General features: G+C 49.6%; 5 protein-coding genes across 5 annotated transcripts; 2 read left to right on the plus strand and 3 right to left on the minus strand.

Annotated features, from left to right (window-relative positions):
* Nucleotides 1–316: 316 nt before the first annotated feature.
* LOC116498008 (protein argonaute-3) lies at nucleotides 317–27,659 on the minus strand. Its single transcript, XM_032202147.1, has 19 exons — nucleotides 27,497–27,659; nucleotides 20,881–21,052; nucleotides 16,390–16,510; nucleotides 15,240–15,448; nucleotides 13,999–14,135; nucleotides 11,477–11,611; nucleotides 9,192–9,279; nucleotides 8,904–9,051; nucleotides 8,494–8,613; nucleotides 7,960–8,082; nucleotides 7,610–7,743; nucleotides 7,013–7,197; nucleotides 6,584–6,743; nucleotides 5,324–5,414; nucleotides 4,291–4,485; nucleotides 3,817–3,951; nucleotides 3,108–3,209; nucleotides 1,462–1,661; nucleotides 317–839 (listed from the first exon to the last, which is right to left on the minus strand). The coding sequence occupies exons 1-19, from the start codon at nucleotides 27,513–27,515 to the stop codon at nucleotides 731–733; spliced, it is 2,583 nt and encodes an 860-aa protein (XP_032058038.1). The 5' UTR covers nucleotides 27,516–27,659; the 3' UTR covers nucleotides 317–730.
* Nucleotides 27,660–31,734: 4,075 nt separating this feature from the next.
* Nucleotides 31,735–57,014, minus strand: LOC116498009 (protein argonaute-1). Its single transcript, XM_032202148.1, has 19 exons — nucleotides 56,964–57,014; nucleotides 48,825–49,008; nucleotides 47,760–47,880; nucleotides 47,416–47,597; nucleotides 46,957–47,093; nucleotides 46,535–46,669; nucleotides 46,153–46,240; nucleotides 44,832–44,979; nucleotides 44,425–44,544; nucleotides 43,491–43,613; nucleotides 42,726–42,859; nucleotides 41,341–41,525; nucleotides 41,037–41,196; nucleotides 40,635–40,725; nucleotides 38,532–38,726; nucleotides 37,872–38,006; nucleotides 36,909–37,010; nucleotides 35,884–36,083; nucleotides 31,735–35,481 (listed from the first exon to the last, which is right to left on the minus strand). The coding sequence occupies exons 1-19, from the start codon at nucleotides 56,986–56,988 to the stop codon at nucleotides 35,373–35,375; spliced, it is 2,574 nt and encodes an 857-aa protein (XP_032058039.1). The 5' UTR covers nucleotides 56,989–57,014; the 3' UTR covers nucleotides 31,735–35,372.
* A 4,234-nt stretch (nucleotides 57,015–61,248) lies between these two features.
* LOC116498112 (protein argonaute-4) lies at nucleotides 61,249–75,515 on the minus strand. Its single transcript, XM_032202351.1, has 18 exons — nucleotides 75,497–75,515; nucleotides 72,461–72,626; nucleotides 71,611–71,731; nucleotides 70,344–70,525; nucleotides 69,814–69,950; nucleotides 69,592–69,726; nucleotides 69,329–69,416; nucleotides 68,772–68,919; nucleotides 68,572–68,691; nucleotides 68,232–68,360; nucleotides 67,933–68,066; nucleotides 66,975–67,159; nucleotides 66,478–66,637; nucleotides 65,552–65,867; nucleotides 65,180–65,314; nucleotides 64,286–64,387; nucleotides 63,859–64,058; nucleotides 61,249–63,758 (listed from the first exon to the last, which is right to left on the minus strand). The coding sequence occupies exons 1-18, from the start codon at nucleotides 75,513–75,515 to the stop codon at nucleotides 63,650–63,652; spliced, it is 2,586 nt and encodes an 861-aa protein (XP_032058242.1). The 3' UTR covers nucleotides 61,249–63,649.
* Nucleotides 75,516–79,581: 4,066 nt separating this feature from the next.
* CLSPN (claspin) lies at nucleotides 79,582–94,336 on the plus strand. The gene is made up of 25 exons (XM_032202478.1): nucleotides 79,582–79,611; nucleotides 80,266–80,389; nucleotides 80,943–81,393; nucleotides 81,964–82,144; nucleotides 82,482–82,550; nucleotides 82,790–82,862; nucleotides 83,067–83,175; nucleotides 83,655–84,196; nucleotides 84,880–85,071; nucleotides 85,928–86,127; nucleotides 86,723–86,928; nucleotides 87,071–87,135; nucleotides 87,554–87,759; nucleotides 88,234–88,394; nucleotides 88,491–88,717; nucleotides 88,872–88,986; nucleotides 89,369–89,447; nucleotides 89,765–89,868; nucleotides 90,486–90,650; nucleotides 90,745–90,866; nucleotides 91,063–91,190; nucleotides 91,696–91,801; nucleotides 92,444–92,526; nucleotides 92,746–92,907; nucleotides 93,119–94,336. The coding sequence occupies exons 1-25, from the start codon at nucleotides 79,582–79,584 to the stop codon at nucleotides 93,230–93,232; spliced, it is 4,014 nt and encodes a 1,337-aa protein (XP_032058369.1). The 3' UTR covers nucleotides 93,233–94,336.
* Nucleotides 94,337–110,901: 16,565 nt separating this feature from the next.
* C23H1orf216 (chromosome 23 C1orf216 homolog) lies at nucleotides 110,902–113,955 on the plus strand. Its single transcript, XM_032202193.1, has 2 exons — nucleotides 110,902–110,946; nucleotides 112,010–113,955. The coding sequence occupies exon 2, from the start codon at nucleotides 112,026–112,028 to the stop codon at nucleotides 112,749–112,751; it is 726 nt and encodes a 241-aa protein (XP_032058084.1). The 5' UTR covers nucleotides 110,902–110,946; nucleotides 112,010–112,025; the 3' UTR covers nucleotides 112,752–113,955.
* The last annotated feature ends 25,220 nt before the right edge of the window (nucleotides 113,956–139,175 follow it).

The following is a 139,175-nucleotide window of genomic DNA, read 5'->3' on the forward strand; positions in this document are numbered from 1 at the left end:
AAGAGTTTGGTTCACTACTGCCTGCACATAATACCACTAGCTTTGTTTGCTTTTTAGAAGGGAACTATTGGAGCTGAGGACTCCAAAGCTGTGAAGAAAGACAAAGGCAGCAGTTGGCTAAACTATGTTCAAATTATTGGATTAGTGTGCAAAACATCTTCCCTCCCTTCAATTTTTTTCTAGTTAGTGCTGTACATTCAAATGTACTCAGATATGTTCACATTCGAACGCTGATGGCAATATTGAGAGAAAGATTCCTCAATGCAGTGGGGTAAAAAAAATAAATTTTTTTTTGCACACTTTCCTCTCCCAAACAATCATTGTGATTGTTCTTGTAAAGGTTGTTTGCTATTTTTTTTTTTAATTACACCATCCTTTTTTTTTTTTTTTTTTTTGCAAAGATAGTTGTGCTGCCGAGCAACTTGAGGTAAAGGCATAAGAGGGTTAAACTACGAGAAATAAAAAAAAAATGATGGCGGTGCTTCCTACAGGAGACCGCGCCAAGAAAGCAGTTGGCTGGTTTCATATTGCATAATAGTGCTGTGTTCCTCGATGAAGTAAACAATCTTCCTTGTGTCAATTTAAGGGTTAGCCTCTCGCCCCTGCACAGTGTCAACTTCAGCATGATCGGAGGCACACCCCATAAACCAACCCCACTGGAAACATACATTGTATGTGGCTTAATTTTTCAGTTCTTCCTTCTCAGTGAGTATGCTCCCATTTTATTGACTTAAGCGAAGTACATCGTGCGTAAGGTGTCTTGGTGAATTTGTACAGCCTTCGCGAGGGCCTGCGGATCTCTGCCATTGCTTTGTCCTGAAACATGGCTTCCTTCAGCACTGCAAGAGAATGGAGACAAATGAAGACAAGCAGGGCTATAAATCATATTAATTCCAATTAAAAGCTGCCTTTGCATCTCTTCAGCATTCTGGAGGGTAACATGGCAATATTAATAGAAACAAATAGAAAAAAAACAACTTGTCAAAAGCCTCAAGGTTGCTGAGCAAACAGACAAATCCTTTTACCTTGTTTAATTTGTTCATCTAAAAATACCTCATTGAAAATATTTCATCAACTTAATATTGTCGATATACTTGTGACATACAAAGCACAGTTATGTGCAAGAAACTTAACATTTGCTTCATTCATGAATACTCTAATTCTAAAGCAAAAAAACTAGATGTGTGGCTTGACTCCTTCAGACCACGTCGAAGTAAAAACTGCTTTATGACACTATACTTAATTCTTTTAATCTGAGTGTTACTCAGTAGAATCCACCAACCCACTCATCTGATACTCAGCACTAGTTATCAGGAATGAGTAACTTAAGTCTAGTCACAGAGTTAATACAAATTAACTGCAAAATGAGAGGTAATTACCTACGGTCAGATAGCTTTATGCCTGACAACGGAGCAGAGACCAAAACGGACAAGATCTTAAAGCACGTGCATTTTTCTTTACCTGTCATGTTCTTTGTCCACAAGATGGTATCGTGCTCTGAATGCTACCAGGTGAGCATAATACGCTGGTGCAGGTATAGAAACTGATCGTGTACAGCGCACATACGTGTGGCAGAGCTGGTAAGTCAGCAGCTGAAGTTCATCTGCAGTAAAACAGTTATCATCCCACAAAACATGATAGTGTGAGGGACGGCTGGTACCCTAAGAAGAAGGGAACATCAGTTCACTTAGCTGTTTTTTTTTTCCATGCAATCAAGTCAGTTTTTTAAGCTCAGAAAGGGCCAGACTGTCTGGTCTGAATTCCTTGGTAACAGCAGCCAAGGAAATTTCAGGCTTATGTCAGCCCTAAATGTATGTAGAGATTAATAAATGTCTACTGTTCGTATTATGTTACTTCAATTACCATTGCCTGTGTAAAAAAAGCCCACATACCTTTTAGGTAACCCTTAACAATTGAAGCCTGCTTCCAACATGACTAAACTGATTACACCACCTCTTAACTACCCTCAATTAAAACTGTTTTTCACCGAGACATTTTACAGAAATAACTGTTGCATTTAACTCTTTCCAGTTCCTTAGTACCCCTAACTTCTAGTATGAAGACTAGAAACGGTTCCAGTATTTCAGAAGTTACCTAGGGAGTTCTGTATAAAATGTGCACTTCCTTGCTTTACACAATGTCATCGTGCCTACAGGTTTAAGAGTTACAATTGCTCTTTGGCATTATGCTGAAACAGATACCTGTACATCAACCAGATGCAGGCTGACTTTCACCATTACTACCTTAACAATTCCTTCCAGACCATAACAAGCACTGAATGCTGTGCAGAGTTCTTAGGAGCTCTTGGAAATTCTCCATTAAATGACTGACATGCAATTACTTTGAAACGACATTGCTCTGGAATAAACGAACGCTCCTTTTCCCTCCTGCTTCTCCCTCAAAGGATGTGATGCACTAGAGCTAAACCTTACGGTGTAACCAGGTTATATCAATAGCTGTATTTTAGCCAGTCTAGAAATCCTTTTTTCCCCTAAGGATAGATATAATCTCAGTTTAGTACAGACTGACTTGTGGCTTGCTATAACAACGAGCTGCACTTACAGCTGACACTTCTACTGCAACTTATATTGATATATTTTTTTTTCCCTTCCAAAGGGGACTAAAGCTAGCTTGGCCAGACCTAGCATAAAGGTATGTAAGGAGAAAAGCAGTAGATGTTTTGACCTCTGAATAAAAACACTGCAGTGATTCAAAACAGGAAAAGAAAACATACCTACTTAGCCTAAACAGAGCTTACAACAACACGGCCACAGAATCACATGATAAAGTGAAGAATGATAAAAAGAGTGAACTTTTTCTATTTTTAACCGATATCACCCCATTGGTAGATTTCATTTCTAGTCTGCAACTCACTAGTCTGCATTTAGTCAGCAAACATTGCCTTACACTACACAAAGTGTAAGTTTTGAACGTAGCAGAGACCACCTCTTAAAACAAATAATTAATACTATTAGTCCAACAATAATGTGATGTCTCAGAACAGCGCTAAATGGCTTTTCCCTACTAAGGAACTGTTTGTAAGTACATTTTTCACAAAAGGGAGAAAATGAGAGCGTTCTGAATTCACCTTTACAAGACAATCGTACCTGTATTCCAGCGTGGCTGCAGAGGTAAAAATCAAACTCATATGGATGTGTAATGTCTGTATCTACAGTTGTTCCAGCTGGAATATTGCCACTTCGTCCAACCTAAATAAAAGGTTTGTTAAAAACAGTGCAGCTAACAACTGTTTATACACCTCAACTCTAATTAAAAATACAGATTTGCATTTAAAACATGCAGCATTTCAGAGAAAGAACTGCCTCAGCACTGTCTGGAATGTGTCAATACAGTAACCTAGAATGTGTGACATGGATACTGTATTTGCTCTTTATCATCTCAACACAGATTATTGCATCCAAAACTTCAGAACCTTCAATGCCAGAAACCCAGAAAGAGCTGTGTGTACATTTACATTTTGAATTGTGAGCTTAAGTTAGGATTGACTCATTCAGAACAGAAGTGTTAAGGATTCCATCATTTTGCATTTTCTTCAATTAAAGACTGCTGTAGACTTGGCTTTAGGTAGTTACAATTCACTGTTAAAAATTAGTACCAATGTGTACTGTGACAAAGCCTTTTTTGTTTAAAAAAAGTCAGTGATTTTCCAATTTGGTGTCACATTTTGTACCCATCAATTCAACATCTTCCCTGGATGCAAACACGAGCAGTCTGACAGAGAAGCCCATGCCGTTATTTTCTATAGCAGTATACGTGCTTGACATCAAGCTTGTACTGAGATAGGACAATGATTACCCTTTCTGTTCTGTCCGCACAGAACAATCGTGTATGATGTCGTTTCTGCACCACAATATAGGTTATTCCAGGCTGGTAATCCTTCTCCAAACTGATGCAGGCTTCCCTAATGGCTAGCAGTTCATAATACAAAACCTACAAGCACATGAACAGAATAGTTTTTTGTCACATTGTATTCTACACAAAATGCTTAATAAATAGTTTGTAGTTAACACTAGGTTCAACTTTGCCACACAATGATTAATCTTAGGGAGTAATAAGAAATATCTTTCTTCCCAAGATCCGAGACTTTGTCTTCCCAGACAGGAAAGAAGTTGCAACTTTTCTTACCCAACATACTTAAGAAAATCTCTCCTAAAAAGGCTCAATTATTTTGTGATATCTCAGTACAAATACAAGCAGTACAGCTCATTTAAACACGAGGACAGGAATTAATTATATAAAGTGTTTCAAAAACCCAACAGATGAACCAACCTGTCGAAACTGTCCTTCGGAGACCCCATCTCTGTAAAAGATGATACGTGTGGGCTTGAACCGTGTTGACTTGTAGAACTGGATGAGAAGCTCTCTAACCATGGAGGCCAGGTCTTGGATGATTTCCTGCCGGGGTCGCTGAACACGCACTGTGGCACAGTACCGGCTTGGATGAGCATCCATACTACCTACAACCTTCAGGGGAACATTACATGACTAAAAGCTACAAGATCAAATCTATAAAAAAATTAAATGGCAAAGAAAAAAAAGAAAAGCAATTTTCAAGTAAAAGATGCTTGCTTAAAATAACTACAGTAACATTTTAACTGGAACTTGTGGTAGGTACAGGTTTAATACCTTTTGACAAGAGGTATGTAACTTGCCCTCCAGGCACTCTGAAACAGATCTGCAGAAGTTATCTGCCTAGAGTCTTCCCCTCTATTGACAGTACACTAATGCATGTTCTTATAATCAAGAAACTGACTTTTTTCCTTTGATGTTTTCTCACCTTCTACATGGAGAAACATTCCAGTTTGCCTTAGTTACTTAAGGCAAAGAGGCAGTTTCCGTAACTGCAAACAATAGCAAGTAAAATACCACAGGGACAGATTAGCAATGGACTGACCACATAACAAGCATTCAACCACCTCTCTGGTGGTCTCCTGGACCATACCAACACAAAAGTTAAAACACATCAAGAATAATCATGCCAAACTAGGCCTTAATTAAGCCTTCCTCTTTCAGAAATACGATATTATTAACAAACATCTCAAAGCTGCATTATTTCCTTTACAATATTTCTGCAAGAATATTCTGTTTAATACGACTGCCATTTTACTTTGATTTAAAAATAAAATGCTAATAAAAAGTATCAAGCAGTGTTTTCCTTTTAAATAAATGATTTCTAATAATATTGGAAATGTGTACCAAAGAACTGGAATAAGTCCTGAAAGATATTTGACAGTCATAGATGCCTTTACTGTTCTAACATTTACCCAAGATGAAATAACAATGCTGATTTAATAAAACTTACAGCAGCTATGGAAGGCTTCTTTCCATCTCCAGCAGGAGGGTGAGTGACATCGGCTCCCAGAAAGATCACTGGCTGCTGGAACACAGAAGGTCTTCAAAAGAAAAAAAAAAAAGTGCTAAGTCACACTTGCAGATGAACAGTTGGTGCAAGGTTATTGCTCAATATGGGGCTTTGTTTCTGTTTCAGCTAAGCTGCACAGAGAGACTTTCTTATCAGGTACTCTGTCCAGACCTAACAATGAAATCTTTGTGCACGAGATGTAAACTTCTACAATGCTGTAACGGTCATTCCAAGTCACACTGCCATGTAACTGCAGCATGATTCCAGTGGAGAAAAGCCAAAGAGCTACACCTTTACAGACAGTATCTTACAGAAATTATTATTCTACCAGTTGATTACACTAGTGCTGTGAGGCCAGCTAAGCACTGCTTCTGTGCTGTATCAGCCATGCAACAGATGGCCGGGTGCAGCAGCACACACATTATTCTGGCTTACAGGATATAAGGCAGCAGGATCATCTCCCAGCGCCTTCAGAATATGCTCCATGCACCAGTTCAGACTGATTCCAAGGTTTCAGAAAGTCTCAGGAAAATTCCTAAAACTTGCACCCGGTAAGTTTTTCTGGCTTGCATTATGCACATTTCCACTCTTGAAGAACAGATATGCTCTAGTAAAGGTTAGAGACCATCAGAATTTCTTGTTTTCAGGACTGACACAGACTTGTGCTTCTTTTCTTCAGAAGCATAGGAGAAGGATGGGAGGACACATGGCTTGGACTTACCCAACCCTACTGAAGGCTTCAAAGCAAATGGAATATAAGCACAAACAGAGCACAGATCACCCATGCAAAAAACAAGTGTGAGATGAATTACTTAGCCTAATAAAGTGGGAGAAGCAGGATGCCTTCAGTATACTTCTACCCTTACTAGCAGCACATTGGTATACTAACCAAGAGGTACGTTTCTCTGTGATGTGTTGCATACTCCTAAACCTGCAGAAAACTTCTAATTGCAGTAATATTTCATCTCTAGAACTGCAGCTGCTCTTCACATTTTTGATATTGATCAAACATTTGGAAAAACACTTAAAACAGCTCACAGGCCAACAACTATTCAGGGCCCACGCTAGAAAAAGTTTAATTCCGTCTGATTCTCACATACTACCAGAAGGATACTTCAAGCTAAATTTTGGGTGCTAAATATCAAGCTTAACCACATTTGTTAAAATAAAACCCGAAAGAGTTTTCACAACAATTCTTACCGTTGATGAGGTACAAGGATGTTGTTGATTCCTCCTAATTTAACATTAATCTTCAGGCACAGGTTTGAAAGGGTCTGCGGAGATGTTTTAATCACATTTTTGACTTGAACACACTGTGTGGCCATTCCCAGTAGTGTATCTCCCACACGCTTCACCTCCGCTGAGAAACAAATATTAGGATGCACATTGAGTCCATTTGAAACTACCGGTATGTTTTCATCTTAGATTACGTCACAATAATTGCAATGTAGATAATCTAAAAAATAACTTCAAATTTAGCTGCATGCTCAGAATTGCTTCCAATATATTTTAACTTCAGACAAAGCACTGGCCTCTTACGTCTGAAGAATGATCCTGAAGAATTTTCTAATACATGCTGGGTAAGAATGATACTTGACGAAACAGGTATATACAGAAGTATTCTCTTACCATATACTGGTGTTTTCCCCGGCAGGATGACAATGATGAGCTGAAGCCCTGAATAGGTGTTCTTGAGGTGCCGAAACATGGGCTCCACGCTGTCTGCACCCTGGGCGTATTTGCAGAAGCAGGGCTGGCCTTGGATCGGCATCCCGGCATCCTTGGAGATCTTGCGCAGCTGATCTGTAAAACCCCTAAAGATGAGAAGTTTACTGGATTGTTGCACCAGCAAGAACACATGTCAAACAAAGCATAAGAGGGCAGAAGAACTGTGGTATTCGAAGAGAAGGACTCCACCTAACTTTTAAAGCAGCATTTTTAAAACACATTATGTGGTGGCCATACAGCTTTCAAATACCAAAACAGAACTGGAAAAAAAACATTTAGAGGCCTCTCATATTCCATTCAAGATGCTAAAATCTAAAGCAGCAATGTCACAGGACTGAAACAGTGTAGCTTCCAGCAAAGAAGCAGCTTGAATTCTCTTCCTAACATCTTAGAAGTGTAAAGCCAGGTGAAACACTTATTAGATTTGCTGTGTTCATGCTTTCACTAAATGGTTTCATTAAGAGAACTGTCCAAAGCCTGAACTATGACATGCCTTACTTCAGTATTTCTTCTCTGCACTGTCTCTGCGTTGCAAAACAAGCTATAGCCCACATTTTGATCTCAACACCAGTGTGGAACTGCTTCCCTCGCATGTCCCATACTCCATGGCTTGGGGTTGCCACTGTTCGATTCTGTGGAAACAGGAAAAACACACTGACATGCAAGTGAATGAAACTGGGAAAACCTATGCTATTTACAGTTTTAGGGCAAGAAAAAACAAAGCTGGCCATTTGTACTGATCCCTGTACTGCACAAGGCAACTGAAGCGGTTAAAATCATTGATGTGCGTGGGAAATAACTCTTTGAAAACCATAACAGACCCAAAAATAAAACCACAAAATCCTCACCCGTCCTCCATACTGCAGCATTGGAGCTGGGAGCACACGCCCTGTCACATGGGCCATCTCATCCCGGACTTTGAACTGGAACTCTTGCACAAATGGGTCTGCATCGTAATTTGCACTTCTCACCTAGAAGAGGTTTTTTTTACATTACATGTCAGCTCAAAAGCAGACCATTTCAGAACTGTTTATAAGAATATTCAACTAAAAATATTCAAGCTTTATATTCCCAGGCAGCTAAAACACTACTGTTTAGAGTGACTGAATTCAGCAGCAGATATATAAAAAGATAAAGATATATGTTGGAGTTCTCTGGTGAAAATATTTAGTCTGTACTGAGGAAAGCAGTCAAACATTCAGTTACTCACTCAGGAAACCTACAGGTGGCTTGAAGAACACAACCTAAGGTATTTTTTGCAAATAAGCAGTAGGCTGTGATCCAGTAAAAGAATTGTCAGGCTGTGGTCAAGGCATTAGTGTGGTTTAGTCCAGTGTCATTTACTGAGTAGGGTCACACCAAACTGAAATTTAAGAACTAACCAATCTGCTTATTTCCTCTTGCCTATCTGGAGCAGATCTTGCTGTGGCCTTTATCATAGTCGATGTCTGATTGTCTGTTAGCTTCTTGATACACCGCTGGCCAGCCACGATATTACATACCTTGAAGAAAAATCCACATTTAGAAACGGATTCCAACATACCATACATGTATAATACTATGCTTCCATTATAAAATACACCTCCAAAGTGTTTAGAACTAAGCAAAAACGTGCAGGTGTTTAACCTTTAAAGCATCTTAAAAATGTAGTCAATGGTAAAATACAACAAAAAGCAAATAAATAATATGTAAATATGCAAACATGCTTGTACCGAAGCGCACTACTACTTAACATCCTGCAAAAAGATACCGCCTACCAATAACGAGCAATTTATCAGAATAAATTCATTACTTCTAAAGGCAGGTAGGTGTGTTTCTGTTCCTGTCCCACTTGTAGGCAGGGAAGATGAGGATATTTCAGCTGAAGGTTGTATTTCTCTCTGAAATACTGTGCTACTGTTCTCTCCACAGTCTGTCCATTTTCTAACTGTAAAGGAAAGCTGAAGAAATATATGTTTTAATCAAACTTACCAAGAGCTTAGTTGGCAAGTATCAACACTCCCCAAATGAATATTAAATCCCATTACATATTCAGTGCCAAGCTATTACACATTTTATGCTCTGACAAAAAGCATCTTACGTTTGATGACTTGCAGGCCTTCTTGTTACATTGCAAACACGGTATTTCCGCCTCATCGTTCCACAATGAGTCACTTCTACCTTTAGACCTGCACAGAAATACAAAAAAAGTCATAGCTATACAAAAGTTTTCACAGGAGACACAAGTTTTCTTATGAGTATGTTCGAATCTAGCAGCTGTCATGGTCAGAGCTCAAGCAGCACAGTACAAGAAATTATTATGCTCTAAACATCTTGCTTTCATTTTAAGTGGACTTCTGACTAATCAGGTATTTTCCTCAAAAACATATCAATGTAAAGTATTTAACATTTAATGTCATCTGAATTTCTCACTGCAGTTTCATTTAGCAGACATATGACTAACCTCAGATAGAGAGTGCTGTTTTTACTGTATCCTTTTGTTCTCATTCTCAGTGCTGTATTTCCCTTTAAAACCAGCAGTTACAATAAAATTAAGGGAGAAATCTGCCTTTGCCCTTTTATGTTCACTCTTCCTAGCCTTGCAACCACAGCCAGACTATAATTTTCTTCACTTTTCACCAAGTTTCTTTAGCTTTTGAGCAGCTGAAGATCTAGTCTAGAAGCACCCACCCTATATGCCACAGGCTCACCAGACATTGCTGTCTAACCACAGTAAATACTGACGGCAACAACAGCAGCCTCATCAGATTTTCAGCAGTTATTTCTATAAACTGCAAGCACTGACTGCCTGTAGCATACACAGAGCAGACTCAACATCTGCTGAAGTATTGAGCTTATCACGCAGGTGCTGCATAGCATGGCCACATTGTTATGCTTTTCCCTAGCCCCATGGAAGACAAGGCAGATGGAAACAGCATTGCTACCCAAATTATTCCACTACCATCCACTAACAGAAGCTTTAGAGAAAGCAGGATGATTAGTCTTGTCAAGGCTCATGTGGATTGTGGACCAGACTGAATACCCCAGATCAAATCAGGCCCCTTAGTCCCAGAGAGGAGATACCACGACCACTTTACTTGGTACACAGACATCCCAGAGAAGCTTTCACTGTGCTTCACTGATTCCTGACAGCACTAATTGCAACATTAACATCAGTATTACTTAGAGGATGGCATCATCAAAAAAAATAAGCTACCATTGACCCGATATAGCATGAAAAGAATATACAAAAGATGAGCCATGAAGCACTTTGAATACACCAATATCTGGAACCCATTCAGTGCTTTGTCATTAATCTGCTGTGACACCAAAGAAGACACTACCCTCCCTCAGAGCTGCTCACAGAGACTGCAAATTCTTTAAAGCAGGGTTTGTTTCACTATACATAATCACATCTTGGCTGGAGTTTCCTGATATTGCAGCAATAAGAAAATAAATATTGACAGCAAAGGTAACCTTTTAATATTTTCTGACTATGGTGACAGAGTGTCTGAGGCATGAGAAGAGGCAGCTTCTCATTCTCCAGTTATTGGCCTTCCAGAATGAAGACAGACAAATGTAAAAAGGAAGCACATTAGGACTACTAGAAATATTTCCCTAAGGGTGGCTTTTTTGTTTTTCCCAGCTAATGACTATTCCACGAGCGCATCAGTTTGTGACTGTAGTTCAGATTTATTACTTGCTGGCCAGTATTTCAATAGAGTCTAGTCTTGCATCAGGTAAAACAAGCATTTCAGAGCAGAGCTTTGAAGAGCTGAACTCTTTCAAAGCTTCTCTGCAAATTACGCTGGAATGAAAGGATATGGGAAAACACAAAACAAAGTAGCATGTATGGGGTGCAACTGCTCTAACCAGTGGCTTATGCAATTCTCTGGCATGGAATTTGGCCTTCAGCTGCAAGTTATCAAGTGGTACTTATTTTTCCATAAGGCAATCAGTTATTAGAAGAAGTAGTCACCGCAATGGCATACTCTCCAAGAATCAATGATGTTAGCTTTGAAATCAATGTTCATTTTACCTCAGCATTTAAACAGCGGGAGACCTACAGCACAATACCACTACGGCCTCGATGACCCCTGCCTCTAAAAGGTTAGCCAGCCAGCAGGCAACAGCCACTTACCTCTAACCAGGCAATAAACAACACGCTTGCCCTTTCCCTCTTTAAGCCACTGGGAACATCTCTCATTTTTCATTTCTGCAGAGCCACGTTGTCTCGTTCAGGACTAGAACTACAAACATGTACTGCAATTCTCCTAGCAGTCCCAGGGCCCTTCTGATGAATGCTAACTAGAAGGTTTCCAGTTAGATCAAATTCTTGGAATTAGCTTGAGTTACCTGGGACAGGACAGTTACATTTCTACTCACCCTTTATCTCTTTGGTGAATTTTACCCGATGAGAATCAGTCAGAGGTCTTGGTTGTTCATCAATATTATGAATGTCAAGAACTTCACACATAAACTGAATTACAGGTTGTGCTTTGTAGAAGGCAGTGGCAGAAACTAAAAGGAACAGAATATCACGTGTAAAAAAGGCAAGTCAGAATGCTGTCAAGCAGTAGATAAATGAATGCTTTTAAAGATTCCAACTAATCCCCAACAAGATGTTGAGCAGCACTTACTTTCAAAACAGATTAGCAAGGTTTGCACTAAACACACAAACAAAACCCACAGTGACACATCAGTCACCAGCATTGTCATCCTACTACTACTTTGCATTTCTGGGTTTTGGAAGGGTATTTCCCCAGGTAACATTTATTTCTAGAGAGCTGTAATGTCCCAAAGAAACACTCTTGGTCAACTCTGTGTCGAGCTACAAGCAACATGTGAAATGATTTTGTCAATATGAGATCTGCTCAATTACTTGAGTATTTGCTAGCTACACAAGCACAATTTTTAAGTACATGAATTATGTTAGTGTAGTGCTTAGTGAAACCCTTGATCTCCCACCCTCCCTGCATACTAACGCCCCAGTCACACTAAGTGACAACATCCTGTATTTAAGCAGGACAGCTGACTCATTCCACAGAAGGAAGACCACAAAAAATGTGCCTAGCAAAGTTATAAGCAACCGAAACACCACCTTTTAGCAAGAAATGCAAGGTAGCACTAGGCTGTGGCTCTAATATAAGATAATCCATACGTTTCAAATTTTAAATAGCAACAAGAGAAGTTAAATAGTAGACAAGCACTTTCAGTTTCCCCGATGTCATGTACCCAAACCGCCACATCTCCGTGCTGATACAACCAAACATTCTCCAGACGTGTGTCACTGCAGCAGGCTGCCAGCTTCGCATGACGCACGCCGGCCACCACCTCCGGATGCCGACTACTGAATGAACACAAATAGCTTACACCCCCAGCGGCTGGCAGCGCGCCGTTCGTCTCCCATAGCAGCAAAAACGATGCAGAGAGAGAGGAACGGATTTTGCAACGAACCTTGCATGAAGTTAAACAACAGAAAAAAAAAAACATACAATGGGATTTGAAGGTAATCCTTCCAGCGTAAACCGCAACGTAAGGTGATCAGCCTATAAACTGTGGCTTAAAGACAAAGTTATTGAGTGCCTCACTCCCAGAAGGGATTGAAAAAGTTTTACTGCAGGAATAACTACTATGCTATTTAACATTGACAGGAATAAGTCCCTTCACAGAAGGTAATGGCACAGTGCATCATAAATTGGTACAAATTAATACTCTTGCCCTCCTTGACCTGTAGTTATCTCAGTACCTAGCACACATGCTAGGATTGGAGATTTCTCAAACTGGAAATATTTTTACATTCCTTTTTCAAAGAATAACTAAGTCATAGTTGCTCTTTGAATGGTAATTTTAAAAAGAGCAAACCCATCTGAAGTCAAATGAGTATCATCCACAGTTCAGGCAAAGCACAGCAGTGGACATGCACATTTTTGTTCTGAAAGCTCAGTAATACGTGACATTTTCATTACACTTTAAGACAGACTACACACACAACCTGACTTGGAGTGTTTAACAAAGTTCAAGAAGTCAGGCTATTTACATTGGTTTTAGGAAGCATTTCAAACAGGCAGTGAGAACAGAACGTGAATTACTGTACTGAAACTTTTCGGCAGCACCTGCATCTCAAACCCTGACATTTTGCAATAGGGGTTTTAGCTACCAGGCAGCCTCGGAGTGCCTACAGGCACAAGGAGTCTGGCACATACACCGGCCGATCTCAAGTACATTCAATAAAGTGTTGCAAAGCAGACCTGATTTAGCATAAGAAAGCCCACCTTAATTAGCCTCATTTACATAGGTATTTGTGATACACTTTACAGTTTCCTTGTAAGCACTGAACACCACCTACTGTGGACAGCCACACAAAGACTCTTACACAATTTGTCTGTCTAACTGTGGATGCACCAACACAGGAATATGAAAACAAGCTATGCTAGGCCTTTCAAGCCAAAGTATGCATGCATACACTTTATTATTACAATCTCACTGGACTGTTGTCATTACAACTTCTGCAACAGATTGCCTTTCCAGTTTACGTTCCATTTTATAAGGATATTACAAACACTAAATCTTTAAACCTAGCCACAAGACTCATGTATTTTTCAGATGAAAATCCCTTGCACACAAAGAGATTAAAGTTTGGAAGTTTGCTTTTCTGGTACAAGTTCTAGCAAAATACCCCCCAAACTATTTTAACTCTTCTTTACAAAAAAGGCAAGAAATTAGTGCAGATTGCTCCCGGTTACTATATCCTTCTGTACAGAAGGCAGCAGAAGTTAATCTACTACCTAAGTTTTAGGTATCATAAACACAAGCACGTGACAGTAGACAGACTGAACTTCAAGGTTATTTGTGTTCTTAGAGGCAAGAATTATGATCTTTATTCTCCACTCCGAAGCCCAACTCACCATCAATATTGAGCATCATCTTCCACATGGCAGGCCGAACAGACTGATGGAATCCAAACCAGACCTCCCTGCCGCCACCCAAGGGGTGATCGTAGCCTTCTGGAGCTGAGAAAAAGGAGCGGCCCACAGGGGTATACCTAGCCAAAAAAGATGACCACACATTTATGCTATCACTTTCCCAATATAAGATAAAAAGCTCTGTCTTAAGAGATCGTAACACACGGCATTATCCTTTTTTTGGCATTTTGTGCACTGGGATCAGTGTCAAGTTTAAACAATACACTGAATGCTGGTGTTTCCATTGCAGTGTTTGTAAATTTAGACAAAACGTCCACTAGTTTTTGCAAACAAATCAACTTCTCCTTTCTGATCTTCCACTTTATTAAGCGTAACTTCCATCACGGCACAGATTCTGTATAACAGCACTGTATATACTGGACTGACCTTCAAACATCATTTTGCATGTTTTATTAGTGAAAGTTTTATTACATCTCTGTGTTCATTGCATTAAAACTGCAGTGGTAACAAAGAACTAGAGAAACTAATGCTTTTTGACTAGAAAAGTTCACAAACCTCCATGCTTCCTTATATTTTAAGGGTACAGGCATTAGTACAGACACAAGTCTTTCACATTTCCTTAGGATCTGGGTAGCTGAAGAAGACTGGCTTCCACAAAACCACAGATCATTTCTAAGAGTCAGTGACACCCAACAAAAAACACCAGTGAAAGGTAGAGCCAGCAATCAAAAAGGAAATTCCAAGGCCCAAGTAAGGCAAAAATTGATAGGACCTTCTCTAATATTTCAGGGTTCTGAGATATTAACAACAGACATGGTTAAGCCAGGATCTAGTCTCAACGATGTACTTAAATCATGAGAACCATGCACCATTGATGGGTATATCAATGAACTAGAGACTCATGCTTTTAGATAGTCACCAGGTACAAAACATTTGGCTCATTTTGAACAGAAAATGTGAAAGCAGTGCTCTAGCATACTGCAAACTCTCCGTCTTTCAATTAAGACCTAATATAAGCATCTCCTGTTTCTTGAGCTTTCCAAACAAACACATCACCTGCTCTGGAGTTTAAACGTCTACAAAAATACATGCTTCTACTAATCAGGTGTGCTGCATGAGGGAATGATCATTTTTTTCTTTTCACCTGTGAAAAAACAGGGATGAAGGTCTCCCAAGGGGGATACTTCAGGTAAAGACAGACTGCAGGAAGACAGTGAACCTACTTCATGGAGGGTAGGTGTCGTAGCACCACATCGACAGCATGAACAGGGTTAGTGCTGATAGGTTTGTCTAGTTCCAGAGGCTCAGGCAAGGTTCTTCCTGTCAAAACTTCATGCAGCAAGTGCCAGCTCACCCGAGAAACAAACTTTATTGACACTTTGAAGGGACGATCTTTTCCACCTTCTCCCGGTAATGTCACATCCAAATCCACCTGGGTGGTTGAGGGGAAAAAAGAAAGTAGTTTAATTCTTGAGTTTGCTAGGATGCGTTTGTCACCTCTAACACCTGAAATCAGAGGCAGTATTGGAACAGGAACATCTACTTTGTATTTATTGAACTGGAAAGCTGGGAAAGGAGGATCTACTTCACAAGTATCAGTGCCTCAAAGCTCCCTATTAATCTGTTAGATACCTATAGTAAAATACACCTAGATAAGAGCTGGACTGCAAGATTTATCCAGAAGTTATGTCTGACAGCTTAAATGCAGTTACTAACACTACATATGCACCAAACACCCTTAAGACACAATATATTTTGGATGTAGAAGTCTTGACTGAAACTAAATACTTCATTATTTGCTGTCCCTGCAAAAGGACAGATCTCAGGATCTGCTTTTAACAACACACACCAAGACTCCATTTGTTTTGATTGATGGACAGGTATTCTCACTCCTTCCCATAAATAGGCCAGAGACTCAAAAACTGAGATAATTAGGACATAGCACATTTGATGAAGTACATAATTCAATGCACAACATAAAGGGAACTGTAGACGTGGTTCGTGGAACTGTCATCTTGAATTAGAAAACTCTTCATTCCTAAGAAACTGCAGTTTAATTTATTAATAGTACTTCATTGTAAGCTTCATTACAGTCTGTAAAACTCTAATAGATTACGCTGTAGAGAGAGATGACTAAATTCTAGGGGAGGTTCTGAATGCAACTACGACATGCTATATATGTAATATATTTATGTAATATGTATGTAATGCGTTTACATATATTAGAATTTACAGAAAATACATTAAAAGGACTATTTCAACACAGATACCTCACGATATTTTCTGAATTCAGTAATATTAGAAGCTGGGCTTGTTTCTTTTGCTTTTCTAAGCAGCTGTTAAAGTACCATTGTTTTTTTCCAGTTGTCTTACCCCAGTAGTGGCCACAGGAAGCGGATTGGCTGTATAAAGGCTTCTTTTCCCATCATAAACTGGTCTACGGTCCCCAAATATTGTCACTTTAAAATGCTGCACCATTGAGTCCACCACCTCCCTAGAAAAGTTGATATTTACATTGAAAATGTTTCCAGAGAAGTTTCATGCTGGAACTGGCTCCCACACACGCTGTGTTTTGCTGAGGCAGTTTCAATAAACACACCGCTCGAGTCGATTATACAACACCCACCGATATTCCCCCAAAGCACTTCGCACGCTGCAGCTACGGTAACAGAAAAATGCTACAAAATAAAATCGCAATCAGTGCAAATGCTCAAGTACCAGCAAGTAATTTTGCTAAAATCACTGCAGAAAGTACCAGAAATGGCTGAGGCCTTTCCATAGCCTTTATATACAAAGCAAGGATGCAATTCCCTCGGAAGAAACCCACAAGCTATTATAAAAACCCAGCGCAGAGCAATGCCAGCCCACGGAAGCCATACAAATACATCGCACCCTGTGCCCAGTAACACACATCTGCTCCTCAAGCGATAAGTTTTGAATTCTGCCTGCATTTTATATAGAGATGAGGTGGCCTAATGAAAGTCTTACCTTTGTCATCAACAATCTAAGATTTTACAATAAAATCAAGTAAAGATCAACTTTGCATAGTTAGATTCTCCTAACTTTACTGTGAGTTGATGGCAATAAGAAAATAGGAACCCATTGTAAAGAGACACAAGCACTGAACTTACACTTGAAAAAAACACTGAGTTTTCATCTCATGTTAAAGAAGTCTCCTAGACACAAGCAGTAGATACATCAGGTGCAAAGAGACTTTTGCAATACCTCTGACCAAACCTTGCCTTCACGTTTTGAGCTCTTTGGGGATTCTTTGTTTCAGTGGCACTGCAAACTGTCTTGATGCGTCATAATGCCCTTATTCCACAGAAGTTAAGCACTTTCCTTCTTAAGCATGCACATAACTAGCATGTTTGTAATGCAGAATCTTAGTCATACCATTTCCTGACCCGGCAACATTAGCCTAAAGCACTCAGACAACAAACACCAGCTTCCTCTTCGAGCAGGGTGCGAGCAGCACTTTCACCTCTCAGCTGGGACTTGGAGAGGGTGAAGAGAAACTCGCTCGAGTCTCAACATCCAAATCCTTCCACTGGCAAAAAGCAGAGCATACTAAAGCTGCTTTAATGTGTCTGCTTAGTACTCGGTTGTGCTCTGACACACGTCCTTGTGCCCCCAAATCCCAAAATGCTCTGGCACCCCACTCCCTTATGCCCAGCACTATGTGTGCATCAGCAGCTCTGTGTAAGCACCAGCTCCATTGCATGACCCACAATAAATGCAGATGGATGCACATTAGGGACCAGGAACAGAGCAGGAGGGACAGGGAAGAGGCTCTGGGAACCAGAACTCATGCCAGAGCCATCTCCTGCTCTCGCACAGACTGACAGCTTCAAGGCAAGGCGTTGCTGCCTTCCGCTTTCCACTTTACGACACAGCGGAAACAGTGGCGAAGAACATCACTGCCAAGGAAAGGGAAAAGGAAACGAGAGAAACTCGAGTTTTTAAAGCCTCCACACAAGTTAAAGCTAGCAAAGGTGCAGGTGACTTTTAAAAGCAGCAGCCGTTCAGCAAAACCTTCAACAATTAGACTTAAAAACCTTATTTATTCCCAATCCAAGCAGCCAAGACATCAGTCAGAAACTATTTCAGGAGCTGAGCCTATGGAAACCCACTGACTTCTCAGCAGTAATTGTCACAGCATGGAGAGAAAGGGAAAAATGTATTTCTAAGAAATTTCTTCAAAGGATGTATAGTCCAGCACGCTGATTTCAATTTAGACTAACAAAAGCCATTCTTCTCTGCATAACCCACAGCTCTCTCAGAGGCACTTACTCTGCACATACCATGTTCTTTTACTGGGCTCATTTATCCAAGCTCTTGCAGCTCTTAACTAACATCTCCTACATTGTTACTTATATTAAAGTTGGTGAAGTAGGAATAGTTTTAACTAAGCCATTTTATGGTTCCCTAGTTTGGGGAAAAAATAAAACAATATGCACGGAAAACTTACCCTCAGCTTTCAGACTTTAAACTGCAGATTATATTAGGAGTCAGTTTGCTATCACATTAAGACAAATTGAGTCTGTCATTTGTAAACGTGACTATTAAATAAATTTCTTAAGTTGCCTGTGTTCAGTTGGCCTTCTCAGCTAACCTTGACAAAAGCCAGAAAACTGCTTTACCTGTTGGTAACAGGAATAAGGAACAGCAACGCACATTAGAAATAGAAAGAAATAGGATAAAAAGTTGACGGGACAAAGTTACACGTGCATCTGAGCTACACCTATACTTCAACAAATTACATTTATGAATGAGAAACCTCATCCAAAAAGCACTGAGAATCATTTCCAACCTGTAAACAGCACTTCTGAGAAACAACAAACACTCGTTAGCCTACAAAAGTCAGAAGCAATGTATACAGATAATCTGAGACCAAGGGCATGCAAAGGTGTATCAGCTACAAACAGCCTTCAGGAAATCATTGTCAGTATGCAAAAATATCTACAATTTCACACTGAACTACTTTACAAAATAAATACTTTTGCCTCTCTCCACAAAAGCTGAAAATTTCAGAAGGCACAGCATTTATCTAAAGCATAACCAACTACAACAAGCTTTGATAAACAGATTTAATTCTGGAGGCAAGCTTGAAATTACCCTCCAAGCAGGACCATGAAAGGGAAATATTTATTTTTTTTTAAATAAAAAATCAAGCCCAGTTGCTATCTTAAAACAACTTCTTTCAAATTCACTCTTTTCAAACATCAGTAGTTAGTTTTCCTGCTTTTAATGAAAAAAAAAACTTACTACACAGAGAATCAGAGACCTCAACTGCATGAGTGATCAGAGTTCCGATAGCTTTGATTTAAAGCTTCCTTTAGTCTATTTTAATCCCACATTTCCATGCAAAAAAAGACTTTTTAGTCAATAGATTTAAATGAAATGGCATTTATCTGAAAGTCATGCAAACCAGTAAGTCGGTTTAGAGCAGTTTATATTCTCTTTGTATTCCTATGCCCATGGTTTCACAAGCATCCTTCATTCAACAATACAGTAAATTAAGTTTTCATAACAGTGAGATTATATTGAATATTAATTCACACAGGGCTATTATACCCCAATTTTAGCAATTTATTAGTTTTCTTTTAATTCTTATTTGATGTAGGCATTTATATAGACTTCATAGCTGCAGTTTTCAACTAGCAGGGGGAAAAATCACTAGCCAGAATCAGGCACTAGCAACAGATTGTTGTTAAAAGGCAAAATCCAGGGTTTCACAGATGAAAGAGGAAAAGATTGCTTTTCAGCTGTGCTAAACTTTCTAACTGATGAAATGGATTTCACAAGAGACTAAGAAGTAACTCCTCCTAAAACGTTATTCAATGTAGAGGAGAAAAACAGGAGATACAAAGGGTAGTGATCTTTAAAAAAAATCTAGCTACAATATCAGACTTTCAATTTAAAGTACTTTCCAAAGGGGCTTCTTTGGCTATCAAAGTCTATAAAGTTTAGGACAAAATATACCAAGACCACATATAAAAAGCTATACAAGCAATCTGGTAACGCTGAAGAATCAAGAATCTAAAATGGGCAATTTGTTGGATCACCAAATGACCAAATGAGTGGGGATCAGAGCATGGAAATGTTCTCCCATCTAACCAGCAATTTAGGAATACAGAGAGTAGGAAGGGACTTAATCGACCTAAGACTCAGCAGGCCGTGAAAACAAGATGAGGTAAAATGACCTAGACAAAATGCTCTAACAGAGAGGACACACATGGAGCTCAAACCAAGCCTGATCATTTCAAAAACAAAATGCTGGTTCCATGAAATATCTATGACAAGGGCAAAACTAGTTTGTTTGCAGCACTTTCATACCACTGCTCCTAACAGAAGCTTTCCTGCCTCCTCCCACACCTACAGAGGTGGCTTTCAGACACTGGCTTCCTATCCCATACAAATTACGTTTGGGAATTAGCCAATGCTGCAGTGCATCTCTGTATCAACCGAGGACAAAAACACCCACAGGAGCAGATACCTGCTACTGGAAATGATTTAGGAGCCAGTATTTTTACTAAAAAGAGTCACAGCCTATAGTTACACCGTATTTCTGATGCCCTGAGGAATAGAGGTTGCCATCAAACCAGTCACAAAGTACCATGACCACTACCTGCAGGCCCACTTTATAGCACACAGCCCAACTGGAAGAACTTGGAGTGGGTTCTGCACCCACCTCACAGAGAGCTGTGGGAACTTGCACGTAGCCTAGCAGAACACAACTCTCAGCTGCTCTATGGATGCAGTCTGTGTCGTTTAAAAAGTCTAAGCATTTACTCCAGTAGGTCCCTCTGCTTAAAAACGTCAGCGCAAGAATACTTTAGCAGACAATTTTCACCTTCTTACCTGTTCACCCTCCGAGGACACTTATCTGGTTTGATGTCCACCTCATAGAGGTAGACATCAATCTTTGGGATTTCAACTTGGAAGCAGTTGGCCAGCAGTTTAATGGGTTTGCCCATGGTGCCATAGCCAGGACGTCTGGGCACCATGAGCAGGGGCTGTGCCCCGACGGGTCCTGCAAAAGAGAAAAACGACAGATGAGGAGACAGGCACGAGAAAAAGTTGTGTTGCAGAGGTACCACCTGCTTACATTTTAGTGGTTTAAAGATTGGCAGGTACTGGTCTCCCATCGAGACTTACTAACAGACTTTCTTTTTCAGTTTTAATTCCCTGAACCAACTCACGCAAGGCCAGGCAGGCATCAGGGCTGGCACGTTTGAAGAAGGGCAGATGAGCTTTATCGGGCAGCACACGAACACCAAGTTCCAAGCTAACACGTGCCTTGTTTCCCTCCATCCCCTCCACTCACCACTGGATTGCTTTCTTACTGATCAGTTTTAGCAGATGTGATTAGCATGAGTAAGATCAGGAAACGTCCTAAACCGACAAAAACGTGTGCTTTTCCTCCTAACACTATTATTGGGGAAAGCCAGCCTGGCATTAAACCAGCAGTTTTCAGGTGCCGTTTCTGAACACCTGAGAAATGGCAAAGCTGCAGCTCTGGACCTGTGCTGCTTGTGACAAACTTTTACTTTCACTGTGAGCACAGCTTGAGGAGATGTTATTCTTGGACTGTGCTGGCTGAAAACAGACGAAGAACAAAACCAATACCTCCTGTACAACCCCACTGATAAATTTGGTCAGCCAGAAGGGGAAAGACTCCGATTAAGACGCTAGAACCGTAAAAGCCTTCCTCAATTAGACTTCAGAAACGAACACCCCCGGCTGCTCAGAGAAACCATCAAAATCCGGATTAAGAGAGGTGCATTTCAAGAGTTATCTAAAGGCTTCTAGCTGGTAACGTGTTACATCTCACCCGTTACCCATTCCATTTATTTTGTGCTATTTCGACAGGAATCCTCAGCTCCAGAGCCCGGTTACTCACAGCTTACACAACCCAGAGCAGTAGTAAACACGGTCTGCATTCAGCAATCTCTGCCGGTATCGCCCCTTCAAAATACCTCTTTCCATTCAGGAAACAACAAAAACAACACGCTTCGTAGTCCAAGTAGCTTCGAGTTTTCAAATTACTCATCACACAAATGTCATGATTTACTGAGCATTCGACCAAATCAGTCAAAAGTTCTCCCCTCCACTCCCACTCAGTGACGCAGGCAGCAATTCCTGCCCACTCGTTTTCATAGAAGAGTTGAAATGTCAAGCGCTGGTAAAAACATCTTATTTGTCTTTTGATTAATCTCCCCCATTCCTGGAAAAAGCTGCGCTATCTTGAGGCTGCGTACCGAGAAGAGGTGAGCATCAAAGCCGAGTTCCCCCGTAACATTTGCCTGGCTCTACCCAGAAACCTACCCAAAAATTCTGGGGGGGTTGGCGTCGAGCCCTAAGCTGAAACAAAAACACAAACCAAGAGGCATCACTTAAAACACCCTCACACTCCATGCTTATGCCAAACTTGTTCCAGGCATCTGTTCTCTTAAACTTTTCCTTCGTTTTGGTACGAGGACATGAGTAGAGGCAGCGCCACAATCTACTCCCGGAATGTTTTTGGGATACAAGCATATGTGAAGAGTTACTACGAGACATCCGAGTGTCTCCATCTCTGGTTTTATTACTACGAGATCACACACGCCATGGTTTATAACCATAGGAAACAAGAGGACAACTGCTGAAATGTAGATAAGGTTAAAAAGGGTGCCCAGAGGAATGGTTGTGGCCCAGAGGAATCGAATCAAGGGGGTGATAAATAAATGGTGTGGGTCTCTGTGCCATTCGTGAATCGTTTTGAGGCATTTGGCTGATTTTGCTGTCAATTCTGGGCAGTGCGAGGGCTCCCTTGGGAAAGCCTGCTAGAAACAGGAGCAAGATGTAATTCGGCTCTGTGAATGCTGCCCAAATGTGCTGGGACCCCCTCAGAAACACCCCGCATCCGAAGCGATGAGAAACCCCCAGGACAGTGCCGTGGCACAGCAGAGGATGAGGGCAGAGGTTTTGCTGCTCCAGACAAATGCTCGTGGCATTTGTTGGACGCATTATTCATGAGCATCCTCAACGCTGGAAGAACCTGCTGGGATCCATCCCTTACCAATATTAATTCATCAAAAAGCAAAAAATAGCTAAAACGGAGCAGGTATTATTCATGAAACACCAAGGAAAAGAACTCACACCGATACTATTGCTCAAAGGGCTGAAGCCTGCAGTAACATTAAGACCAAGGTTCCTGGCTTGGACACAAACTGGGTCCAGCTGGAGGTGCCGGCACCTCGGAAGCGTTGACTCCAGCTGAAACCTCCGAAGTTTGTGGCTGTTGGGATTCAGATCCAGAGCTTGGAAACTCCCTCTGACATCAGACCACGTGCCAGACCAACATGGAAGTACCCCGATGGCTCGGGCAGGATCTGAATCACGACAGTCTCTTCTGTAGAAGTACAGATTTACTACAAAGACCCAAACCCGACGGCGCTTGCACAGCTCAGATCCTGTCTGGCTCGCACCCAAAACACAGTCTGAATCCGGCAACCAGACAGGGACCCAGGCACAATAACACCTGAACTGAAAGCGCAGGCACTGAAACCTCCAAACTCTTTCAATAAAATCGTTTTGGGGAAAACCAAAGCTTTTGGAACGCGAGGTGGTGTTAGGGCAGGAAACACCCTCGATTTCCAGCAGGATGCTAGGAGAAAATGCAGATCTCCTGACGTGATCCTCTCTGTGAGGAACAAAAATCAGCACCAAGCTTCCAGCAAGGAACTATCCCTTCTCCTGCTGTGGGCTTCAGCATTAGGAAATTAAAAACTATGAAAAGATGAGCACTGAATAGGTTTATTTGGGTATAAGTCAGTTCTAAATCTCTCATTGAATGGGTGAGTACCTGGTCTTACAAACCACGACAGGGGATTTAACAGGGAGCAGAGGATTGAAACTCCAGCTCAGGAACACGAGGCAGACTTGTCTCACAGACCTCATCCCCTGGCTGGAGCCTGCAGAAAGCTCTCTAAAGAGAGGAGAATAAAAAAAAAAAAAAAAAGGTTCCCTTTCGGAGGGCCCCCAGCTTCCGCATGGCCTCAGAGGCCCAAGCTATGGAGCACCAGCGAGGAACGAGTTAATTCTAAATTAAAAAAGTAGATAGGGAAGATTACATTGAGATGTTGGTTGCAATAACCGGGCTCCTTCCTTACGCCAGAAATCCTGAATTGCCGTATTTCTGCAGCAGCAACCTCTCTGGGTGGCATTCCATTATTTATGAGTAATGCAATCCGCGTTTTCTAAGCATTCCTGCTCGCAATTTAGGCTCCTCTTTTTCCTTTTACCAGCCTCAGATAATGAGGCGTGTTAAAACCCATCAAAAGCCAACGTTTTGACGCCACTCGCAGCGATAGCTGCGCGCGCCGACCTGTTCCACCGCAGCACAGGTACAGGAGGCACAGCAAAGCGTCCTGGAAGCATTTACGAGATAACAAACGCTTAGAAACTCCTGCTAAAAAAAATAAATCGAAGGGCAGAGAGCGTCTAGCTCCAAGAAGCTGCTCATCTGTGCTGCGTGTTCGCAGCCACGGGCTGGAGGAGGAGGGAGAGCGCCAGGACCCCGCCAGCGCGGTGCCACCGCGTCCCGAAGGTGCTGGGGTTTTGTCTTCCCATTTTCCTATTTATTGGTTTGATTATTACAGTCCCTAACTTCAAATTGCTATTACTGAGCGGGAGAAACACGCTGCCCACCTGCCTGCCACCTCAGCCTCAGGTTTGAGCCGCCCGCAGTTCCCTTTCTCCATTTTTCTGCCCGAAGAATATCGGAGAGCAGCGCGGCAGAGCTGAAGCACGCGGGACAGCGCCGGATTTCGAACCGCGCTACCAGAAAATAAAAATACATTTTTACAGTCCCCGAGCAAAACTCCTTGAAACGTAAGGCTAAAATTACTCAACATCCCTTCGAAGTTTCGCATGCGAGCAGAATGAAAAGCAATAAATGACTGACTAACCTCACCGTCTGCAGAAAAACGGTACAAAGGAAGAAGAAGCTGTGCCTGAAGAACACTAAGAACCGAGCCAGTTTGTCTCCAGGAATAACCCTTTAATTAAGAGGTGAATGCTTCCCGTGACAGTTGGGTTATACAACCCTTTCTAACGTAAAAGGAAAAGGAAAGAAAAAGTTATCGAGATCTCTGATCACCTGGCAAGCCACCCCACTGCCTCGCAGCGCCTTGCTTCAACGCGCGCCGGAGGTGTTGAGAAGCTCCCAAGCCTTAAAGTCCTGTTGGTTTTTTTAATTTATCTGGGAAATGAGCTCAAGAAGTGCCCTGACACTTAAACCACCGAGGAAAAAGAGATTTGTGGAGCTCGTGCTCTGATTCCAACAGCTTCCCCTGCAATTCCTCAGAGGCGAGGCTCCTCTGTAACTCCCATCGCACGCGCTCTGCTCCGAGGAAGAGTAACTTTGCAAGGCACTTATGATTCATTCCCCTGCTCTCCTCTACTCCACCCACAAGCATGCAGCTTTTCACGGTCCTCCCAAGTCGCCAGGCTTCACGCAGCGAGAAAACACCCAGTTCTCAGAGCTGGGACTGCCCAAAGTTGGGAGAGGAAAGCCACCAGGCAATGGGAGATGTCCGCAGGGCTTCACTGGAAACGGAGCGGAGTCAGAAAACGGCAGATTTAACACAAAAGCTCTGAACTTTGGAGGAAGGAGTAACGAAGTGTGAGCGGGGAGGGAGGCAGGGCTCGAGTCCTCGGGCTCGTTATGCCACAGGGTGCTGGCGATGCCATGGCAGCAGGGGTGCAATGCACGCAGCTGCCTTGGGGAGGTTCACAACGCTCCTCTGCTGGAAGCGCGACGCCCGGCACCGAATCCAGCTCTCTCAGAGCCCTTTTCACTTCCCTTCACCTCTGCGCAGCCAAGTTTATTGCTGCTACTCCACCGTTTACTTGATTTCACCACAAACTGCACCCCGAGCAGCTGCAGCCGCAGCCTGCCCCTGCTGTAAGCCACTTTTAAGCATTATTTAGTCTGGAAGAGGCGACACTTTCCAGATTTCCGAGGCTACGCTCATCACACACACAGGAAGCTGCCCACAGCCCCGCTTATCTTACGCCACACCGGCTTCCACCTTTACTCCAGGAATACTCACAGCCCTGTGTTTTCCCCCTTTGAGTCTTATTTCCCCTCCACACACGGAGAAGGACACAACATCTCAGTACCCTCCTCTCCTAGGAGAGGGAACTTTAACCCCTCCGTGCTCAGCCACGCACGGTTTGTGTCCTCCGGGGTCTGGTGGCCAGGAGGTTCCCCTCAGACCTTAACGAAGCACAAAACCTTTCCCTCATTATGGAGCAGACATGGAGAGAAACATCCCTCGTGCTGAGCACAACGCTCAGCACACCAGGCTCATCAGGAGAGCTGCCGCACGGCTGTAGCACCGTGCTAAAAGCCAGCACGTTGCAGCCTTCCAGCAGGGAAACTCACAGGAAATAAGAATCTGAGACACCTGCGCTGTACCTCTGGCAAATCCCTATCTTGAGATGAGTTGAATGATACCCGGTTATCATGAAAGCTTCCTTAACGCACACAGATTGTCAGCACAGCACCTGAATCCTGCCAACACCCCGCTCCTTCCTCAAGCAGCTCCAATCCATTCAGGCAAGCTCGTTAAGCGAGGACGCAGTTTAGATTTTAAGCTTTTTTGGGGCCAAATCCATCCTTAATCCCAACCTCTGCCTAAACGCCAAAGCTCCCTACACCGAAGGGATGAACACACGGGTCCTGCTCAGGCAGCTTCAGCCCCACGCGGCTGCTGCCGTGCCCTTTGCCAGCCCAGCCCCGGGCTCGGGGAGCCGGAGGCTGCCGGTAAGGCGAGGCATAAATCCTCCTGGCGGATCTCCGAGCACGTTTTGGGGCCGGTTGAGGCACTGGCAGCAGGTGTTTTGGGTGTGTTTAAAGCATTTTGGGGGTGCTTCAAGCATTTTGGGGATGCTCCGTGGGGGCTTTCCGTGGCAGAAGGCCCCGTGGCTGAGGGAGAGCTCCGGGATCCACCCTCACGTCCCAAAGCGTCACGGCTCCGTGCGGGGAGCCTCCCGGTGCGGGAACCCTCAGGATTTTGGGGTAAAACCACCGGGAACGGCCTCAGCTCGGTGTGCCCGGTGACCCCCCCATCCTCCCCCATTCCCCGGTGCCACCCGAAGCCCAGCTCCCGGTACAGCACGGCGTTATGCAAGGCGGCCGCACTGCCGCGGGGCCGGCCCGTTACGAAACGCCCCAAAAACACCGGGGGGACACCGGGAGGGGGTCCCCAATGCCCCCCCCACCGGGCCCGGTACCCCCCACCGGGCCCAGCTCCCCCCCACAGGGCCCGGTACCCCCTTTAGGGCCCGGTACCCCCCTCAGGGCCCCCCCCGGGTACCCCGAAACCACCGGGGAGCTACGGAGGGGGGTCCCTATTTCCCCCCACACCGAGCCCGGTACCCCCCTACCGAGCCCGGTACCTCCCCCTGAGGGCCCGGTGCCCCTCACCTGCGCTGCCGATTTCCATGCATGGAGCTGGGCGCAGCCGCTGGGGGCTGCGGGCTCGGGAGGCCCCGGGGCGATGCTGGGCGGCGGCGGCGACGGTGACGGTAACAGCGGTAACAGCGGTGACCCGGCGGCGGCGGTGGAGGCCCGGCCTCCCGTCCCGTGCCGTCCCCTCCCGGCCGAGGCCCACCCGCTCGGCGGAGGCCGCAGGCCGCGGCCCGGCCCCCCCCCCGCCCGCCCCTCCCGGCCCGGCCCCGGCCCCGGCCCCGCCCCGCCGGAAGTTGCGTGGCCGCCTCCGCAGCCCCCCGGGCTCGCGCCTGGCGCTGCCGCCGTTCGGCTCCGTTCGGCTACGCTCGGCCCCCGCCGCCGGAAGTCCCGCCCCCAGCGCTCGGCTCCTTCCTGGCGCGGGGAGCGGGGGGGGGGGGGGAACGCGGAAGTGGCGGGGGAGGAGGGGGCGGTTGCTAGGCAACGGCGGGAGGGCCCTGAGGGGGCCCTGAGGTGGCCCTGAGGTGGATGCGGCCCCGCTCGTTGTCCCCTCAGGCGGCTCCGTTTGTCCCCTCGTTGTCCCTTCTGCTCCCTGCGAGCCCCCCAGCAGCCGCTCGAGGGGCTCCAGTGCCTCAGGGGGTGCAGCCACGGTTCCTTTGGGCATGGAGGGGACAGGGAGGGGGGTGCCACCAGCCCCCATCCTACAAACCTACGTCCTATAAACCTCCATCCCACAAACCCTCATCCTACAAACCCCCATCCTACAAACCTCGGTCCCCCACAGCTCATATGTACCTGTGGGGGCCGTGCACAGACCATGGGGCCAATAATTTTAACGTTTTTGGAGAGGTTCCTAGTGGTGGGCAAGGGGTAACGGGCATAAAGCAAACCTCAGGAGGTTTCGTCGGCATCTGAGGGAGTTTGTTACAATTATGGTGACAGCGCTGGGGAAGGTTGCCCTGAGAGGAGCTGTGGGGTCTCCTTCTCTGGAGATATTCCAAACCCGCCTGGGTGCCGTCCTGTGTGATGTGCTCTGGGTGACCCTGCTTGAGCAGGGGGCTGGAGCAGCTGATCTCAGGAGGTCCCTTCCATCCTCAGCCATGCTGTGATGCTGTTTCTCTTTAATCCTCGCTAAATGAGTATTAAAGGACTGAGCCTCATCCTTCGGTACTCCCAGGAACGCCGCATGATGCAAGCGCTTCCCATGTACAGGACACAGCACAGCCTGCGCCAGAGCTCTGCAAGACTCCAGCACGTTCCCTCCGCGCTGCCAGGGCAGCCACAACAGCCGGGCTTCATCCTCTGGGCTGAAAAAGCCAGGAATGCACAAAAGTGGCCTGGAAGGGGCCTGGAAGCTGCAGCAGTGCCCAAACACAGAGGACGAGGCACAAAACTGCTCCGTAGACACAGTTAAAGGCAGCTACAGCCGTCCCAGGAGCCTTTCACGCAGCCTCCTTTCTCAGGGAGTGACGTGTAAAGATGTCTTAAAAACGCACAGTCAACTGTCTAAAAACTAACACCTGATAAACACACGTTATCCCTCGACATCCCCATAACAACCAAAGGATTGACACCAGCCTTGTGTTTGTTTTTCCAGTTTGCAGAGGAGCCACCAGACTCTAAGTAGCTCGGGTTGAGGAGAATAAAGGCTCTGATTCACTAGATCTGCATGAATTCAGAGCGTACGTCTGCCCTCTCCTCGGTTTTTGGCAGTGTTTTTAACAATGTTTAGTACCGCTTTGTTGTAGATTTGCTACACAAACTGTCACCAGAAGAAATGCAGAGGGTGAAACAAGCAAAACAATTGTGTGCGTGTGGCAAAGTGACTCAGACGTACCAGTTCCAGCGTGGGGTCAGGCCGTGGCACCCTCATCTCTATTTTCTCTTCCCCAAAATGCTTCTTTGATAAGAATCATACACGAATAAGAGGAGTGCAGTGAAGCTATCCAAGCATCTTTGAACCTGCAGCTTATTCTGGAGGAAGGATGTCAGCTTTCCTGCTGGTGAGGGGCATTTTCCAGCTACGCAGCTGTGGAAGTAGCAGCAGGGGAGCTGCACCGTCGGAGCAGCAGAGCAGAAGCTTGAGATTCAAGATCCGGGCTTCACATACATTATTAAGAACTGCTGTTCCAGGGACTGCTATCTAAATTAGTCTTAAAAGCGTAAATTTAGTTATCAGAGAAGTTACGTTGTAAAGATTCTAAAAAAACCTGGAAATTAAAAGTAAGCTACTAGAATATTTCCTTAATTGTATTCCTGAGAGGGAAGGGGAAACACAATCACCAAGATCAAGCAGATATACCCAAGGCAGACATCTCCACAGAACGTGGGCACCTCAGAGCCGTGCGAGCACTTCTGATGCTGCAGCTTAGGCCACTGTAACCAGAACCGAGGGCTGGGGCTCAGATGCCAACCTAACATTTGAAACCAAGGAGCCCGATCCATTTTCCAGGACTTCAGACCCAGCCTCACAAGGCACAATTTTCTGTTACACCTCTCTTTCTCACATACAGTCCCCCTGAAGCTGCAAAAGAAGATTTTTCTGATACATTTTTTTTTTTTTTTAGTGATATAACATTAAAAGCAGCAGCAGGTGTGCAGAATCTATAAAGATGCTCAGTTCGGTGTTCTGCATGCTAACAGTTTAAGTAAATTAGCTGAGTATCTGCATGCCATTAGCAACTCCCTCCTTAAAATCACTTAGCATTATTCAAAAATCCACACTTACAGCTCAACTGCTAAATAATTCAGTCTCTAAAGGTACGTCAATACGTGCTTGTAAGGTAGAGCCCAAACTAATCCACAGAATTCAGTGGATGGCCGGCAGCCTCCAGTTTTGTACCCCAAGACAGACGCCTGAGCTATTGGCGTGGGTTTGCAGAGGACTGTGGAGTCTGCAAGGAACTCTAAAGCTGGGAAATGTAAAGTATTACAAGGTAGAGAAACACGGAGATCAAAGTTTAACCCCAATCCAAAAGAAGTCTGAAATTCGTCCTTAAAGCATCTCAGAGCCACTGGGCTTCTTATAACCCTCAACAAGCCGTGCAGATTCACAGCAGACGGCCATTGGAAACGCCTGGCCACAACTCACTTAAACAGAAAAGGCTGAAAAAAGGCTGAAACAATCTCACAAGTGCAGGAGCTGGCTGCTCCACAAATCAAACCACCACAAATTCTGCAAATAGCGGAAACGCGATGTGTAAACGCGCACAGGAATAGCGATAGCAGGGGGCCGTTGGAACGGGGAACAAAAGGTACAGGTGAAAATGTAAGCAGCCGTTTTAAATCAGGTTTTGGATTTGAGTCAAGACAGATCCAGAGGAAGGGTTTGCTTTAACATTGCCCGTCTCAAAACCACTCAAGTCACGCTAAGGTAGCAAGGCCAGGCAGCTGGAGGGGCGGCAGCTTTTGATGTACGCTTGTGCCATTTAATAACCGAAGGAGCTCAAATTAAGTCAGTTCTCGGATGATATTTTAATGAAAAGTGGGACTGCCCATCATATTCCAAGGAGCTTTAAGCATATTACTTGTTCGCTTAAGTGTTTCTCTCATCAAACAGAAACAAGCTGGAAAGAGAGGAGGTTTGGATCCTCCACAATATCTGATGCAATCCAGCTACAGTCAGCATTTCACTGTTCGTTCCCAAGCCCTCCTACCGTGAACTGCCAGGACTGAGCATGGAAGCTTCTTCCTTCCCCACGCGAGCTGACTCAGGAGTGTCACCCCAACATAGTCACATTGCTTTTATTTAGGTCTTCTGCCAACAGTTACAGGGTAACAGACACTTGGGACTGCAAAGTCAAAGTTGCAAGCAAAAATCAGGACCGAGGCAAAAAAAAATAATAATAAAAAAAAATAAAAATCCACAAAAGCAATCAAATCAAATATAAATACAATGTTCTGGAGCTCTTTAATCATACCGTTTTCTTTAATAAAGAGGTGGTTACGATCTTACAGTATTTTCTTTTGGCCTAATCCAAGGATTTTGTTACTCTTTACCAGTCTTAATTCCACGCATACAAAAAAAAAAAAAGTTGATATTCAACCTTTAAAATATAAGCCATATTTTCTTAATAAAATAAGTTTTGTGCTGCTGCTTGTTTAGTAAGTACTGTACATCAACTGTTCACGTCTATTTAACAAATGGACCAGACAGAGTTCAAGCTAAAGCAAAAAAAAACAAAAACAAACAAACAAAAAAAAAACAAACACAAGAAAAATAACCCAAACAGAGTGTCTTGTCAACACCCTGTGTACAGTCCAACACTTGCTCGTATAAAGGAGGTACGAAAGGGGCTAGAATTGAACACAAAAGCACTGGAGTCCCCATCAATTTTCTTTCACAACTATTGAAGTGCAAATCACTCAGGCAAGATATGAATTTCACTCGTTTATTGCTGTCCAGAGCTGTCTGGCTTCCCTTGCTGAAAGAATGACATTCTTTTATTTTGTTAACTAATTTTCCAAGAAGAAAACTTTCCACGAGGCAACGCTGAACACTCGGGCTTTGTGACACCAGGCAGCAGGTCAGAGGCTTGCAAGCACCAGAACCCCCCCCCGACTGCCCTGGAAGCTCTGGGGCGAGGGCTGCTCTGCCCTCGCGCCCCCGTTTACGTTCCGATAGGAGATCAGGGAAAACAAACAGCATTCAACAACTGACGGGTAAATGAAAGCGATTCCTCTTCCCACAGGACCGCATGCACTTGGCGATGGTTCCAGTCGCTGAAGGAACACGTGCGCACTGAGAAGGCAGAGACTCGGGAGCCGTTGGGGATGTTCACGTGGAGGTTGCGGCTAACTACAAGTCCTGATATGTAGCTGGGTTAACACCTATCCGCTAGGGGTACCAAAATGCACAGCACCTCAACATGCAGTTTTTCACTTGCATCTTGGACGAGAAAAGGGTAGAAATATCGAATGCTGGAGCCGCGCAGAAGGTACAGTGCATAGTCCGTTATAGAAAACATGCGGGTAACTCAAACCCCTTCTAAATTTCTTCAAAGTGGAAATAGGGTTTAAAGGGCACAGCAGCTACTAGTTTGGCTTTTTTTGTATTTATTCAAAACCATGAAAACCCAACGCAGAGGGTGAAATAAGGGCAGAACATGATCTGCAAGTCAACAGCTGAGAGTTTCAGAAGCTGTGAAGCTTTTGTGTAGTTAAAATTGCTGTTAAAAGTAGGTGCTACATCAGCAAGTCTTCATTCATAGTTTTCTATGAACAGCCACCTTACAAATGAGTGCAAATCTTAAAGGTCCATTTTACATTTCAAGTCTCAAGGTTAAAAAAAAAATTGTTACAGAGCAACAAGCTGTTTCTGTAAATGCCCACGCTATCTCTTTTCAAATGGTTAAAAATGGCATGTGCTATGCCACAGCTACTAAAAGACATTTCAGAAGTCTAGACCCAACTAAAACACTAAACTAAAAACTAGAAACCAAAATACCTTTGCCCCTTGCTGCAGAGCAGCAACCAGGTGCTTTCCGTTGTAATGCTGGTGAACAAACTGATTTACAGAGAGAACCTTGGCCTGAACCCCGGTTTTATTCTTAGTGAGGGGCTTTCTAGCGCGACGCGAGCAGGTACAGCCTCTCTGAGATCGTTTTGCTTTCAATGCACACAAGCCAGAATTCCCAGGATGAAATGGAGAGGTGCTGAATTTGTGTCACTATGCAGGCACTTGTGTAGAGGAATGTAGGCTTCTCATGTTGACACTTAGTGTTGACGCGTTCCCTGCTCTCTAAAAGCTTCCCTAAGAGTTCGCTACCCTACCGACCACGAAGAGTTCCTGGTCTCCTCCCCACCACCTCGCAGATAGACAGCAGCGGAGTTTGACACAAGGTGCAAAGGAGAATATGAGCCAAATACTGTAGTCTTGAGGACAAAAATACAACTGTGCTAAATGTAGGATCTTCACAGAAGGTGACATCAGTGGGCTCAGCACTTAGTTTGCATAGCATAGTGATGTCTTCGTTTTTCACAAATATGTTGCCCAGAAAGAAAACAGGTAGAGTGAATTCCTGCTGCTAGGACAGATTAATGGGCCAACATGACTACTGCGGATTTCATGAAGGCAAGGCGAGTTTAAACATCGGAAAGTACAGAACTAAAAGCTGTGCTGCTATCCACACGTACTGACAAGGGGCAGTGCTTGGGATAGAGCTGCTTTGAAAACACGTTCGCTCTTGGCAGTAAAATGGTGACAGCTCTTCCCTGAAAGAGCCTGGTAGGAGTGCACACGTGGTTCTTCCTCCTGAAGGAAGCTTTGTGAGCACCTTTCATATCAAAAACCAGATAATCTGCCCACCTGATATCGGTAATGAGTTGCTACTACTGCCCTGCTGTGCATTATGGTCATTCTGTGCAGCAAAATGAGTCTGAAAAGCAGTCACTACGTTATTGTTGGGAAAAAAAAGGCTTTTTTTTTTTTCCTGTAAAGAACACAAATCAGTAGGAGTTTCCCCCCCGACAATAATGAGGATTTCGCAATTCTGACTAAGGAACCCATGTGGTGTGCTTTGGGAAGAAAAACCCTGCGCGTGAAATCAGTGAGACCGTGACATGAAGAGCAGCAAAACCTAGCAGCAGACACGGTGCCGGTTTGGAGGTGCTGACGCCGGGGTACGCGGTACTTCCGAAAGCAGCCGGCCCCAGGCAGGCATGTGTCGAAGGCACATGGTGCGAGGGAGATGGGTGCTGAGGAGTACCCCGGAGCTGCCCGGCCTGCAGTTTGTCACACTCATCGGACAGGAAACATGAGAAATCTCTGGCGTGAGCGCACAGCCTCAGGAAGTGCGGTGATGTAAACTCTGAGCATGTTAATGACTTGTGGATTTTGGCAACAGACTCGGTATCGTATAAAAATAATGTTTAGTAAAAAAATTCCGGTGTCCATCATAGAAATTCAGGAAAAAAAAAAAAAAATTGATAGCGATTTCTGTCCTCATGGGATGACGATGCCCCCATTTGTCAGAAACAGTTTTAAATAACAAGTAGTACATTGGAAACAAAAATGGGTCAGCAGCCATTAAACGTGTCCTATATGAAAGTGCACATCTTTCAATGGAGTTTAACCACCATGAGGTCGTGATCTAACACAAACTGCAACTTAGGACCATAGAAATTAACTCCTTCCGATGGAAATATGGACCACCATCAAGACAAGATTACTATTTTCCTTACAAGATTAAAAACATTGAAATTTTGCAGCATCATAGTAAGGCACTCACCCATGGAAAAGTCTGTGACTGTTGCTTCAAGTGGCAGCAGCTAACTAGCTTTTAACACGAGGAAGACAGTTTTCAGTTCTGAGCTAAGTGCTAGGGTGCCTTACATTATATGGGGGGAATTATTCGGGGGCGGGGAACTGTTAGTGTTAGAATTCTCCTATAAACTAGTTGTTTTTCCCCCTTAACCCATTAAAGCATCTCATATTCTAAAATATTAGTTTTATAAATCTAGTCTTCTGTTTTAAGGCTCTAAAAATCCCCTCCCCCCAACCCCCACAAAAAATACCTACCAGCGCCTGGTGGGCAACGGAGGACCAAATCCGCCATTTCACAGTCAGGAGTCTATAGTATTGCATCTTAAAAATGAAAACCTGCTTCCGCCTCCTGGGAGTTTTATCCCTTCCTCGAATGCCTTCATGTGTTTGGTCAGGTCAAAATTTTGCAAAGCCAGAAAAAAATTAAAAAAATAATCAGTCTCTTCCAATCCTACGAAGGTGTTGGATCTTTTCTGTCCCGTGGTGCTGGTCTCCTGCCTCAAATCGACGCTGCCTGCCCTGCAGTGATTTCTCATTGGAAAAAAAAACAAGGTGTCCCAATGCTTCCTTTTTTGTATGGCTCCTACAAATCTGAAAGCTTTCTTGAGTGAGGTAACAAAAGTTAGGCTTTCAAGCAAAGTACATGGTACGTAAAGTGTCCTGATGAACCTGCACAGCCTTCGCCAAGGCCTGGGGGTCTCTGCCGTTGCTCTGTCCAGATATATGGCTGCCCTCGCCACTGAAAGCGCAAGAAAATCATTGTGTAATTATTTAATACTCCCCCCCAAGGCACAGTGAGAAACCCCCTTGGACATCTGAGCCTGCTTTTGCACCTCTCCCCCATGCTAGGTGTGAACTATGCCCAGCACTGCGGTGATTCCAGCACGTCGAAGTGGCTGGTAGTGCTCAAACACCCCAGGGATGCTCCTCCAGATCCAGGATGAGCTCAGGATGGGATCTGGATTTAACCCTCCTTGATCCCCATTTCCTCCTAGACCGGGACCTAAGAGGACGTAGCTATGGGCAGATCTGCAGAGCTGCTCTGATTCAGCCTCTTTTGGACCCAAAAGTAGGGTACTCGTGCCCCACTGCTCCTCCCTAGGCTTTGCCCTCCGTGAGCCCTCAGGAGCAGCCCTCTCACCTGTCGTGCTCCTTGTCCACGAGGTGATACCGCGCTCTGAAGGCCACCAGTCGGGCGTAGTACGCCGGGGCCGGGATGGAGACGGAGCGAGTGCAGCGCACGTACGTGTGGCACAGCTGGTACGTGAGGATTTGCAGCTCATCCGCCGTGAAGCGGTTGTCATCCCAGAGCACGTAGTAATGGGACGGCCGGCTCGTACCCTGCCGAGGAGAGGGAACGGGGTGAAATGAAAGGTGCTGCCCGTGCCCGCAGCCAGCTCCCTTGTATCCCGATCACCCTCCTCTTCAATCAAAATGAGACAGCAAAGCAGCCCGAGCAGGAGAGAGGTCCGTGCTTCCCAAATTTAAGAGCCCCACGTGTGAATGTGAGGCAGGGAAGCACTTTGCACTGACGTGCAAACCATGCCCAGGCACTGCTGGTGCTTCCGTGCTGCTTCCCCAGGTCCCTGCCACCGCACGGCATCGCGCGCTGCGCCAGCACAAAGCTCCCCCCACAGCTCCCCACCAAAGCAGGCCAGCTCCCTGCTGTCCTCACAGCAGGAGAGGATGCCAAAAAGCCTCTCTTGCGGAAACAGCTGTAGATTAAGTGAGTGCAATTTCTTCTGTACAGTTTCTGACTAATCTTGGCTGCCTGAAGAAAGGCAGCTGTGAAGCAAGCCGCCTCCTCCAGGGCCGGCTGGCCCCAGCTCTCCCGCCCACGGGCAGACAACAGGTCCCTGCTGACAACCAGGCGCACCGGTGAGCCCGGCGTGCTCAGGCCCCAGCTGACAAGCTGCTGAACTGGCCGCTCCGAAGAAGGAAATTCTCAGAGGAGAGATCCTTGGCTCCAGGAGAGAAACCAAGCGCAGGCCACAGAATGCAGCGGCCACGCCACCTGGCACCTGCTGACCCAAACTGCTGCAATGGCAGCTTGGAGCAAGTGCCCGTGTCTCCAGGGAGGGCCCCAAAAGATAGATGAGATGCAATCTGCAGCAACAAGCAAAGAAAAACAGCAGCATCACACCAGCCAGCTCTGCAGCACGGTACCTGAATGCCTGCATGACTGCACAAGTAGAAGTCGAACTCAAAGGGGTGGGTGATGTTTGTATCCACTGTTGTTCCGGCTGGGATGTTCCCACTCTTCCCAATCTACAGGGAATAGAAAGAGAGATCCAAGCACTGCACAATTTGATTATTTCCAGCTGCCCGGAGCACTGCCTGCAACACCTGCTCTGCGTTAGGGCCACAGCACAGGGTCCCCCATCTCAGCATCTCAGTTTGAGGGCACCACTCCGCTTGGAGGGAAGAGAAGCAGCTCATCCCGCTCTGCTCCCTGCCCCGACAGGCCTGCCAGCATTTTCTGCGAGCATCAACACCAGGCATGACATAGACAGAGAGCAAACTATAAAAAAAGGAAAGCAGGCAGGGTGAGGGCTGGGCACTGGCCCATCCCACTGCAGAAGTGAGGATTAAGTGAGTAAAACTCCAGGAATCTCTGCAGAGAGTACACTAGAGCCTTTGACATAAGACACCAGGGCTTTTACACCCTGGTCAAAAATGGTCCTTAGTTCCCAAGATTAAGTCTTCATGCTCAGGGAGAGCCAGAGTCTGGTTAGACGAGATTTAAACCCTAAATATAGATCAGGCAGTGAGCACAGCACACACAAAGCACACATGAACTAGCTGTGAGCAAGCAAGGGGTTATTCATCCTGTCACAACGTCAGCGGCTGCAGCTATCACCAAAACAACAGATGTTTGCAAGCTGACAGAGGCTATTTCAAGAGAGTCACCAGGATCATCAGCACCCAGTAACTCATAATAACAGCAAACAGCTGTCTGGGTTTCTAGAAGCAGCCTAATCCACATGGATACGGGAGTCAATTGAGCAGCAGATTTGATTCAAGAAAGAGCTCTGCCTGCCAGCAACGAGCTTTCCGCTCGGTGAAGTCCAGGGCTGACTCTCCCTAAAAGCTGGCGAGGAGACGTCCCCCTCCGGCCCTGCCACTCACCCTCTCGTTCTTGTCTGCGCAGAAGAGCCGGGTGTGATGCCTTTTCTGCACGACGATGTAGGTGATGCCAGGCTGGTAATCCTTTTCCAGTTTGATGCAGGCGTCACGGATCGCTAGGAGCTCGTAGTGAAGGATCTGAAGAGACAAGAGCACGCACAGAGTGAGTGGATGCAGCAGCTGGTTTCTGCACCCAGCTGTCCCTGCCCGCCCTCAGGGAAGCCACAGCAGCCAGCGCAGGTTTAGGCAGCAGCACAGGGACCAGGAGATCCGATCTCATCATCCACGAGCGTCTGGCAGCACTGCGCGTCCCCAGACACAAGTGGAAAAAGAGGAGAGTGCTCAAAGCTAGCCTCGGGAGATGCTTCAAAGCACCGACTGCCTGGTGCCCTCGTGCTGCCAAGCACGTCCTCAGTGACTGCCAGATGCCCAGCACCAGCTCTGCAATTCTTTGGCCCAGCTCCCCGCAGCCAAATCAGCCCAACACCACCAGCACGCATGAAGCATTTCAGCAAAAGCCGGCAATTTCAGGCAACGGAAATCCTAGTGAGGTGAACTTGGGGCCTTAAAAAGCCCCTCTCCTCTGGCTGCAGGCTGCCAGGCTGCCCCACAGAGCTGCAGGCCCCAGCTCTGCTGGCCGAGGAGGATGCAAATGGTCCTCACCTGCGGGAGCTGCCCCTCGGGAACACCGTCACGGTAGAAGATGATCCGGGTGGGTTTGAAGCGGGTGGATTTGTAGAACTGGATGAGGAGCTCCCTCACCATGTAGGACAGGTCCTCGATGATTTCCTGGCGAGGACGCTGCACGCGCACCGTGGCACAGTACCGGCTGGGGTGGGCGTCCATGCTGCCCACAACCTGCAGGGACAGAGGCAGGCAAGGCTTACAGGTTACCAGGGGAAGGACGGGGAAGATTTGGGACTTTCCCAGCTCTCTGACTGCTTCCAACACCCACAGCTGGCCGTGGGCAGCACCCTGAGCTCACAGATGAGGAGATGGGATGGCAAATACCACGAAGACAACTGCAGGCCAGAAAGGGCAACCCTGGTGGCAGTCACAGCCCGGTTTCATGCTCTGCAGTGCCCCTTGGGGCATTTGCAGGAATTTCCAGTGAGATGGCTGGGCTGGCACCACTGAGCCACGCGGGGCTGGTACTGCCCTGTCCCTGCTCCTGCTCAGCAGCAGAGGGGTGAAAGGGGAGTGGGGCTGCAACCCTTCTCCCTCCATCCCTCACTTGTGGGTTTGGGCTTCCACAAAGGGCAGCTCAACCCAAACCCTGCTCTGCTGTCCCACCAGGGCGATGACACCCCCAGGTACAAATCCCCACCATCACCACGCTGTAAAAGCCACTTAGGTCTTTATTACAGGCCGAGCAGGGAGCTCAGCCCTTCTCCAACTGTGGGAAGAGCAAAACAACCCTGCCCACGCTGGGGTGCCGGGAGGTCTTTGCCCAAAAGGCGACCAAACGAGGTAAATGCCTGCAAAGAGCGGCTGCCACCATCACGTCCCCGTGCCCTGCTCCGCTGCAGGAGTCACCCAGCGCAGCCCGGCGCTCCGGAGGGGACACCCCAAAGACGTCAGGCGCAGAGGCTGAGGGCAGCCAGGCTCAGCCGTGACGCAGGGGTGGGGGCACAGCGTGAGTCACGGCGCCGAGGCGGGTTTTAGCCCACGCTGTGACACGCTGACACGCTGCCCGGGTGCTCTGAGGGCAGCGGGACGCTGCTGCGTGGTCCACATCCCACCCACCCAAGCAGGGAAAGCACCACAGCCCCACATCCTCTGTGGCACGGAGCCCAGCCCACGGCCCCCACCCTCAGCACGGGTTTCGTTTTTGCTTAGTGAAAGGAGCTCTGGGTTCTGGGCTGCTGTCGGAGCTGAAACGCTCAGCAGAAATGTTTCCTTTAGCCCTAGAGCTGGACCCTTTCCTATCATCTTATTAACAATGCACCAAGGAGAAGATTAAGGCCAAGTCTATACCCTTCTCCTCCCCTGCAGCTCTGAAAAAGCTTTTACGAAAATTAAGGAAAATAAAACGAAACCACAGCGGTCCTGTACAGAAAAACACAAAGTGTTTTCAGAGTGGAAGCACCGCCGCCAGGAAACAGACTGCCCTGTCCCACCCACACCTATGAGCAAACAGCCAAAAGCATTTCCCAACCCCTTTTAATTAAGAAAAAAAAAAAACACTCCTACAGAGACATTTGCATGCCATGGAAAACCTGAGCTATGAGTCCTGGAAAGCTAAGAACTGAATAGGAAAATGCTGACATGCTTAATTAAAACAGATGCTGTGAGAACCTGACACTCTCCTTCACTGCAAGGAGCACAAGGACAACGTCCTGCAGGCTCCCAAAGGGCGCGAGCTCGCAGCCAGCCCCACCGGCAGCTGAGTGTCACATCACTCCGTGGATGCTCGGTATTTCCTTGGGGTAAATTAGCAAAGTCACCCCATTTCTCCCCCATCTCCAGTCCCTGCTCTCCCTCTCGGGGAAGGTGCCTCCCAGAGGTGCTTGCAGCCAGCAGTGATGCCTCCTCCAGCCCCAGGGAGCACAGCAGCAGCGCCGAGCTCCCTCCAGGCCCTGTCTGACCGGGCCCAGCACATCACGAGCCCCATCTGCTGGCAGCTGCCAGCTCTCCCGGCTGCTGCCAGCTCTCCCAGTGGCTCCTCAAAACCACAGCCTCTTCACGGACACACAACTCCTATTCCAGCTCCTGCCTCCCTTCAGGGCTATCAGACCCTGAGGCCAGCCTCGGGAAGGGACTCACAGCTGTTATGGAGGGTTTCTTCCCATCTCCTGCTGGCGGGTGGGTGACGTCGGCCCCGAGGAAGATCACGGGTTGCTGAAAGACTGCAGAGCTGGTGGGAAAGGAGAGAAAGCAGCAATCAGCCTTTTGGGGCATCTCAGGGCAATGCTCAGCCCAACAGAGATAAGAAAATCACGTAGAGGACGTTTTGATTCTCTGGGTTCTAGCTTGGGCACAGGCACATCAAGGCAAAGACGGGCTGCAAACCTACATTTCAGACAGCTGCTTTACAGAGCAGCCTGCGGGTCCCATAATCCTCAGGGAACACCATGCTGGCAGCACTGCAGTGGCCCAAAGGCAGCAGGTCAGGAGGGACACTGGAAACAAACCCCTAAAGCTGGGACAGGCAGCAGCCATACGAACCGCTGGTGAGGCACAAGGATGTTGTTGATCCCGCCAAGCTTGACGTTGATCTTGAGGCAGAGGTTGGAAAGGGTCTGCGGGGAGGTTTTCACCACGTTCTTGACCTGGACACACTGCGTGGCCATTCCCAAGAGGGTGTCCCCAACACGCTTCACCTCGGCTGCAGGCAGAGGAAGCACGTGAACAGGCAGGCAACGAGCAAAGCCTCCCAGTGTGACCCTCAAAAATAGGGGAGAAAGTGGGAGAGCAGAGCCAGAGCAAAACCCTTCTCCTCCCCCTCTCCTTGCCCCTGCCCCAGACGCACCGTACACCGGTGTTTTCCCCGGCAGGATGACAATGATGAGCTGAAGCCCTGAATAGGTGTTCTTGAGGTGCCGAAACATGGGCTCCACGCTGTCTGCACCCTGGGCGTATTTGCAGAAGCAGGGCTGGCCTTGGATCGGCATCCCGGCATCCTTGGAGATCTTGCGCAGCTGGTCCGTAAAGTTCCTGCAGGAGGAGAGAGAAGTCAGCCCCTCCACACCACAGCACGGGGCAGAGCTGGGCCCATCACACCACCACGCCTGCAATCTTACAGCATCCAGCAACTCCAAGAGAGCCCAAACGTCCTCTCCTAATGCTCTCTTACCCACAGCAAAGATTTTTCCTAAGGACTGAAGGAGCTGTAAGCTATTCCCATGTAGGTAATTTCATAAGAAGGGGGAGCAGACCCGTTCCCTGGGACTGTTGATTTCTAGGTGATTGCAAAGCTGATGCAAGCCAGCACTTACCAAACCAGACAATGTTATCTGGTGTGCTCGAGCTCAGCTGTACTCCAGGTCACCAAGGATAAATCTGAGGCAGGGAGAGCCACCGGGAGTGCAGGGCTCCCAGCTCTGCCAGCACTCCCCTGCCCCAAAAGGGTGGCAAGAGGAGCTCTGTGTCACTCCCACCTGCACCCAGCTCCTGCAGATGCAGAAGCTTTGGAGCCAGAGGCTCCAAACCACCCCAAAACATAACAGTGTTAAACACAGCCAGAAGAGCCAAACAAAATGCTCGTCTCGATGCATCCACCCTTGGTCAGGAGACAGCCGGGTCCCCAGCAGAACCCCAGACCAAGGTGACTGCTTCTCTGACTTAAACTCTTAAAAGTCTAAAGGAAACCACTCCAAGGTAAATCTGAAGTAGGACAGAAAGTTCATTTGCTAAATTAAACTCAATTTTGAGCTCTCGAGGTGTTACAGAAACTTTTAACTAAATCTCCTCACAACCCATCCAGCTTCCCCTGGAGGAAATTCAGATCAGAGGAGCTCGACACAGCGTATCTGGCTTTCTGGCTGACACCATCAGCGCAAGAAACTGCAGCTACCTGATGTAAAGGATAGACTGCGGAGAGACTGACTGTCAGTCCACATGCCTGAGAGTGATGATGTGCTAACTTTAACCTGGCAGGCTTCGTGACGGCTCAGGGGCTGTTTGCAGCCAGGATAAACAGTCAGGCACTCCGGATAAACTAACAAGAAACAACACTGAACACCCAGTCCGGACCTGGATCAAATTTGTACCAGCAAGCAGCTGAGCCGCGCAGAGATCCGATGTCAGTGATAAGGGAAGTGCAGCCTGGGGCTGGGAACAGCAGGGTGGCTGCCCTGCACGCCAACACATCTCCCCCTGCTTCTTCCCACCCTCGCGGGCTGCCCGTTTCCTTACTTCAGCACCTCTTCTCGACACTGCTTCTGTGGGGCGAAGCAGGCAATCGCCCAGACTTTGATCTCAATGCCGTTGTAGAACTGCTTCCCTCGCATGTCCCACACGCCTTGGTTGGGAGTTGCAATGGCTCGGTTCTGCAAGGCAAACAGACGGTCAGAGCACTGAGAGGCCACGTCCCACGAGGCAGGGACCTCGAGGCTCCAGCCATGAGGACCAAGAGGCTCCAGCCCCATGCTGGCAGCCCCTGGGGAGCACACGTGTCGTGTCTGTGCTCCCCATCATGAAGCTGCACATCCTCAAGAGCTGGGCTTGCTCAAAGCAGCTCCCTGCACCTCTAGGGACTAGCACGGCACTCAGAGAATGGTAATTCAGAACCTTTGCTGCTCCGAGGTGATGGAAAATACACCTGAGCTGTTCTTGTGCAGCACCACGAGGCAGCGAGTCCTGGGTGTCCCTCTGGGTGTGGGCACAAACCCCAACCACATCTCAAACACGTGGAAGGATGACCAAGCCTGACTCTGAACATCCCTCTCTTTCCGCCCCCTTTCTTGTCACTGCATTACTTTTGGCTCCAACTTTCAGAAGAGTCATGTTACAAAACACACACAAAAAGAAAACAAACAAACCCAAGGCACTGCAATAAAAAATTCCAGCTCTAACCTACAAACCTGAAGGTAGCACAAGTTTTAGTTAAAATTGGGGTTTTCTGCTGCAGAGGAATCTCTGCACAACACATCTGAACACCCCCGGCACGGCCCTGCTTACCCTGCCTCCGTACTGCAGGATGGGTGCTGGCAGGACTCTCCCCGTCACCTCCGTCATGTCGTCTTTCACCTTGATCCCAAACTCCTGAATATACGGATCCAGGTTGTAGCTGGCATTCTTCATCTGCAGAGGGAAGGAAGGGCAAGTGGGAGGGAGTGAGACCAGCTGCTTCATCCCACACAGCGTTCAGCTGACCGTGAAACACGGGCACAAAATATTTTCTCTATGGTGCTGAGGTCCTCTTGGTAAGGGCAATTTAACACAAAGGGCCAAACTCTGCCCTCCAAAGTGACCCAGGGGTGACCTGATTTTGAACAAGCTGACCAATGCAGCCAAGAGCAGAGGCTGCTCCTAAGATTTACGGCTTCAACGGGAAGGTTCAGACCGGCAAGACGCTGTTATCAAAGGTCCCAGAAGGAATATCAAATGTCCCCAGCTTCCAAAGCCCAGAGACATTGGTTTGGACAACGGGGCCATTACCCAGATCCTGTCCATCCACTGCTGGAGCCAGGTTTATCGTTCCCCTGCTCGCCCCAGGCAGACCTGGGGACACAGAGTTCCCGTACCACGGGCTGATAATGCACAGTCCCCACATGTCTGGAGCTGAAGTCATTTCTCTAATTTGTTTTTTCTATTTTTAGTCCCAGCTCCCTTTGTGTCAGGTTCCATCAACGTGAGGACCTGAATTTGCTGCACATGAGTTTCCACGGTCACTTTGAGCGGTGTTCTCCTGTACAAGCGACCATTACAGGCAGCTCCGATGTGGGATTCAGTGAGAGGAAAGGAATAACCAAGCCCTAAATCCCACCAGCACCTCCTGAGCAGGCTGAAGCTGCCTTCTGCAGGACAGCTCAGGAGCAGGACTGTTCCACAGTGCCCCAGCCTGCCACCAGAGCCCAGCCTGATGAGGAAACCTCGACGCCGGGGCACGTACCAGGCGGCTGATTTCCTCCTGCCTGTCCGGGGCAGACCTGGCTGTGGCTTTTATCATGGTTGACGTTTGATTGTCTGTGAGCTTCTTGATGCACCGCTGGCCTGCCACGATGTTACACACCTGCACGCAGGGGAAAGCAAGCAGCCACGCGTTAGGAACATGTGAGGCACTCAGACCCAGCAGCCAGCCCCAAAGCAGAGGTGATGAGCCTGCAGCTGCACGAGAATGGCATCTTTACAGCACGCTCTCATCCCTCACTTCTTAAAAACAGCTCTTGCCAGGTCACTGCTGCAATTAACACCCATTACAATTAGCTGCAGAATATTGTCATGCCACCAAAGGCCAGAGGCCGCTGCCTTTGCTTTTCGTGGTGCCCAAAAGCCCAACGGCGCAGCGCTGGCACTCACCTCCAAGGGCAGGTACGTGTGCTTCTGCTCCTGGCCAACCTGGAGACAGGGTAGGTGAGGGTATTTCAGCTGCAGGTTGTATTTCTGCTTAAAGTACTGAGCCACTGTGCACTCCACTGTCTGACCGCTCTCCAGCTGCAGGGGAAACCTGGCAGGGGCAGGACACGAAGGATGCACCTACTCAGAAGAGACACCTCCACACCCCAAGCACTACTTACTCTGGCTGGAAAGAAAAGGAACTGGGAGGCCCCCACCGTGAGCTACCACAAAGAAAAATAACAAGCAGAAGAGCAGCATTTTCAGAAATCAAGGAAGGAATACTCTGATCCCAGCGTGAGACTGAGGGCCCTAAATAAAGCTCTCCCTCACTAATCCTGCTAATCAGGGTAAATGTTTATTACAGGACATGCCACACATGCCACTGCCAGGTACATAAATACAGCCACACTGGCACTCACAAGGGCTTCTGTGCTTCGTGCCCTCTTTGGGAGCTGAGCTACAGACAAAGGCTAACCAGCTCCTGAACACTTACAGGGGGGAGGAAAATGTGACGGGCAGGAGGAGGTACAGCTCACTTTAAAACTAGGAGAAAAATTAAAACTTCCCCAGCGCAGGGCTGGGTGGTTCTGGGCCATCAATAGCAGGAGCGTGCGCTGCCCAACCTCACCCGACAGCACCAGAAAATGGGGATGCAGCGTGGAACCTGCCCGCCCCACACACTCACCATCCCAGTGTCTCCCCTTTATTGCCAGCGCCAGGCTAGGCAGAACCTGCCCTGGAAATGCCCACGGGCTGCAGACAGCCCACAGCTCAGCACAGGGGGTGCTTCTGCCTCCCTTTCCCTGCAGGGGTGCTGCAGACCCCGGGGGGGAGCAGTTCAGCCCTAGAGAAGCATGGGGTGCACCTGGTCTACAGCCCCCCAACACAGAGGGGGCTCCCTGGCCCACATGCAAATAATTTAACGGCAGGGGATTGCTTTATTCCTTGACAAAGCTTTTGCTCTGGCAGCGTCTATTTTAAGCAAGAAGAAAACCAAACTCAGAGGTAAAAACTAGGACAGTTCCTGGCATGTTCACTCCCGCCCTCTGCAGCGTGCTGCCTGCCAGACAAAGCATCCTCTCCGCTCCCACCCTCTGCATCCCGCTCAGCTTCACGGCGCATGACAGCACGGCACAGAGAACTGCTGCAGAGGGCCAAGCACAGCGCCTTTTGCTCTCACGGGCTGGAGTTTTCCCCCTCCAGCTCTCCCTAACGCTACCAGCAGCTGCTAAAAAGGAGAACAGCGCAGATTTTTCCAAGGGCATCTTCCCACCCGCCTTACGTCTGGTGGCTGGCCGGCCGCCTGGTAACGTTACACACGCGGTATTTCCTCTTCATCTGCCCACAGTGGGTGACCTCCACTTTCAGGCCTGATGCGAGACAGAAAGACACAGCAGAATCACTGGTAAATGAGGGAGCAATTCCCTTCTGCCCAACTTCCCCGTGACGCTGCAAACACCTTCCTTAAAAGATTTAACAGTTTGCAGAGCAGGCAGGCTGGCAGATGCCTGTGAAGTGCAGCGAGGGAGGCAACGGTGACCAGGAGGCATTTTTAAGGTGCACCCGTGTCCCCTCCCTTGGTGCCAGGGCTGGGTGCAGAAGACGAGCTGATTTACTGAGCTCAGTGTTTGTGACAGTCCCCTAGTGCCACCCCAGGGCTCTACCTTTGATCTCCTTGGTGAACCGCACTCTCTGTGAGTCTGTCAGTGGCTTGGGTTGTTCGTCGATGTTCCGGATATCCAGCACCTCGCACATGAACTCAATGACAGGCTGGGCTTTGTAGAAGGCCGTTGCGGACACTGCAGGACAGATACCACGATGAGTCTCTGCTCTCCTCCAACAGAGGGACCCGACCCAAGAGCAGGCCAGCTGCAGCCTCCCCGAACACATCCAGCCCCACTGCAGGCCCCCACCCCACCTCATTCACCACCGGAGGTTTGGCTCCCATTGTACAGACCCTAAAAGAGAAGCCCCCAACCCAAAGAGACACTAGGACCTGGCCTGTGCTGCTCTCTGCGAGCAAACGTGACTGTGCAGGGCATGCTGGAGAGAAAAAGTGTTTATGTTGGCATGAAAAATACATCACCATCAATGTTGAGCATCATCTTCCACATGGCAGGCCTGACGGACTGGTGGAAGCCGAACCAGACCTCCCTGCCGCCTCCCAGGGGGTGGTAATAGCCTTCAGGGGGGGAGAAGAAGGAGCGGCCGACGGGGGTGTACCTGCAAAGCGAGGGGACACCACATCAGACAACAGGCACCGACCACGAGGCACCCCCAGCCTGTCAGAGCCATCGCTTGCCCTGGTGGCCCTGCTGCACGCCCCCATTTATTTCTGTTGCAGGAGCATTTACGGCTCCTGCAACAACGCCCACAACGCAGCCTCCCCAGAGTCCTTGAAGAGCAGTCCAGCCACAACAGCCTGCCAAGGACAGCCAGCTCCCCCAGCACAGCCCCTCCCCAGCACGTTTGGTGCCCCTGGGGGACGCGGCAGGGTCCTGCCTCCCCCAGTGCCCACCTCCACCCCCCCCCCAGGTGCAGGTACCTCATGGAAGCCAGGTGCCTCATCGCAACATCCAGCGCCTGGACGGACTCCAAGGGGACGGGGATCTGCCCGCTCACCAAGGCTTCGTGGAGCATGCGCCAGCTCACAATGGCCATCCACTTGATAGAGACCTTAAATATCCTGTCCTTGCCTTCCCCGGGGATTGTCACCTCAAAGTCAACCTGCGGAGGGAACGGGAGCGATCACGGCATTGCCACAGGGCTTCAGGGCCACAGCACAAGGAGACACAGGTTGGTTTTAGCGGGTTGGGGTTAGGGTTTTAGGGTTAGGGTGCACATGGCACATCATGCATGCCTGCATGGGGTCCCCCACCCCCCTCTTACCCTCTCATTTCCAATAGGTAAGGCCGTGACTGTGTAAATGTTTTTCTTCCCATCGTAGACTGGTTTTCGGTCTCCGAAGATCTGAGGTTTGAAGTGTTGTACCATGTACTCCACGACCTCCCTACACAGACAAGCAGAGGCAAGAAAGAGGGACACGGGGGAGAGAGGAGCGAGGTTTGTTTTGCCAGCATCTTCACAGCCCTTTTGTGACCTGCCCGGTCCCGAGCTTCTCCACCTGGGGCACCTCCAGGCTCTCGCTGCAGCGCTGCGGGCCAAGGGACGGCAGAGCCAGATCTCTCCCAGGCAAGAGGGCCCCCACACGAACACCCACACGCCTCAGTCCACGGCTGGTTAAATCAGGTTGAGCAGAACAAGTTCACACAGCACGCAGCAATGTGCCCCCACGCGCGCTGGAGCTGGCTGCGAAGCCGCCGTGCTTGCCAGGAGGGCGAGAGGGAGGGACTCGCCAGCACGGGCTGCCAAGAGCACAGGGAACAGCAGCTCCAGCATCTGCTCGCTGGCCTTCGAGGGGAGGCCAGGGGCAGGAGGGGAAAGGGAGCGAAAAGAGCAACAAAAAGCTACAAAATTGAAAAAGAAAAAAAAAAATAAATAAAAAGCAGGCGATGGCCCGAGATCTGGGGCTTGCTATTTTTAAAATCCGTGATCGTTGCCAAAATAGCACAGCTGCTTTGAAGAAGCAGGGGACTGTGGTGAGGTTCAGGACCTCCTAAGCTATCAGGAACAGGAACAAATGCTGCCGTGCGGACGCAGCTCACGAGGTTCAGCCATCTGGGGACGCTGGGCAGTGCTGCGAGCCCAGCACAGAAAGGATCCAAGCACACAGTGCCCAGGCCTGTGCTGGGCACGAGCACGGCTTCCCGCAGGGCCCCAGCACCACTTCCAGCACTGTTTTACCACCCCAGCACAGGGAGAGGGCAAAGGCAGCCACAGACAACGTCACCCTGGTGATTTCCACGGGTAAAGAGGGACAAAGGCGCTTATTGTGTCTCCACAAGGAAACTGGAGGTGGGAAGCGAGGGCCAAAACCTCTAATACTTGCCTTACCTGTTGACTCTGCGTGGACATTTGTCGGGTTTGATATCCACTTCATAATGGTACACATCGATCTTGGGGATGTCCACCTCAAAGTAGTTGGCTAAGAGCTTGATGGGCTTCCCGACGGTTCCTATCCCGGGCCGACGCGGCGCCTGAAATACCTGCTGCAAGGGTGGCAGGTATGCGCCTGCAGCTGCGGGGAGACAAAACCGGGCTCAGGAGGGCTGCGAGAAACTCCAGCACCCGGTCAGACGACACCAAATCCACAGCCCTTCGTCACCACGTCCCAAACTCACAGCCAGGGCGCGAGGCAGCAGCTGCAGAGCTGGCACCACGGCAGCAGGAGGTGGAAGGAGCTCCACACGGCAGCACCCAGAGCCCTGCTCCTGCCCTGCCTCTGCCCCCTGCTCTGATGTCAACCTACCTACCCAGCAGATAAATAATTTCCCCTTTGCATTAGGGAAAGGAGCTCGTTACGTTCCCTAAAGGGCTGCGAGTGGCAGCAGCACAGGGCTCGGAAGGAGCAGAGGACTTCCAAGCACACGTCCCATGCCCAGGCACAGCCCTAGCTCAATTTTCTGCCCGGAGCTTTGCTTCTCCCGACACCAGAAGACTCGTTGTGCTTCACTTCCACACTACGAGGGCTTTGAAAGCAGCCAGCGCGCTGCCTCCAAGCTGCACTTCACCTCCCAAATCACACGAGGAACACCACGATCTGTAAAGAAGCGCAACAGCAGAAGAAACTCTCCAGCTCTTGGGTTTAAAAGCAAGGACGGCCTCGACCCGGCCAGGAGCCCTCCAGCAGCAGCAACCTTCACCCGATCACCCAGCAGAGCCCGGCACGCTGAATCAGTGATGATCCACTTCGATCAAGGCCTTCCAGAGCTGCCACTTGTTTTCCTTGCCCGCAGCTCCTCGGGGTGGCAGCCCCCGGGCTCCCCATCCCGCAGGCCGACCCTCGTGACGGTGACACCGAGGATGTCCCACGCCGGGCTCTGGGGACCAGAGCTTTGGGACCAGAAGAGCTGTAAAAACAGCCCGGATCCCGACAGCACCACGCAGGGGCACGGAGGCACCGGCCTTGTGGGGTCGCAGGGCTCCAGGGGGACTCTGTTCCCAGCCCGTTACCTGTTACTGTGCCTGCGCTGCATTAATGGCTAGATTTTGCAGGGTGACATTGCTTTGATTTCATCCGGGTTGTTAATGACTGTGTTTCCAACTCCAGGTCACAAAATAACCCAACCCCAGCACCTGAACTTTCTTTTGTCCCTTCCTCCCTTCCCCAGCTGCTGTTCAACAGCACTCAGGTTGGTGAGGAAGGCGAACTCTGGGGAAGTTGCTGCTAGAAAACAGAGAAAATGAAGAATGTTTTAATGCAAACCTCATCTGGTTTATGGGAGGTAGCCAAAAATAATCCCAATGCCCACTTTTTATGCCCAAATCCATAAAAGGGGTGCACCAGTTTTTTCCTCAAGGCTTGTTACAGACACTTACTAACGAAGTTCTGGAGTTGAGGATGAAGGGATGGGTGCCAGCACGGGACCATAAAACATTCAGTGCTGCTTTTTAAACAAGATCTGCCCTTCTTGCTCCTTCCCCGATCCCTACCTATCCCCGTCTGCGTCTTTTATTTGTTTCTAAAACCTAGCGAGGTCTTCAGCCAGCTGGGCCGGGTGCAGGGCACGCAGCCTGTGAGATATTCCGAGCACTCCATCTGGATGGCCAACTGTCAAAGCCAACCCCAAACAGCACCCAGCTCCAATTTGGGATCCGCAACACATGGCGCTCTTAGCACCCCTCGCTCCCCTCCAGGTTCTTTTTAAATCCCAATTTCAACCTCAGGCTAAACGTACCAGATACCAGACCAGCAAACTGAACTTCAAATTTGCTTTTCAGTTTCACACCTGACCTCTGCAAGGCTTCCCTGGATGAAATGCCACCAGGACCCCGGCGAATACCCCAGGGGCGCTGCAGCTGTACCGGCGTGAAGCCTCCTGAGGTCTCTGGAGCTCTGGAGAACCAGGAGCAGCAGCAGAGCGTGTTTGCCCCCGCTGCCTTTGGTTTTTGCAGGCAGTGATGCCCGACAGACCCAGCTGATCTCATTTTAAGCCTGCAATCGTGTCCCACTGCTGGTGGCAGCGCCTGGTTAACTGGCTGCACCGCCAGCTCTTCGCTTTTGCTTCTCAGCAGGTGAAGCAGGAGCCCTGAGCTGTCCCGTGTGGAAACTCACAGGGGTGCTGAATGCCTTCAGAGCCAAACAAGACAACGAGGACAAGACAATGGGGACAACAGGGCTGGAAAACCCTCGCTCGGCAGAAACCCAGCACCCCAGCTCTGCCATTCACCCACGGGTTGCAGAAGGCATCACCCACACACGACTCGAGCAGCCAACGAGCACCATGAGGATCTCCAGGGCCAACACGGGGGCTCAGGACACACGCAGGGGCTCCCGGTTGGGTTGGAGCACGGCAATTCCCTGGCCCCACCAGCTCCTCGTGCCGGGGAGGGCAGCAAAAGGGTGAGCTGCACTCCCGAGGCGGCTTCTTTTAAGAAACCGATTTTTCTGATGAGCTACTCGCGGTGTAATTCATGTCTCCACACGACGAATATTTCTTGGCAATCACCAGCTCCCCGGCTGCAAGCTGATGCATTTTTAAATCGTCGTTAGCAATCAGCTAGGTATTTGCCAGCGCTGCTGGAGCCTCCGCTTCCCTGCTCTGCCTTTCCAGCACGAACCCACGCGGGCCCTCACAGGGGGCGAGGGCAGGATGTGGCTCTCCTCCGCCTCTCTGGGAGCCGTGCTGCTCTTCTGCAGCTGTCAGGGCTGGCATTCGGTCATTCCCTCTCCTGTTCGGGACCTTCTGATCCAGGAGATGATCCCAGAAGCTGTGCGCGTGCAGGACGGCACCTCCTGGTGTCCGTGGCTCCCTCTTGCTTTGCGTCCCCGAGGAGGCAGGGGAGCAGCCTGGAGGCACCGAGGCTCTCGGAGAGGAACTGAAGCAGCTGGGGACAGCAGGACCAGAAGCGTGGTGCAGGACAGGATCCAGACAGAGCTGTCGGGGGTTTGTGGGCACCTGCCCCATGTGGCGTCCTCGTAGCCTCCACCTTTCCCAAGGCACCCCGGGCACGGCCATAAAGCACAGCTCCCAAAGCCCCCTCCAGCGCAGCACCGCCCAAATCGGCCCATAAATAACAAAACAGAAACTCTCCCAATTAAGACCATGAACCACAGATTAAGGAGTCAGCCTCGAGCAATGCAAGCGCTCCCTCAGAACCTCAACACGTGGACAGGGGCGTGGAGCTCTCCCCCAGCTGCAGCCCCGGGGTTATCGCCTCATCCCGCCAGCAAAGGACAGCCGATAATTGCTTTCCCTTCCCAAATTCCTCTGAGATCCCAAGCCTTTAAAAAAAAAAAGCTGTTATCTCCTGGTGTTAGCTCCTGGCCTGGCACAGCGGAGCTGCCCAGGACACTATTTATAAGCAAGGTAACACCAGGGCAGCCGGGGCAGGGGAGGAGACCTGAAGGCACCCGGCAACCCCAAAGCCCTCCAGCTGGGCTCTTTCCCCTTCAACCCACATGGGAGAGACCCCAAAATCCTCCGGAGAACACACACACTGCACTAACCCTTCCCCACACCACATCCCTGCCCCGCTGTGCTCACCGCCTTGCTGCAACCCCCTCCCGAGCCCCCCAAATCCATCGGCTGGTCCCAAAAGCTGCTCCCCGCGGGCTGCAAGGACACGGTAGGGAAATGCAGCAGAAAGGGGGAAGAAAAGGGGCCGGCGGCGAGTCCCCCCTTTGGCAGAAGGGGAAAAAAAAAAGCAACCCAAACAGCCGGGAGACAGAGGGGTTCCTCTGCATACCTCAACTCTCCATGGCAAAGCCGCGCAGGCTCCCACTTTGTCATGTAAATGAGCGCGCCCAGGGCCAGGGGCTGGAGGGCGAGCCTTGGTGGTGCCGCACAATGCAGCCAGTGAGCGGGAGCAAATCCGCCTGCCAGCAGAAATTCAGCAGCCTGGGAGGAATCACAGGCTGGGGCACACAAAAGCCGTGCCCCCGGGATGTGTCGGGAGCCCCCCGGGCACCTCTGGGCTTGGGGTTGGTGAGGGTAGAGCCGCCAAGGTGCAACTCCTCTTTTTGGGGTGATTCCTGCTGAAATAGGCTCGGTTCCTGTTATTTATTGTAACAGCTGGCGACCGCGACCCACTGACCAACAGCTGCCCGCGCCGGGGCGAAGCTGCCGGTGGAAAGGCATGAAATTACCATGTCATTGAAATCCTCGCCACCGCCGCATTCAGACACGAGAGGCCGGGAGAATGGGGCCGAGACAAAAGGGAGTTTTATCACCGCAGAGGGTCTGGGACGGCCCCATCCCACGGCCCCCTCCCCACGCACCCACAGCGCAAAAATGACGCCAGGAATCCGAGGAGAGCGAGCAAGGTGCTGGGGTGTGCGCAGGGAGGTGGCTCTGGGCACGCAGCGTGGTTCGTCCTCACCCTGAATAAACCCTAAATCAACACATCAACCCCACACACCACCCCAAGAAGGGAAAATTCCCCGTCAGGAGGCGAAGCAGCCAGCAAGAAAGCCAACCACAGCGAGCAGACAGAGCAGGGACAGAGCTGGCGCTCCTGCCTTGCACGGACCCGGGCAAAACGGAAGAGAAACGCCACCCACGGGGCTTGGGGACATTTCTCCCGGTGTCCCCAGGCCAAGGAGCCGCCCTGTCCCCGTCAGAGGCCCCGGGCAGCCCCGTCCCGCTCGTCCCCGCAGATGTGCGGCCCCATCTGCACCCGCCGCACGTCCGCGAGCGCAGCGCGGCTCCCGGCGGCCCCGGCACCTGCTCTCCCCGCTGCCTCCCTCTGCCCCGCGCAGCGGGACGGGCTCCAAGTCATGAAATTCGTTAGCTGCTGCCCCCGGAATAGCCAGCTGGAAACGGTACAGCCAAAAATCAAAGGGATTTCTGGGTGCTTCAGGCTTTTCTCTCCCATTTCCCTCGCTGTTTTTAAAGGATCCCCACTCCCCCGGTGTCAGCGCTCTTCCACAAGCCAGGTTTTCTCCACCTAGCCTCTTCTGACACATGCACACCCGCTCCCAATTTCCAAAGTTAGCACCTCCAGAAGCAGCGTCAGACACGGTCACACAGAGCCCAGAGTGCAGAAGGCGCTCTCTGTATCTCAGCTCTTCCCACCCAGACTTCCATGCCCCCTGACTCCCCCAACCAGGTGCTGCTCCTGGCCTGATCCCAGAAATCCCCCGAAGCTGTTTCGGATCTGTTTTACCATGGTATTTACTTTGGAAAGCAGCTTCCTTCTTTGTATCCCCTGCACCGAGCATCTCGCTGTGCAAAGGGCATGGTTACGGGGGAATCGCAGGTGGTGAACCCGAGAGCCTCAGGTTAAAAATCTCCCCAGCGCCGAGCGGACACGGCTCTGCCCTGTGTCAGCCGAGGGGTGCACAGCCCTGCAGGAAAAGGAGCCCAACCTATACGATGTGCTTGCCTTGCTCAACCCAAAGCTGCATTGCAATTACTACCACTTAACAAAGCCTATTGTATGTTATTTTCTAGGAATCTCGTCACCTGAGATGCCCACACAACCCTGGATAAAGGAAACGGTGCTGGAGATGTTGGATCCTGGCTGGATTTGAAGAACTCGTACTGCAGCCCCTCAGTAGGATGCTGGCGAAATCCCTGGCTTGCAGCACACCCAGAGAGGGGTTTCATACCTGTGCCTGGCTGGCTCTTACAGGGAACTTACTGATGCTACCACAAATCCATCACAGTTGCCATGAACAGTTGAGTTTTTTTCTCTCCACGCTGCTGTTAACAGGGATCCTGAACCAAATTCTGTGTTTCTGGGGCCAGCAGCGTGGTGCAGGGGGTCCAGACACAGCCCAGAGCCTCGGTGGCATGAGCTGACCCCCAAGGGTTGTCCCGCTGAACCCCAGCCCACCTTTTTGTGCCTCTGACCAAACCAAGGCAGCCGCCAGTGGGAAACCCAAGTCCCCAAACCCCGCTGCAGCCCAGCAGGCAGCTCGCCCGCCTGCCACACGCAGGAAGCGCCGCAGCAATCAGCAGAGCCCAGAGAGGTGGAAATAGAGGTATTGCTCCTGCAGTCCCCAGGCCAAACGCAGGCGTTTGTCTCTCTCGTGGAGAGGGGCCAGCGCCTGGCAGCCGGCTCCGCTCTCCAGGCTCTCCTCCTCCAGTCCCTTTCATCACCGACCACGAGCGCGGGGTCTCCGCTAACAGTGCCTAGAAAGGGCAGCAGATAACATCTCTCCGGCCTCTTCCAGGAGGGTTTCGCGTACGCTGGTGTAGACTTTCCAAGCCCAAGCGAAGAAAGTGCACATCTGTGAGCAGCAGACAAAGAAAGCCTCCAGCTCCTGATAAAGGGACGGGACAAAAGGCAAGGACAGCTTCGCCATCACGTTTCGCTGTGCCCACGTCCTGTCTGCGGGGCAGCCCCACGGACCTGCAGCCCAGGAGCTTCCCCTAATAGAGGTTAAAACCCCGATACAGATCTCAACACCGTGCTGCCAAAAAAGCAGCGCTTTTCTGCCCGAATTGTCTTCCTTTCAACGTCTGCCATTTTAATAATTTGTCTCTAGTTTGTTCTTCGCTGGGTTTAGAAAGACTCCAGAAAGAGTTTCAAGATAAATCGTACACGCTATGTCTCGAGGCAAGGTGCTTCTCCTGGCTTTGTTTCTTGCTATAATCCCATCCTAGAAACACGCACATGTGAGTTCATGTTTCCTGAAGATAAAGAGATCCAACAGACAGACCAGCTTCGGGTTTTTTGCAGGGTTTAGCACAGGAAGACAACTGTTAAGATTAACAGCATTTAGGAAGTTTGCAAAGGATAAAGAAAACTACAAGTTGGGGGAAAACCAAGTTTAGCTTTTAAAACCGCCACACGCATGTTCCTCCCCCGGCAGCTGCCTGGACGTCTGCAAATCTCCCAGGTTCCCCTCTGCTGCCTTTCCAGACATTTTCACGTTCAGCACATCCGAGCGGGGCTTTTTTCCCCCCATGTGCTTTATTACCCTGACAGGTTACGGCTCCAGCGTGGTTGATTCCTAAAAGCACACCAAGGGGACCGTCGGCAGGGGCTGCGGGAGGCAGGCACGGCGCTCATCCTGCTTACACAGGACAAACGTTTCCTGGCACCGCAGGGTGACCCCGGCGGCGCGGTCCCACTCCAAGAGCCTTGAGGAAGCCGGCTTCCCACAGCCAGATTTGGGGGAGAAAAGGGCAAACTCCCAACAAAGGGGCAGCAGGGCTCCGTTCCCAGCGCGGAGACATAGGCTGGGCCTGAACCCTGGCATGTCCCCATCCTCCTCAGCCCCTCTGAGAGCTTTTAAAGCACCTTCCCAAAATTAAGGAAGCCTGATAGCGTGTGTGTTGGGGGTGGGAGCCGTGCTATCGGCGTTTCCCAGATGGAGCCGGGGTGCGGGGGCACTATCGGCCCCGAACACGCCACACCAGCCCCACGCTGGTCGCTAAATCACGGTGTCCAGGAGGGCACCAAATCCGCACCAAACACCCCTCCAGCAGCCGAAAGGTAACGAAGACGCGCAGGCAGCTCCACGTTAGGCTTCGATTAAGATCATGAGGAAAGGATGAGGCAAGAATTTAAAGATATGGTGGGTTTAGCCCAGACCCGCTGCACGACGCCCACCCCGCGCAAGGCCCCGCATCGCCCGCTGAGGTAACCAAAAACCCCAAACCCCAAATCTCGGGGGCACGAAGTGGAGCATCTGGCACCGCCACCGCCCGGGGAGCCCCGGGGGGACCGCGGGGAGCTCGAGGCGGAGGCCGGGAGCCCCCGTTTGGAAGCGGGGGAGGCTCCGGAGCCTCAGAAAGCTGCAACGGGGGGCGGCGGTGGGCTGAGGGACGGCACCCCCCGGGGCTGCCTCACAACCCCCGGGGCTGCCCCACAACCCTCTGGGCAACCCCAAAACCCCCGGGGGCAACCCTAGATCCCCCAGTGCAGCCCCACAGAGCCCCCACACCCCTCACAGGCTCCCCAGTCCCCCACCCTCAGCCCCCCGGAGTGGTGTGGTGTGTGTGTGTGGGGGGGAGCGGGGCCAACCCCTCCTCGCGGCGGCGGCGGCGCCCCCTCAGCCGCTCCGCCTCAGTCACCGACCTGCTCCCGAGGGTCCCGCTTCCATCCCATCCACGCGGGGCTCCGCACCGAGCCGGGGGCCGCGGGCAGGGCCAGGGCAGAAGCCGGGGGGTTGGGGGCCGGGGGCCGGGGCCGGGGCCGGTGCCGCACCGCCGCCGCCTCACGCCGCCACCCAGCGCGCACGCGCCGCCGCCCGGCCCCGCGCCCAACAAAGGCGGCGCCCGCCGGCCCCGCCGCCGCCGCCATTTTGGGGCCGCCCCGACCCCCCCCATACTACTGAGGGGGGGTTTGTGAGGGGGACACACACACACACACACGGGGACCCCCTCAAGGGGAAAAATGGGGGTCCTCAAGGGGATGGGGAGGTTGAAGTGTGTGGTGGGGGGTGTTGGGATAACGGGGGTGGTGGGGGTCGTTACCAAGAGGGGTTTAAATGTGCTGGGAGCCACGCGGAGCTGGTAGTTAAAAGGGTTTTAATGAGGTGTCTTGAGGTGGAATGGGCTCTGGTAGCTCGGAGTGAGGTGTGGGCCCTCAGGCAGCCCCTGGGCAGAGCCAGGCATGAAGCACTCGCTGCTCCTGTGTGGGGTTTTCGTCTCATTGCAGCCCAACAAACATCAGCTGCCCCTGCTCAGCTCCAGGGGCAGGAGCCCTCCGTCTTCATCCCCTCCTCAGGACAAAATTGGGCTACGCAGCTCTCCTCTGCGGCCACTCTCCTCTGCAAGAACAGAATTTAACAGAAAATGAAACAGGTGAGCAGGGGCTGAAACCTCCAACCTCAAGAAACGTCGCAGGACCCACGGGCCAAACATGCTCTGCAGGCAGGGACCATAGCTGTTAGATGCTTCACAGCACTACCCTCAGGCCGTCTAATAGAGCACACAATTAAGAAATAAATTCCTTACTAGTTGAGTTCCTGCAGTGCTAGGGCAGTCATTAGCTCCTTGCGGGTTTATGGCGAGATGCCTTGGCTGGGGAGGCTCTTCTTTTTTAAAAACTCATTTCTTGTTGCTGGATTGAAGAATAAAGAACAGGGGAATGCATTCGTTTCTTAGCAGTTTTTATTTTAAAGGATGCTGTGGTCTGAGCCTTGCTAGTAAAAAAACAGGATTGGTGGGGTCACACCGGCAAGTGATCTATTCATAACCCCCTTTCTTGGTCCTGCCTAAGAACAAGTGAAATTTGAGAGAAGAGCAACCCCTTTTTAACCATATATGTTAGACTTATTCTCCCCAAATAGCGTACAAAAGTGAAAACACTGAGTGTGTGGCATGAGTTTATAAGAAAGTATGAAACCTCAGTATCATTGTTTCAAGACAATGCAAAATGTGACCAGGTTTTTAATCCGAGTTTTAATTGTATGAGGTAATGGAAGAAAGCCACAAAAATTGAAACTATTCAAAAGAAGTGTTTTCACTTCTCGCTAACAGGACCAAGCAAGGGAAACTCCTGCTGTCACTAACAGGAGCTGCTCACATCCACAATTCGTGTGATGGGAGCAGAAGTTAGTGTGCAGCTGCTTTTTGCGCATGCCTGCATGCTGAAAGCCAGCTGGCCGCTGGGGCTGAACATGGCAAAACGTGAGCCTGGAAGCCTGCAACACCTAGCGTTCAGCACCAGCAACGGCTGCTGAGAAACGGGTGTCATCCCACAGCAGGGTGCTGCTTACCTGCATCAGACAGGCGCTTCCACAGCCATTGACTCCCCCATTTGCCTTGCCCGTACAGCCAACGCTCCTGCAGAGTTCAAGAAAAGCAGCTGAATTCAAAACGGAGCCAGCTACCGCTACAATTCAGGAGCCAAACCCTGTTTTTACAAACCCAGGCTGCCGAGCTGGGAATCCAGTGACCCTGCAGTGGAAAACACAAGGTAGAGTTCGCCCACTGTGATTCGCGCCACAACTTACATCATACCTCAGCAGAATTTATGGCATAAATCAAACCACTGCTAGTTAAGGAATCTTGCTGACCAGCTGAGGCAGTGGTCAGGAAGGAGCTGATGAACCCTGGAACGAGGTCATCGCCCCTCTCTGCTTCCTCTTCCACATTTTTACAGTCACTTAAACCTCTCTGGGCACAGAGGTGCCACTCTGAGCCCTGCACCCTGGTTAGGCACGCAAATTCTACTACCAAATGTCTCTTCAGCCTTTTAATTCTTTCTCGAGTCTGTTGGGTATTTCCATGACATATTTCCTTCCAAGTTAAAGCATATGTTTACTTAAAAGCACGTTGTAGCTCCGAACTTCATCAGCCCTAGGTTTCCTAGGATTTGATCCAAGTGATCTTTACCTTTGAATCATTTTGGAAAGGCACTAGGGTAAAGTTAGCCTCTGCTTTTGAGCTTAGGCTTGCCTGCAGGCGAACAATCTCAGTTCCCAAACCCAACAGATTTCCACTGCAAAAATTAAGAAAAAAAAAGAAAAAGGAAAGCGGATGTACTGATTTGCCGAAGATGAAGGTTATTTTAAGCAATCATGTGTCCCCAGTTCATTTATAGCTGTCATGTTTTGTCCTCGTCCAAAAGCTTTTTTTGTCCTTACCGTAATATTTTTAGCGAAGTACAGTTTTCTGAGGAAACAACAAACCCTCACCTGAAATAGAAAAGATGAATAAGCAAACAGCTCTTTCGTTTATTAATTTGGGACTCTCTACTGTAGCATCACTTCTCCGGGTAGATACAGAGTCTGTTGACACTGCATTTCCTCTAGATGTTGCTATGTTATTTCTGAGAACGTTTTAAAAAAATACATCCATTCTGAACATCTCTCTATGCTTAGCACAGACTCTAAAAACAGGTAATTAAAATCCTTCTTTTAGTGTCACTAGAGCTGTTAACCATTGTAGACTTCTATCACTTTCTAAACCCTCGCACATCAGAAATTATCTTGTGGTAACAAGGTCCACAGGTGGGATATAAATTAACACGTACAACTTTTAATTCAAAGTTAAATAATTTAAGACATTTGTTTACAGGCAGCAGTATTGGTTGCTCACTCTGTACATTGCATTTATTAGACATCAACAAGGAAAAACGACATTTGGCACAAGAATGCCTTTTTTATTATTATTATTTTTGGACACATGAACACAAAATATCCCTGCAGGCTAAAAAAAAAAATACATTGCAAATTGTACACAACCAGCATCTTATCGCAACATGGGGCTGCTAACCCACCCAGAACAGTTTAGAAAGAGTACCTCGTATTGCTATAGACATACATCCAGTCCAAATTTAATAAAATACAATTTTAAACATTACAAGTCTAACAATATAGAAACAAAAGTTACATCGTAAGTCAAAATGAACAAATGCAAACATTTTACATTGAAGTTTCAGCCTCTAGACATAGAAATATGAAAATGTCAATAGCAAGGTATAAGAAAATCTGTAAGTGATATTACAAGATCTTTCCTCAAATGCACAAGGAAAAAACCTTGTAGTTGAAACAGTATTGATACAATGCCCTCCAAACCCTGCCTTCTTAAAATGAAAGCAGAGTTACTCCCTTGCTATTGAGCAAGAAAAATCCTACAGCACATCCACAAAGGTAGTTTGGGGGGTAGGTTTCGTTAAACACCGTATCTGAACAAATGTGCCTTTACCCATTTGAAGAGCAAAGCTGTTGATATAGGTTAAATAACTCTGACACTTGTGTCTGGAGCAAGAGACGTACTGCATGAAGCAAATTTGCCTGTATATCACAACCTCTTATGCCCTTTGGATGCAGCTACAGGCACTACACTAAACTGTGGTACTTAACAACAAGAATAAATAAGCCAGGCTGTTCAAATGTTTGAGACAGGCTAACTAGTGATTGCCAGAGCTTGTTCAGAATTCAGCTGTTCACAAAGCAAGCAGAACTGGTTTGAAAATGGGGTTTCTGCCCACCCGCCTCCCCCCCACCCCTTTTTATTTTTATTTTATTTTTTAAAGTGTCAACCACCCCCTTCCCCAACTCTTTAAACTTTGCTACATTTAAAATCTTTCACACCACATAGCTAAACAGTGGCCAACAGGCTTTATTTATAAAAAAAAAAAAGAAAAGAAAAAAAAAAAAAAACAGAACAAAACAAAAACACTCTAAGAACTACAGCTACAGAATGCACATCTTCCCATTGATTGACACATGCATAACGATTCAGTCAGTCCCAAGGGGTTAATTCAGATCGTCAAGCCCAACCTCCAGACTCAGCTCGTAGACCCTCAGAGGCCACTATTGCCAAAACTTTGATCTTGCATTTACCACCAAGCAACAGTCCTGAATTTAAACACTCAAAGTGACAGCACTGCAAAATTAGCAGTTTTTTTTATACTATTATTTTTTAAACAACGGTGTTCTAACACAGGATTGAGTTAGGGTTCTTGCCATGCTTCCCAGGGCTAGCTGAGATCTAACAATCCACGTAGTCTGAGGTTAAATATTCAGTCCAGTCACAGGCAAACAAAAGAGAGGCTCTCACTTCACTCAATCTGAACTAGGAGTGCTTGGCACTGGACAACTAACTAACTGGTGATAAAACGAAGTACTTGTTATGCACCCTTGATTAAACCAGTCACATTCTTGCCTAGTGCACAAACTCAAACAGTGATCTTTGATCCTATAACTTAAAAAAGGGTGCTCAGTTTCTTTTCAAGGTGCCAAAGTTCTCCATGTGTGTTGGGTCAGTCAGAGTTCATTCTAAAAAGGGGTTTTTGTATTCTCCCTGAACGAGTACTGAGAAAGCAGCCATCTAGCTGAAGCAGCGGTCAGTCTCCCACCCACATGTCCTGATTTTATTACACAAGTGAGGTATTCTTTAAAAATAAAAATAAAACAAATAAAAGGAATCTTTTTTTCAATCTAAACTCATCCACTATACGTGCCAGGAGCAGAGCTTGCTTCAGTCCCATTTAGAACAGAAAAGAAAGAAGTTTAAACTTAATTTAATGAGACATCCTATTTGAAAGGAGGTTATAAAACTGTTTGAAGACTAACTTCAGTGTACTCTGGTACAACTGAAAAAAACAGCATTTAGAAATGTAAACTTTAATTTATTTACAAGCTTAAAGACTGAAGGAAACAGCATTTCCTATTGCTGAAATTTTGAGGGGGCTGGTTCCTACGCTTTGGAACAGCAGACAACTTAGCAGCAAACCCCACACGAGTATCAGAGACCACAGTGCAATCGTTGGACTTCGCAAGCTTCTGTTATCAAAGTAGTGGTGTTAGTTCTACTCAGTTTAGGAATAAGCTTTTAATCTGCGCTAACTCACGTTAACACTAAGAGGAATCTACTCTTCACGTACTATGGTTGTGGATTCCGCGAGTGAAACCAAGCCCCTCTTCTTTATTACACATTGCAGCTGAAAAAAGCCAAGCAGATTAAAAAACCTTAATTTCTATAGGCTGGGACAGAATCAGGATATTAGACTTACATGGGTTAAACATGCTGTTGAATGCAGTTGTGTGTGCAACCTAGATTCCCAGGGAAAAAGTTTAAAATGCTGGTACAAGTCCTCAGGTTGCCTGTCACACAATACATTTAGACTGTACAGATTGGCAAGCCTTTCCTACATGTAACACCCAGTTTCCAAGCTTATAAAAAAAGTTGTAGACAGGACACCAACAGTGAATATAAAACAGTTAAAAATAATTCTTAAAAAAAGCATGGAAGTGCGTCTTTTCTAATTAGTTTCAGAAACTGCCAAATTGTGTGTTCAGAAAACGACACGAGAATGTTGGTTAAACTCATGCACAACCCTCAGCTAGAAAATTACACTGTTAGGGGGGCTTAAAAAACAAATATTTATTGCCAAAGTTAACCCTTCTATGAGAAAAAAGTTTTAAAATCACTTAGATTTATCAAACCACACAGCAGCATAAAGTGGGCACTTTTGTAAAAGTTTGCAAAATACCTAAAAGCTAATTTTTTTTGTATTTTTTTTTGTATTTTTTTTTAATCATTTTTTAGAGGGGGAGAATGATGGTTCGGTATTTCCTATGATACCATGGCAGTATTATTTGTAACCATTATAATTAAAACCTACTGACAGGCATCACTATCTGGTTATGTTACACATTCACAGAACAAGAACCACCTATATTTGAACTCGCCGTATAGTGCAATTGCTTTGCAGCCCAAGTCTGCAGAGATTAAAAAGATAATTAGTAAAACCGACAAAAAACTGCAATACCTGTGAAAGTTATGTTTGTCAAAAGGCATTTACAGTAGTGAAGTCTAAAATCTCCATTAAAAAATCTATGGCCCCACACAATAGAACAATTACATTTAACTGGAGTAAAACATTTTGCCATAATATGCATACTCACTAAGCAGTGCATGAAGACGGGGGATCAGTCGTCATGATAAACTAATGGGATGAGAAGATAACTTAAAAACCGTAGCTAGCAAAATATTCAATAGAAACCTTTCATGCCAAGTCCTTTAAAAATTTCAGGATGATCGGCCTTTTGCGCTTTGAGGTAAAAATTCAGTCCAATGCATCAGAAAAGACAGTCTATGAATTCCTATTACACAAAATAATGAAACGAATGGCTCAATTGTGTTGGTGCATCAGACATTGCTGTGAAGTACAGATTCAGTGCGACTGTTCAGAGCTGCTGGTAGTGGGCAGTCTGAAATAAACCGGGCCCTAGCTATAGCAGTAGGCATTGACAACATTTCAGGACTGCACGAGTTGTTGGTTTTGCCACATCTTCCCAGATGCTCTCAAGCAAAATACATTGTGTGTTGAGTGTCATGGTGGATCTGCACTGCCTTTGCCAGAGCCTGAGGATCACGGCCATTGCTCTGTCCCGACACGTGGCTGCCTTCAGCGCTGTAAAAAGGCAGACAGAGAGCCATGAACAATTGGGCCAACAAGCCCAGGACTCCAGTTCATTACCTGGCTAGCAAGACAGCGAGGTACAGTTCCTTACCTGTCGTGATCCTTGTCCACAAGATGGTATCTGGCCCTAAACGCTACCAGCCTGGCGTAGTATGCAGGAGCTGGGATAGAGACTGATCGTGTACAGCGCACATATGTGTGACACAGCTGGTAGGTCAGCAGCTGTAGCTCGTCTGCAGTAAAACAGTTGTCATCCCACAAGACCTGATAGTGGGAGGGCCGGCTGGTTCCCTGCGGAGAACAGAGGAGCATTCAGCTGGACAGCATCAACAAAACCAGAGGTGGTACTGCAGGCTGTACCTTCTATCAGTACACTGAAGAGTGAGCGCCAAACAGGCACTGAACTTATGCAACTAACTCTAAAGTCTGCCAAACTATAAATAGAAGCAACATTACTCATCAGGACAACAATTAGGATTTAGTCCCACAGTCTGAGTGCAGCAGAGCTGAAACGTTACCTGAATTCCTGCGTGGCTACAGAGGTAAAAGTCAAATTCAGAAGGATGCGTGATCGTGCTGTCCACAGTAGTGCCTGCTGGTACGTTGCCACTCTTACCCACCTGATGTGGAAAGTTTATTATTAGCCCGTGTTTGTTTTTCTTTAGAAGTGACCCAAAAATACCTCCTTAGATAGGCTCTACTTAAAGTTGCTTGAGAATTTACTGCTTGAAAATGGGAAAAAAATAAGGTAATTTACATAGGAGGAATGAAAGTGTTCTCTGCGAGTTCATGGTTAGAAATTTCACCAACTCTAGTTGGTGCATAATCAGAGAAAAATAAAGTTCCTGCCAGCACCATTAAAATTGCAGAGTGGGATAAAGCCTATATAAGTAATTCAGAATATGGAAAAAAGGCAGGCTTTCTGAAATAGATTTCACGCCCTTGTTTGCAATCACACCCGAGATGTTTATTTCTAGCAAACCTGTGATCAAGAACTATCTAAAACAGGTTCCTTCATTGGCCTGTGGATTTGTGACATAGGCAAATATTATTGATGCCTGTGAACAGAACAGGCGACTAACTGAACAACTAGCATGTGCTGAGAATCTCCAACTATAAAAAAAAATGAGGTTACAGCTCCAGATACACAAATCCAGGGATACAGAGTATGCTCATTCCAAAAGGGGCTGGGAACAAGCTGTTCCATCCGACTGCCTGATGTAGAGCAATAAAAAAAAAAAAAAAAGGGGAGGAACTGGCTATTTTGGTCTTACAGAGAGCCTGTTCCATCACAGAACTCCTCCTGTTTGTATAGATTAGTTAGTTTCAATGGGTGAGATGGAATCCACCCCTTTTATCCAAACCAGCTACATTCCCATTGCCTCCTTGCTTAAGTACCCAACATTACTTGCCCTTTCAGTTTTGTCAGCACAGAACAGTCTGGTGTGATGCCTCTTCTGCACAACAATGTAGGTTATGCCTGGTCTATAGTCTTCTTCCAAACTAATACAGGCCTTCCGGATAGCTATGAGCTCCGGCCATGCTACCTAGAAGTAGAAGATTTAATTATTAGGTGCAGAACTCAGTGCATGCAATATTATTCTCTCCAGGCATTAAGTGTCACTTCCTGAGGAGCACAATCAGACAGGATAACTGCACCTTGTGTCTGCCCAGAAAAACTTATTGAAACTGCAAATTGTCCCCTTAAACAAATGCAATCCATATTTAGTTGGAAATAAGTGCCAATCCCTTTTCACAAGCAACAAGAGATCATCAGACGGTACCTGTTTCATCTGCCCTTCTGATACTCCCCCTCTGTAGTAAATGATCCGTGTGGGCTTGAACCGAGTGGATTTGTAAAACTGGATCAACAGTTCTCGCACCATGTTAGTCAGGTCCTGTATCACCTCCTGACTGTACAGCAATTCCTGCGAGGTCTCCTGCCGGGAGGTCTGCACACGCACTGTAGCACAGTAACGGCTGGGGTGGCCATCCATGCTGCCTACCACAGCAGCAATAGAAGGCTTCTTTCCATCCCCAGCAGGAGGGTGGGTGACATCTGCTCCCAAGAAGATCACTGGCTGCTGGAACACCGAGGGCCTGTTTAATAAGGTTAAGGTGTATTAAATAATGATGCACAGAAGTGGGATGAGGAAGGAGGGTAGGAGAAAAAAAAGACAGCTAAGGAAAGTATATTCAAACCATTCAAGAGCACTAAAACCATGCCAGAATCTTTAAAGACAAAAGATCTCTACCTCCAGCTCTTATAGTCCAGACAGAGCAGAAAGCAGAAAAGAACCAAGGGCAGAGGAACTTACAAGCATTTATCACAAGTCACTCTGCCTCACTCCTTTTCTTTCAGTGTGGAAGGAAATACAGTATGCTTAAAGAGATGGCAAAAGTAAAAGGTAGACAGACTGAACCCAAAGGTAGGAAAAGGACCAAAAGAGACAAAAAATTAAGAAAAACACCTTTTTGAGCTTGTTTTCTCACACACACTGCTGACTCCTCTAACACTAAAGAGATTCCTCAGCACAGGGCTTATAAGGCAGATTCTAAACACAGAAGCACCCTCCTCTGTCTTCTTTAGTCTGTGGCTATTTCTAACATACTTCATATTTTGAAAGGTACAATTTAAACTAGCAAAACAAAATAACACCATTTTGCTTGACAATCCAGACTTCAAGGAGCACTTTAGATTTAACCTTACCTTTGATGAGGTACAAGCACATTGTTGATTCCTCCAAGCTTTGCGTTTATCTTCAGACACAGGTTGGACAGTGTTTGCGGGGATGTTTTCACCACGTTCTTTACCTGAACACACTGAGTGGCCATGCCAAGAAGCGTGTCACCAACCCGCTTTACTTCAGCTGTGACAGAAAAGTAAGACAGTGGTTCCAATTACCTGAACAGTCAGTAATTCCATCTGCTTTCTCTTATTTTTCTCAAATGCTATGCTAATTCGAATCCTTAAAGGTTCGCTGACAAAGGCTCAGACTGCTCTTTGGGATTCAAAAGTTCTCCAATGAGACCTGACAAACCAAACTTAAAAAAAAAAAAGAGCAACAAAAAACAACAAAGATGACCCAAAACCACCTCTTCAACTAAAGACACTGCCTACTCTGTTTCCTTTCTACCAACGAAGAGCATAGTGAGATGCCCAGTTGCTGTACAACTACTTAACGTTTTACAGCCTCTTCTCCATACCATACACAGGTGTCTTTCCAGGTAGAATCACCACGATCAGCTGCAGACCAACGTAAGTCAGTTTTAAGTGTTTAAACATGGGCTCCACGCTGTCTGCACCCTGGGCGTATTTGCAGAAGCAGGGCTGGCCTTGGATTGGCATCCCTGCATCCTTGGAGATCTTGCGCAGCTGGTCAGTGAAGCTCCTGTAAATGAAATATAAATGGAAACAACCTCACCTTTTCACTTTCCTGTTAATTCTATCAACAAGATCTAAGCTGTTTCAGCTATTTCACAACACCACCAACCTGACGCTACACTGTTCCATTAAGCTATTATATTATGGTAAGAAATTCACTGATATGATTTTAATCTTGTATGAGGAAAAGTTTCATAAGCCTCTGTTCCAGGAATTGCAGAAGCCTTGGGAAAACAAACATACATTTAAGTTGAATACTCTGAGGTAGATTCCCAAACTAACACTGATGTGCTGGTAAATTTCTATCATCCAGTGAATTTTGCTGCAACCATGATTTTTACTGCATGTTTCAGTGGTTTAAACAGCACCTGATATTTAGGACTCTGCAAAGTAATCCAAAGGAGGGGGGGGGACGGAAAGAGGGAGTGGTGTATGTTGTCTGGGAGGCAGTAAAGGTTAAAAAAATAAAAGTTTAGGTTTTGGAATAAAAGACTATCAATTATTTGTAAAAAACCATCAGAGTACAAGCTGATTGCAGTCTCCACAGCAGGAAACAGAGCCTCAGTGGTAAGGGAATTGATACTTTTCCTAGCCAGCCAATTAGGTTATGAGCTTTGTTGTAGTCTCCTCCCAAGGTGCAAATATTTAAGTCACGGAACTGCGGTTTCCTCTTTTTACTATTAGATGCATTAGTCAGCTTATACTGCATTCCACTGTTCAGAGATAAGAAGAAAATAATCCCCGAAACGGGTACTATTAATAAATATTAAAAATACTTACTTTAGTAAGTCTTCCCTGCATTGTTTTTGAGGAGCAAAACAGGCGACAGCCCAAACTTTAATCTCAATGCCAGCATAGAACTGTTTCCCTCTCATGTCCCACACGCCTTGGTTTGGTGTGGCCACAGTCTTGTTCTAGGTCAAAAACAAAGGCAAATTAAAAATAAAAAAACTCTGCCTGGTTTTGACTACAGCCAACCAGTGCTCAAACAACAGCATGCTTTCCGAGAAGATATATGGAACACCATGGATTTAAATAACCCCAGAACAAGATAGTATTACCAGACACAGAAAACTCACCCTGCCTCCGTACTGCAACATTGGTGCTGGCAAAACTCTGCCTGTCAACTCTGTCATTTCATTATGGACAACAATACCAAACTCCTTCAGGTACGGATCAGGTCCACCAACCATGCTGTTACTTTTTACCTGGTGACAAGGAAAGAATTTATGTAACTACACCCAATGCTTCGGGTGACTCTGTGCTCTTTGCAATTAATAGGTTTAAAAGTATTTGTTTTAAAGTCAGATTTTTGAACTTCCACAGTTTGGGGTTATTCTGGTTATCATGACATATGCTCTTCTGGAAGAGCCTTCTGGAAGTGACAAATGCAGATTGTTTAGCTGAAAAAATGCTCACTAGTCTGCTGATTTCTTCCTGTCGGTCTGGTGCAGATCTCGCAGTTGCTTTTATCATAGTTGATGTCTGATTGTCCGTTAGCTTCTTGATACATCTCTGGCCAGCCACTATGTTACACACCTACACAGGAACAGTGAGAAGTGGCATGACACCGTTTAACAAAGGATATACCACAGGGCAAGAGAAAGTTAGATTCTTACCTCAAGTGGCAAATATGTGTGTTTCTGTTCCTGTCCTACTTGGAGACAGGGAAGATGAGGATATTTTAGCTGCAGACTGTACTTCTGCTTAAAATATTGAGCTACTGTACACTCCATAGCCTGCCCATTTTCCAGCTGCAGAGGAAACCTATAAAGGACATTTGTTCTGGTTAGGCTTTTTTATTTTTATTTTTTATGTAAAAAGGAAAAAGCAATGTGGAAAATCTATTTCAGAGTAGCAATGCTTAAAACATTTATTTTCCTTAGCTACTGGATCTCTTGTTTGTAAGAAGATTTTATAGACAATATACTGAATTTATCAAAGCTGTTTTAACAATTACCACCTTTGATACCTATATTAAGAAGTTGGGATACAGCTTCAATTTTGTTGTATTGACGTAAATAAAGCAATTGTCAAAACCCACATTATTCCTCTGGTCCACTAAGAGTGAACACTTTCACAGCCGCATAGCTGCTTTACCGGCTTTTCTAACATAAATACTATACCTAAAAGGTCCAAGATCTTAAAAATTGTCACCAAGTGCTCGTGTACGTACGTCTGATGACTGGCTGGTCGCCGAGTAACATTGCAAACTCGGTATTTTCTCTTCATCTGGCCGCAGTGAGTAACCTCTACTTTTAGACCTGAAAACCAAAATAAGTCACCTAAATAAAATCAGACATAGGAGGCACCTTTGAGAAAGAAAACAGCAAAAAGGAACAGATCAACTTCCCAACTGCCTTGCGAATTTTCATTACAACATAGTACTGACAAGGTTACAGATTTCTGATGCAGTGATGCTTTAGGACAAGCCTTTACCTCTGATTTCTTTGGTAAACTTGACACGCTGGGAGTCTGTCAGAGGCTTGGTTTGTTCATTGATGTTCTGAATGTCCAAGACCTCACACATGAACTCGATGATAGGCTGGGCACGATAGAAAGCAGTTGCTGACACTAAGAATTAAAAAATAAATTAAAAAAATATTAGTTTAGAAGCAGCAAAGACTCTGTTACATTAGTGAGACAGAATCTCCTACATACCATCAATGTTGAGCATCATGTTCCACATGGCAGGCCTGACAGACTGGTGGAAACCAAACCAGACCTCCCTGCCACCACCCAGAGGGTGGTAATAGCCTTCAGGGGGGGAGAAAAAGGAGCGACCCACAGGAGTATACCTGAAAAAAACGTAAGAAAATTGATAAATCTCATCACTGCTTTCTGATGGACCTTTTTAAAGTCATATGTTTAAAATGCACTCCTATAGTGCAGTGTAACTGTTAGAACAAACTCATGGCAAGCATACAAAACCTTTACCAGCAGAGCAGTTGGAAAGGCTGCAGCAAATTCCAGTTGGAAACATGACCAGCAGATACAAGTCCTGAGTTGAGATCAAATTTCCCTATTCTAGTGCAAATTTGTAATGCAGGCATTGAATTACACAACAGCATCCCTCAACCCTTCTGCAGCAGGAAGGTGTAATAGCAGTAGAACAGCAGCAAGCAGTAAATAATACAAACACAAGACAGATGCAAGATTGAGCCAGTTAGGAAGACACTGGAAGTACTCACCTCATGGAGGGAAGGTGCCGTGTGATTACATCAAGTGCCTGTACAGAATCTTCTGGAACTTCATTCAAGTGCCCTGCCAGAGCTTCCAGCAGCAACTGAAGGCTCACGACTGATACCCACTGAATGGATACTTTAAAAGTCTGGTCCTTCCCCTCCCCTGGAAGCGTCACCTCCATATCCACCTTACATGTAAAATTAAGCAAAAGCTTTTGTTAAGGACTGCAGGCTAACATGACACTATGCAAGATTACTTGTTTCTCTTAAGTATCCTTTGATTCTTTACTTTTGCTGATTGGTTTGTGTAATTTGCTTAGACTATTACAATCAGTTTCCTTACAATTTGGAAAGCTTGTAATTCATTCATCTGAAGAAACCTCAGTGAAGTTACTGCGGTATCTTGAAGTCTAGATTGTAAGTGATAATTAGTATGGTGAGTATGATGACATCAAAACTCTGAGAACTGTGAGTTTTTTTTTGTTTTTAAAGTGTCAACCAGTTAATAGCAAAATGTCTTGTGTCCTTAACAGGAAGGCAAGAAAAAACTATTTCTGGTCAAAAAGAAGAATCACTGGGATACATAAATCTCTGAGTTCTAACATAGAACTTGAAATTATTCTCACACACCCAGCCAAAGGGTAAATGGGAACTCATCCTACGTATTCCTCATGGCACTGTATCAGCAATAACCAGATCCCTGGGGAGAAGAGTAGATGGGGGTTATTTAAGTTTTGCATCAGGACTGGTTGATACAGATCTCAATCTGTCAGAGCCAGGATGTTGTGAACATGGCCCGGCACACTAAGGGCCAGTGCAGCTGATTTAGTTGTTCACAGTCCTTGTAGCACAGTTCTTATGAACAGGAGCACATAGTTCAACAGCGCAGCCAAACCAAAACAGCCATTTGTCATCTAACAACTACTGTATCCTTTAACAAGGGAACTGGGGTTAGAACAGAGAAAATGGAAATTTGCATCAGGGTAAAAAAAAAAATAAAAAAAAAAAATTCTATTTGCAGCTGAAAGAGCACAATGGGTTGTTCAGAGCATCACTGACAAGTTCACCAAGTGAAGAGTTGACCACTAGAAACCCAAAGATGATAAACTTCAGTAAGGCACCTAAAAGCACCTAAATTACCAACACTGCCTGTAATTCCCAAGACTATACTAATACATGTGATAATATCTTAGGTTTTGGTCAATAAAAACACTTTTCAAATGACACTAACAGTTTTCCACAGAAACTTAGAGCTGCTTGTAGCAGCACTTACTCTGTCACGGCCAATTGGTAAGGGGTGTGCAGTGTACATGTTCCGCTTCCCATCGTAGCCAGGCTGCCGATCACCAAATATTTGCATCTTGAAGTGTCTCACCATGGTGTCCACCACCTCTCTACAGAGGAAGGCATCAAGTTATGGAGAACAGAAAAACCCAGCAATGATCCTAAGCAGTTTAAAATTCCTTTTTTATATTTTCTTAAATAGAAGAAACAACAGCACACTAGAACATACCCAAGTCATCAGCAGAACCCAAGAGCAAAAGTCACCTCCAGATTAAGACACTTAATTTTCAATATAAAGGTGTCTACAGGCATGGTAGGTGTCCAAACTCTCATTACTATCAGCAGAAATACGCTCAATATTGCCAGTGGAATCCGAATAACTGTTTGAGCACAGGAGCAAATAAAAGCATCTACCTTGTGTGAGCTGAGGTGCTCTGCAGCTTGATTCTATTGACTGAACATCCACATCTGAACACCTAAAACACTGCAAAGAGAATCCCTTCCCCTCAGCTAACACACATCTTTGTATAATAGACTGGAACAACTATCAACCATGTTCACTTGCAAACTAGAAAATAAAAAAAGCTGTAGTTCAAAGCTGAGTGCTTTTCCTAAAGCCTTCTATGTTACTACCCACTTGCAAAATATCTAATAAAATTAAAAAGAATATTATATTACAGCTCGCTGAACAATAGAACAACTGCTAACCACGATACAAACACAAGCTGTTCTGTAGCTGATTAACGTTTAGGACGTACAGTTCTCCTAAACTGAAGCATAAACACTTTTAAAATATATATATGTATATTAAAGTATTAGTAGTGTTAAGCAACTCATACCTGTTCACTCTTCGGGGCCGTTTTTCTGGTTTGATATCTACATCATAGTGATAAACGTCAATCTTGGGGATCTGGACCTGGAAGTGGTTGGCTAGGAGGCGGATGGGTTTCCCAACAGTTCCCAGGCCTGGGCGACGGGGTGGCTGGAAAAGGCTTGCCGGAGGCCCTACGGAAGTCAAAGAAATATGTAAGAAAAATAACTTAGCACTCAGTGCAGCATCCTTTCGGGTGTATTTAGCTGGAAAGCCTTTCTGGCAGGGCAGAAAATCTTCAGTAGCTTCCTGGGATTGCAGGTGGAGGTGCTCCCAGTGGCTCACAGCCTGCCAGCAGCTCTGAAGTTCCAGGTGAAAAATGCACTCCCTAAAGCATATCTAGGTTAATGCCACAACCCCTTCTCTGAATTGTAGTGACATTTTTCATAGCTACGGCTTACGAACTCGACAGAGTCCTGAGATGGAATACAAACATTTACATACTATGCATCTTGATATAATGTAAACATAAATGCATTCCTACCTCCATTTCTAGAGCAAACCAATAGCCACAGGAGCCACACCTTTCCATTACTGGCTTGAAGCTCAGATGTTCATGATTGCCACTCTTGGCATACTCAGGAAATAACACAACTTCTACCTGAAAACTGATGTAATCTAGAAATGGGGAATTGGAATTTTTATTCTGAACTAAACTAAAAACATATTGCCATATTGAATCCAGGCTAAAAGAGTTTTGTTGTTTCCTTTACATCACGAACACATCACTTTTGTTAACAGTGGGGTACCTTTCCCCTGGAGCATGACTCCAGCCAATTTCAGGTTCCAACACAAAGGAAGGAAGGACAAATGGTCTAGGCTTTCTTCTAAAAAGAAGAGTAAGGGAACAAGCATAAAGACAGGTATAGACTCCTAACAGGTGTGGAGAAGGTAATTTATTTGGACAGAAGCAATAGCTTCAGAAAAAGTTCCAAGGAGGAAATAATGAGAGGCTTAAATCAGTACTCACATGTAAGCTAGTCACTAGTTAACCTTTAGTTCAATTCCTCAAAGCGTTAAGATCTGAGATAGCATGTTAACAGGATAAGCATTTTTGTTTTGCTGTTGTTAAATCTGTCACAGCCTCGGTTGAAACTGCATATAAAGCAAATGGAATTAGTACATTTTCATGGGTTTTGTCTGTATCTGCCAGTGCTCAGTGCATTTAATGTTTCTTTCCTCTGTTCTAGAGCAGCAAACGAGAAGGGAAAAAAGTTTTACAAGACAGGAATGTAATATTAAAGTAATAATAAAACTTAGGGCAAATTCAGTATTGTAAGACTGTGTCAGCTTGACAGGATCTATTGAAATCAAAGGCTCAAAAGTTTATATAAAAAAGTATAAGCTGGAGGATGAAGCTCATATTTGGGCACACTTCAGCGTGCAGCAATAATCTTAACACAATCCTCAACTAAACCCAAGACTGAATCAAAGGAGCCTTCCAAGCCATCTAATGGCTACTACATTAAAATTACCGATTTGAGGATACCAACCCTCAAATATCTAAGCAGAAGTAACACTTAGAGCACGTAAGCAGCCGTAGCCCACTTGACACGTCAAGCTGCAGCAGCACGGTGGCTGTTTGGGCCACAGCCATCCCACACGACACATCGCTGGCTCTGCACCCGCATGAGTAATTGCCATCAGCCCAGGAGCTCCCAACGCCGCAGTTAAACTGGTTGTAGGGTACAGTTAGTACTCAAAAAAAGCTACAGCGATCTTGACGAGCGTGAATCATCGAGGGCAATCAAAGTTTGCTGTGCTTATTTGGATACGAGAGAGATGATCCATTAATCCTGTGCTAATTAGCCTGAAGTAAGTGCAAGCACTGACCTCCCACAAGAGATTAAATGACAACTATATTTACCCATTTTCCTGCCTCGCTATTGACAAGTTTTGCAGGCAGGCATGGCAATGCTGACCTAGGTCAGCTTTGATGCAAGGAGACAGCGCTTACACCTTCACCTTCCTAAAGTTATTTCTCAAAGGATTCTAGAGAATAAGCCAAAAGCTGCTCCCCCCTCTGAAGCCAGGCTTCCTTGCAAGTCACAGCAATTTTATCGGGATTTTTGCCTGGTCAGGCTGCCTAGGGTTATACTCACTGTTTCTCTTAATTTCTCCTATCGTTTAGGTTCTCTGAGCCGCCAGCTGAGTTACTTCAGACAGGAAGTACTTTTACACAGCCAAAAGAGGATCTGCTGCTGAAGTTGGGAGTGAGGACAGGCTACATCATGTATCTACACAGCAGAACCAAAACAAGCCCTCCACTAAGTGTTTTAGGATCTGGATTCTTCCGGAATCGCACCTTTCTGTCAATAAATCTTTCCTATTCTACTAAAATTAACAGCACTTCAATTATACCCACAGCTTGATCAAGATCTTTATCAACAATACGCACAGACCACTTGTGTTGAGAAACACATCTTGCAGTCAGCTCACAGAAGAATAATTAAGGAACGAGATACCAGTAGGAAGACACCCCGTACGAAATAACCCCAACATTTAGCCAAAGTTTGTTTAAAAAAAAAAATAACATCCAAGGCGCACGCTTTCAGGAGATACCACCTTAGGTGGCCAAATGTCAAAAATCAGACCGGAGGGCTCAGGGGATTTGGGTGTAGTGAGAGTGTCCCCAAAGCCCTGTGACACCCCCCAAGCCCTGTGACACCCCCCAAACCCTGCGCCCCCCCCATACAGCCCCTATCCCACTGACAGCCGGGGCCTGTCCCCCTCAGAGGTCTCACCACCGGGCAGCCCCCCCCAAAAAAAACCCAAAACTTCCCCGGGAGGCTGCAGCCGGTCGGGGGGGGGGCCCCCCCCGGCCCCTCACGGCCACCCCCTGAGGCCTCACCGGGCCCCGGCGGGCGGCGCTGCCCTCCCCAGGCCTCAGCTGGTGGCGCCCGGCCGGGCCCGAGGCCTTCCTCCTCCTCCTCCTCCTCTTCCTCCCCTCAGGCCTTACCCGCACCCCCCCAACCCCCCCCCACCACCTCAACGCGGCTCTCACCGGGTCCCAGCGCTTCCATGGCGGCGGCGGCGGCCTCGCTGCGGTCCCCCCCGGCCCCGCCGCTGCTGCTGCCGCTGCCACCGCCGCCACCTCCACCTCCACCTCCGCCTCCTCCTCCTCCTCCGGCCCCGGGCCCCGCCGCCGCGGCGTAACGCTTGATCTCGGGAATATTGGCACCGGGGGGGGGGCCCGGTGGGGAACCGGGGCGGGAGGGAGCAGCGACGGGGCCGGACGACGAGGAGGAGGAGGAGGAGGTGGAGGAGGAGGAGGTGGAGGAAGGGGCGCGGCGGGCAGCGCTCCGCTTCCCCGAGCTGTGGTGGCGGCGCGGGGAGGGGATCGCGGGCGCCGAGCGCGCCCCCGCTGCCGCCAGCACCGGCTGAGGAAGAGGAGGAGGAGGAGTGGGGGGGGGGGAGGGAGGAAGGAGAGGCCCCTCCACGCTGCCCGGCGCCGCCGGCTCGCGCACGCGCACCGCCCCCTGCCGGCGGGGGCGCGCACGCCGCCTCGCACCCTTTCGCCGCCGGCCCGGCAACAGGTGGAGGAGGGGGGGGGGGGGGGCGGTGCGCGGCCCCGTGCGCGGCCCCGAGGGCTGTGGAGGGGAGGTGGGGGCGCCTCAGAGCCTCAACCCCCCCCCCCCCCCCCCTCCGGGATCGGTCGGTGTCACAGTCAAGCTGTGGTGACCCCAAAACAGCCGCTGACAGCCCCCGTGAGGTGGTGGAAATATAAGGGGGTGCTAAACCAACCCGTGAGACCCACAAAAAACAGCCGCGGACAGCCCCTGTCAGGTTCTGGAAATATAAGATGGTGCCCAAAGCAAGCCATATAACGCCCCAAAACCAGCCGCTGTCAGCCCCCGTGAGCTGCTGGAAACATAAGGTGGTGCTAAAGCAACCCGTGACACCCCCAAAAACAGCCGCTGACAGCCCCGTGAGTCGCTGGAAATGTAAGGTGGTGCCAAATCGAGCTGTGACACCCCCAAAACCAGCTACTCTCAGCCCCCGTGAGCTTCTAGGAACATAAGATGGTGCCAAACCAACCCATGACACCCCAAAACCAGCCGCTGTCAGCCCCCATGAGCCACTGGAAATGTGAGGTGGTGCCAAACCCGTCCAAAACACCCCCAAAACAGCCACTGTCAGCCCCCATGAGCCGCTGGAAATGTAAGACAGTGCCAAATCAACCCATGACACCCCCAAAAACAGGCACTGTCAGCCCCCATCTGCCACTGGAAACCCAAAGCACAGCTCCCTCACCATGGCTTCGTTAGGACTGACAGCAGCTCAGTTAGGACACCCGGCAGCTCACTGTTGGTGTGGGGATCAGGAACAGCGCTGGAATATCACTCAGGGTGCCTGGAAGGCAGCAGCAGTAGGGAACGGGATGGTGCCACCAGGATTTGGGGTGTCAGGCTTCTGGGGTGCATGCCAGGACGACCCCGTACCTCACTGCGGCCTGGCCACCTCGCTTCACCTCACCCTCACGATGAGCTGCTCCCACACGCATCCCTCTCCTCTCTCAATTCTCCACTGGCTCACAAGAAGGTCAGAAGTCAAAACATTCGATAAATAATAAATGCCGAGTCCATCATATTTGCTTTTTTTGAACCTGCAGGGCTGGTATTTTCCAAGACCTTTCCTACAAGTCGAAGCGTCAGAAACCTATTTTAAAATTAAACGAAGCCTGTTATTCTCGTAAAAGTGCCTTACATCAGTTAATAAATACTTAAGGGAAACACCAGTATTACAAGACCAGTCACAAAACTACCATGATGTCTGGCAACGTTTCCAAGCTATTATTCAGCATATCTAAGTATAAAAATATAGACAAGATATACACAGGACTACACAAATAGTACTTCAAAAAGATGAAGACACAGTCTTTGCCTCAGGAAATTCACAATACCAAGGCTTGGTCCTCAGTCCTACTGAGTAGGGCTACTCAAGACTATACTTCATAAGTTAGAAATTTTAAAAAGCCAGCAAAGCAATTAACCTGATAAATATTACAAACATGCTGAGGCATCCTGACTGCAAAGTAGCCAGAACCCTATTGCTGTGTTATTCCACCCTTACATTGAAAACACCTACGTGTTTCCAGTGGTGAGGCTGAATCTGGTTATGACAGAAAAAGTTCCGATAGCTTTAGTTCTGAAGACGTTTCTAAATATCTCCCTTTAGAAGGCGTGGAAGGAATATTTTATTTAGTAAAAAATAGACTCACAAACTGCCTTTCAAAAATATCAATCTAACAAAATGGTACCTTACCCAGTGCTTAAAAAAAAACCCACACCACACTTTAGAGTCTCCTTAATGGCAAATGTTTACCAAGAGTTACCAATTCTGTCAGTCCATCTTTCTGCACTAGGTGTGAGCAACAGAACTGTGGATCAGAGAAACCAGAAGTAATCTAACATAGCAGGTAGCTATTTTTATTTTTATTTTTTTCAGTTACAAATGTAGTTACCTGTTTTACGTCTGTGAACAAATAATAGTATGAAACACCAGTTCACTTTATCTAAGCATGTTCTAATTCTATGAACCTGTGGACTGAACAACTAAAAAACCCTTTTCAGATCCAAGTATTTCACCTCATCTACATGAAATTAAAACTCTCAAATAGCTGGTGATAACAGCTTTGTGCTAAAACCCAAATTCCATGGCACAGCACTTTCCCCATGCGGCTTTTTTCTTACAAGGTCTCAAACCATAACAGAGCAATGGGATTACTGTCTTGAGTAAGTACCATGAACTGCTCAGTAGTATTTTTTACTGACAGTCTACCTCGAAAGATCCTCAAATTCTAGGAATTTACTGTGTAATGTGACCACCCTTAATTTGCGCTGTCAGCTACCAGTTACAAAACAGCATCAGGAAGCAAAGGGCTGCCCAGCTAGCGCTTCTTTAGCAAAGAACACAGTGTTTTTCAGAAATAGAGTGTTTTGCAGAGAAGGGACAGACTGCCTTAAATACTAGCCAAGTATTTTTGTTGACATTTGCACAACATTCTAAAAAAATCCAAGGCTTTGTTTATTCACAGATGTATTCACTTTTACTTAGTTTTTATTTATTTTTAAAGCAGGTAGCTTTGGTACTTAAGTCGGGCCTTATTTTTCCTCTTTTTCTCTGACTCTTGTCTACCTAGTAGTCTGATAGTATCTTAATCACATCATCAATGGTATTTTTGTAGTGCCAGCGCCTGCATCTCATGACTGGCTCCCGTTCCAAGAAACCAGCCCAGTATTGTGATGTTTGCAGTAAGTTCCACGGACATTTGCTTTTCTCACTTCCTCCGTTCCAAGATTTGTTGGGTATATGGGAACCATCAGAGCAGATTAGCCCATCTGTTCCGCATCCCCCACAGAACTGTGACTGCTACCAAACGCTTCAGATATTTTTTTATATATTATTTATTTATTATTTATTTATTTATTTTTCCTGGGCTTTGCCTTCAGGGAAACAGCAAACGACTGTCGATTTGGGAGAGAGAAAAAAAAATGTTCTACAAAGCTGACCGAAAACTGGAATCTAAACTCCAAATAACTTTAATATCAGTATTTGAGTATCTCAGGGCACGGCCCCTAGCGCTTCTCCGGGTGCCTGCCGCCAGCAGCAAGCTGCGAACCTCTCGAAATTGCCATTTCTGGGGAAGGAAGGAAGGCCGATAGGCATCTGGCGGCCACCTAAACCAGATCAAAACGGTCTTAAACCAGATCAAACCGCTCGGTGCCTCCCTACGGCTCCCTGGGGGCTGTGGGGAGGTTTCCCGAGCACGGGGGCTCGCCTCAGGACCGACCCCGAGCCCCCCCTGTGGGGAAATGGCGTCGGGGACGCCCTGAGGTGACGGGGAGCCCCCGGCCCCCCCCCCCGCCGCCCTCCCCTCAGGCAGCGCCCGGCCCGCCCCGCCCTCGCCCCTCTGATTGGTCAAGTCCTCCTGAAGGGGCGGGACGAGCCGGAGAAAACCCCCCAATAAAACGCCGGGAGGGGAGGGGCCTCTAGGGCGGGGCTGGATGGTGATTGGTTGATTTCCGCGGTGGGCGGAGCTAAGGCAGCGCGCGAAGACTCGAAGCGGTTTCCTACGCGGCCCGGGCCATGGCGGAGGCGGCGGCGGCCCCCGCTGAGGTGAGTCCCGCCGCTCCGCGCCGCCGGCTGGGGGCGGGCACGGGGCTACCGCAGGCGCGGCGCAGCGGAGAGCCGGGAGGGGCGGCGAGCGAGGCGGTGGCGGCTCCTTGGCTGCCCGGTGACACCGCTCCCGCCTCCCTCTTTCCCTCCCTTTTTGGCGGAAACTACATTTCCCAGCATCCCCTGCGGCGACGGCTCCCCGCACTTCCGCCTCACCGCGCGCGGGGTGTGCTGGGAAGCGTGAGCTCGGCCTATCCCTGCGGGCGTGCGCGGGGAGGGGCGGGGCCGCGGGGGCGCGCTGGGAAAGGCGGCAGCGAGCCGGGGCGGGCGCGGTGCATGCCGGGAGCGCGCGGGACGGGGCCGTCGGGGGCGGCCCCTGTGAGGGGGGGATGCTCGTCGGTGCTCGCCGACCGCTGGGGCCGTGGGGCTGCTCCAGCGCGGGCTCTGTTTATTTTTTCCTACGAGCGAGCTCAGCTTAAGCACATTTAAACACTAATAAAGGTTGTTGTGATGTGTTCTTTATTCATAAAGTGTGAATTAAGCGTGAAAATAGCAAGGGGTGAGCGTGGGGGGGGGTCCTGCGCAGGGGCTGGGTGAGGTTGGGCTCTTTGAGGTACCACAGCACGAAGGGCGCCCGGTGCTTTGTGCTTGCAGCTGGAAGGTCCTGGCTCGGCCGAGCAGAAGAGCCCCGACAGCGACTCGGACAGCGGGCAGGGCAGCTGCGAGACGGCCTCGCCACGGCTCCTCTTGGCCGGGACAGCGGCTCGCGGTGACGGAGGTCGGTGAGGGGTCGGGAGCTGGGCCTGCGGGCAGTTGTCTTCAACAGTCCTTTCCTACAAATTTTTAAAAAGTTAAGACTGACTGACCTCTATGAATCCAAAACACCCTCTTTTGTGACTTAAAATGTAGGCAGGAAGCTCAAAATCCTCCCCCCAAATAAGTTTTTGAGGTAGAGAAAGTGCAGTGGTAAATCAAATGTGTTTTATTTGCTTATTTCCTTTCCTTTTATGATTTTCTTAATCTACCAAATCTACAATTTGCTTAATCTATGTGCTTACTTACCGTAGTTTCATTATTATTTCAACTCACTAATGTATCAGTGAAGAATTTCCCAATCTGCATTTTCTTTAACAAAGACTTGAAACCTATAACATCAATTTGGATCAATTACCTACACTATAGGGAGACATGGATTCTAAAAACCTGATTTCACGCTGATCAGCTATAGTTGTTGATGTCTGAGAAACGTAACAGGTTGCTTGATAATTAACTCATGAAATTTACCTTTCAATAGCATGCATCACTTCTTGTCTTTTAATATAATCCTTCAGATTCAGAGGAAGAGATTTTTGTGAGTAAAAAAGGAAAAAGCAAGAAGGTGCTTCAAGACAGTGAAAGTGAAGATGGAGAGGATGGCGGCACTCCTGTGCAGAATGACACTCTGGGTGGAGACATAGAAAGTGGAGAGGAAAAAGAGAATATTCTTGTCCAGAAGAACAAAAAATCTCGTCGGATTCGCCAGCTTCTGCTGGATAGTGATGACAGTGACACTGGAGACCATTTGCAGATTGAAAACCTTGAAACAAGCAGAAAGACTGTCTTGCCTGAGAAGGGTTTGGAAGAGGAGAGTCCACTGAAATCTGGGAAAAAATACAGAAAACATGAAAACAATTATGAAGAAGAGACGACTAAAAAAAATGTAGTAAGATCTAGGAGGAAGGAGAAGGAGAGGGAGAGAAGAATTGCATCCATCAAACAGCTGAAAAAAGAAAAGAAGCCTAGAGCAGAGGTATTTGTTTTTGGCAGAAATTCTCACATGCTTTCTCCACTAAGTTTATAACTTAGTTTAATTATTTTGTCTCAATACTTCAGCATCACTTGTGTCAGTGTTACTAGAGGGGCTACAGTATAGAATCCACAAGGATTCATTGTACACCCTGCAAGTCTAACAGTTTCACCTGCCAAGTACAAACCCTGATGCCTGATGATCTAACATCAGAGCATGTGAAGCCAGGCAGGAAATCTTTGAGTTTTGTTTCTAGCTCATCATGGGCTTGTTCTGTGCACAAAGTGCTGTGTTTAGTGTTTCTGCTTTTTGATAGTTTCTGGGGAAAACTTTGGGCTACTTTCAAATTTAAATTCTTCTCTGAATAAACGGCTGCCTGTGTGGTTGTGTATTGTTGCTATTTATAAAATATATATTTCAAATGTAAATTTATTCTGTCTAAACCATTATGTTAAAGATGCCATATACCTATTCTAATTTCTTTTATCAAGATCTTTGGCAGTAATTGTAAAATAATTTCAAAGAAATGAATTTGATCTTCTGAAACCAGTTGCATAAATCCTTTATTCTCATGGCACACAGGTGGATGGCGGTGAGACACATCCTTTTAATGATAGTGGCTGTCTTCTTGATGACAAAGAACTCTTCGATAATGGCTTAGATGAGGAAAATGCTTCGCTCCCAGAGGATGAAGAGTCAATAGAATCGATACGGGCGGCAGTGAAAGACAAAATAAAAAAGTATAAGGTATTGGTGGGAAGTGTTCTATCTGAGCATGTATTAAACTATTTGGCAAGTCTGCTGCTCTGACAGAGAGTAAAACAGGCCTCTGCTTTTTGTTCTTAAAGATGGAGGAATGTTGTTCTGGAAAGCTGTAAAGATAATGCTACACTAGAAGCTTTGCAAACCTAGCATAAGTATTAGACAGGGTTTGTGTTGGTTTATAAGAATACTCCAGATCCTGTTTTGATGGTTTAGCTGACCAGCTGTAATTCTGTACAACTATTCTGACTTTTGGCTTGTTTGCCCTTTCTAGTTCCTGTACATCCAGTCAAATAAATAAATCTCTTATTGGTTTTCCAAGGGTGAAGGCTACAAACATGTGTCTGATGCCAAGAATGAGGATCCTATATCAAAAGAACCAAAAAGGAAGGTGAAGTATTCTTCTATTGTTCATTATAGTGTATAATTAAAAAGCCCTTTATTTCAATTGTCTTGTCTTTTCAGTGCTCTCCTATGTTTTTGTTGGTTTGCTGCTTTTCATTTTCAACTGGCTGCTTTATGCTGACTTCTTTTTACTTGAAAGGGGGAGGAAAAGCTATTTAGAAAGTACAGAGTCCCATATTTTGCTTTCTGACTTCAGAGGTCTCTTTTTTTTTGTCTTCCGTTAAGGAGCGGAAAGCAGCAAGGTTAAGTAAAGAAGCCATTAAACAGTTACATAGTGAGACCCAACGACTTATTAGAGGTAAAACATACTTTTTTTTTGTATGTAAATGGGTATAAACTATTAAGAAATTTGTTGTATTTGAGTTCTAACTGTGCGCTTTCTGCCTGGACAAATGTCTTTACTGCAAAATACTTGCTATTTCAATTCTTTGAATTTCAGAAATAAGAAACAAATGTCTTAGATGACTTTTTAAAATTTTCTTCCACTTTGTTTCTGTGGTAGAATCATCTGTGTCTCTCCCATACCACGTGCCTGAGGCCAAAAGCGTTCATGAATTCTTCAAGCGTCGACATCGACCAATGTGTGAAGGAAATGCCATGGCATTGCTGAAGTAAGGACTTAAACCTTCCTTGTGTATTTTCATAAATGTTGAGGATATCCCAGCTTTGCTTTTGGGGATAGCCAGACTTTGTAGTAGGCATGCTGTAGGACCTGTATCATGTGCACACACCGGCTTTGTGTGCAGCCACATAATGTTTCCAGGTTAATTTTAACTCTTGCTTTGACTAGAAAGTCCTAATGAGAAACTACTACTTTTTCTTAAACTATTTTAATACCATAAACGCCTTGAAATTTAAGGCAAGTCACTGTTAACAGATGGCAATATTGCAGTTTTGACACTTGTCATACCATTGGGGTAGTCAGGACCTAGTAGCAACCCCAGATGAAGTAATATGCCCTTTTGTTCTTCACCTCTTCCTACATGTTAATGAGAAGAATCAGAAAATTATTTCTTTCTGCCTTTGTTCTCAGCCTCTTCTCCCCTTTCACAATAGGTACAAATGATTTAATTCTTTCTGCCTTCATTAGGTCTACTAACTACCAGCTCACCCTGAATGAAGAACCTGCAGGCACTAAGACCTTAAGTGCAGATTGCAAAGATGGGCAAACAAGAGGTGGTCAGTCAGCAACTAATGAACCAGAAACAAGCCTTGGCAGAGATACGGCTGTGAACAAACCTCTCCCTGATGCAGGGGAGAACTCTACGGTAGACTGTAATGAAAAACCTCGAGAGAATGATGATGATTCTCCTACTGTTACGACTGTAACAACTGTGAGTAATGCAGAAGAACAACAGCACTCTAACTTGCAAAGCACTGACAGCAGTGAACAAAAAGAGAATGAAATTCCTGTAGCAGTTGGAGGCGATGCCCTTGAGCAAAGACATGAAACAGCACCAGGCCTAGAAAGCAATCAGCAAGTGGGGCCTGGATTGGTGGCACAACCTGAAAAAGTGAGGAGGTCCAAACTGGATAAACTTCGTGAACTGGGAATAGACTTGACCATCAAGCCAAGAATCTGCTCTGACAGTGAATCCTTCATAAACCTCGACGAATCCGATTCAAATAAAGGTATAATTGTTATTGTTGCTATCCTGTCAGCTTTACCCAAGCTGTCAGAGTAAAACTAAATTTAATTGGAAAACCTTTGAGGAACATTGAGGTGATAGAGCAGGTCAGGCACGCGTTCTTACTTATACAGGTTTTTTCCTTCATGTTGTTTTCTTTCAACTACATAGAAGGAAGGTTCTGACTCCTTAATATTCAAAAGCTTGGAGAAATGCTTAGTGCTAACTATTTAATGTTGAGTGATTTCAGTTCCGTTCTGCTGTAGTGAATTATGCTTGTACTTAAAGCACACGGGAGCACTTTTTCAAAGTGATTCAAAATCAGACGTGCAGTAGTTATCCAGAAACAAAACTGCCTTGTGTTTCATAGTGTTTACCACTGATTTTGCTGTCTGGTGGCTGGAAGGGTAGAGTGGAAGTGAATTTTAAGATGTTGTGGATAAATCATAGTCAATGGTAAAGTCATTTAATATTAACTAATATCAATCAATTACAAGCTACAGCAATAATATTCTGTAATGATGTGTCAAATGTAATTGTTTTACAAATATAAAAAAGTTAAAGGTTTAGAGTTTTTAACTTCCTTAAAAAATTCTCGAGGCCTACTCTATATACAAATGTAGTGCTTGATGATTTTAAATACTATCAAACTGATTTAATTTGCATTTAATTAATATGTATTTACAGAATTAGAAGCCTTGAAAGCACGTTTCTTGAAGCACACTCTTCAAACATCGAAATCCAAAGCTGAACGGACCATAAACATCAACATTATTCGTAAGGAGATGACATCTGAAGGGAAAGAGGAGTTAAAAGCAGACGTGGTGCCAGCAGTATTAGTTTCAGAGAGCGTGGATGAAACAGTGCACACAAAGCCAGGTTGGTCTGGGAGAAGTAATGATGCTTGATTTGGAAATTGCTTTTTTTCTTTTTCTTTTTTTCCCCTCCTGTTTCCCCAGCTCCTAGTGCTGCCCCATGACATATAGATGAATGAATCTTTATTTGCAAAATTAATTTGTTTAGATTTTCCTAATGGATATCCCTGTTTTAAGAAACAAGTCTTGATTAGACCTCATAAATAGCACTAGCCACTGTAGATCAGACTGCCACAGTTAGATTTTTTGTTAGTGGTCCGATGGATTTCTCCCTATCCTTACCAAACTTTTATATGAAATATGAATACACTAAATGTAACTCTCAGATTCAGTGTGAAGAATTATTCTTATTTGGTAGATCTCTTATGCTTCCTTAATTCTATATTGCGGTTCCTACTAAAAGTGTATAGATTTGCAAGCAAAAATATATGTGGAACGTGACTCTCACATGGTATCCCTTAAAAGAAATAGATCATTTGACTGATCCTATGGGCATGCATTATTTTTAGCTGCTCTTAATTATTTCATGTGCTGTAGCACATCTGCCCATGGCAACTGGAAGCTGTTGCTCCCCAAAGACCCAGTGGAAAGACAGAGCCTATTCTTATGCAGAGGGCTGTGCCCGTGGCGTTTATGGATAATGAGGAATCTTGATAATTCATGAGACTGTGTCGCTTCTTGAAATGGAACTCGTTGAAACTAACTCCCTAGCTCTTCCAGCTGGCAGATCAATTCATAAAAACACTTAAAAACCCTTTTTTTATTCGCTTTTTGTGTGTGTAACTGTATTAGATTGGCTAATTAACTTAAGGATTCTTTGTAGTAGGTCTAAATATATTAATTTATTCATTTCTGTCCAGGTGAAAAGCTACAAGTGCTGAAGGCTAAACTCCAGGAGGCCATGAAGCTCCGGAGGACTGAGGAACGCCAGAAACGGCAAGCATTGTTTAAACTGGATAATGAGGACATGCTGGAAGAAGAAGAGGAGGAGGAAGAGATGACAGATGAGTCTGAGTCTGAAGAAGAAGAAGAAGAAGAAGAAGAAGAAGGCAATCATGAGGTTTGTATGCGACATTTTACATAACTCACTCAGCTTCTCAATTCTGCTGCCTTTCTGCAACGACATTAAACTTTTGTACACCATTAATATTGGGAAGTTGCCAGTAATTCTTAAAAATTAAAAAACCAAATGCTACGGTTATATTGTTCAGTGTTTTTGTAGTATATAAAACTGAACGTATTAGTTTTTTCTTTTTTTTTTCATAAACAGCATTAAAAACAGATATAAGTATATAAAAGATCCTTGTACCACCTATATAAAGTGTCACCAGGAAATTATATACAAAATAGCTCCTTGGCTCATTCCTACCAGAGAACAATGTCTATGGGATGTATGCATACCTAACTGATATCACCTTCCCGATCTGGTGTGGACTTTGCCACAGCTTTTCAGTCTTTAAAAAGGGTCAGAACAGCATGGCTGTTTCAAGCACCTCTCTACCAGTTGTCTTAAAGTGAAATAGGGACATGGAGGAACCGACAATGTAATTCAGTTTTGTCCTCCATACGTTAAAATATTTTCTCAAAAAAAGCACACAAGGGCAGGTCAAAGCAATGGCCAGCATATATCTGATGTATTTGTGGATGCTCTTTAGACTCTGGAATATCTGCTTGATGAGGCAGAGGAAGATGATGATGATGATTCAGAAGAGAAACATGTTGAAGATGGTGATAAAGAAACTGACAAAGAATCAATCGATGGAGAAAAGGTGGAGCAATCTGTGCATTGTGCTTCTGTTCCTAAACCACCTTCAACAGAGTCTACATTGATGCTTTTTAAGGACAGCTCCTCCAAAATGGGGTAAATAAAACTTTAAGAATGGTCCCTGAGCAATTTTAAATTTAAGATACATGGTATATATTTTTTGATGCTTTTTTTTTTTTTTTTTTTTTTTGTAATTAGTTACCATCTATACCAGCAAATGCATTTTATTTAATTGCAGATACTCTCTTCCTGAAGAGAAACTTGAAAATGAAGAAGCTGCAGACAAGGGATCTACCAAGTTAGGTAAGGTAGAACTGCTATTGAAGCTAGTAGTTACTTTTTGTTTTCACATGGCACGTGTAGAAGTTTCTATTCATGTTTGGTATTTGATAGTCCTGTTATTTCATTAGCTGTATATTTAAACGATATGACTATGAAAGTTACGACTCCTGATAATTTAGGAGAGCTTGAAAAAACTAGAGGGGAAAAAAAGGTTCAAAATTATACTGGGGAAAAGAATAGAAACAGAAATCAATATCGTGTTGCACTTTTAAAACTGAATTTCCTGAATCCTTTAGGGAAAAAAATCCATCATAAGTGCAAAATGATGAATTTTTAGCAAGGTGTCTGTGTTGCAAAATAGTATCTTAAGGTTTTACTGGATAACAAAAAAAAAAAAAAAAAAAAAGGCATTATATTTAACTATTTCCCTTCTTTTCAGAAGATGATGATTCCTTTTCTCTACCAACGCCAGCAAAAGAGAATAGCCATAACAGCAGCTTTGAGTTGATTGGCTCCATGATTCCATCGTATCAGCCCTGTAACAAACAGATGTCACGTGGAGGGAACTTCTTATCTGCAGCAGGAGGTTTCAGGTCACCTTCCCCAGGCTTTTTCAAAACAAGCTTTATCAGCTCTGCTTCTAAGGTAAGGTTCTTTCTCCTTTTCTTGTCATATATGAACACGATGGATAGTGAATTAATGTATCTTATGACTGTCACGTGTATCAAAAAATAATACCAGATGAAGACATTGAGTCAAGTGCTTTTATATGAGTAAGACTTCGGGGACAGTTTGCTTTTTCTGGAGCTTCCAAATGTCTTGACATTAGGTAAGAATGTCATTATAAACTTCTAAAACATCAAAGAAAAGATGCTATAATCTGGTTTTGATTTCTAAAATATGCATGTTGTCATATTTTTAAGTGTGTTCACATGGACTGCACAACATTTGACATTAGTGAACTCTTGATTTATCAGAGCGATGTGGAAATACTTTAACTTCTTTTTAGTCTGCATGGTCTTTATCCTTTAAAACAGATTAAGTATTTTATCCAATTCTTGCTTTTGATTTCTAAGATTGCAGAGTAAATAACTTGTACATTTTTACCTCTTTTCATAGAGCTCAGGAAAGATGTCTGAACCCTCTCTTCCTATAGAAGACTCCCAGGACCTGTATAATGCTTCTCCTGAACCCAAAAGTTTATTTCCAGGGGCTGGAGAGTCACAGTTTCAATTTTCTCTGGAAGATGACACTCAGAGCCAGCTGCTTGATGCAGATGGGTAAGTTACAGGTGTAAAGAATAACATTTAGTGTCCTTTAACAGAAATGGGACATACGAAACAGCAAGGATTTTCTAATTATGGACTTTATTTCAGGTTCTTGAATGTTGGACAACATAGGAATAAATACCAGTCCTCAAAGCATCAGCTCACTTTAGCTAGTATGGATGAGAACGCAATGGATGCAAACATGGATGAATTGTTGGACTTGTGTTCTGGACAGTTCACCAGTCAAGCTGAGCATGTGCCAAATACCAGCAGCAACAAAAAGCAGCCCATGGAAGAACTGCTCAATCTTTGCTCAGGAAAATTTGTGTCTCAGAGTATGTCCTGAATTCTACTCCCAGCTTTGCTGGTGACTTGATTTATAAGCTTTACACTGACATATGTTTTAGTTCTGGTCACTAATGCAGAACGTGGAATGTTCTAAGAGTTAATACTTATCTGTCTAATGAGTTGTCATCTTACTTTTTGCAGCAGGTTCTCCAACATGGGCTTCATCAGCATCTTCCAAGGCAGAAAAAGACAGTGACATAGAAGATCCAATGGCAGAAGCACTAGCGCTTTGTTCAGGCTCTTTTCCCACAGACAGGTTAGCATTACTCTTCAGAAACGTACAAAAGTTTATGGCGGTAGCTGTCTCATTTCACTGGTGATGTGTTTTCGTGTTCCACATCAATTTGAAATGGTGCAGTCAAAAATAATCTGTTCTGGAGGCAAAGAAGAGGAATGTAGTAAGTTGTTCAATGATTTCTCTTCAAATCAGCAGCACGTGCTGTTTTCCACAACTACTGTGAAGGGAAATTCGTCTTTTGTCAGCTACATGACATTCAGGTGCTCTTTGAACAGTTCTAGACTATTCCCTCTAGAACCTGAGATCACCAAAAGCAACAGCTGAAATCTTGCCTTGAGTTGTGAAAGACATCACTAGGTGTCAAATGAGAATGTGTTTCTTTCATTCAATTTTTCTATAGGGAGGAGGAGGATGAGGAGCAAGAAGAACTTGGTGATTTTCAGCTTTTAACAGATGACAACGCCTTTGATAGCGAAGAGGTATGAACTGATAAAGGAAAATGCTAGTGAATTCTGACTTTGAGAACTCAATTTATCTACTTAATTTTTTAATGTATCTGTCAACACAAGGTACAATTTCTTCCAAAACAAGTACTGAAACATTTCTGAGAGCAATTTAGATCATTCAAAATGTCTCTGTAATATTGTGGTATACTGGATAAAGAGTCTTAGTGTAGCAAATCCTAAAAATGTGTGGTGTTTTAGTCTGTGTTTGACTGAAAGACAGAAGAAGTTGTCATTACAAAGCAAACCACTTCCATAAATTCCTTCATTTCTGAAAACTTTCTCTTTGACAGGATGAAAAAAGCAGAGACAGTGATGCTGAAGAAGCAGAAATAAGTGATGAAGAAGAACAATTGCTGAGACGTAGACAGGGCTTGAAAAAAAAAACTGTAAGTGTGTGCATGTGTTTTATATCTTAATTGCCAGAAAGATTAGAACATAATAACACTAGAAATTTGGTCTATAGTTATTTCTTCCCCAGCACTATTAGCTCAGGTGCTGTTAGTATCAAGACATTTATGTGACTGTGTTGTTGGCTCTGGTTATTGTTTTTTTGCTTTGGTGCTGTCATACTGCATGAGTTAACTACGTTGCTGGTTGGTTAGAGAGGATTACTGATGGAAATCAAAAAGCCAGGATGAAAGCAATGCGGCATTTTAAATTTATTTTATTTTTTAAACCAAATTGAGGGTGCAGGGGTATTGCTGTCATTCTTTGTGTGTTAAGGTCTTTATTTGTCCTAGTAGGGAAGGCATCTGGTTGGCAGCTATCATTGTCATCACATTTGGCAGGCAACTGATGAGAATCTGGTGGATAGCAGACATTTGGGGTTGTTATGTATTGGCAGGCTGTATGCACAAATGTGCAAGAATGCAAGTCTTAGCCCTTTTGAAAACTAAAGATGAGTCATTTCTTTTTCAGAATATTTGCTAATCTTACATCAAAAAGTTTTCAGGAGACTCCTGTGGTGGTCATTGGTCTACCAAACTAAACTCTTCTAATGTTCTTTGATAGAAACCTGCAGGATTTCATGGAAGATGAAGCTGAGCTGTCAGGGAGTGACGTGGGAAGTGAGGATGAATACGATGGCGAAGAGCTGGACGAATATGAAGAAGAGATTATTGATGAGGAACTCCCAAGTGAAGCGGAATTAGGAAATCAAGTACAGAAATTACACATGTCAGTGACAGTATTGGTGTATATTTGTGTGTGTGAGGTTGTGGCTCTCAGGTATAATTTGGACTAAGCCTCTCCCTTTCTCTTGCGTTAATAGGAAGGTAGTGCTTGATGATGACAAGCGACAGTTACGTTTGTACCAAGAGAGGTACCTCATCGACGGTGACCTGCACAGCGATGGCCCTGGCAGAATGAGGAAATTCAGATGGAAAAATATAGGTGACTGTCAGATCTGTTTGTAGTAAATATGGGGTGAAAGATTGGAGAGATGATGTATGTATTTAGAAAACAGGACTCACTCTTTCAGAAGAAAACAGTCTTCTGGAAATATTTTTATATTACTTTTTATCTTGTGCTTGTCTGTATATGCCTCCTTTTAATTTTGCTAGCTAACTATTTTTTTCTCTTTGTCTAGATGATGCTTCACAGGTTGACTTGTTTCAGAGGGATTCAGATAATGATGATGAAAATGAACAGTTTGATGAAACTGAAGTGAAATGGAGGAAAGAACGATTTGAGCGAGAACAGTGGCTTCGTGAGCAGGTATTAGTTAACTTCTAGAAAGGCATCTTGTTCAGTTCTTCTCTGTACCGTTGCTAGATGTGAAATTGCTAGTTCCTCAAGTTAAGTTCTGGAAAAAATAACATTCATAGATAATCTTTGTTTTTCATCATGAATTCTGCTCTTTCTCTTCCACAAGTATCGTACAGAGAGAAACTAATTTGGAAGGGAGAGGCAAAACAACTCGGTTCTCAAACAAGTCAGCTTCAAAGTCGGAATAGTTTTTCTTATGCTGGGAGCACAACTCACCTAGTATCAAATCTTGTAAAACTTGGTTTTGTCAGCTGAATGTGAAGTTAGAGGCTTGTTGCCCCTTACTAGATTGAGGGTTATAAAATACCTAAGAAATTGCAATAAACTTTTATGGTAGAAAGTAAATGAATATATAAATTTACATAATGGAAGGACTTGGTCTATGTAAATTACTGAGTGTTCATTCTTAATGTTTTGTAAAATTGAAAACGCTCCTATCTTCTCTTTGCTACAGAAGGAAAAAAATAAAGAGCAGGAGGAGGAGGAGGAAGACATTGGTGAAGACAGCCAATTCATGAAACTAGCAAAAAAAGTAACTGCTAAGTCCCTACAGAAGAAAGGTAGGCTTGCCTTTTTTATTATTATTATTTAAACGATAGTCAAAGAGAGGGAAACCTTAACTTCTAGTCATCATTAGCTAGTCTCCAGTGAACCAGGACTTCTAGGACTTGAAAAGATAAAGATAGTGCAGCTTTGTGTTTTCAGTGCCTTAAGTTTGACAACTGTGTGTATATAATTAATAAAACAGTGTGTTACTTCTTGAAAACAGTTGTAGAGGAATTTATTTCCACTCCACATCTTTTTTTAGTCTCTTATTCTTCATTTGCTTGCCTTTAAGCTGTGGAGAAGTAGACTGTAAGTGATGTGCTGCCTAGCAGTTTCTCCAAATACCTTAAAGAAAGATAAAGACTTCAGGAAAAGCTGCGTAAGGTAGTGAAAATAAATTTAGGTTTTCCCTGGCTGTAGTAAAAGCATTACTCCCAAGTGTGCAAAGCTGTTTCTAAACCAATTTTTCCCTTCTAAATGATAGATTGTTCTGGCAATTAGTACTATCAGTTGTACAGCTTGTAGTATAATTTAATGCATTTTTTTTCTGCAGTGTTTACTGTCTGTTGTCAATTCTGAGTTCCTCAGTTCGATATAAAGTATTATTCTTCCAAACTAAGTTCAAAAACTGACAATCTCTTATTTGTCTCTGCTAGCAAGCCCAGCAACAGTGGTACAAGACACAAAACTATTACCCAGGAACCCGTTTGAAACATTCAGACCTGCCAGTGATATTCAGGTAATGGTTCTGGCACTTCAAAACTGCTTCTGTAGAACACCTCCAAGTCAGCTAACCCTAGATTCTGGCCGTGTCTGATTTGTATGATAGTGATGAAATGCTGTTAGCAAGTAACAGTTTGGTGGGGAGTAGTCTTTTCTATTAAGAGTAACCTACTAAAACATCTCTCTTTTTTTTCTTTGCGTGAGTGTTTTAATGCAGCGTTTCTTTGTTCTTCAGATAAAAAACGGGTCTCTCTTGAACAGACCTAAAGCCGTCCTTCAGAAGCTAGCAGCAATGTCAGATCTTAATCCAAATGTGCCTCGAAATTCAAGGAATTTTGTCTTTCACACGCTTTCCCCAGACAAGAATGAAGAAGCAAAGGAGAAATCAAAACATCAGGTAAAGATTTGTGTGGGAATATGCTGCCAATTTTGTAGATTAGTTAAACATACAGACACCAAACATTGCCAAGTAGTTAAGAGTGTTGCTCTTTTAAATACCCTGTGGTTTCCTGTTGTACTGATATGTGATCTCACAGCAAATAACTGTTATGATTCAGAATTTAAACTTGGAGATTTTGTGTGTTCTAATTTTATCTGTTCCCCTGCAGGTGAAGAAAAGAGGTCCTACTACAGTAATAACATCTCTGGCCAAATGTCCCAGGATTGACAGCACAGAGGACACGAGTCAAAGTCGAAGTATATTCCAATACTTAGAGAGCTGAAATCTTCTGTTTAGGGCCAGAATTTATTTCTCATCTCTGTCAGTTGCAGTTTGATTTGCAAATCTCTGCCAGCAATCATCAGGAAGGTAAACAAATTGCTGTACACTGTCCTTCCTGCTCCAGCTGTCTTCTCAAGTTCCAGTAATTTCCAAGCAATGGTCTAGTTTATTCCCCTTGTTTTACTTAGTGCTCCGTGATGAGATTACAAAGACCATGCTTGATTTGGAATGCTAACTTTGTCTCTCCCAAGCATTAAGGAAATTTACACTACTGTCTGCCATGCTCATGGAATCTCACATGTTTCAATGGTATCGGTTCCATCTGAAAACACCATTCATGTGATAGATACAACTCAGAGATGCTGTGGTTAGCTTAAAGCACAGATGAAAGATGTATTCCTGCAGGTTTAGGTACAAGGAAAGCAGTATTAACTACGGCAGGATGTATGTTGTTTACACTTGCAGTACTAAGGTAGCTGTGGCTCCCTTCAGTGTCTTGTTTTCTTAACATTAAGCATTTATTAGCTTCATAACTTCAGAAGCTCTGATGTACATTTGTAATATATGTTTTTAAAAAGTCCACAGTCTTTTATAAGGCAGTATGATGAAGATTTCTTTCCCTTTTTCCTTTTTGTTTTTAAAACTTGTATTCATACACATGCACGTGAATGTGTGAGTGGAGAGGGAAGAATGTGAGTAACAGATACAGGAGAGGAAAAGGATGTGTGCAGGTTGCTTTTTTGTTTGGTTTGCCCAAGTGAAAACTCTAGTAAATTATCTGCCCCCTTGTTTTCATGGAAGCTGTGCTTACCCATGACAAATCATCTACTTCTGAACAGCGAGAAATGGAAGGCCTTCTGTAGAATGAGGAAAGTAGGTAATAAAGAATCACTATTCACAGTTATTCTAAATAGCGTGAAAGAAACTTGATACACAATATACAGCATTTCTGACCTTTCTGATTATATGTTGAATGTGTTTACAATAGACACTGTTATGGTAGTGCAATTAAACATCTTTCTAAAACTTGATGTCATGTACGTAGGTTGCCCACTCCGTCAGAGAAGAATTGTGAACTGTAAATTTTGTAACGCTGTAAGCATATGCCTGGTGTGCTACATGTAAAATATTTTACTGTATATTATGTTTATAAAGAATTATGGTACCAGTTGGAGTGCAATTTTACAATAAAACATGTTTTTAATTTTGGGGGCAGTTGGAATTAATTTACAGTATATCACTCAGTTTGGTTTTTTTGTTGTTTTTTTTTTTTTTTAAATGTTCATCTATCTGCTTCCCCCTGTGCTTTCACAGCCCTGACTGCTCCCTTCACCAAGAGCAGCTGCGTTAATACTGGAATACGACAAAACAACCCCCTGGTGTTTATTGGAGTGTAAATTCTCAAGTCTTCTACTTGGGTTCAATTTGTATACAGTTCTTGGTCTTAAGAACACACTTCTTTCTACTGCTTCAATAGTTCTGGTTTTGTTAGTTCCTAGACAAAACTTGCTTTATCATTGGCTTGAGGCAAGCTTGCTGCCCCTCATTACCGGATTTGAAGTGGGAGGCTGGATGTGGCCTCTCAATCCAGCCTCTTAGAATAATTTTTTTTGCAAGTATTTCACCATTCGTATTTTATTTCGTGTGTAGAGCAAGGCTGGAGTTCATTCCACTGGGCCACACTGCTCCTTCTGCTTGGCTTCTGTAATCCTCTGTGTGCAGAAGTAGCTCTCCCAACTGAAGCCTCACTGGCTGCTGTAAATTTACAAAGCAATCTGTTTGTTTACAGCTGTGATGGCAGCATTGCACTCTGCTGGGACTGAACAGAGTGTGCTAAAGGTGAGGTAAGTGTACACGAGGACCAGAGCTGTGCAATCCCTCAAACTTAGCCAAAAAGTGAAGAACTGAAAATAGGGTTGGAAGGGCTGCACAAGCATTTTGGTGAAGAAAAGAACAAAAACAGATGCATGTGAATGGAATAAGTTGCTGTAACAGTGCACCCATCCCTGCAAGCTTTTGCAAAATGTAATGGTTGGGCAAACCAACCCTGTTTCAGGTCATTCTAGCAATTACTATATCTGGATTTTAGGGCTGGGGTTTGAAAAAGCTTTTTACGCAAGAGACTACTATGCAGCTAATTCTCTATCAACAATTGTTTGCACTGGATTCTAAATTGTAGTAATTCAGCTGATTTACTAGACAGAAACATTCAAAGCTGCAAAATTCGGCACCTTTTATTAACTCTGCCGATATGCCTGCCACTAGAGAGCAGCAAGAGAATGCTCTTCCCCTAACCCAGGGGGAAGGAAATATGATTAAAGCTTAAACCATACTCTGACTCAAAGGGAAATTGTTACACTTTTCCGTGCTCTACAGCATTGTGCAGAATTAAATTAGCCTCTTCCCTAATTAGACCTATAATTGCTACATTTTTGCATCAGAAGGCAGTAGCTTGGAGAGCTGGGTTGAAGAGGAACACTTTCAGAGGGCTGGCTGTGCCACAGGGGTCTTACCAGCCTCTGCTTGGCGTGTGGCAGCCACAAAGCTGGCGTTTGGTTTTTCCTCCCCTCAGCACAGAGCTGAGAGCCAGCCGAAAGCTGTTTTGCTTGTTCCTGAGCTCAGCTCCTAAGCAGAAAAATCCGACAGGGCCTGAAGAGCTTACACGCTGGAACGCGCTGAATGGGAAGATTTCTGGCAATCGCTGTTTGGAACAAACGTTCCCCCCACAAAAGCCTTTTCAGGAGTCTAGGGTTTGTTAAATCCTGCTGTTAACCGCTGCGAGACACTCAGGAAATGCCTCGTGCAGGAATTATCTTCCATGCAGTGTGTTTGGAGGAGGCAGCGATAGGAGACCTAGTGGTGCTCTCACCCATCCTCGCCCTCGCCCTGCGTCCAGCCTTCCCCGGGCTGGCCTCCACTGCCCGTCTGACACATTTGCTCAGCCTCGGCTTCTCATTTTCAAGTATCGATTCAGCTCACCCCTCCTGGCACTGACAGGCTGTGGCTGTGCTAACGTGGAGAGAAAATCTCCCCCTCTTGCTGCTGGAAGCGCTGGGAGCTGTCCCGGCCTGGCCAGCCCGGCGGCGATGGGGATGTGACCGATGGGGACATGGCCAGGTGGGAATGAGTCCTGCCCGCAGCCCCAGGGCATGGCAGTGATGTGTTCGACACTTGGCTCCTCGCTTTTCCCATATAATCATCCCTTGGGCTAATTCCCAGCGGTTTTTGCTCAGAGCTGGGGTTTGTGGGGTCTGGGTTTGTCGATGCCTGAAAGGCAAGGCCTCTTAGCGCCAGTGCTGTGGTAGGACAGAGGATTTTCATCCTAATTAAGCAGCTGTAATACCTGCACATCTCCATGCCTCAGTTTCCCTTACCCACAGAAGGAAGAGAGGAATAAAACCTTTGGGATTTGGCCTGCCCCTGTGCTGCACTTGGGAGCCTCGAGGAGAGGAACATTGCTAAGTACCAGTATCGCCTGTTCAGTTTGCAGGGGAACGAGCTGCTAGAAACCTAAATGACAGCAAAGAAATTAAAAAAGAACTTATAATCAGGGGAACGAACGGTCTTCGGTCTGTGTTAAAGGTTAACATTGCAGACACGTTTATAATCATAGCTTTCACCACCGCGCAGCTCCTCGGGGGCTCGAGGCAGTCACTGAATTATGTTTTCTTTGCCTTTTTTTTTTTTTTCTTTTTGCCAAGAGACTGAAAGGGAGAGAGGAAAAAAACTATTTGTTTGTCTTGTCTAATTTAATTTATGTTATTTATCAAACAGACAGGTTATTTGGGAAACCAGATGGACCCAGGCTAAAATCATCTGTATTTCCAACATGTGAAAAATTATGTCAGAGTGGACACGTGAAGAGAAGCGTGCTGCATGTTTTGTGGGTGCTTATCACACCAGCTTCTGAACCTCGTCTGTCCCGGGTCTGTAATCAGTTGTCCCAGACCCAATACGAGGGTTAAAGGACAAAAAGAGCCCCGGGCACCCGCACAAGTGTGGATGGGGACAGGGCCTTCTCAAACACCCGTGTCACAATTATTTTCCCCCGCTGGCTTTCAGCCCTCCCATTAGCTGCCTCCTGGGCCCTTTCTCCAGGAGGGGTGAACGGAGGACAGTTTTGGGTCCAGGAAAATGATTTTAGTGTGTTCCTGGTTTTGGGAGGAGGCAGGCGATGAGTTTTTCCTTCAGCTCTTTTCCTTCAGGCTCCTCACCGTTAGAAAACACAGCAAAAAGAGCAGCGGACATAGAAGGGGGGCAGGAATGGCCACAGCCTGACTGAAACTGAGGAGATAATTTAAGAAATTAGGGAGTGTGATGTATGAATAGAGTAAAAGAAAGCAAGACTCCTTTGTTACTAACAGACAACACTGTCCTCACTAAGAAGAAAAACACAGAGCAGAAAAAAACCATCTGCAGGGCTGATAATTCACAGGTGTGGGCCGGGGAGTGCAGGCCGGCCCGAGCACACCTCTGGTGCCCGTGCTTAATTAGCGGGCCGAAATCAGCTGGATCCCCTTCCTGAAGCAAATTACTTAAAAAGCTGGGGTGAAAAGTGGGGCTGGGGAAGTGGAGAGGTGAGGAAGCTGCTGGGGGTAGTAGGGCAGGGTTCCTAAATTATTTCTTGGTCACAGACCTGAGCACCCAGTGGGTGCCCTGGGGTCTCTCAGGGTGTGCAGAGGCTGCCAGGCAAACAGCCCTGGGATCTGTGTCAGGGTCGGGTTTATTGGACAAAACTTTTGTTCTATATTAACTATTAGTCATTAATACTAATTATAACACTGTGTGTGCTCTGTGTGGACAGATGTTGGGTCCTAGTGGGCTGTTATTTTCTCTCGTATCATCCAGAAGCCCGGTTTATGGCCAACTCCAGCTATGCTTCTCCAGACAGCAGAGGCCTGAACCAGCAGTAATTAAAGAAAATGACATAAAAGATTGCCCTGCATGGGAGAGGGGCGAGGAGCAAGTCTCCCCGCTTCGCAAGAGATTAATTTTATTTTTAGCTAATATTTTCTTCTCTGCTCCTCAAGGCTGTTTTCATGCAACAAGCTCTGTGCTGCTTCCCCTACAGTGCCCCATTGATTTTCAATATTTGATGATGTTCGTGCATGCGGTGATGAAGGATGGGTATCGGAGAGGCTTGTCCCCCTCGGAGGGTGACACGTGCATCCTTCACCTGTGTCCTCGCAGCACCCTAGGACCACCAGGCACCTTTCAGGCTGAAATTTATGGGGAGACCCTTGGAGGGGAAACATTCCCCATGCCTGGTGTCCCATGGGCAGCCCCTGCTTCTCTCCTCGGCCTTGTCGTGTCCCTGCCATGGGCACCGTGTCCCCTGTGCAGCGTCTTTCCCTGGTGCCTCATTTCCAGCCCCTACGGTCAGTGGAGACTGATTTCTGTGCAGGAAGTGTAATTAATGGCTGAGGCGCTAACGCCACCTCGCCGGCTGCTCAGGATATTAATAGGTGGTATTTCCACATTCCTATTTTACATCAAGCCTGAAGGGGGGCTTTGAAATCCCCCGACCTTCCACAATTAAACACCAGATCAGAAAAACAGCTTTTCCTTCCTTCCTTCACTTCTGCCTCCCAGCCCAGCGAGGTGGGGTGAACCCCAGGTAGGGACAGGAGTGGATTTTTCCTCATTTTTCAGTGCAGCAGAGAGGCACGGCATGGATGAGATGTCACCAATTCCCCTGCGGTTCCTCTTGCTTTGCAGGGCAGGAGGGATGGGCAGTGGGGACCCAGCCCCAGCTCTGTGCCCTGCTGGTGCCAGCTGCTCGGAGCAGACTTTGTACCTTAATGTCAGCACCAACCCAGCGCCCCAGGATCTACATCCTTGTCTCAGTGGCTCAAGAAGTGAGCCCTGGCACCTCATCTTGGCAAGGAAAAGCTCCCGGTGCATGGCAGCACCAGGATCCTACACAATGGGACGTGGTCCCAGCCTTGAACCGCGGTGGGATGTGGGTGCAGACACCTCGGGGGGGGGCTTCTGCTGCAGTCTGTGGGCTCATTCCTGAGATGCCCAAGCAGGACATGTGTCTGTGCCCCAACCACAGCCAGTATCTCACGCAGGACGCGCACCCCAGGTCGGCGAGACGGGAAGCCGAGTCCCCAGCCACGCCAGACAAAACCAAAATATCAACCGATGCAAAGGAGATGATAATTAAAGCAACAGGCAATTATGCCTGACATGTGTTCCCCATTTCGCGTGACGTGAGGGCAATGCTCTCAACGTGAAGCTCTGAGCAAGGCTTCCGGGGGATGATATCACAGACGGATCTGGCCTTATTTTGGTAGCCTTTGCTCCACCTCCCCGTTTGCTGAGCGCGTATGATCCTTGGAGCCAACATGACATGAGCCCGAAAGTATGATAACACACCCGAAGGTGTCGTTCCTCGCTGTGGGGAGGCTGAGGAGTCCTGGGAACGGCCCGCCGTGGCCGCCCATCTACCTCCCTGCTGCTGGAAAGGGAAAAGAGGAGGTGGAAAGCTTCAGTGGGGTCAACGCCGTTGGCCAAGACCCCAAACATCTGCAGAGGGCAACAGCGGGGCTGGAGCAGCTGGGGTAGAAGCTCATCGGTGAGCACCGAGGCCCTAAATGCTATTGACTGGAAACTGGAGATGCCAAACCCAACCTTGGTGTGAGCCATTTGTGGTGCTGGTGATCACCGGGGTCCAGCAAGACCTCGGGAACCCATGGGGCAGCGAGGAAGGACCCAGCGGCATGGCTGCGGGTGCTGCTCGGATCCCAGAGCCCCGCCACGCCGAGCACACTGTGGCACCAAGCTGCCCCCCCATTGATTGCAGTTTCACACCCGGAGGCTTTGTGGTGCCGCTAACGAGGGCACGGGGCTGATTGCTGCTGGCCCCACAGCCCCCAGCTCAGGGGTCGAGGCCGGCAGCGCCCCGTGCATCCCGCGAGGGGAACGGCCCCGCTCCCAACATCTGCTTGGCGTTTGTTTGTCTTTCCTTCCCATTCATACCCTTTCTCTCCCCCCCCCCCCCAGCTCCCTCTTTTATCCTTCCATCTGCACGGGCCTAAAAATAGGGCCGCAGCCCGACTTTATCTGCTCCTCGTAAGCTGTGGGATGGAGACTTCAATCAAATCCCATTTGCGGCCCGGCTTTTTCCCAGGCTATCTTGGGGTGAAGCTGCTGTCGCTTCCCCAGTGGCAGGGGGGCCATGCTGGGGTCCCTGTGAACCCCAAAAACCCCAGTCTGGGGCAGTCAGACCCTTCCCAGGAGGGCTGCAGCTGCAGGAGCCTTTCCCCATCTCCCTGAGCACAACCCTGGCACTGCCCCGCAGTCCTCGTTGGTGCGATGGGGATGCCCACATCCACGCCCCCCACTTTTCATCCCTGCAGCCCCCCTGATCCCCTGCTGCGCCCTGTTTTTGCCCAGCTCCCTCCCTTCCCTCCAGACCTTTTGCTTTGGTCCTGCTTTGAGTTTTCTCCCCCCTCTCCCCGTTCCCTCCCTGCGCTCCCTCTCCATGAAAGGCTCCTCTTGTTCGGCAGCAGGGAGGGTGCGAGCCCCGTGCCCCGTGCCCCCGCCTCGTGACTGCCGGCCGGCACCCGCTGGGGGTTCAGGGACCCCCCCGGGACCACGCGCCCGCCCCGGTGGTGGTACCAGGCACGACCGTGGTGGCTGGAGCTGGGGTGAGCGCTGGGTGCCACCCAAAACGTCCCCGCAGCCCCCCCTGTGGGAGCCCAGACCCCGCTCCTGGCCTGGTGGCACTGGACATCGGGGTGGGAAAAGCACGGGGAAAGGAGTGGAAGGGAATTTAAGGGGAAAAAATGAACCCAGCAGAGGGGGACGGAGAAGTGCCTCGTCTGGGAAGGCGCAGGGTGAGACCCCGCAGAGGTGAAGCTGCTGTTGGGATGGCGCAGAGCAGGGCAGGGTAGTGGGGCAGACGTAGCCCCCCAGGGCAAATGGGCACCCCAAAAGGGCCGTTCCCCATTGTCATCCTGCTCCTGGGTGCCAGGAGGGCACCGGCTGCTCCCCAGCTCTGCAGAGGTGCCCGGGTGGAGCAGAGGGACCCCCAACTTGTGCACCCCCAGTGAGGGAATGGAGCCACCAAGACCACCCAAACCACCACAATGGGGCCGCAGCAGGGCCCAGCTCTGCCCCATGGGCTGTGCCGGGGGGCATACAGGGTGCTGTGGGACCAGGGGGGGCATTTAGGGTGCCCTGGAGGTCCCTGTTCCTCCTGCTCTCCATCCTGGGCACCGAGCAGGGACGGCGCTGCTTTGGCACTTCCCCATGCGCCCCCCCGCCCCTTCCCCGAGCAGCTATGAATAAATCATTGTTTTATTAAAGAGAAGCAGCTGCTTTTTTCCTTCCCACCCCTCTTTTTTTTTTTTCTTTTTTTTTTTTTTTTTTTTTGGACACTCCATCCATATCCACGCAACCCCCTTGGCACATGCTCGAACGCCAAAAGCCCCATTGAGGGCCTCTGGAGCATAGCAATTGATACACAGAGATCCCCAAATCCTATTCAGGGCCGGCTTTTCTGCACGAGCAGCCTCTAAACAGCTAATTCACTGCTCTTTTTGTCGCCGGGGTTAAGTGGTTAAGTGTGTGCGGATCCCATAAAAGGCCTTAACTCCATGAAAAGCTATATTTACATTGTAATCACCAAAGAACTGTTTAGGCGGTCAATAGCGGGGGGATAGACGGGGGCAGCGAGCGGCGGCGAGCCCCCCACTCTCCCCCTGGTCCCCCCGGAGCAGGACTTTGTGGGATTACGTCCCCGCGCCAGCTGCCGGGGGGCCGGGGGCTGCGGGGCCGAGCTGCTTTGTCTTGGTGCAGGGCTGGGGACAGCCCAGGAGCTGGATCTTGGCCTTGGTTTTGCCACTGGTGGCCCAGGCCCACCATGGGGATGGCGCTCAGGGGCTGATCCTACAAAGGTTCATGGCCAGAAATGGGGAACGGGGGTGTCCCCTCTCCTGATGCAGCCCCTCACAGTGTTACACGAAGGGGATGAGCCCCCATCGCCCCATAATTAACGCGCTTCCCCTCCTGCCTTCGTCAGGAAGAGCTTCCCCGGTACCTCTGAGTGAAGCATGGGCTAAAATCGTCCTGCTTCCATGAGATGAATTGAGCACAGAGAGCGGCACAAGCTGAATTAATTCGCCGAGAGTGAGGAGGGGGCTTCCCTTTGCACCGGGAGCGACTCCCTCGTAATCAATTAGACGATGCTCCAACTGATATCCCCACTGGGGAACGCGCCTGAGCTCCCCACGCAGGTGTGAGTGCTCAGAACGAGCCCACGTTAGGAGAAAAAGGCAGCAGAAATCACCTCTGTCCCCCATGAGAGCCCCCATGAGGCTTGCCCAAGAGGGTCCAGGGGCTGATGCCACATCCCGTGTGTGATGTGGGGGTGGCCCAGGGCTGGGACCTTCCCCTGGACCCCAGCAGAGCCGTGTGGGACGCGATCTCCACGGGCGCGTGCTCCATCCACCCCGCTGCGCTCATCTCGTCCGCTCCTGGGAACGGAAATTAAAATGGCTTTGCAGTTATCAATTACACCCGGGCGCTTCTTCTGGTGCCGAGTGTGAGCCGGGTGATACGGCGAGTCTGAAAGTGTTCCACTGCACCCTCCGGCCGTACGGAGATGGTAATTACAAGCCTGAACACCGTGGTTAAGCAGGGAAGGCGATTTCCCCGTGGGCAAAGCTCTCCCACCCCACGGACCAAGCTCTTTCTTTTCCAGAGCACTCTGAGCACCGATTTTCCCCCAATGAGGGCTGGAAAATGAGTCCCCGAGGCGCATCCCTGTGACGGATGCCCCAGGGGATCCCATCACATCCTTGCCCTGGGGACGGGGACACTTTCCCCATCCCCACTCCCACCACGAGCCACAGCAGCAATGATCGAGACCCCTCCAGGTGCTGGAGAGGAGCAGCACCGAGCGCCCCAGGTGCCAACCTGCTGCAGGGGCCAGGAGCCCCAGGGCAGCTCCTTCTCCCTGCCTCGCTCCCAGGGCCGACGGGGGTCCCGTGGGCGGCTGGGACCCCCGAGGCTCCCCTCCAACCCAGCCCAACACCACCGGGCGCTTCGCGTCGCTGCGGGGTTTTGTTTTTCCTCTCGTTTTGGCTCCCGCCTGGATTTTTCAAAGGCTCCCGAGCAGCGAGTGCCCTTCCTCCCCCGGCCAAGCGCACATTGTTCAAATTAGCGTCTAACTGAAAGGATATTGTTGGTTCCTGTAGGAAGATAATAACCTCTGGTAGCAGAGGGAATTTCACCCATGCAGAGAGAATTTTCCAAGCGGTTCCAGCCAGGAGAGCCTCTCGCCGGGATCCGTTTCGCCGTGACCCAAACAAGCTGATGGGAAGGGACCCGCCAGGAAGGGGGAGTCGGTCCTGGAATGCTGCTGTAATTGCTGGAAGCTCGGGTTTCCGACGTGGAAAATGTGCCCCCTCACCCAGCCCGGCACCAGGGCACCTGCGGCACCACTGGGGCCGCTGCAGAGCCCCAACAGGGCTGGGGAGAGCACCAAGGAGCAGCAGCCACTGCCCAAAAGTGTTTTGGTTCCCAAACGCCGGTGGGGTTTTGTTTGTCCCTCCTGCTTTTCATCCCCGTGCCTTTCCTCATGGCTTAGGCAACATGGAAAGGGAGAGAAAGAGGAAGGAAAGTGAACCAAGCCCCAGAATTTAAGCATTTTGTTAAAGAGTTGTCCAGCCCCATTCTCAGTTCCCACATATCATCTCAACCAAAATCTGGAAGCAAAAGCCTCAGCATCGAGGTGTTTTGGACCCAAAATTGGTCCCACAATCTGCAGGTTGCTGCCGGGGCCATCAGCACCATGCTCTGCTCCCCCCTCGTGCAAAGCCCAGCCCTAAAACCTGCCTGCTGGGGCCGAGAGGGGAGAGGCAGCGGCGTTTGCAGGGTGAGGACGTATAAACAGCCCCGCACAGCCTCGAGGAACATAAAACCTGCTTTTAAAACAGCGGGAGCTTTCCTGCTCCCTGCGAAGAGACAAGCCACGCGATTTCCAGCACGCGGCTGCTGACAGCAACCCGCAAAGCTCCGGCTCCGTGTCCGCAGGGGGACAAAGCGTGGGTGCTGTGGGACATTGCTCCTAGGGGCAGGGGTGCAGAGGGTGGCAGGAGAGGGACCACAGCACCCAGAGAGCACCCATGGCTGCTGCACGTGCACGCCTGCAGCCCTGCGTGATGGAGAGGCACTGCAAGGGCACAGACCCCGTTCCCCACCCTCCTGTCCCCCAACCTGGGGCGCACCCATGCAGGAGATGCTCCAGCCCCGCTCCTGCCCCTCTGCTGGGCTGGGATCTCCCTTTGCAGCCAGGTTTTGTGTCCCTCGTGGGCCAGAGAAACCAAACAGCCTGGACCCTGGCACTGCAGGACCCCGGGACCCCAGAACCCTGGCACCATGGGACCCTGGAACCCCAGGACACCGGCACCCCAAGACCCCAGGACCTCAGCACCCCAGGAACCTGGCACCCCAGCACCCCAACACCCCAGAAACCTGCCACCCCAGGACCTCAGCACCCCAGGACCCTTCACTCTCATCCCACACCAGCCACATCGACGCCCGGTGCAGAGCCTGCTGCCGCTCGCCCACCTGGCCGCAATGTGGGCGCTCGTTTCATTTTGCGCTCAAAATTTTAATTTTTTCAGCCAGCCCAGGCTGTTTTGCTCTGCCTGAATTTTAACAGATGTCGTGGCTTGTTATAGGTGAAGGGGAAGCTGAGAAAAAGAAAAAAAAAAATCAACCAACACACAAAGTGTCTTTTGATTAGAGCCCGTTCAAAGTTCTGCAGCGGAGCAGTTTCCACATCAGAAAATTCTGATTATGTGCAATCAAACATTTAATTTCCATGAACGCAATATAGTACAATTCCTCCAGGTTAGAATCTGTTACAGTTATTAATCAAAACAGGGCAGCTGAAACTAAACCTTTTATTGAATGTTGTGACAAAGGGATAAATTAAAGCATTTATGGAATGTATCAGATTTGTTTCCAAGGCTGCAATTTCAAAATCCTGAAGTTTTTTCCGCGTTATGAGGTCCAAATGTCGAGCCTTCCTATTTCAGGAAAAGTGTGCAGCAGCCGAGAGGTCGCAAGGAGCTGTCATGCGTTTCAGCTGCAGGGTGCGCGCCAAATGGGAAGGGCGGCGGGTCCCCATCCTGCGGGGAGGGTCGGGATGCGCTGCGGGCGGTGCTGGAGACAGGCATGAGAAGAAATAAAAGCTGCTGGGGCTGATCCTTGAGACAGCACCGGCATCAAGCCCCGTGCACCGGACAGGCACCGGCTATAGCATCCCTGGAAGGGGTATTTTGCGCCCCCAAACCTTCCCTGAGAGTATCGTGGCTGCTTTTGTTGTGTTATTTGCAGCTGAGAGCTCTGCTGCACTGAGTGCCTGTTTCCTGGGCTGCAGGGAGCTGGTGGCCGGGTCTGGCTCGGGCAGGAGACAGCCCAGGGACACGCGGTGCTTGGGCATGAGCCAAGGGTTTCATGCTCAGGGGCTGGCAAACGCCCAGCCGCAGATAGCGAACGATGGGGAGATTTCGTTTAGCTCCGCTGCCTCGGCTCAGCTGATGGACAGTGATCAAAGAGAAAAAAAAAAAAAAAAAGATGTGCACAGCGATTTTTCATCCCCAAATCCGCACAGACGGGAAAATCCATGAGCTGCTGAAATTCAGCCGCTGCTGGGGTGCGGAGAGGCAGCTGGCATCGCCCCGGAGCAGGCACTGAGGATGCATTGGGGTGCGCAGGATGTGCCCAAAACGGGCAGAGCGAGTGCCAGCGCTGGCATCCCCTGGGGTGCCACGTCCTCATTTGGTCCTTGCTACATGCCTCTGAGCATTTTCACCTGAAATCTCTTTTTTTTTAATCTGCCAGCTCAGCATTTTCCAGCTGCTGCAGAATACCAGCTGCCAGGCTGGGGTTGGGGATGCATCGAGCACCCGGAGCAGACGCGGGGACCGTGGCAGGACCCGTCCCGTGGCGCGGGGAGGTGACACCGGCAGCAAAGCCCCCGGAGCTGCTGCGAGCGCCCGGCCCTCCCACTTCCTTTCAATTTCCCAAACAATTTCCTAATCAGACCTTTCTGTCTGGAGTTTATTAGTGATTCACAGGCCCAGAGGAAATGGTGATTTTTGGGTCCTGGTCTAATGGAAGGGGTGGAGTCGGCGTCAATATTCCCCTTTTGTAGCTAAGCAGCGGATAAACCGCAGAGGAAACGGCTGGAGGACAGCGGCTCTGCTCTCTTGGCACAGCACATCTCCTCAAATCCAGATAAAACCCTTTTTTTTTTCTTTTTTTGTGAGTTATGAAAGCAAAGATGAAGGAGGCTCTTCTCCCTGGAGAAGGGCGGTTCGGAGGGGGCGTCTGTCCCGTGGGGGCTTCGTGTCCCGGGGCAGAGCCCGTGTCCCCATGGCTGGTGCCTTGTCCCTGGCCCTGGGGGGTGGCGGGGTCTGACCTCGAGTCCCGTGGACAGGGTTTGGCCTCTGCGGGAATCCCAGCTCTTGTGAAATCCAATCTGGCTGCAGATTCCTGGCATTTTTCACCAAATACAGCGCATCTGTCCCTGCCTTTGATTCTGATTGAAACGTAATTCGTTTTACAGGTAGATGGCAGGCGGCGGTGGGACCAGCGTGGGGGCCGGGGCAAGAGGGGCTCAACCCCTCACCCTCCTTCCCCTTCCTCGAGTGGTGCTGCCCATGGAAAACCCGCTGGGAAATGCAGACGGACAGAGGGGATGCGGTGTGCGAGGGCACTGCCGGCAGGGATGGGGACAGGGATGGGGATGGGAACAGGGATGGGGAAAGGGATGGGGACAGGGATGGGGATGGAAAGGGGGATGGGGACAGGGATGGGGACAGGGATGGGGACATGCTGGCAGTGACACAGCTCCCATTTCCCACCCCCCCAGGGCCAGCAGCTTTGCCTGCACCTCCACTCCACAGCCTGGGGCCACTTTTCTTTCCCTCAACCTACAAAAACGATCAGGATCCATGAAAACAAGAGCCTTGCTTCTACGTTTGCCGAGGCCCAGAGGCCAATCCCTCTGTAACATCCTCCTCCTTCTTCCCCCACCAGCGGGACCAGACCCTCCCTTCTCCACCTCCTCAACCCAATGTGCCAGCACCCATGGGTGCTCCCGGTGCTGTTTTGCTGCTGTTTCACAGCCTCGGGGCTGCGTGAAAGCCCTGGTTGCTCCTCACCCCACATCCCCAGCGGTGTCCCCGCGGGAGCTGCTCCCCCCGGACCCCGCTGCCCCCCGGTCTGTACCCAAAGGTGGTTGCAATTACCCCGCGTGCCAGCCTGGCTGTGGCCGCATCAGCCGAGCCGAGTCAGTGGCGGGGCAGCGAGGGGTGGAGGTCAGGACGTTGTTTACTTTAATTTCTCTGAGAGCTTTTTGGGAGATTTCCCCCCTCCGTTATTAAACTCAGATGAGCCGCTGGGGAGGTTAGGTCGCATGTGGTTCAGGGCACTTTTTTTCTTTTGTAATTCTTTTTTTTTTTTTTTTTTCTTCTTCTTTTTTGCGATGTTCCGCTTTTAACTCTTTCGGGACAAATTTGCAGTGCTGGGGTCCCAGCAGTGGGGTGCTGGCCCCATGGGGGCTCCGTGTCCTGGGCGGGCTGGTGCCTGGGTGCTCTTGGCCACCGACGACCCCAACCGAGCCCATTCCCAGCCTGGCTGCCTGGCAAAGCACCGCGGCCATCGCTGCAGGAGAGGGTGGGAGATGGGAATTGATGGCAAGAATGTGGAAATCTCCCAAAAAAACATGTTTCATTTCCTCCTCGGGCTGCAGGCTCCAGCCCACGCGCCCCCTCCTTGCACACAGCCCCCCCTGTGCACCATCCCTCGGCCGCTCTCCCGGCCTGAGCGCACGCGGGGAGCACGTGACGGACACGGAGCACGCACGTGTGCCACGCGTTGCACACCAGGAGCAGCCAGGATGGCTCTCACCTGGCCCCGTGCCCCCCCGGCAACCCCCAAAAAGCCCCTGAAGTCCCCCAAAAGCCCCTGAAGTCCCCAAAAGCTCTTTCTCCTCCCTCTTTGCATCCCTGTCCCATGGACGTGGCTGTGCTTGGGGCTGTGCTTCCCAGCTCCAGGTCCTGCTCCAGCGTGTCCCTGGGGTGCTGGGGCTGATGTAGGGGACCAGCCACAGCCAGAGGTTGTGGAGGATCCCAAAATTTGGGTGTGGGACGGCTGCCTGTTGTTCTTGGGTGCAGGTCAGGGAAGGGCCTGGGTGTCTGACCCTGCTTTGGTGGAGAAATGTGGTCTCAGGAGCTTCTGGAGCTGCTCGGGGGTCACCTCCTGCACCCTTCTGCCCCTGAACCCTGAGGTGCACGGCCTCCCTCTCGCCCAAGCTATCCAGCCCCTGAAACCCCAGCACATCAGACTTTGTGCTCAGTCATTTAAAATCGTTTTTTAATTTCCTGAAGGGAGAGCTTTTAATTTGTTCCTGGAACAAAGTGGGGGAAGAGGAGTGCAAGACAGCTCTGAAATCCATCGCTAAGCCCCGCTCCGCCTGCAAGCCCTCGCTCTCCTCCTGCCCCAGGAGAGCCCAGCACAGCGGCCCCATGTCCCCATGTCCCCATCACCCCATGTCCCTGTGTCCCCAATCCTTCACCAGGAGCTGGTTCCTTGGTGACAGCAGTGCCGTGCTGTGGGGTGTCCCAAAGCAGTTCCTCCATCACCGCTGCCCTGCTGGTGGCTCAGCACCGCTCGCTCCTGGTTTCTGCTGCCCCATCCACGAGCCTGGCTCCGGATCAGGGCTGTGCTGGGACTCGGTGTGGCTCTGGGGGGCTCCTCCCGAACGCAGACATTTTGGGATTTGCTCTGTCTAGGCGGACAGCTGGGGCTGAGGACAAGGCTGGGCTCCCAGCGCGGCCGAGCTGTTTTCATTGCAAACAGCAAATCCGCTCCGGCCTCGATCAGACAGAGATAATCCCAGGGCCGGGGGATCTGCACCGCTGCAAACCCCAACCAAACGGGACCCACAACCGTGAGCTCCCCTCCCCGCTCCCTCCGTGAGCCTGGCACCGATCCTGCCCGTGTGGTCACCAGCACTGGGGGGAGGAAAAAAACCCAAACGGGGGGGGAGGAAACCCCAAATACAGCACGAGAATACAGCACCAGGCCAGTGGCAGTGGATCCTGGCACCAACCGGCCCCACGGGACCCCACGGGCAGGGGACGGAGGGGGGCAGCACCCCGGCCCCCCAGCAGCACTGGGAGCCTTTTTTTGCTCATTGAAACCCAAATCTGTGATGAGAAAGGGTCGGCTTCAGCCGAGCTGCAGGAGAAGGTCCCCGGCCCGGGGCTGTTTTCCTCTTTGCTCTCTCAGTGCAATATTTTGCTTTGACTTCGGGCCCCTAAAGGGAGCTGGACACCAACCGGCGCTAACAAACACACAGCTCACAGCAGAGCCGAGCCCATTGTTCACCCTATTTTTTATTTTTTTTTCCCTTTCCTGCCCATTCCCAGAAGTGTCTGAGCCGGTTTCTGCCTTTCCTGTGGGACGGGAACGTTTCGTTCCTTTCATCTCGGCCTTTCCTACCAGACAGGGCCCAGGCTGTGGCTCCCAACCCCACCAATTTCTCCAGAGCAGGGCCTGTGGGGGCAGACGGGGTGAGGGTGGGGGGGCTAAAAAGAGGCGCCTGTCACTTGTGGGTGACGTTCCCCTGCTCCAAACCCCCGCAGTGGGGTGGCCTTGGGTCCCCCAGCACCATGTGGGATGCTGGTGAGGGCCCCGTCCAGACGGAGCCAGCCGAAGCGCCCGTCCCAGGGGGGGCATCTCCGTCCCCCCCCGGCTCACCCCGGCCCCACAAAGCATCTTTATCCCCCGGTCGCCTGCAGTGCTTCATGTGACCCCCCAGGCCCCCGTGGGAGCTGTCTGATGTGGTGAGGGGCAACAACGGCCCCATTGAGAGCCGAGTTCCCACTGCCCCCCCTTGCACCCCCCAAGGGCCCTGCTGAGCCTCACGGGACCCCCGGGACCGGGGCTGGGATGGAGCCGTCGCGTCCCAAATGCGGGCACCTCCCCGTGTGGTTGCACCCATGGGTAACCCCGCGACCCTACTGTCCATGGGGGTGTGTGTGGGGTGCACCCCTGTGACCCCGCTGTCTGCAGGGGGTGTATGGGGGGGCTGCACCCTCAAACCCATTGCTCATGGAGGGGGGGCTGCACCCCTGTGACCCCACTACTCATGGAGGGGTGGGGGCTGCATCCCCATGACCCCACTGTCCACAGGGGGTGTATGGGGGGGCTGCATCCCCAAACCCACTGCTCATGGAGGGTGTGTTGGGGGGGCTACATCCCTGCAACCCCACTGCCCACAGGGGGTGTATGGGGGGGCTGCATCCCCACGACCCCACTGCCCACAGACAGGGGCTGCACCACCACGACCCCACTGCCCACGGGGATGTCCGTGGGGGGGCTACACCCCTGCGACCCCCCCTCCTATTTTTCGGTCCCCCCCCCCGGAGCATCCCGCCCCTCCCGCGGGACCCCACAGCCACGCGTGTGCGGGGGCCCCGTCCAGCCGCCGCCCCCCACGACCCCCAGGACCCCTTCAGGACCCCTCAAGCCCCCTCCCCGTGCCCGGTGTCCCCCCCCCGGTCCCGTTTAAGGGGGGGGGGGACCCGGGGCGCCGTCGGAAGTGCGGGGCCTGGCACCTCCCCGTTTCCGTTCCCCCCCCCCGGTGGCGGTGGCGGAGGAGCTGCGGGCTCGGGGCTGCCGGTGAGCGCTGCCGGCACCGGGGGGGGGGGCACCGGGTGTGTGTGGGGAGGGGGCGGCAGGGCCGGGGGGGGGGGCTTGGGAATGGAGGTGGGGGATAAAGGACCGAGGGGGGGATGCAGCAGGACTGGGGGGGCGGTTGCAGGAATGGGGAAGGGGGCACAGGACCCGGGGGGGGGGATGCAGGACCCGGGGGGGTCGTAGGACCCGGGGGGGTCGTAGGACCGGGAGGGGGGACAGCAGGACTGGGGGGGGGTCGTAGGACTGGGGGGGTCCTGCAGGACCGGTGGGGGATGCAGGAATAAGGGGGGGTCTGCAGGACTCGGGGGGGGTCGTAGGACTTGGGGGGGGGGGGTCCTGCAGGACCTGGGGGGGATGCAGGAACAAGGGGGGGTCCGAAGGATTCGGGGGGGGTCGTAGGACGGAGGGGGGGCAGCAGGATCCGGGGGATGCTGTAGGACCGAGGGGGGGGCTGCACGATCTGGGGGTGCTCGCAGAACTTGGGGGGGGGGGGAGCAGGACCGGGGGGGCTGCAGAAGGACCGGGGGGGGGGGGCACGGGACCGAGGGGGGGTCTGCACCAGGCCACCCCACACCATCAGGGCTCATCCCCATGGGTGACCCCATAAATAAATGTTCCTCCTGCTGGAGCCTCATCTCCTTCCCGGCAAACCTCCATCAGCATGGCACTAATTAATTAATTAATTAATTAGCAGACACAGGCACGAGTGTGCCCCCCAACCCTTGCTGAAAGGAAGCCATAAAACCGTGGCTCCAGGCGGGGTGCCTGCCCCAGCCGTGCCCCCCCTGCCCCCGGGGCCATTTAGGGTTCCCAGCCCAGAGGCACCTCAAAACCCCGGGGGCAGGAGTTTGGCCTCGGCAGCTTTAAATGAGGCAAACGAAGTAAGAGGGCGTTTGCCTCCTTGTTTGGCCAGCCCTTGTACCCACTTGCCATGCCTCACAGCATGCCCTGACCCCCCCCAGCACCCCAAATCTCCCAAATCCCTTATCCCACAGCCCCCTGGCCCCATATTGATGCCAACCCGGTGTCCTGCTCTCTCTTGCAGGCAGGAGCCCGGCGAGATGTTTGCCGTCTGCCCGCCCGATGCCCCATCGAATAATTCCCCATTCCCGGGGGTCCCCACGCTGGGCGCAGCCTTCCCGGGTGCGGGGAGGGGCTGCGGCCCCGACCCCAACTGCAACTTCTCCGGGGAGGGGTGCGACAGCAACCAGAACTGGAGCCAGCATGGGCTGGGCAGCGACGGGGCCGGGGGGGGCGAAAACACGCCAAATCCCTCCAATAATCTGCTGTTATTAACGCGGAGACAGGCGGGGCAGGGTGGGCTTAGGGACGCCCCCCCGAGTGAGGAGGGCGAGCGCAGCCCCCCCGAGGGAGCGGAGGTTGTGGGGGCGGTGGGTGGCGAGCCCCCGGGGTCCCCCGTGGAGGACAACGGCTACGCCAGCAGCGCCCTCAGCATCGACAGCCCCGACAGCGCCTGCGGTGGCTCCTGGGACCCCCCCGGGGCCCCCCCCGTGACCGAACCCCATCCCGAACCCCTGTTCCCGGTGCTGGCGGAGGCGGTGCAGCACCTCCAGGACAAGGAGCGCTTCAAGGAGCGGGAGAAGGAGAAGCACCACGTGCAGCTGGTGATGTACCGGCGCCTGGCCCTGCTGCGCTGGATCCACGGCCTCCAGCAGAAGGTGGTGGAGCAGCAGAACCGGCTGCAGGAGAGCTTCGACACCATCCTGGACAACCGCAAGGAGCTGATCCGCTGCATGCAGCAGGGTGCCCCATGCCCCGGCCTCTGAGAGCTGCCCCAGCTCCCAGCCGGGGTTTGCTCCGGCTCGCCTCCTGTGCCCCGTTTGGAGCCCTTCGTGCGAGCGTTCGGCGCCAGGAATTCTGCTGGCCGCGTCCCTGGAGCTCTGCAGCTCCGTGAGGGTTTATTGCCGGATAACGCACCCCAAAGAGGGTGCGCAGTTGAAAGGGGGGGTCTGTGACAGCCCCAGGGCCACCTCGGGTGTCGTGTGGCTCACGCAGCAGAGGCCACCCCGCTCTCTGCAGAGTTTTAAAGGACGTTTCGTCGCCCACCTCTCCTCTTCCTCACTTGGCACATGCACCAGCACTCGAGGCTCCTGCACGGTGTCGCCTCCGTCCTGCATCACGGACCTGGAGCAGCCCGGTGGTGCTGAGCAGTGCTGAGCAAGGTGTCCCGTGCTCTTCCTAGGGCCTCGCCCCAGTGCCCAGCCTAATGAAGTACGTTTAAAGCCCTGCAGATACGATCTGAGCTAATGCACCAGCTCCAGAGAGACAGAGAGAGGGAGAGAATCACCCTGAAAAGTGACCTCAGAACGGTTAAAAACAATTCCAAGTCTCAACGGCTTCAAATCCTGTATACTTTTTTTTTTTTTAAATACATATTCAGTATTAGAGAAGAGTTAATTCCGATTTTTTTTACAACCAGGTTGTAGATATGCACATCCGTGTGCTGTGGGAGCTGCTTCACCGCGGTGCATGATCAGGAAGCCGCTCGCAGAGTCGTGCCGTGTGTGTGTTAATTTATCACTTTAAAGCAAACAGTATTTTTTTTTTTCTGAGCTGCGTTTCATCCAGCGAGGGCTGCACAGAGACTGTGAGGAACAGCCTCGTTAAACAGAGATTAAAAAGGAGATGCTCTGCATGCTTGCTGTATTTTCCCAAGAGCTTACATGACGTGTTGTGCTCAAGTTGCTGGTGTGGCAGGAGCAGCACCCTGGGGTCCGGATGCAGTTGGGACTGGGCTGCACTCCCGCCCTGGCACCGATTTAATTTCAATTTAATTTCTCATCTGGAAAGCCCTGTGCTGCCCCTCTTGTCCCCAACGTGGGGCAGGAGGAGCCCGACAGTGTCCCCAAAAGCACCCGGCTGCTCCGAAACACCGCCACGCTCGCGCTTGCTCCTGCTCAGCGCCTGCTGCATGCTTCATATCAGCCCACGGGCATCGCGCACACCCTAATAAAAACCTCGCAGGTGAAACAGCCGAGTGGGTTTGTTCCTTTTCTCCTCCTCCCCAGCACGGTCCCCTCCTGACCCGGGAGCATCACGGGGTGCGGGGCTGGAGCTGCCCCCTCCTGCGCCGAGCCTGGCTCCAGGCGGGCAGCGGCAGGGCTGGGGGGGCAGCTCGGCGCTGATGGGGCTGGAGATAAAAACACCTGAGTGCTGACCCGAAGGTGACTTTGCCTCGGGCCTCGCAGAGATTAAATAGAGATGAAAAAAAGGCCTTTGAACCTTCCTTCACCTTTTTTTTTTTTTTTCTCTCTCCCCTTTCCTGCTTCTCCTCTACAGCCGCTGAACCTCGGGGACCTGAAGGATGCGATAGCCCCGTTTAAAACCCTCAGGGACTGGGGTAGCGGTACCTGAAGGGGACTCCCGTGCAGGGCAGCTGCCTTTTTCCACCCTTTAAGTCACTGAGGAGTGGGGGCCACGAGGAGCTGTGTCCCCGGCCCCTGCCAGCCGGGTTCGTGGCCGTTTTTTGGCTGCTGGCTCGCGCGAGCCCGCGGCACGGAGGCTCAGGAGATGGAGGGGAACATGAGACCCCCAGGCCGGCTGCTCTCCTTAGCCAGCCGAGCGATTCTCTGTTTGTCTTGGTCGACTGCTTTACACAAATCATTATTTCCAAGGTAAATATTGTGAAAATCCAGATTATTTGCTCAAGAAATGAAAGAATAACTGCGGGAGCAGATCAAAGGGGTGGATCTGCTCCGCCAGCAAGAGGCTTCCTCCCCGAGCGCTGGGAGCCCCGATGCCTGCGCCCCCGGAGCTGGGTGTAGATGGCCAGCCGTGATTTGCAAAATCCACTTCTTCCCAAGTGTTTCCACCCCCAGCTCCGATACCCAAGCGAGATTTGCGAATTAATTAAACCCCCCACGGACTGCAGGGGGGAAAACAAAGACGCAAAAACCCACAGGGCTGAGCCTGTGCCAGCTTTGGGGGGTGATGTCCTCGCTCTGCATCCCGGGGGATGGTGACCCCGCAAAGAAATCCCCCCGCAGCCCCGTGCCAGCCCTGTCCAGCTCCTCGTGGGTGAGGATCCGACCATGGCTGGGCTCAACCTGGCCCCACACCGGGCATTTCTCCATCCTTAGAGATTTCCAACCCTCCAAAAGTAAGGTTCCAGATTCTCCTCCTGCAGATGGATGCTGTGACTCTTGGGGTCTGTGCAGAGCTGCTCCAGCCTCGAAGCCCCCCAGCCTGATGGCACAACCCAGTGACACCAGCGGGGTCTCGATCTGGCCGCCCGGTGGGGCTGGAGCCGGGGCTCGCACGTGACGGCTTCCTCGGCACGCGGGGAAAATGAGCCATGGACCTCAGGGCATGTGAGCCTGAATTTCCATGCGCAGCAGACAGGGCCCTTTGTTTTTAAGGTCTCCTCTGGAAGTTTATTGTTATTATTATATTAAAGCCCGGCAACACTGGGCCGATTTTACTGCGCAAAGCAAGGTTTGGCACACGGTGCCTTTCTTTAGATGTCAAAATAATGGCATACAAGAAAATCAAGCATTTGTGAAGGTTTGGAAGTAAATGTTTTACCTTGTAATTTGAATCCAGCCTAACTATTTCCAGTGTTCTGTGGGCTTAAAAAAAGGCCTTTAAAAATAAAATCGTACGATGTGATAACTGATGCCATGAAAGTACAAAAGAAAATGAATCAACGCGGGCCATTAACATCCAGAGATCCAGACTGGGATGCACTTAAAGCCCCCTTTTTTATTTTCAGTGTATTTCCACTCTGAAAAGTGACTCTAAAAAGGGCGTCCTGGGCTCTTCCATTTGTGTCTCGGGGACTTCCAGCTCTCCCACACTCGCTTTGCAGTGGGAAGGGCTTTTCCCTGCACCCGGCAGCCCCGTCCCGCGCCACCGCCCTGCCCGGGGCAAGGAGATGAGCTCAGCCCTTATAGAATCCATATGTGCTGCTGTGGTCGAGCACCTGCCACTGCCTGGGAGGTCCCAGAGGAGAGGAGAAGAGACGAGAAAAGAGGAGAAAAGAGGAGAGGGGCGCAGCTCTGCCCTGCATCACCCAGCGGGCTCAGCCGTCCTGCCCCAGGGCATCCAAGCTGGGCAGCCTTTTCCACGCAGCCCCTTATCTGTCAGAGCAGCACGGATCTGCAGCCCCCTGTGCAGGGGAAATAAAAAAGGAACGGGGTTTGGGGCTTCACCCTGTGCTCATGCATGAGCCAGGGTGGGAGGAGGAGTGGGGGTAAGGGGATGGAGGGACGTGGCCCACTGCTGCGTGGTGAGCAATGCCGCGGGATGCTCTGACCGCAGGGTGCTGCCTCTCCTCGTGCCTCTTAGCAGGGGAAGGCTCCTTACCCAGCCAGGCCTTTTTTTTTTTTTTTTTTTTTTAAATTTTTTTGTCCAGCCAAACTCAGCACACCCCAAGTGTCTCCAAAAACCCACGAGGCACTCAAAAAGGGGCATAGCCCAGCGAGGATTCGCACGATGGTGCCGGCTCCTGCGTGCATCACGCTGCAGACATCACCCGGGCACGTGTGCCGGAGCAAAGCGTGCCGGGATGTGACCCCCTGACGTGCCCCACTCCGGAGGTGTCGCGCTGCCTGTGCCTCCTCTTCATCAGCACCACGATGGGGAAGGCACCGAGCGCTCGGCTCTGCCGCGGTATCTGATGGAAACGCAGTCTGAGGCTGCCTTCTTTAATGATTCCCTTTGAAATGTTGTTGCTTCTGCACATCCCCCTTCGGGGTAGAATATTAAGCAAGAGCAACTCGGCTGGAAATTCAGATTGTTTTCGTGTCTGTTTTCATTTACATTTTAATGATAGAGAAATCTTATAAATCAGGCTATTTGCAGCACAGCTCCTCAAAAGGAAAGGGGGAAAAAATCAGCTGCAACCATCTCACCTCTGCCCTCTGCAAACTGCACCCGGAGCTGGGGACTGCCAACATCTTTCCGCATGAAAATGCTCTTTTTTTTTTTTTTTTTTTTTGCCCCCTTTTCCAGCTCTGTTTTTGCACAGCCAGCAGTGAGCTGAGCAGGCAGAAAGCAGCTTTGGGGCACTGCTGAGGTCGCGGGGGCTTTGCAGCAGCCAAGGCAGCGGCTTGCTCGGTGGCCTGGGTGGTGACACCCACGGGAAGGAGGAGAAGGGACCAAGGAGGTGACCGGGTCTCATTGCCAGCAGCTCAAACCCATTCAGCCTTCAAATAGGGGCTGGGGGCTTCTCCCCCCGTTGGCAGAGCCCCATCCCGGGACCTGGGTGCGCTCAGCACCTCGCCACCTCCTCGCATGGGGCAGGGGATCCGGCCCTCCCTGGGAAAACAGCTGGGAGTAAAGATCACTGGAAGAGAAGCAATAAACTCTCGGTTATTCTCCTGCCATTGAGGCCAATCAAGCTGCAAAGAGCGCCTCAAGGCCAGTTGTACATCATTATTTCGGAGCGCGTTCCCCGTGTGATGTAGTGGCTGTCTTGCTGGGGGGGAAGCCTGCGTGGCTTTAAGCAGCCGCGCTGAAATATCTCGAGCCCTGCAAGCAGGGCTTGGAGTCCCGGCAGCCTCCGTGCTGCACTTCAGTCCTCTAAGGGGATAATAATCCGAGTGCCACGCGAGCTCGCTGTCTAGGAGAATTTGATTGAGGGCTTAAAAACGAGGCTTGTGCACGGGCAGCCAAGAAACACCTCCCCAGCCCCAAATGGTGCCAGCTGCAAGGCTCTGCCAGCTCCTTTCGGCTGGGACAGGGGGGAGATGGTGGTGCTGGGCTGCTGAGGACGGGCTCCAGAGCCCCCGTGATGCACCCAGAGATGGGCACGACTTCCCCTGCACAAACCCAGGCATGGAAGTGCTGCAGCCTCATTGCAAAATATTGCTCACCTCCCTGCTCTCCTCCCTGCTCACCCCCCTGTCCTCCCGGCCCCAGCACCGTGAAGCTGGAAGCGGAGGAAGGCTCAGGCTGGGGTGGCTGGAGGCAGGTTCCCATCTTGTCTGTGACTAAACTCAACCTGAAAGGGTGGTTATGAACAGCCCTGCCTGGGCTGCACTCGTATCTGGATGTTCTGTTTTGGGCTCATCTCCATTTTTCTCCAGCCTGCCTTAATTTCACTGCACTCCGGGCAGGGCTGGAAAGGAGAAGGCAGCTCCCAGCTCTCGGTCATGGATGGAGGTTGCATTTGCACTAGAGCAAAAATAAATATATAAATAAAGACGTTTGTTTTTTTTTTGAAGCCTGTTGAGGGATCTGGTTGCTTCATTTTGCTTTCCAAAAATCTCCTTCCCCACCATGGCATGGCACCGTCCATATTTTTACCGGGATGAGGAGGAAATGGAGCTGCCCTTGGCACCGGGAGCACCGTGCCGCTCCTGCGCTCTGCTCTGATACCAACCCGGGCCCTTCCACCAAGTTTTTCATGCTCGAGCCACCCAAAAACCTTTGGGACATGAGGATGGGGTGAGCAGAGCCCAAGCACCTTGCTGCCACCTCGTTTTCGGCAGGAGGCGAGGCGGCGGGACGCCGGCCCCACGCGGGCGCGCGCGGCGAACCCAACCCGCCGCAGCCCGGCGGCACGGAGAGAGCTGGGAAACTTCTGAAAAATTCATGAAAAAGAAGAACACAAAGGCGAATTAAGAGGAGCCAGTAGCATCGGGGCTGAGTCTGTTTGGTGTTGATACTGCGCGGAATTAAGCCACGCTGGTCTTTCTCGTGGCCAGAGGGTAAGAAGAGGGCTCCCAGTGGAGAGGACCCAGCCCGGCGCTGGCAGCGCTGAGCGGGGATTGATAACCCGGCACGGGGGGAGCGCCGCGGCTCCCCCGGATGCTGCTCTAGGCCGAAAAGCCTGCATTTATCCCAGCGATAGCAGCCAAGCCAGCGCTGCAGGCCTTGGGGGTAAAAAAGGCTTAAAAACCCATCCTTCATTCAGCAGGCAGCTGAGGCGGGGAGGGGGAGGAGGAGGAGGCAAAAAGAATGAAGGGCGAATTCAGAGCTGGGGGTGGGGGTGGGTTGTGCCCCCAGACGAGGGGCTCAGCCTGGCTCAAAATCCTGAAATCCCCCAAAATGTGGTGGGAGGGAGGCAGAGGGAGGTGCCACCAGGAGGAGGTTGGAGGATTCCTTTGAAATTCAGGTGGGATTTTGCTTCCCTGTCCCCATATAACTCCCCTCTCCATCCCCAAATAACTTCCTTCCCCATCCCCAAATGTCTTCCCTCCCTGTCCCCAAATAATTTCCCTCCCCAACCCCTGGTGACCCACACTGCGTGACCGGTGCCGAGCTCGGGGTCTCCTCACCCACATCCCCTCCTGCACCCCGTTGAGGCCACGCTGCCAGTGGGATTTTTGCCTCAGGGGACAGTTTCATCGGCCCTGTGGAGCAAATAACGCAACGTGACAGCGAGAGCTGCCAAAAGCAGCTGGGGGGCCCACATGAGGCATCCACCAGGAGCAGGCGGCGGTGTGGAGAGGATGCTGCAGGGACAGGGGTGGCTGGGAAGGTATCCCTAAAATGTCCTGCCCGTGGTGGGACCCCTGTGCCATGTGTGAGGCTGGTGTAGGGCACCGGGAGGGGAGAAGCGCCCGGTCCCTGGGGCAGGTGGCTCTTTGGGGACGGGTGGCTCTTCATGGGAAACTTTTAAAACGGGTTCAGCTTGGCTGCAGACTGGAAGAAACCCAAATTTTGAAACCTCGAATGTTTTACGAAACTGTTCTTGTTTCCCAGCCAACCCTGCTTCTGAGCTCATCGATGGCAGGGCCGGCGGGGCCGTTAGGATAACCTGACCCGACAGCTCACACGGCGCGGGCCAGAGGAGCGCACTCACTCTTCTCCACCAGCCCCCACTTCCAGCATCTCTTCTGGGAAAGCAGTCATCGTGGTGACCACTGCAAGCCATAATTATGGGATCAAACACCTCTGGGACCCCGCGCAGGCCCTCTTGGGGTCCTGGGGACGTGCTGTTAGCTCCTGGAGGTGGCCACCGATGGCCACGCTCTCCAGAGAGCTGGTCACCACCCAAGGTGACCAAAAGTGCCACCACCCAGCTTCTCCCCGTTGATGGGGGAGCCTCCTGTCGGGTTTCTGGGTAGGGTGCGGAGCGCTAGGACTGCGCTGCGGAAATAATTCCGATTCGGCATGCGTGTAATTACAGATATCTTATCCTAACAGGAGGAGCCAGAACACCAGCGGGTATCGAGGGATGATCTTGCTGATGCGGAGCGGGAGGCGATGCAGCGAGCGGGGCACCCCTGGTGGCAGAACGACCCCGACCCCATGGCCTAGGGCAGCCTGACGTGACCACGAGTGTCCTGAGCGTGTGGCACTGACATAGACACCTCTGCTTGCAGTCTCACACAGCTCCTGTCCCTGTCTCTCGTGCTGTTCCTCCCAGGGACACCTACAAGGGACAGCTGTCCGGATGGAAGGTGTCCACCGGGACAGTCAGAAGGGAACCGGGCAGCATCTTCAGGCTCTCAGTGGCAGGAGGTGACTTCTCCCCAAAAACTTTTGCAGACTGTGGTCAGCCCCCTAGCCCATTTTATTTTATTTTATTTTATTTTATTTTATTTTATTTTATTTTATTTTATTTTATTTTATTTTATTTTATTTTATTTTATTTTATTTTATTTTATTTTATATTTTATTTTGCTTAGATTCAGCCCAAACCTCGTGGCTGGTGCGCTGCCGGCTCTGCCCACAGCATGCTGGGGACACCAGCTCGGTGCCCTGTCCCCTGGGCTTGGTGACATCCCCCTGACATGGGGACAAGGTGGGGATGGAGCAGGGCTGTGGGTTCACCCCCCGGTGCTCCGCAGCGTGCCGGAGCAGGCTCCCGCGATGAAGGGGAAAGGCGCAGGGAGCTCCTCGCAAATGAAAGGCAGCCCCTGCAGCAAACTCCTTGGAAATTACCCCGGTGATGAATCTCTCCCGAAGTGACTGGTGATAAATGAAGCGATTACGGGACTGACCTGCCGGTGGGGCTGGAGGTTTTTGGGGAGGGGACGGGTAATGAGGTCTGGGAGCTCCATGCGGGAGGGCAGCCTTCCCCGATGCTGCAATTTGGGTTTTTTTCGGCCCCATCACCTCCTAAAGCTGCTTGGCCTCACCGGTCTCCTTCCCTTGCTCCTGCAGCTCGAGGTGCAGTGGAAGTGCCCGTCCCATCCCCGGGGGGCTGTTAGCGGGGGGGTCCCGGAGCTGACGAGCCCGGAGCAGGGGCCGCTGCTGCTCTCAGCTGCGTTTGGTGGTCCCTGCCCGGAGCGGGGGCTAACGCGTGTGAAAAGCAGATTTATTTTCGCCTCCGTTTCATATTCTTCACGCTCTGCAGCGTGAGACAAAGGCTCAGCTCTTCAATAGAGTCCTAAGAATAAACCCTAAACCTCATCAAATCCAATCCGCCAATAAAAATTGCCCCAACAAAAGGCCGGGGACGGAGGGCGGCGGCGGGGGCCTTTTCGCCCCGATAACAAGTTTTCACAAGACTGTTTATCCGCACAATTTGGAACGACACTTAAAATCTCTAATCCCAACAGGCATGAAAGTGCTTGTCCGGAGCAAGCAGGTGGGCTGTCCCGCCGCAGCCGAGTCGCCAAAGATGCTCGGTGGCCGCCGCGGCGCCCGTGGGGGTCACGGGGAAGGCGCTGAGACGGGGCAGCTGCAGCCTGAATGCTCCCCTTCAGCCTCAAAGCCTCTCCCCACCCCTCTCGCCGTCCCCCTCCCACCTATTCAGCCCGCTTTTAAAAGGCAGCAAAATGGTTACAAGGGCTAAAGCAGAGGCGAGCAAAATGCTCCACAATGGGGAGGACAAAGGAGGGCTCGGGGCTGGTCCCTAATCCACAGCCCACGGCGAGGCAGCCACGAGGATTAGAGCCGCTGCCAGGGGAGGGCTGTAGGGGCTCCCCCAGCTCTGGCCGGCCACGGGGGTTTTTTGGGGTGAGCCCTCCCCTGAGCCACGCATCCGGCCCCTCGGGGCAGGGGGAGACGTGGAAGGGCTGGGACAAAGCGAGGGAAGCGCCGGGCACGCTTTTCCTGGCGCTGTTTTTTAGGGTGGGGGGCTGGAGGTGGGAACTGGGGGCACCTACGGGGGCAAAACCCTGGTGCAGGGGGAGCAGGAAGCGCCCGGTCCTCATGGTGAGACTGTGGTGGTGGTTTGGGGAAGCACAGAGCAGCCCCAAATGCCATCACGGGGCACCGTGGGGTGGGCAGCGGGTCCCCTGGGACACGAGGGGCACCTGGAGTTTAACGGAGACTTTCCTCTGTAGTGGGTCACGGCCCCAAGACACCCAGCCAGCCTCAATGCCCTCATTTTCTCCCTCCAAAAATCCTTTATTCCTCCCAAAACCCAACAAAGTTTTAATAACAAACAGTAGCTGCTGCGTGGCCTGATTCTGGGCTCTTGGGGCTGTGGGTGACCACCCCACACAGGGTGCTCCCCCCAAGCTGCCAGATTTGTGCTGAACACCCCAGGGTGCCTGTGGCAGGGGTTGAGCCCCAACCCCAAGAGCAGGGGTCTCAGGGCACCATCGAGGTGGGATGCTCACCCCCTTTCCTCCGTGCACCCCGGGGCTCAGCCCAGTCCCACTGTCGACACATGGTGCCCAGCAGCACTTTGGGGAAAAAACTCCTTTCCCTGGGCCTGAAGCCATCACCCAGGCAGGCGACATCCCTCCACACGACGTCAGGCCTCCTCTCCTTCTAAAGCTGCTCTTGAAATTAAGGTAATTATTTTCACAGCCTCCCCTCCTGCATTTCTGCCCCCGCGTTATCTGCCGGAGCAAGGCGCCGTCCCCTCCCCGAGCGCGCAGCAGACGGTGCGTGCTGCTAATCCCTTTAGCACCCCATAACTATCACCAAGATTTAACGGGGCTTTCAATAAACCCAAACTGACGTCCCTTTCGCACGTGGAAGTGGTGAGAGAGGCGTCAGGGTCAGTGTGGGGGCCGGAGCCCGCTGGGTGTCGCAGGGACACGCCGCGGTGGCAGCCTGGCAGGAGATGTGTCCCCCCAGTCCTGTGCCTGGTGCTGAGCATGGATGGGTTTAACACGGCGTGTTGGCACCCAAAGGTGCTGTTGTGTGGTGGTATCTAAATGTCCTCGGGGCCCAGAAGGGGCTGGGATGAGAAAGCTAGAGCAGAAGTGAGGGATGTGCAGGACGAGGGTGGGGACAACGTGGTCCCCATAGCGTGTGGCCAAGGTTTGGGCATCCCCAGCCCGGGATGCTCCAAATGAAAAGGCATTTAATTACCGTCAGCGCCTGAGCACCCTCATCAAGGGAATTATTGCTCCCTCCTTTTCCCCAAAATGGGCCAGCAGCTGGTGGGAGCTCCTGGTTGCTTTTCGAATAGGGGTTTGACATCCAAAGGGGAGGTCGGGGATCTTTCAGGGATCCTGGGAGCTGCCCATGGATCATGGGGATCCATGAGGTTTGTTGGTGCCCAGCAGGTAGCAGAGACCCAGCCCCTACAAACTGTTCCCGGGGAGCAAAGAGCCCAGGGGTGCTGATCTCTTCCATGCCCCGTAGTGCAAACGGGAACTGGGTTTCCGCGCTTCCAGTCTGAGCCAGGCCGCCCCCTCCTTCCCTACAATAATTCCTGGTTAAAACCATGAAACTACAGCGAAAGCAACACCGCATTTTGGCCACGCCGTATACTTTTTCCTTCCCGTGTTCGTAGCGGAACAAAAGCTCTTGAATAAAGTAAAAAAAAAAAAAAAAAAGAAAAAAAAGACCATAGCGAGGTCGTGCTTTAAATTAGCATTCATTTCCAAAGCCCAGACAGACCCGCTAAGCAAATTGTGGCCATTAATATATTAACAACAGATTTTCCCCTACTGCTCCTTTGGGTCCCGGGAGCACCAGGGGCTCTGAGCAGGGCTGGATGCTGCCCGGTGCCACCCCCGTGCACCCGCCTGCTGCAGGAGGGTGGTGGGGTGACCTCAATACCGGGGGTGACCACGGCACCTCTAATCCCCTCTTTTAATTGATTACTCTCACCCAGCCCCCGAGGCGGTGAGAACGGGGGACCCACCCTCTATAGATTAGCACCCTTTAGTTTACAGCTCAGCCACTTTTTCAGTCCTCTGCCCTGCAGCAATGCATGAAAATAACACTAATCTCATTAAGGACAGAAGGGAGCCCTTCAAAGTTTATTAATAATGGGAGCAGACAGGGAGAGAGCCGGGCTCTGGGTCAGATTTCAAAGCCGGGGGAAGCGGCAGGGGCTGTGTTTGCCAGGCAGGAGGTTTTGCTCTGGTTTAAGCCAGGTTTGGAGGCTGCCGGTGGGCATCGAGGGGATGGGGACGGCTGCGAGAAGCAGGAGGGCAGGAGGAGCACGGGGGTCCAGGGGCTGGTCCTCCATCAGCACCGGTCTCTTGGGGCTCGGGGTTGTGCCCCCATCACACCTACAAGGTCTCCTCGCCTGCAAAAAGTGGTAAACGAGGCATTAGGTTTAAATGCTGGAGGTAAGGGGCCTATGTTAAATAAAATATTAAGGTTTTTCAAACCTAAAACAGCACCGTGTCCCTGATTTTGGTGTTTTAGGTAGAATTGTAGGACTTTTCCCTTTCCTGCCTCCCCTGCTCAGCTCCTGGGCACAGCAGGCCCAGCACGCACGTCCCTGGCACAGCATCCCTGACCCCAAGGAGCTCTTTGGGTCTCTCCTCCCCAAAGAGGACAGACCTCCGGGCTTCTCCCTCCTCTCAGCTCCCCACCAGCTGACCCCAGCTCCCCAAAAACCATCAGGGGGGCCGTGAGGAGCCCCCAGATGCTCCCTAATGAAGAGACCCCAAAGAGGAGCACAGCACAGAGGCGCATCCTGCCTCGCAGGCTCCCCTCCAGCAGCAGGGCAGCAACCAAGCCCCCGGCTCAGCACCAAACCCCTGCCCTTGCTCTGCCTCCTCTTTCTGCTCTTTCCCCTCCCTCCCCGCTGCCCAATTAGCACCCTGTTAAACCGCACAGCTGCCGGGACTTTCATCTTCAGGCTTGCGCCCCGCAGGTTTTACCCTCACCTCACAGCGCTGGTGTGAACAGGAGCTGGAGGAGAGCTCGCCCCGGCTCCTCGCAGGGCTGGGCTCCCACGAGGGGCCGAGCTGCACCTCCATCTGCTTGGGCTTCGGCGGGTATTAATTAGCGGGGAGGGACCCCGAGGACAGCCTGAAATTTGGGGGAGCAGAGCGATGGGATCAGCGGTGAGCTGGCACCGTGCGCTCGCAGGCAGCGTGGGACGGGGACATGAAGCACGTTTTGTCGAGGGCTTTCAGGCCTTGCTGGCAGATCCGTAACGGTGACAAGCAGGCTAGTAGCACTCCAGTAGATGCACTTTCTGAGAGATCATCCCATTTTGTTTAAGCTGCCCAAATCCCCCCAGCAGAGGCTGTGCATTTTTAAAGCGTGCTCCACGCGAAGCGCGCCGAGGCCGAGATGCGTTTTGAGGGATGCGCCTTGGTTTACTGACTTCCAAAAGGCAGAGGATGACAAAAATGCTCCAGAGGCAGCAGGCCGGGCTTCACCATGCAGCAGGAGCTCGGCGCTGCAGGACCTGAGCACTGTGACCAGGATTTCCAGCAGAGCTTTGGGGTTTGGGTGCTCGGATCCCGTAACGGGATGCCGCAAATCCCAGATGTGCGAACCACGGAAGGAGAAGGCTTTCCTCGAGTTGCTGAGATGAATCGTGGTGGAGTCAGCACCCAGCCCATGTAACATGCTCCTGACCATGCTCTAGCCCCTGCTGAGGCTATCTGCAGAGTGGGGGGCTCGGGGTGCAGCCCCCTGGGCTGGGGGGGCTACAGGGAGGATGAGAGACGGAGCGCGAGGAGGGAGGGTCCCAGGCTGCGATCCCTCCAGGCCCAACCTAATCACCATCGCTCTGCATTATTACCCTGCCTAACGCGGCATGCTTTTAAATAAAATATGCAAAGATTTCTCAAATTATTTCCCCGGGGCAAGTGCGTTTTCTATCTTCGCTCGTGCATGTTAATCTGAAAAATGCAAATTCCGCACACACCCCCATCTGTTGGGGCTTGGCCATTTATTAACTTCTTTTTTGAATGTGAAATGTTGCTTTCTTTTATATATATATATATATACACACACACACGAAAAAAGCAATGAGTTTTGTTATCTCTGCTTATATTTTATTTCATTTAGAGAAAACAGGTTTTAATGGATAAAAATAATAATAATAATAAGATGGCCCCGAGGTGGCGAGGATTACGACTCACTCAACACTGGAGTTTTAATCAGGATTAGGGCTATGAGAAGGCTGCTCCTGCTTTAAGGAGAAATGTGGATGTGCAGGGGATGCGACTTGCTGGTTTGTTTAGCCAGGCTGAGCCGAGAGCACATCCCAAGGGCTGCGGGGCTGTCCCTGTGCCCAGCGCTGGGGGTGACAGTCCCCAGGTCCGGCAGCCCCGCTCCCCTCTCCGTTATTAGGGCTCCTTTGCAAAACCATTAAAAATATAAAGAAAAATGCAGCCACGCATGGAAAAAAAAATAAATAAAAAGGGGGGGAAGCAGCGACCCACGCCAGGGTTGTCCCTGATGAGAACCCGATGTGACAGAGCTCAGCTCGCTGAGCATAATTGGAGGCCCACGGACAAACTTGCGCACAGACCAAACGCATCCCGTCCCCGAGCCTCCAGGCTGGGGCTGCAGCCTGGCTGCCTCCAGGAGCATCCTCTTCCACCTGTAATGAGACAAAAGCCAGGCAAACGCACGTGGGAAGGGAAGGAGAAACTCTCTGGCAATGAGATCAAAGTCCTCGCTGCTAAACGAGTGTCCTGCAGCTACTAAAACCCAAATAACCCTCGTTGCGGCCGCATGCCTGGGGCAGTGCAGGAGCGAGTGCTGCTACTCCTGCACCGCCCCGAGCCCCCATACAGCAGGACCATGTGTTTGCTTTATTTCAGGCTTTGGAGCACTCCTGCTCTCAATTCCCCTGGGCACACGAAGCTCGGGAGCGATGCACAAATGGGAAGAAATGTGCAGGGTCTCTTTGGGGCGTCGGTGCTTGTGTGAAGGGCAAGGGCGAGCGGGGTTACGCTGGCCACCGATAAAGGAGCTTCTTGCAGCAGTGCCTGGGCATGCAACCGAAGGAGATGCAGGGGAAAAGGAGTCCTAAATCTGCTTTCATGGCGTTTGCAAAACAGGGTGGGATGCTCAGTCCTCAGAGGCAGTCGTGCTGTTTTTACTGCCGCCAAGTTGAACTGTCTGTGTTAAAAACACCCCCGACTCGCTCACGTACATAAACAGATTTTATTACATCCGTCAGCAGACACCATGCACCCCGGGGCCTGGGCAGGCTCTCAGAACACCAAACCAAGTGCCCGGAGCTGAGCAGTTCTGTTCTCACACAGCAAATCTCGCCTGGCCCGGCTGAAGTGCCCCTGTCGCTTGGACCATGCTCACCTTCCTCCTTCTTTCCATGGACAAAACTCTCCGTGGACATCTTACATTTCTTCGAAAATAGTCTGAGTTAAATGTGGGAAGACTCCCCGGCTGCTCGCTGGGAGATTTCTTGTTTCTCCTCTCCTTCCAGGAAAAGAGAAGCGTGAGAAAAAACACGGAGTCATGATGGGGGAATAACAAGTGGGAGGGCTGTGCTGTGATTTCCAGTGGAAGCCAAATCTGACTCCAGCTTGGGAGTTTGGGCAGTCGGTGTGGTCGGGTTTCCCCAGCACCAGAGGCTGGGGGTTGGTGTCTGTGTCCCTCCTGCTGCTGGGGACAGGGTCGGATGCGAGCACCCAGGTACGGATCTGGCACCGCAGCCCCGGGTGCCAACCATCACCCTCCTGGCAAAGCGAAGGGCCTCCGAGCCAGCTCTCTTGACCCCTCTTGTTATTAACGTGTTCAGCACATGGAGCTGTTCTCCAGGCAGTCGCTTACTGCTTGCTTTCAGACAGGGCCTGGTGGCACGGTGACAAATGAACCGGCAGCCTGGCCTCTTGCTGTGTGGCTGCAGAACCCCTCTCCTCAGACAGGGCTGCGGGGACCCCCAGCTCCGAACCACCCCGTGCACATACTGGGGCTGGGAAGCCCCCTGGTACCTTGTTTTAGTACAGAAAAGCTTCTTCCAGAATAACCTGGACAAAACTCCATCACTGGACAAAGCCCTGGCTTCTAGAGGTGCTTCTCCAACTCTGTCCTTGGGCAGCTCCACGCCAGTGCTGCTGGCAGCCAGGTGGGAACCGGGTCCTGTCCCATCCGAAGGGCTCAATGACAAAGGGGCTGGGGGCTCAGGGAGCTGTGACACCCATCCCCAACCCCACAGCCCAGCCTGGGCACCCTCCTGCTGTGGTGCAGGGAAGCAGCCGGCTCTGGCCCTTTAACGCTGTGCCGGAGTCCCTTTTTTTCTCTCTTGTTAAAAGATGTCTGGGAGGGGAGCTGCCAATCTGAAAAATGATCCTTTCTTTTTTCCATTTTCTTCCTTCTCTCCTTCTAGCTTGTGCTCATCTGTTCAGGTGAACCGCAGGCACATTCATTAAATCTCTGTCTTTGACACCTCAGCTGCTTTGGAGCCCTGGGCTGCTCTTTCTCTTCCCTTTCTGTGCTGTTTTTCTCTTTCCCCATCTCCAAGCCCGCCTGATCAGCACACCAAAGCAGCGAGAGCGAGCAGCAGAATAGTTAACTAAGCAGAACTCGGCGGCGAGGTGCTGACGGCCGGCTTTGCCTGCACGGCTGGGTACAGGGAGCCGGCGGGGCAGGATGGGGGGAGCCGCACAGGGAGCACTGGGCACCGCGGGCAGGGCTGGAGCAAAGCCCCGAGGAGCAAAAAAACCCGAAGTGTGCATCCTCAGCACGTCCTGAGCACAGGGGCATCGGGCTCTGAATGCAGAGCTGGCCCCTTGGCTGTCCTTGGCACCGACACGGTGACGTGGGTGCAGGACAGAGGCGCACAAGGCACAGGGGACAGGGGACAAGGGACAGCCATGAGCTGGTGGCAGGTTCAGGGCAGACAGGAGAAGAGAGCATCCCTCTGGGAGAGGCGGAACCCACCAAGGAGGAGGTTTGGGGCCAGATCCGGACCCTATAAAGGTGCAGGTCACATCCTGGCTCGCCCCAGGTGGGTGCAGCGCCCTGTGCCCTGCTCAGAGGGGTGACAGCGGGACGTGGGGACGCGTCCTGTGGGAAGGGACCGGCCCGAGAGCTGCTGCAGGAGCTGGGCCCTGCCAAGCTGTGAATTCCTGCAGAGTTTTGTTAGCGGGATCGGCGCGCAGCCTGGTGCCCTGCTCCGAATTAATTATCCGCTGACACGATTTCGCTTCTTTCCCTTTGTGTTATTTTAATTAACAGAGATCTCCTCCAAGCAAGCCAGCTGTCATGTAAATTGTAAAACTGTCAGCATGTACAGGAACTTAACAGGGATTTTAAAAAAGCATTGCACAAAGGGATGTGCTACTTTCCCTTTTATTTTTTTTTCCTTTTTTTTTGAAATAAGCTGGCACATTGTTAAAGTCGAAAAAAGTGTGAAGGCTGGGATGGGACGGAAAAAGCCCGGATTTTATTTCAGACCCATTTATTGTGGGGCAGGGTGGGTGCAACTTGGCCCCATGTGTGGGCGCTGGGTGCTGGATGTGATGCTGTGAGGGGCTCAGTGACACTCCTAACGTGACAGAGGGTCCTGGTGCTGGCAGGGAGATGTCAGTGGGTTTGCTATAACCTCTTTGTTCCGTGTCTTTTGTCCAATTTCATTCACATTTGCCCCAACTTTGACGAGGGACGTACCTGCCACAGGGCTCTGCCCTTTGTGCTTCTGTGCCTGGTCCCATCCAGGCATGAGGTTTTGAGCTGTGAGCTGAAATGGGGCAGTTCTTCCCCAAATCAGTCTTTCCAAACAATATTATATCATAATATTATGGGGCCAGCAAGGAGCAGCCATGGGACCGGGTGGGGCAAGGGCACCGGGGGAGTTCATATGAGGCTGCTGGGTGTGTGTGTGTCCCCGGTGGTGACCCCACAGCCCCAGATTGATGGAGTTTTAGGTCAAATCGATGGCAGTGAGAGGGGCTCCAGCTCAGCTGGGGACTTGGGGGAGCAGCAGGGAGCTGTGGGGTGCTTCTGGGGACATGGGACACAGACACAGGTGGACACGGGACACGGACATGGGTGGACACGGTGCTCCACGGCTGCTTACTGAGCCTGCCTGCTCAGAGGAGCCTCCCCAGCACCCCCAGGCCATGGAAAATCCACATTTGTCTCCCTGGTGCCATCAGCAGCTCGGGGAGCAGCCCAGTTTTTCTGCAGCCCGTGCCTGACCCTCATCCTTGCTGCCTGTGGGCCTGGCTGACGTTTGGACGAGGATTGAGCTACTCGATTTTATTCCCCTCCCTCATCAGACATTATTCTCATCATCCTTTAGGAACGAAGCAAAACCCTCTAAAGCCATATTTTTTGCGAAGAAGGAGGGATTTGCTTTCCCAGCAGCCGGGGATAAAAGCCTCGAGGCAGCTCGGAAAGCTGCAGCATTAGAGCAAAGCGCCGGGGCCTATCCAGTGAGCACGGCCAGGCTGTGAGGGGCTGTCAGGGTGCTGAGGGTCCTGTGGGGTGCTGAGGGTCCTGTGGGGTGCTGAGGGTCCTCAGGGGTGCCGAGGGTTTTGCCACGAGGCTTGGACGTGCCCATGGCACATGGAGGTTTCCTCCTCCGCCCCTTGTGCTGTGCCAGGCCTGCTGCCCGGCCCACCGAAAGAAACGACCTTCAGCAGGGCCGCGGGTCAATAAAACAATTTGCTAACTGATCCATCTCCCGTGGCACGCAGACGAATCGACTGCAGCTCCCTGGGCTGTGTTATGCACGGCTGGGAGAGCCGGGAAGTTAAAACAACGTGTATGCGCACATCCGTCTCCAGCCAAGAGGGCTCCAAAGAATAAATTTGTGTCTTTCGAGGCGCAAAAACGCACCTCTGTGGGTTTGGAGCCTGGGAGGGGTCTCTTTTTTTTTTTTTTTTTTTTTTTTTTCCCCAGGTGGGTTCAGCTTTCAAGCCCCAGCGAGGTGACTTCCAACTTGAGCAATGCGGGATCCTGAGCAGAGCTGACTGAAAAATAGCAGGCCCGTAGCGCTCCCCCATGCAGCGAGGCACCAAAAGCAGCCGAGCAAACTCCATCCCCACCCCGGCGACACGTCGTCCCGTCGGAGTTGGCAGGGGGCTGCTGGAAAGGAGCAGGAGCCGGCAGGGTGAGCGCCGAGCAGCCTGCACCGCGGGCTGGTGGTGCAGCTGACTGCGAGCGCAGCAAAGCAGGGCATGCAGAGGGACGGGAGCAGAAAGGCCCCGAGGCAGCGCTGTGCTCAGCCAGCCCCCGATCACGGCGAGGTGATTAATGCCCTTCTGCTCCCGTGCTTCGCTGCTCCCTCGTTGCGCTCGGCGGGTCCCACGCTGGTGGGCAGGGGCTGATAGGGTGGGCAGGGGACGGTGCTCAGCTCCGGTGCTGGCAGCAGGGAAGGGCCCAAACACAGGGATTCATCCTTGGCTGTGCAATGGTCTATAAATTACCGGCTGTTCCCAGGAGAGGCGGATTCTTGCTACGTTTTGCCACCTTTGGTTTTTGGCTTGTGCAGAGAAAGCAGTGCCCGGGAGCAGGGATCCACCTGCCTGTGCTCCAAACCCTGCAGGAAAACGGGTGCCCGCCGGGGTTTGGCACAGCTCAGCGCCTTCAGATAGAAGTGAGAGGGTGGGAGCGGGCGGCCGAGCTCATACGGGGAGGTGAGAGGTTAACAAAGCCCATGCTGCTGCCCCGGGGGTCTCCAGCAAAGGAGCTGCTTTAGCTGGGCTAGGAGCAATGGGGGCTGCTCCAAGGCTCAGGGAAGGGCTGGATCCTTCCTCGCTTCCTCCTTTTCTCCCTTTCATGGGGTTTGTGCCCTGCAGCTTCATGCCGTGCTCCTCTTCCTCAGCAGGCTAAGGTGCGCCGGGCGACGCTCGTTCCGCAGCGGTGGCTGCAGGGCACATCCTGAGAGCCATTAAAGCAAGTTTGGTAATTAATACCTTCCATGCATGAGGAGAAACGAAAAGCAGGTGGGAGGAGGAGATGAGGGCAGCAGGGAGGAAGCAGCTCAGCTGTGGGTGCAGTGGGGGGGTCCCCCAGCCTCCTTGGTGCCGATTTGGAGTCCCTGTCACGCTGCAGTGGCCACAACTCATGGACATGGGGAAAATGTGGTGAGCAGCCCCTGGGCCTCCTCCAAACCCTCCTCCAAAGCCACCCGGCTGCAGAGGGTTCCAGGAAAGCCCCTCCATGCCATGCAAAGCTCCATTTCAGCACCTTAAATAGAGTTCCTTAACAAACAAAATGTTTATTTTCTAGACAATAACGGGAGCGAATTCCAGCCCGGGGGAATTCAGCGAAATGGCTGCGAGCTCACCCGAGCGTGCGCCCATTACCGGCCCCGCTCCATCCCAGAGCTTTGTTCAGGACCCATCCGGCCCCGATCGATGCTGGTTTGGCCTTAAATAAACACAACGGCCCTGGTGTGCCAGGGCAAGATGTTGGCAGCTGGCTGCCAGGCAGAGGGCAAACTTTGCCAAGTGGGCATTTCTTTGGCTGTGGTTTTCTGAAAGCTGCATATATCTGTCTACATTTTATATAAATATATATTTTACATTTATAATTATATATATGTTAATGTATACTTATATATTCTACGTATTTATAGCATATATATAATATGTATATGTATATAATATATATTTTTTTATTTTCTATCAGCATTACGGTGTGATAGCCCAGCCAAAGCTGAGATGTGGTGCTTAGAAATATTTCACAACCTGGGCTATTTTACTTTTTCCTCTTTAACTTGTGTTTTCTGTAGACTGGAAAGCACCAGTGATGGATTTTAGATGTTGAAATAGTGTTGTCCTACAGAAAGGCGCCTCCCTGTTTATTGAATGCTCATCTAGCAGGGGAAGGTGCTATATTGTCAGCTTCTGTCGCGACAGAAGCCCTGTGATAATTCACTGATGGACAGCAATTCCCATCTGCAGGAGCTGCAGAGCTCCAAGAACCCCCTGCAATTCTTGGGGATGCAAAATGGGAATCCCCTGCCCGGTGGCACACTGGTGGCAGGGCCGGGGGCTGCTCTCCCACATCCCCCTGGAGCCGAACCTGGCCCTTGACATCCTTTTTTTGGTGCACCCAAATCCAGAGCTGGCTTCACTGCCATCCCACCCTGCTGCTCTGCTGTCACTGATGGGGTGGGAGTGGAGATTTCCCCCGAGCCCTCAGCTCCTTGAGGGGTTTGGTGCCCGCTCAGGCTGCTCCAGGTTCTCCAAACACCACTAAAATCATTTAATTTCCCTTTGGAGCACCACTTCACCCAATCCATCCTTCGATACATCTCCAAACCCAGCCTGTTTCTTACTTTCCTGCCGTCAGGCCTCACCAGAAGAGCAGCAGGTGAAGTTTGCTGCTGAAACAGCGCTGGCAATCACATCTGTGCGAGCAGCCGATCGCTGCCGCCTGCCCTCGCTCTGGTGGCTCGCTGGCGAGGTGACTTCTTTATCTCCACATCTCTGCCCCCGTGCGCCGGCCCGAGCAGCAGCGGAGGTGCTGTGCCTCGAAGGTCACAGGCTGCCGAGCCGAACGGGGAGCAAAATTCCAGGAGAGCAGATTGCGACGGGCTTAATTAAAGGCGAGAGGCAGGGGAGGGGGCCGGGGAGGCGCTCCGACAACCAGGCAGAGCGTTCCCCCCGCGAAGGCGCGCGGTTGGAGGTAGGAGGGAGGCTGAAATTGTCTTTTTAAAGGAATGTAAACATGTGGATGTTGAGTGATTGACAAATAAAGGGCACTCTCCTTTAATTTAAATATGCGCCTAGTTTGTGCAGAATATGCTAATTTATACATTGCCTAAATAGCCAGTAGCTATTGTCTGTAAAACCACATCAGATCAGGGCAGCAGGGCAGTTAATGTACTGGCTGGATGTTATGGCTGGTCAGTGAAGCGATCCGAGCTTCCTTCCACTGGCTCTGAAACCCTAAATGGAATAGCTGAGCTGTAAAAAAAACGCCAGGGGCATAAACTGAAGTTCACTCTGCCAGCCTGCAATAGGACGAGGCTTTCCTCCCAACCCGGACCCGTGTGTACCTTCAGACCCCACTGCTCCTGCACCCCAGCCACCCAGGGGTTTTTTCCCTCCTGCTGGGGTCTGGGGGGGCTCGGTTGGAGCCTGCAAGCCCCTGTCCACCAGCTGTGGAGCCAGGAGAGGCAAGGGAATGGGGCAGAGAGGAGGATGGCGCAAGGGCAGGGTCCTGATGGCACCGAGCATGAGCTGGAGGAACTCAGCAGCTTGCCCTCGGTGCACAAAAGTGTGCAGGAGATGGAGAGAGGTGAGCAGGAGAATGCGCTGGTGGATCCGGCCCTTGTGCTCAGTGCTGCTCCTCGTGCTGGAATAAATAGAAAAGATCACTGAGATCATGGGATGAAGGTCTCAGGCTGCCCTGAAGTGCCATGGCTCCACGTGGGAATGCTCAGCCCTGCTATAAGCCCCGAGCTCTCAGCCTGGGCAGGGATGTGGTGGGGTTGGGGGCACCTCCCTGCCCACATCCCACCTCCCCTGGCCCCAAAGCAGGGCAGCCCCAGACCTGGGTGTGATCCATCCTCATTTGGTCTGGTCACTGGAGCAGTTTTTAATGCAGAGAGGTTTCTAATTAACAAGATTCTGGAGTTAATTAAGACTCTTTCTCATCTCATTTAGATCTTCCTCTATGCAGATCCTACAATGGGGGCTCAGCCTTCCTGCTCCACACCGGTCATTTCGTGTGTACTGGCTCCAGTGGGTGACCCTGATGGATAAACTGGCCTCCTGCCCCCAGTAAAGGGGCTGATCCCTGGATTCCTCCTGCTTCGGGCAGCTCCTTCGGGTGCTTCCCAGTGCCTTCCCCCAGATCAGTCTGGGTTAAGTTCGGAGCGATATGATAAGTTGTAATAATACTGCTGCCTCGCCCCTAATTATTTCCCATATAATTATGTACCCTCGAGAAACCTTTTAAATAGCATGCTTGCATCAGCTTTGTTCCAAGGGATTCATTTGTTTCAGGGAAGAAATCCCGAGGCTGAAGGACTCCTCAGCCTTCGCCAGCGATGCCCGGGTAGGCGGCAGGGCGCACATGGCTCGCTTGTAGGCACGGGACTGTGCCCGTCCCAGCACCCGGTCAGCCAGGCACGGCTTCTGCAAGCATTTGGGATTTGCTTTGTTGGCAGCACACAGCAAATGGCAAGAAAAAATCCTGGAAATCTGCTGGAAAGTGAAAGACTCTGAGTTTTGGTTCTACTATTGGTTTATGGCACTTTCTTGTGTTTTAATCCCATAGAAGTGCTCTGGTTGTGATGGGTGAAAGGAGAAGAGGGACTGGGTCAGGTGCAGGTTGTGCTCCTGGTTCCCATGTGTGCAGGGAAGCTGCTCCTTTGCCATTTCACCTCTGAACCCATTTGGCTGACCACAGCCTCACGGCCACGAGCTGCAGCCACCAGCTCGTGCGAGCCCAGGGGCAGAGGCTGGGGCACGGCACAGACCTTAAATTCCTGAGCATGCCCTTCTCGAGAGGTGCTCTGAGAGCCCTGGCTGTGGCCGCCCTGTGGAATTTCCCATAAAACCAAACTGTCCGTGGCTGAATTTTCCATATCCCGGGTGCCCGCTGCCCTCCCATCCCACCGCCAGCAGCACAGCCGGGCTGATGTGACCCTGCCTTCCCTCTTCAGACCTGCAGGGTGCTCCGAGCAAAATTCAGTTTGTGGGTTTTTAACAACTTGTGATTTTTTAAGAATGGACAATCTATATAAATTTTCCCAGGATTTGGGGTTATTTTGTTGCTGGCACAAACACTGGGAGTCCGCCTGGACTTTGATGCTGCAGAGACTCCTAATGGGGTGTCGGGGGTTACCCCATGTGTGTAAATCACAAACTCCTCTCAAATGGAACTGGTACAGTGACATGACCACAGCTGGGGGCCTGAAATCCTTTTAGAAAAGGCAGGACTCCAGCTGCAAAGCCAAAGCCCAGCCCTTTCTGAGCATCCCCAGCAGCCTCCGCCTCGCTCGGAGCAGGGCTCGGAAGCCAGGGCTGAGTTTCCGAGGAAGTTTCCTCACTGAAATAGTTAATGAGAAGTGATACCATCCCCCAGCTCTCCCCCCAGCTCACCACCCCTCTGAAAAAAAAAAAATCAGAATAATAATTAAAAGATGCCTAGAAACGCTCTTGGAAGAGCATAAATTCTGAAGATGAAAGTAAATGATTAAAATAATTAAATACTTCAAGTTGACAAGCAGAAGCAGAATCTTGCCAACGGACATTTGTCGGTAATTAGTTAATTAATCCTAACACAAATTATAAGCCATAACAAACCAGTCAGGCTGAACGCAGCCGGCTGTTCAGAATTAAACTTAGGAAAAGAGGGAGTGGGAGAAGGAGAGAAAGGAAAGTTTTCGGGTTCTTGTGGGTCTGAATGAAGGCGCTGGGCAGATGTTGGCATCCTTTGGGATGAGCAAGCAGGATGGGGCTGAGCAGGGGGGTGCTGGGGTGTGCTGGTCCCCGACATCTCCCGATGAGCTTTTGGAGGTGATGGGCAGGGAATGGGTGGGGAAAAGGGTCCGTGCTCCCCCAGCGAGGGCACAGTGGGGTGGGATGGCCGGGGAGGTTCAGGGCTTGGCTTTTCCACCCTTTCTCTGTGACTAAACCCGGAACAAAGGCTCCTGAGCCCTGCTCCCAGCTCTGCCAGGGCTGCCCACCAGCACCTTGCTTTAGGATTTATTTCCAAGGAGAGCTGGAAAGTCTGGGGCAGCGCCCGGGAAGCTCTGTGCAAGTGCCCCCACGCCGAGCGCGCAGCTGTAGGGGCCTGGGTTGCGGGGCAGGCGGGGAAGACAGAGCCGCCGCTTTCCCTCTGGTGCTGGGAAGAGGTTAATGAGCCGCGGGCTGCTTTCTCACCTCTGGCCACCCTGGCCCAAGTCCAATTTTCAGCCCTAGATTGAGCGAGCCCAAAGCATCCGCACGCCCGGCGCGCTGAGTGACAGCCGATGCGCGGCGCGTAGCCCCGCGTTCACACGTGCAGCCGGGGCCCGAGGGGCAGCCAGGGTCAGACTTTGCCTCTCCTCCAGCACAAAAAAAGGCTCAGGAGCAGCGGGGCAGAGCTGGTGTGCCCGTGGAGAGGAGCATCAGCATCATGGGGACACGTTCATGTGTTGGACTGGGCTGGGTGACAGCTGGCAACGCAGGTTAAGTGGAAGAAATGGGACGCGTGGGTTGCAAACGGGCTTTTACCTGCTAGGAAAAGGAGCCAGGAAATATTTGGAAAGAGTAAAGAGATGGCAAAGAAGTGCGACTTCCCTGCAGGTTTCAGACTGGTAGGGGAATTGCAAGATGTGCAAGGGGAGGTACGAACACAGGAGCACGCGTGGCCCCCCGTTTATATGCTTTGTATGCAAGTGATGGGGATTATTTACCAGCCAACAAGAATTTAAGACCGAAGAAACACCAGGCTCATCTTCTGGGGCCCGAATTCTCTCGGATGTGGGTGAAGCAGGCTCCTGTTTGCCCTAACATCCAGCCAGAGCTGTGCTGAGGAGGAAGTTTTATCCCGCATGTGTGTGAGCATGTGTGCGCGCGTGCTCTAAGTGCTGTGCATTATGTGAGCTCTGACCTTCAGAGGGGAACAGAAGGAATATTTTCCCCCCGGAGGCTAGAGTTGTCAGTGAAATGTCTGTCTTCCTTAATAATTTCAATCCGGGTGACAGGGGACAGGGCATTTTGCTCTGAACGAACGTACTGTAAAAACTGTCAGATGGGATTTGTCTCAAGAAGCAACATTTCCATCTATTCGGGGTCATAATTACAGGCGTCTTATGACCTGTGGAGCAGCACATTTTTCTCAGCTGAAAAAGGAATCCTAAAATAGGAGGTTTGGTCTTCTGCAGAGCTTTGGGTTAAACCTAAATGGATTGTAACCAGCGATGGTGATCTCCAGCAGAATGCTTTCTTCTTTTGTTTTGGTGTTGGGGGGGTGGTTTTTCTCTTTTTTTTTTTTCTTTAATTCAGAACAAACTGTCCACAGAAGTGATGTAGCAGAAAAGAAGGGATATAAATTGCCATTCCCTGGGCTGGAGTAATGGCCTATTTCACCCTATATCCTGTCCTCTAACTGCCTGCCTCTCTGAATTTCCTCAAAGCTGACAGTGGCCAGCGTCTTTTTAATGAACTGAATAAGTAACTAAACAGGCAATTAACCAAATGAGCATGACGATAATTTGATTGTGCTTTCCCCACTTTTAAAGCACAGGAAATAGTAAGAAAAGTAATAATTCAGTGACCAGCAGGAATTCGAGCAGAAGGACGGAGCTGGAGGAGCTGGCAGGGGGAACTTTCACGAGATGTTGCCCTATATAAATCTCCCACAGTACTGGAGAAATCCCTGCTTGTTTTGTTAAACATTTGGATTCCTTGGTTTTTGGCTGAGGATTCATCCTCATTGGGGAGAAGAAGGACTGTACAATACATTGGAGCAGCTTTTCTTCTTATGGTTTTATTTTACAACTAGCAACGGTTAAGAAATGGATGGTGCCCCGGAGAGCTGTACAGGGGTGGGTCACACCACTTGATAGCGGATGTCTTATTAGGATTTCCAAGGTGGTTTTGCATAACTGAGCTTTTGCAATATCAGCCCGCAGTGCCTGTTGCTTCCCCACCTTGCCGAGAAGGTCTGAGCACCAAAATTGTGAGAGGGATCCGAAAGCTTGCATAGCAGGCAGCCAGCGTGGTGCATGGTGCTGCCAGGAAGGCTCCAGCAATGGGACAACTGGGAAATGAGGCTCCCTGTGCCCTGGCTGCCCAGTGAGCAGCTCTAACAAGTGGTGAGATGGTGGTGACTGCCCCAGAACTGCACGGGAAGGAGCATCCAGCCCAGGCGCAGGGCCCCAGCTGCTCTCGGAAACGTTCTCACCTGCAAGATCGATCCTGCCAGAGACACACGCGTGTGCTAATCAGCTCTGTTGACCCGACAGGCAGCAGGTTCCAATCCATTTTCACCTGCACGCTGCAATCGATGCCCTGTTCTTGCCATCGCAGGCAGAGGGCAAACACCGCTGCGGGGCTGGAGCAGGGGAGCGGCGAAGTTGGTCCTCCGCCACCCATGGCAGGGGGCTATTTTCTGGGAGGTTTGGTAAGAGCAAGGAGGATGTAGGAAGGAGTTTTGCAAGGATTTGTTCCCTCCATCCTGGCCTCAGTCCCAGCTGCTTGGGAACTGCAGGAGAGGTGGATGGGTTTCCCCTATAAGAGCAATCCCACTGCGGTGTGCCTGAAAGC

Source organism: Aythya fuligula, chromosome 23, assembly GCF_009819795.1.
Source record: "Aythya fuligula isolate bAytFul2 chromosome 23, bAytFul2.pri, whole genome shotgun sequence".
In the NCBI taxonomy this organism is placed as follows: Eukaryota; Metazoa; Chordata; class Aves; order Anseriformes; family Anatidae; genus Aythya; species Aythya fuligula.

Excerpts from the sequence above, each read along its gene's own strand:
- LOC116498112 (XM_032202351.1), bottom strand. Across the intron at positions 69,951-70,343 it reads CGGCACCTTCCCTCCATGAG|GTATACTCCTGTGGGTCGCT; the intron begins GTGAGTACTTCC and ends CGTTTTTTTCAG. Across the intron at positions 64,059-64,285 it reads GTAGCCACGCAGGAATTCAG|GGAACCAGCCGGCCCTCCCA; the intron begins GTAACGTTTCAG and ends TGTTCTCCGCAG.
- LOC116498008 (XM_032202147.1), bottom strand. Across the intron at positions 14,136-15,239 it reads CGACACCTACCCTCCATGAA|GTATACCCCTGTGGGCCGCT; the intron begins GTAGGTTCACTG and ends TTTTTTGGCTAG. Across the intron at positions 3,952-4,290 it reads CCGAAGGACAGTTTCGACAG|GTTTTGTATTATGAACTGCT; the intron begins GTTGGTTCATCT and ends ATGTGCTTGTAG.
- LOC116498009 (XM_032202148.1), bottom strand. The coding sequence starts at position 56,988 with ATGGAAGCGGGACCCTCGGGAGCAG. Across the intron at positions 44,545-44,831 it reads ACACGTACCTGCCCTTGGAG|GTGTGTAACATCGTGGCAGG; the intron begins GTGAGTGCCAGC and ends CCCTGCGTGCAG. Across the intron at positions 43,614-44,424 it reads AGGAGGAAATCAGCCGCCTG|ATGAAGAATGCCAGCTACAA; the intron begins GTACGTGCCCCG and ends TTCCCTCTGCAG.
- C23H1orf216 (XM_032202193.1), top strand. The coding sequence starts at position 112,026 with ATGTTTGCCGTCTGCCCGCCCGATGCCCCATCGAATAATTCCCCATTC.
- CLSPN (XM_032202478.1), top strand. The coding sequence starts at position 79,582 with ATGGCGGAGGCGGCGGCGGCCCCCGCTGAG. Across the intron at positions 85,072-85,927 it reads AACAGTGCACACAAAGCCAG|GTGAAAAGCTACAAGTGCTG; the intron begins GTTGGTCTGGGA and ends ATTTCTGTCCAG. Across the intron at positions 89,869-90,485 it reads AAAAAAAAAACTGTAAGTGT|AAACCTGCAGGATTTCATGG; the intron begins GTGCATGTGTTT and ends GTTCTTTGATAG.